General features: G+C 36.3%; 4 protein-coding genes across 7 annotated transcripts; 1 reads left to right on the top strand and 3 right to left on the bottom strand.

The window, feature by feature from the left end:
• Positions 1-6,589: 6,589 nt before the first annotated feature.
• Positions 6,590-31,298, bottom strand: LOC129257538 (uncharacterized). 3 transcript variants are annotated; one of them, XM_054895888.2, is made up of 12 exons: positions 30,860-31,298; positions 24,513-27,159; positions 23,908-24,126; positions 23,404-23,481; positions 22,807-23,030; positions 21,720-22,071; positions 20,227-20,520; positions 15,566-15,777; positions 14,695-14,850; positions 13,232-13,454; positions 12,724-12,780; positions 6,590-12,215 (listed from the first exon to the last, which is right to left on the bottom strand). In XM_054895888.2, the coding sequence occupies exons 2-12, from the start codon at positions 27,108-27,110 to the stop codon at positions 11,724-11,726; spliced, it is 4,905 nt and encodes a 1,634-aa protein (XP_054751863.2). In that variant the 5' UTR covers positions 27,111-27,159; positions 30,860-31,298; the 3' UTR covers positions 6,590-11,723. The 3 variants fall into 3 exon arrangements, with proteins under 3 accessions (XP_054751863.2, XP_063952782.1, XP_054751864.2); XM_064096712.1 differs by having other exon boundaries at positions 21,762-22,071; positions 30,860-31,071; XM_054895889.2 differs by having other exon boundaries at positions 30,789-30,969.
• Positions 31,299-31,682: 384 nt separating this feature from the next.
• On the top strand, positions 31,683-59,699 carry LOC129257539 (uncharacterized). Of its 2 annotated transcripts, none has more exons than XM_064096710.1 (11): positions 31,683-31,923; positions 35,172-36,288; positions 36,832-37,098; positions 37,618-37,698; positions 38,824-39,062; positions 46,506-49,206; positions 49,599-49,807; positions 51,097-51,252; positions 51,607-51,829; positions 52,656-52,712; positions 54,086-59,699. In XM_064096710.1, exons 2-11 carry the CDS (start codon positions 35,314-35,316, stop codon positions 54,581-54,583), a joined length of 5,406 nt encoding a protein of 1,801 aa, XP_063952780.1. In that variant the 5' UTR covers positions 31,683-31,923; positions 35,172-35,313; the 3' UTR covers positions 54,584-59,699. The 2 variants fall into 2 exon arrangements, with proteins under 2 accessions (XP_063952780.1, XP_063952781.1); XM_064096711.1 differs by having other exon boundaries at positions 31,782-31,923; positions 35,373-36,288.
• Positions 59,700-60,085: 386 nt separating this feature from the next.
• LOC129257541 (kelch-like protein 12) lies at positions 60,086-77,861 on the bottom strand. The gene is made up of 11 exons (XM_054895891.2): positions 77,487-77,861; positions 75,747-75,990; positions 74,317-74,470; positions 72,378-72,595; positions 71,769-71,918; positions 64,753-64,867; positions 63,846-63,952; positions 62,987-63,188; positions 62,193-62,450; positions 61,615-61,801; positions 60,086-61,066 (listed from the first exon to the last, which is right to left on the bottom strand). The coding sequence occupies exons 2-11, from the start codon at positions 75,927-75,929 to the stop codon at positions 60,937-60,939; spliced, it is 1,704 nt and encodes a 567-aa protein (XP_054751866.2). The 5' UTR covers positions 75,930-75,990; positions 77,487-77,861; the 3' UTR covers positions 60,086-60,936.
• Positions 77,862-78,937: 1,076 nt separating this feature from the next.
• LOC129256427 (wnt inhibitory factor 1-like) lies at positions 78,938-99,708 on the bottom strand. Its single transcript, XM_054894634.2, has 8 exons — positions 99,231-99,708; positions 93,693-93,823; positions 85,361-85,460; positions 84,771-84,914; positions 84,204-84,302; positions 83,659-83,754; positions 82,244-82,339; positions 78,938-81,828 (listed from the first exon to the last, which is right to left on the bottom strand). The coding sequence occupies exons 1-8, from the start codon at positions 99,346-99,348 to the stop codon at positions 81,803-81,805; spliced, it is 810 nt and encodes a 269-aa protein (XP_054750609.2). The 5' UTR covers positions 99,349-99,708; the 3' UTR covers positions 78,938-81,802.
• Between the last annotated feature and the right edge of the window lie 24,555 nt (positions 99,709-124,263).

Below are 124,263 nucleotides of genomic sequence, written 5' to 3'. Positions count from 1 at the left end.
TACATTTTTTTTTACCTTATTCAAAAGTAAATTATTAATGTGATTCATAATCTCGTCAATAGGGAAATCAAGATTATTCAAGGCATCAATAGGAAGATCACAAACACTATAGGCAAGTCGGGAACAATACCAGATTGATTAAAAAAAACAGATACAAAATAATCAGAGAAACAATTAGCGATCTGCTCAGGCTCGTTTAATACAATTTCATGATCAGAAATTGCTTCCGATTATCATGCATAGAGAAAAGACAATTAAAATAATGCCAATACTACTACTACTACTACCACTATACTACTACACTACTATTACTATCTTAACAATTCATGCATTATTGCCATAATACATCATTTCTTCTTTCAATACTACAGCATTACTAGTATTCATCCTAGGCTCTTCCCACTCCTTATGAAATAAGGGATGTTTTACCGAAATATACACACAAGAAAATTAATACTATAGAAACATGAATTCCTGCTTAGCGGGATCGACAGGCTTACAGCTGTATAAGTCTCGATTTCCTGAAAAAATGTTTCCATTCCGTATACTTGTACTGAATGCGGGTTGTAAATTAAACTTATGGTAATAGAGTGCATGAAGTTGAAAACAAACATACCTATATGTTGAAAACAAACATACCTATATAGGTGAATGAAAGCCCCTAGGAAGTGTTCGGTAAGACATAATTTATTACGTTTCATTTATGAGAGTATTTCTTTCGATAGTACAGTAGTTTAATTAATCAGGGCAGATTGGTTATGATCATTATGACAAGACTAGTTGTCAAACAACGGCTCAAAAGATTTATTCCTATTTTGAGCTGAATGACTCACAAAACAGTCATTATCCAAACTCAGTATTGTCATGAAAGATTGGAAGATTAGAAAACAAGCATATTTCATTGCAAGTTTCATCAAAAACAGTCATAAAATGAGAAAGTAATAATATTTTGAAGCATTGAGTAATTTCACATAATATCGATATGGCTACATTGGGACTATGCAAATTAGAAGCCGATGATGTCAATAATGATGATGTCATTCTACATTTTTAGGGGCATGCACCCGGGGGTGGGGGCACTTACATTGACGGGTGGATACCATGCGCGACCAAAAAAAAGCACGTAAAAAGGATGTCTTTTTCAAGATAGGGCACGTTACGTACGTAACGTAATAAGAGTGTCAAAAGCACTAAAATAATGAAAAAAGGGTATCTATTTTCGATAGGAAAGCTACGTGTTTAGGGTCAAATTTGCGAGGGTATAAAAAATCAAGTCAAATGTTTTATAAAGGATGTATTTTTTGCCCAAGAGTCAACACTACGATTGGCGCAATTGGGGCTGTATTAAACCCAATGATGTAGTAGGTAAAGGTAAAACCGACGACCGAGACATAATTGAAATATCGCTGAACTTGTTTAGGGGTTCAATTCAGGGAATACTTGCAGTATCGTTTTGTTTCCAATACTTATCAAGGGTAGGGTACACACGCCAATTTAAGGGGTGCATTTCAGAATATGGTAAATACGTGTTTAGGGTGCTTTTTGAGATCTCATGGTATTCACTCGTCAATGGAAGTGCCCCCCCCCCCCTCCGGGGGCATGCAGTGCTACGGGATTGGGGAAATAGCCCCTACATTCTTTTCGTTATAGTAGTGAGAAGGAGAAGTAAAAAGAGGAACAAATAGGAAGGGGCACACAAAAAAAGAGGAAGGAAAATTAACAAATTTAAAAGAGAGGTCTGGATTGTGCACTCTGTACACCCCTATCATTACTTTGAGAAAAAGAAATTTCCTCTACTATGGTGCTGCCCCTGTGTATTTCATAATGAAATATAGCAGTGTCATTTTTTTCTTTTAATAATATGAAATGAGGTTGACTGCTATGTACATACATTATTGCTATTACTGTAATCATTGATTCAATCGAGAACTCTTTCTATGGATTCCGGGGTAAGGCTTTGGAGTGGTTCAAGAGCTACCTCTCTTATAGAAAACAGTTTGTATTTTTAAATGGTGTTAAGTCTCCCTTGCAGTCAATTACATGTGGAGTGCCACAAGGTTCACTCCTTGGACCTATCTTATTTCTCATATATATTAATGATTTCCCTCAGTCATCAAAATTCCTTTCATTTATGCTGTTTGCAGATGACTCAAGCATATTTTTTTCTGAAAAGAACCCCTGCAATTTATTGCAAACTATCAATTCAGATAAAACAAACTACATGTTATTCAGCAACACCCTAGCAACATTGCCAGATAATATTACAATCAGTGATATTCAGATTACTGAAATCTTGAGTACAAAATTCCTTGGGGTACACATTGATACTGAACTGGAAAGTTCACATATCCTATTTATGTAAACTTCTTTCCAGAAATTCAGGAGTCATTAATTCATTGAAGAGTATATTCCCAAAAATATTTTATGCATGTTGTACACAACTCTCATTTTGCCTTACTTGAATTATTGCATCCTTGCCTGGGGTAACGCTGCTAAAGTTCATTTAGATGGGTTATTTAAGGACGTTCCACAGTTAAAGTGAAATCCATGTCATTTTCACCACACTTTGCACATAGATACTTTAGAACCTTAATATTCGAAATATACAAAAATTAACATAGGTCCATGTGCTTGATTTTTTGCTATAGAACTTCAAAGTTCACCCAAATTGATGTTCTTAAGAATTGCGCATTCAAAAGAATTTGACATTTTTAGACCGCCCAAGATTACTACAATGAGTTTAGACCTCTATTACTCTGTCAAAATACATGAAAAAGTCATCAAATTTCGCAAGAGAGTTAATAATTGTATCGTTAGAATGGAGAATATGTTTATAGTGCTATTCGTTTGCAATTTTAAGTTTAACAGCACTGTCAGTTCTTAAAAATGGCGTAAAAGATAACAAAATCCCAATCTAAAAAATGTGAAATTTCAGTAACAAACTACAAAAGTACAATAAATGCTGCACTTTATTCAAAATCCATGTCATTTTCACCAAAATTTGTAGAGTTGTAGAGGAAGGTAAACCTAAGAGGAACAAACATTAAAAATTAGGGGTTCATGTGCTTGTTTTTAAACTATCAGTATTTTTATTAGAGCAAATGTGCTTTTTAAAACACCAAAAATGCGCCGAATGCTTTGTATCTATGTGAAGAAAAAATCAAAACCACTCTACCATTTATTCAAACTCGGGGTAATATTCGTGATTCTTGGCAGCACTGCAGAGTAAAGTATTTTTAAATTGGAGAGAATCTTTTTTTGAATGGTCCATGGAATAATTCAATTTTTAGCTTCATGAAATAACGCATCGAATCTGCAGTTAAAGAGCAGAAGATGAGAAAAATCAGCACATACCCGCAGCTAATTAATCACCTGTTCATCCATTGTGACGTCAGCGCGCAGTGTAAACTATGCGCAGATCATAATGCGCACAAACATAACTGTGGAACGTCCTTAAAGTCCAGAAAAGGGTACTTAGACTAGTATGTGGAGTAAGTTCACGATCTCACGCTAATATTTTGTTTTATGAAAACAAGTTCCTTAATTTACATGACATATTTTATCTCAACCTTGGTTGCATTATGTATCAATTAAATAAAAGAGAACTTCCACTTGCCCTTGATTCATTATGTGTTAGAAATGACCAAATCCATTCTTACTATACAAGACAAGTTTCTTTTCTCCACTTGCCATTGGTCAAAACTAGTTTTCGGCTAAATACATTTGTTTATACAGGGCCAAAATTATGGAACTCCCTTCCTTCTTCATTGAAGCAATCAGTTAGCCTTAGTGTTTTTAGAAACAAGTTAAAGACCGATTTACTGAAGAAATACTTAGATCAGTAAACAAATGCCTGCTTGTTATATCTCGTCTAACTTTATAAATTGTATTCTTCCCACAATTATCTATGCAAAAATAGAGCTCTGCCTATTTTCTTTATTTTTCCTCTTTTCTTTCTTTCTTCTTTTCGAATTTCAGATTCTTATACTTTAGGTCTAATAGTATGCTTGCATTCTGCATTTCACCTTTTTGTTACTTTTTAGTGTATCTTTTGTAAATATGTATATCTGTACTTTGGTTATTTACTCCAATTTTTTGTTTGCTTGTTCTATGATGTTTTAAAATGATTGCTAATGTAAGTTTTTAACATTCTGGTGGCCTATGGCCCACAAGCTAAGCTTCTTAGTAGGTCACCACGTTTCATTTCCATCTCTTCTCATGGGTGTTACTAATGTTCCATAAAAAGTAATGCATGTATTATGTATATTATCCTGTAAATATCCTGAAATTATTTACTATTGTTATTATTATTATTATTACTTATTATTTGTACTGCGCTTTTCCCATTAGGCCCAAAGCGCTTACAATGAATTAATTAAATGTAATATTTTAAAAACTACAAAGTACGAAAGAGATGAGTTTTTAATGACTTTTTGAAAATTGCTAATGTTGGAGACTGTCTAATTATAAGTGGCAGGTCGTTCCAGGATTTTGAAGCCGATACTGTAAAAGTTCTGTCACCAGCTAATGTACGAGTTAATGAATATGTGAGGCGAAGGTGATCACTGGCCGACCTAAGTGCTCTAGTTGGTGTATACAGATTCAAGCAGTTACTTAAATACTGTGGAGCCTGTTTATTCAGTGTTTTGTAGACAATCAAGAGTAATTTGAACGTAATTCTCTGTTTAAAAGGAAGCCAGTGAAGAGAATTAAAGAGTGGTTGGGAAGGATGATCTCGGGAAACCTGTAAAATTAATCGTGCTGCCCAATTTTGTAGTCGTTGAATACGAATTAATTGATTAGAGGGAATTGTAGAAAGGAGCCCATTGCAATAATCAATACGAGACAGAACCAATGAACGAACAGCATTGTGACAGGCAGACTGGTCAATGAACCTTCTGGTTCTAGAAATGTCCCTTAAATAAAAAGTGACTGTGCTACAGATATGAGAGATATGGTACGACATTGACATGCGGGAATCAAATATGACACCAAGGTTTCTTATTTTTTCTGATGGTCTTAAGAGTGTACCATCAACATCAAGTTGAACATTTGGAAGATTGCGCAAGTTATAAGTAGAGGCCGCAACAAAAAATTCAGTTTTTTTTTCATTTAATTTTAGCTTATTCACTATCATCCACTGTCTTATATCTGATATACAATTCTGGAGTTTAACCAGTGCATTATTGAGAGCTCCAGGGGTCTTCGGATCAAAAGAAACGTATAATTGTATGTCGTCAGCATAAAAATGATAATTGATACAGTGATTTCGGATGATATCACCAACTGGAAGAGTATATATTGAGTAGCCTATGGGTCCGACTATTGACCCCTGAGGGAGTCCAAATTCTAGAGTTATGGGATTTGACAATGTGCCATCAATATCAACTTGCGAAGTCCATCCAGACAGGTATGATTGGAACCAGGATAAGACTTTGGACCTAACGCCTATTCTATTGAATAACCGAGATATGAAAATGTTATGATCTATTGTATCAAACGCGGCAGATAAATCTAACAGCACCATAAAAACTACATTATTTGAGTCGAGAGAAAACATGATATCATTTTTTACTTTGATCAGAGCTGACTCGGTGCTGTGACCTGGCCTATAGGCAGATTGGAGAGGATCAAAAATATTATTAGATTCAATATGATCAGCTAGTTGAGTACATGCCGCCTTCTCGATGAGTTTACCTAGAAATGTTAAGTTTGAGACCGGTCTATAATTACTGATGTCATTTACATCCAACCCTGATTTCTTCAAAAAAGGTTTGATGATTGCTGAATGTGCTTGATCAGGGAAAATACCTGTAGAAAGAGATTGATTGATTACATTTGTGAGCAATGGTAATAAATGAACAATGTTTTCTTTAAAAAACCATGTAGGAATGGGGTCAAGTCGGGAGGATTTAGTAGCCGAAGACATAATGATTCTGGATACATTTGACTTTGTTCTTTGCTATTTACTTGTATCCCAATAATTTGCTGTTGTTATTATTGTTGTTTGATATCGGAATTGAAACGAAATAAAGAATCATTCATTCAACTTCATGTCATTGACTATCTCATTTGCAAAAAAAATGTCATACTGTATATAATACCCACTAGAGGACAGTATCAAACACCCTTGTAATTATTATCCTCAAGGATCACTATCACCCCCCCCCCCCCCATACAGCTAATCATCCCCTTGAACAACTACCTTCCAGGATGCCCCAGGACAAGTACTCTCAAGATCAAGTACCCCTTGGACAGGTAACCTCAGACAAGTTCCCTTGGACAGATACCCTCTGCAGACAAATAATGGATAATCCCCCCCCCCCCCCCCCGGTGGAGAAAATGGTGATACAACATTTGCTCTGGCGACAATTGCTCCAGGCTTTATTTTGTCTGAGATATAGGGTTAGGGTTGCAATATGGCTTTGTGTTGGGTTTAGGATAGGGTATATTGTTAGGTCTAAGATTTAATTTGGTCATTCCATTAGTGTTAGGCATACAGTGGAGCAATTGTCGCCGGAGCAAATGTCTTGGAACCGGCTAATACCCCCTGATAAGTTAATGCAAGCAGAAATCAGAACAAAATGCATTTCTTGTAAAAGTAAATGTTTTATTTATTACCAAAAAATTACACTGCAGATAAAAATAATAACAATTATTCCATAACCTTGGTGCTGTGTGTATGTGTCCAAAAAGGATTAAGACCCACCCCCCCCCCCCCATCACCACTTTGAACAATGTAGAATGCAACGTATAAGAATGAATAGCATGAGACTGACCAGCATGAAATCACAAGCACATTACTATTGAATTCATTTTTTTTTCACATCAACACGAGAGTCAAGAAATGCGGAAGAGGAAAACCAAAGGCCAGGGGCCCATTCCATAAAGAGTGAAAACTGTGTAAACTTTGACATTAAAGCAACTACCATGGAAACAGGGCTCAATGGCCAATCACAATAAAGGATTCCATGAAAGTTACAATAGTCATAAGTCTTTATGAAACAGACCCTAGATGGATATTTATTTCAATTTGTTTTTTGCTATTAAGTGCACTTCAAATGTCAGGCTCCTGACATTTTGATGATTTTGAAAACAATATCAATACAATATGAATTGGAAAAATAAGGCCTCTGTCATATTTTTCATTACCATATTATTTTGTTTGGTGGAGCGGAAGACATGAGAGGAAAACATGAAAGTCACAACCTAAATCATTAGACATATATGGAAATCTGTTAAATTTTGTCTTGCTATGATATCTTCCAATTTCAATCTTCAAATATCAGGGTCTGGTTTCATGAAGAATTTTTATAATAACAATTGCACAATTTCTTTAACAAGTTTAATATCAGCCAATCAAACTGAAAGATTTCTGTAGCTTTAAACGTTAATGAAAATTTTTTGTAACAAGTTTTAAGAAACGGGACCAATTTCTATTTAAATAGCAGAATTAATCAAACTCTCCATTGGCAACACAAAGCAATGTGTGTAAGCACACTGCTCGACACGCATGTATGCGCTAATAACTTTAACGCTATCACAACACCCAATGAAAAATTCTGAGCAATCAAATATTTTCCCTACCTCATTTATTTCACGTGCCTAAACATATGACCTTACAGAAGACTTAAACTATACCCTTTGACAAAATATATCACAATCATTTCATACTTGACACCTTAGCTGCCGAAAGACAGTGTACATTAATTAGAATGGAAGACTTACATACAACTAGACATATAATGATGAACATAGATGGAGAATGAATGTACATTATAAATTCAAAATATTAAAACTCAATTTCCATGTAAGTAATGCTAAAAGCATATTAAACCCTCAATATATCCACACCCCTTAAAAAGGACCCTCTTCTTGGATAGGTGGGGTCCCATTTCCACATCTCTGGTGGGTGAATGAGCTGCTTCATCAATAAACTGGGGGAATGAGCTTTTGGAAATTCCAGAAAATAATTTGATATCCAGTACATCTGTTATGATGAAACCCTCAACTTCATAATGGTATTCTTTGAAATATCTGATGTTTCAAGTTTCCAACGACCAGTTGCCACTTAAATGAAAAATAAAAAATATCCTTTTTGTAACTTGTTGAAGTGAAAACCATCCAAAGCCATTCTGAAAATTCATTGAATCATAAAATCATATGCTGTTTGTTACATGATAATCTATGGAATAACAAAGAACATTCACTATTCTAAGATATCAAAACAAATGCATCTCAATGGGAAATTTACTTAAATCATTTTTATGTCATGATAATGCATGAAAGAGTCAATTACTCCACATTTCACTATTCTTCAGTCATTAAGATCATAAATGAATATACTGTGAATATTTCTAATATTGCTTATTTTGTTTATTTGTTTGAGTGTAATTTGCCAACCTGGCCATAAAATTTCAAATTTTCTTTTTAACTCTAGTTTCCATGATTATAAGAACCCCAAATCGTCATTAACCATTACTAACATTTCCCAAAATTATTTTTATCCCAAAGAATCCTATTCTAGTGACACTTGTGTGTAATGTAAGGTTTGTTCTTAGATATTTAGAGGGGGGTATGAGGTACTCACATGAGACTTTTGTATTTTTATATTTCATGAATAATTAAATAAATCAATGAAATAAATGAAGAAAAAAAATGACAACAAATCTAAACCTTAAACCAGACACCAAAGAAGAAACTTCACAGCATGAATGAACAAAAATATCAAACAAATATTGAGAGAATGCACATGTCCTACAAAAGTGCTGATAACCAGACAAACCCATTTAACCATCAAACATACTTCACAAAATAAACTCATATATTCACCTGAACAGTATTATCAATCTCTGCATACTGAATGTCAATCATATATTTGTTTAATTCTTAACATAACTGAGTGATATAAAGGCTGAACTCTGTGTTCAGTTATTCTATTTAATACTGATTATCATAATGCAGTTAGGCACACCGTGGTTATCAAAAATATATGTCCAATTACATTTAGTATAACTTTCATGATTATTTGAAATACTTGATTTTTTTACACACTAGCCCATAACAAATCATATCAATACCTGAATTTACAATATTCCATGGTTGGAATATTGGCAGTGGAAGATATTTTTAGATGTAAATACATGATAAGTACATACACGTATAAACCAAAATATGTATATATACAGAAACACACAAAGCATTAAAACTTGATAACTCATAGGTAACACATATTGTCACTTTCTATCACAAGATGATATATTCTACAATAAAATGGGTCAGTATCACCTCTTCTTTGGCTTCACTTTTTGTCATAACATTTAAGGTGGCACTGTATGATGGATATGAGTTGTGCAAGCTGGTGCCCTACATAATTAATTTCTAATCCCAATTCGTCCATTACCAACTCGTCTATTATCATTTGGTCTACCATCAGTCCACTATCTATATGGTCTAATTGCCATTTCGTCCACTCACCATCTCTTCTAATAACCACTTGGTCCAATAGCTATTTAGTCCATATACCATTTGGCCTAATCCGACTAATTGGCAAAATGAATGACATGAAAATGGGTATTAGACCAACTGGTTATGAGATGAAATGGTCATAGATGAACTGGTGATTAGACAAAGTGATTATTGGACCAAATGGTTAATGGACTAAATGGTTGATAGACAAAATGTTGATGGACAGAATGGCATTATACTAAATGAAGATAGACCATAGATATATAGATGTGATGAGTGAATGAGTTGGCAATAGACGAAATTGCAATTTACCCAAACAATGGCAACAGGAACAACGAGAAACATCAAAACTGAACTAATATCAAGAATTTGAAGCAAGAAATTAATTACAGAGTCATTAAATTTATTGCTGCCATATCACCACATATCTAGAACTCACTCTGAGAAATTATAAAATCTAAGCTGAAAGATGGGCACGCTGTTGGTTGACAACACAGATATTAACAATAAGTACATCTGAGAACATGCACTATTATTGCTTGAAAAAAGACAAGTAACCTGGCAGAATTACCGAGGTTATTTTCTCGAATTCTGTCAATTTCTCAGAATTAAAAGCATTTACTACCAGAATCATCTGACACATAATTTCTATTCACAAATACAAATATTTGGATGGTCATTACATTAGATAATGTTATGACTCATTCTGAGATCATTATCAAAACTGAAATGACATGCACATAAAAAAAGCCAGAATACAAAAGTGCTTTTGAATCCATGGTTTATGCAGATTTGTTGAATTGATTATGCTTAATTCAGTGCATATATTGAGAATGCGTCCAACAATGATACATGCTTTAATCACAGCATGCTAATTTGACGTTGTTACTAAGGTTACAGTTTCAATGAATCCTGTTTTTATTGATTAGTCCACTGTTTTTGTTTATTAATTTTATGCTATAAATCATGCATTCAAAATCCCTTTTGAGAATTTGGGCCTTTGAGTTGATATTTCATGAATGAATAACCACCCTAGCACTAAGAGATAAGTTTGGCAATAAATGTTAGGTAGATTATTTTCAATTTCACAGGAAATGTGCTTCCATTGTACAGCAGAGGGTTGCCCAGTATACAAGTGAAAAGAATGACACAGAGCTTTGTATCCATATTTCTTATTATATGACAATAAGATGGAAATGGAGGATGTCACATACATTGTCAAAATACTGGCAAGTGTGTTTCACAAGGAGTTAAGTTGGGCTTACAGTCATGCATAAGTGCCCATGCACTGCCATGACACCCTATAATTGTATCACCTTTAAAATCCAGAACTTATTAATCAGTCTTGGACAGTGAATTCCACACCAAAAAATTTGACCAGTCTCACTTCAATGTACAATGGAATGATTGAACAAACTTGTCTGCTAATCTTGACAGTAACCATACCACAAATATGTTACCAACTCACACATGCCATCACATTAATATAAATACACATATGCACAAAATAAGAAGAAAACAAAATTGGGACAATCACGATTCCTCATACACAATAACCAAAGCTTATAAGTCTGAATCTACAAAAGAAGTTAAAAGTGGGAGTATAAAAACTATGGACTGTGCAGATTTCTTGTATAATCATGAATTGAGTGCCAAAAGTGTACATTCTCATGAAGATGACAAGAACACACTTGTCGAAATGTCAAGTTTGGTGGTATTATTCAGGACCAACAATTGCCCACGAAAGAGAAAAGGTGTACCGTGAAACCAACTTCACTGCACATTCATTGTTGGACCTTTCTCGGTGAACTGTTCATGAGATGAAATAACCACAATTATGTACACAAACACTGCATAGTCTTATTGTCAATGTTATTGTTCTTACGATTCTATGCTATTGGGTACCCTCTTGATAATCTTATCATAAAAGACATGACTGGAAAGCACAGGAAGGAAATTTGCAGATAAAGAATTAGATCTAATACCAATACTAATACTAATTCTACTAATAATAATGGAATGATTGAATACCAAGGAATTCAATTCAGTAAATTCTGCATTCATAAACTTCACATAAGTTAAACATTTGCTAAAGGTCTATTTAAAAGTTCATTGCTTGTCTACTACTTCAAAATTCATGTGATTTTAATTTCTTCCCACTAGAAAAATAACCTTTATCTCCTATTCAATCAACTCAAACTGAGCAGAATAGTGTAATAAAAATGGTTCATGAAACAGTGTAGTAAATTCTCTGACTATAGGGGATAGGTAACCACAAGGTTTTTCACTACCACTTGAGGAACTCCTTTGGTATCTTCTGATATTTTTTTCATGAACACTCTTCTCTCCTGGACACCAACTGGTACTCTCTGAAGGCAGAGGTCAATGGCTCGAGTGAAGTCCGTATGCACAATCCAGCGGTATCGATCATACATTTCCACCAGGATGTCAAAGGCTGCTGGCTGTGTCCTCTGCATCGCAGTGCGTCCTGCGACAACCTGCTGACCGGGATGGCCAAAGACCATGTTCTGAATTGCTCCAGAGAGGTGCTTCAGATTGGGGTTGAGGATGACATCCTGGAGGGTCTGTCCAGGTACTGCAGCAATCACTTGGATACCCCTCTGTCTGGTGGCAAGGACCGCTGCAGCATCCGCTTCAGTCGCGACTTCATCAATGACAAGGGTCAGAGGGCTGTGGTTCCGCACTACTTCCTTTATCATGTCCGACTGTGAACCCCGGCCTGGAATCTATGCATATGCAATATTACCAAAATAAGGTTATCTGCCATTTGTTATTAATTCTGAAAGACTTTTGATAATTAAGCAAATGGTATTTATGTTGGTTCACATACAACTTGACAAAAGAACTGCCGTTAACTGTATCATTTAATGAATTAAGTTATGTTTTTAAAACGTTACAAACAAAATCTTGCTAAGATCATAAAGGAAATATTCAGCAGTAAGAAAAAATCAGGTACCATTTTGACATACATGTAAACCAGGGGGGCGTTTCATCAACATTTTTATCCGACAAGTTGTCAGATCTGACATCTTTCCTTGAGTCTGATTGGCTGAGAGGCACTGTTACTATGGTAACTGTCGGATAAAATTGGACTTGTCGGATAAAGCGTCCGACAAGTCCTTTCATAAAACGCTCCCCAGGACTATTCTTTGATGAAATAGCACATGCATATTAAATGTCCTCTAATCTAGTTTATTCAAGACTGTTCTCCCAAATTAATGCAGTCGGACTTACCTGAACACGCCTAGCCCCACCTATAGCTGGATGTGGCACATCCCCATCACCAGTAATCTGCACCAAAGAAGTAGGGATAAGAATTGTCAGTCACTCACCTCGTCAGTCTTTTTGACAAACACTGTAAGTCTACCTCATTTAACAGGTAAAACATTAAGCATAAGACTAAGAATACAAACTAAAATTTTGTATAAGTTTGCGATATTTCATCTGTTTACTGTAATTGACAATAATAAAAAATGAAATAAAGAAATTAATGTTGGCTTATAAATTGCTACATGAAGTATGAGGCATACATATGAATGTCTACATTTCTACATATGAATGTCTACATTTCAAGACTTGCAATGAGAGCATTTTTTTTTCTTCTTTATTTTCTTATAATTGTGCATTAAGCTTTCATTTTGATCAACTTAAATAAAGCAACAACTTGAAATGCCTCTGTGATTAAAGAGGGATGAAAGCTCAGGAAAGGTGAAAGAAAAAAAAAACATGAAAATAAAGTAACCTCATTGTATGTGTCAACAACGACCACACGCCTCATTGCAACATCATTTATCACCCTGGCTGCTTCCCTAAATATGGTACTTTTTCCAACACCAGGATTCCCTATGATCAGAACGGACTGTCCCTGGTTCATGAGGTCAAAGAGAGGGGTTACACATCCTAGGACTGCATGCCTTGTCAATGCTGTAAGTCCTATTGGTTCTTTCCTACGATTGCATATAATCCTGCAAAGCAAAAACATAATATATTTTATTTATTTCTTGTGACATTTTAATTTATTTATGAAAATGAGACAGGACACCTCATCATTTATTTATTTCCACAAGACCATGAATAACAGAATCTAATTAATTTGATTTTTTTACAGAAATGTCCTTGTAAGTTTTATGTGAGTCAAGGCTGTTCCAAAGTTAACACAAAGTCTGTCATTTTCATCAAACTTTGAACCAAGTCAATTTAGTGGCAAATACTCAAAAACTCATACGAATCCCTGTGCTCATATTTCATACGATTTTGAAGTTCTCCTCACTGGATCTGGATGAATGCAAAAATCACTCTCCTACACATTCCAATTACATGTCTTATCATTCATACCTTTTAGATTTGCAGAAAAAAGGGGGGGGGGGGTCACACACTTGATTCCACTGATCAACTTTATCATATCCTAATATATTATGTTTGTAGTCAGAATGAAGGCATTAGAAAGCCACAGAAATATTGATACTTTCAGATGATCAATCAGCTGTTCATCCATTATGACATAACCAATGTACAGTGCATACAACATGCACAGATAACAATGTGCACTATTAACAGAACTATGACATTACTCAATGTTATCATCACGAAGTACGGATAATCCTATGCGCATATGCGCCTAATACAAATCACAAAATACCATCACCCTAATATCTAGTAATGATGTCGGTACCAATCACTAAAAGCCTATCTGATGAGGAACAGTGACATAAATGGGATAATTCAACAAATTTAATTTGAACTGCATATTTGCATATGTTGCCATTGAGTGCCAAAGTTTTGCATGTCAGCGTTTTTTATACCATATTTTGGTAGAACATGATGAAAAACCCCCATTACTCAAATTTGGTGGGAATCGGTCCATGGGGCCCCAAGATACGACCTCTTGAATACATAATTAGTCCCACTGAAGTTAGTGTATTATTGGCATGTGTCCTAACATTTAGAACCAGGCCAGTAATACATTGACTTCAATGGGGGCTAGATATGTATTTAGGAGGTCATATCTTGGGCCCCCATGGACCGATTCCCACCAAATTTGGGTTGTGGGGGGTTTTCATTATGTTCTACCAACATATGGTATCAAAAATGTTGACATGCAAAAATGGAAAATTGATGTTACACTTTGGTACTCCAATTAGTATTTGAAGAATTAAATTAAAATAAATGAAATTTAAGATGGTGATGCAGTGCATGACTACCTACCCTACTCTGTGGAGTGTATCTTTGATTGAAGTTTTACGATCACCTGATACAGGTGAACAGTGTTTTTTCACAAAATCTTTCACATCTTGCTTTGTTGGTTGTTTGTCGGTAAGAGTCTTTATTTTCAGCTGACCCGCGTGCTCTGGTTGGTAATACCTGCATAAAGAAGGAGTAAGAGTAAAAAGCCCACAATAAAACCTTCAAAAGAAAACAGGCAAGAACAAGAAAATTAAACCCTACTTCATACAGAAATGTCCATCCAAAGAATGAAACAATTTTGGGTAAAAATATTAAACTGCTTACGTACTTGTATGATTCAATCAATTTACTGTATTTTTTTCATTTAATATTGTTTACTTATATTACTAATGCTGCTCTAATGAGAGCAAAGGTAAAGACTAGATGGATTCTTGAATGCATGCAGTTGAGATTTACACCTTTACCAAAAAGTGGGATGATAAATTATATAAGAGCACAAATAATTTCACAATGCAAGCAAACTCAAAGAATTTATTTTCCTTTTCAATCACTTGTTTTATATGGACATTTAAACATTATTCCTGCTAAAATCTACGGTGAGTTCTTCATCTCGTAAGTATGAAATTTGACTTGCATTACCTTTTTAGATGAGGAAGAACACACAAACGAGAGCTAAATGATATTCAAAAGTGTAAAAAAATCATGTGATCATGCTCCATACATATTTCTGCTCTAAGTTTGGCATAAACACAATTTATTTCAAGGTATGTAATGCAGGTCATTGCATATCAACTGTAACCAAGCAATTTACTCTGTAAATTTGAGGCCCAAAATCACACAAAAGAAAGGTGACCCCTCCACAAAAATTAAAGAAATCATGTTTACAATATACCTTGCGCTTGGTTTTCTCCCTAAATCCATGACAACCTCTGTAAGTTGGTCAAGGGAAAGGGATTCATCTGTCTCTGCAAGCTTCTTCAAACTATACTTGATGCAGATACCGAAGGCTTCAACAAACTTCTCCTGGTCACGCTTCACGATCTCACCAAACTCTTCAGCTAATTCATGGGTGATCTGGCATGGATTGATGGCTTCGTTAGCTAGCTGAAGTAAGTAAATGGATTATAAAAAATACACCAGAATCACATGCACCTTGAAAGATGAAGAAAAATAAACTATTCACAAAATAAAAAATACCCATTGATAGAGATGTATCTGAGGCACTATTATCTTAGGCCGGAGATACACATACGTCGAAAGGTGGACTGAGGCCGGCCCAAAGCGGTTCGACGTATGTGTATCACCTCATAATTTTTGACTGCTGGAATGCACCGAGTACACCTTAAAGGCGGCTTGACCACTGAACTAGAAATAGGTTAATAGCTAATAGTTATTGCTCATGAACAATAGAAAATGCTGGCGTGAAAAGAAAGGCACACTTGTTACTTAAATAGTCATCGATAAAGTAGATTGATGCGGTTTCACTCTACTTCCAGTGTATGTGTCTATGCACCAAATTGCAGGGCATTGGAGGTGGTTTCAAAACCTGCACACGTGTATATTGGGCCTAAGATGTATTTGAGGTAACAGGCTGCTGACCTCAACATAAACCCATTACTGAATGGCCACTTTGCAGGTAATAAGTGTTCTTCTTTTATTTTTAAAAGATAAGTAAAATATTATGACTGCAGAAATGATTTCCTAATTGTTATTTTTATTTTTGCTGTGTATGCTTTGAATGTTGATTGAAGTGTGAATGTGAACATGCAAATACAACTGTATGGATATTCTCCAATATATTTTTCCTTTCAATGAAGTAAATGATGAAGAGTTTAAATGTATATTTTCTGAAGTGCAATATGATACCGTTGATAATGATAATTTTGATATGTTCTCGACATATATTGATTCTGATGAAAGTGGAATACTTGATGATATTGATCCAGATAATAATTTTTTTACATTTGATAAACCTGTTAAGTACTGGCTCCCTATTGATTTCAATGATAATTCAGATTTTACCACTGATGACAAACATAACTTTAGTATTCTCCATTTTAATTCCAGAAGTCTTAATAAAAATTATTTCGCTATTGATCAATTTCTTAATCAAATTAAGTTAAAATTTTCTATATATGGTTTTAGTGAAACCTGGATTAATGAAAATATCCCGTTATTATTTAATAGAGATAATTATACTTTTTATCATGACAGACAAGGTAGGAAAGGTGGGGGTGTTGCACTTTTGGTTAATAATTCACTTAATGTTAAAGTAAGGGAGGATATATCTTTACCAGAAACCATTTGTGAATCTCTTTTTATTGAAATTATTTCGGATAGTTCAAAAAATATTATTGTTGGTATTATATATAGAAACCCTAATAAACCCATTCTTGAATTTAATGAAAATTTCAATAGTTGTCTTGGAACAATATCCACAGAAAATAAATCTATTTTTTTAATGGGTGATTATAATGTAGATCTTCTTAAATATAATACTTGTCAACACATTAATGATTTTGTAAACATTATGTATAATAATTCTCTTCGTCCATTAATTGACAAACCAACAAGAATTTGTAAACGGTCTGTAACATTGATTGATAACATATTCACAAATGTAGTCGACAAAGATATTCATTCTGGTGTTTTTTATAGTGGAATAACTGATCATTTACCCATTTTCCAAATAACCAACCTTTCTATTAAATTATACAAAGAACCAACGTCTTTATTTTATGTAAAACTTACAGATCCATCAAGTTTAAGTTCATTTAAGAAAGATTTAGCTACTTTAGAATGGAACGAAGTATTCTCAGCATGTGATGTAGATAATGCATATAACTCCTTTATAAATTTATTTAAAACTACGTATAAACATAATTTTGCTCCCCGTAAAATAAAGAGAAAGAATACCCCACGAAAACCTTGGGTTACGCCTTCACTTCTAAAATGTATAAATAAAAGGCATAGATTATATAAAATATTTTGCAAAAAAAGAAATAATATCAGTGAAAATAAATATAAACATTATAGAAATAAATTGAACTCCATTTTACAGTCTGCGAGGAAAACCTATTTTAGTGATTTATTACAAAAGAATAGAAACAAGATGTCTAAAACCTGGGAAGTTATTAATAATCTATTAGGAAAGAAAAGAAAATGTCAATATCCTAGTTATTTTTTTAAAGAAGAAAGAAAGTTAACAGATCCTCAATCGATAGTAAATGAATTTAATTTATATTTTTCTAGCATTGCTGTCAAACTTAAATCTCAACATATTAAAAACCCTAAGTGCCATTTTAGTTCCTTTTTAAAAGTCCCTTGCAATAATTCCATATTTTTTCACCCAACCAATGAATCAGAGGTTTTAAATATAGTTAAATGTATAAATTCTTCCAAAAGCCAAGATTTCGAAGGACTTACGCAATATACTATTAAACATGTTATCCATTTTATTGTTAAACCCATTGTACATATTTGTAATCTGTCCTTTTTATCTGGTAAGGTTCCTATGAACTTCAAAGTAGGAAAAATTATACCCATATTTAAGAAAGGGGATCCCCATATATTTTCTAACTATCGCCCTATAACTTTGCTCCCTTGTTTTTCTAAGATATTAGAAAAATTGATTTACAATAGGGTTTTTAATCATATAAATAAATATAATCTCCTTGATGACTCTCAGTACGGTTTTAGAAAACAATCCTCCTGTGCACATGCTTTAATTGACCTTCATGATTACACCCAAAATAAATTAACAAACAAAGTTCATACATTAGGCTTATTTCTTGATCTATCTAAAGCGTTTGATGTCATCAACCATGATATTCTCCTCTGTAAATTACAGTTTTTTGGTATACGTGGTGTAGCCCTACAGTGGTTTAAGAATTATTTGAGTAATCGTTTCCATTTCACATGTTATAATAATTTTGTTTCCGATAGAAAGAGGATCCAGTGTGGAGTCCCACAGGGCTCTATACTGGGTCCTCTCCTTTTCTTGATCTATATAAATGATCTGAGCTCTTCTTCATCCTTTTTTCGTTTTATACTGTTTGCCGACGATACCAACTTAATTGCATGTCATAAAGATTTCAATAGATTAATATTACAGGTAAATAGAGAATTAGAAAATGTTATACAATGGTTTGATGCTAATGAATTAATCATAAACAATGACAAAACGTGTGTATTATATTTTAATAGAAAATCCCACCCATATAATTGTAAGGATATTAGAATACTTATAAACCATGTTAATTTGAATGTGTGTACTTCAGTTAAATTTTTAGGAATAATTCTTGATGATACTTTATCTTTCCAGGACCATCGTCAATATATTGCAAACAAAATATCTAAAAACATTGGTATCCTCCGTAAATTACGTATATCCCTACCTCAAAATGTATTATTGATGTTGTATAACTGTTTAATTTTACCATACTTATATTATTGTACCATTACCTGGGCAGCAGTGGGTAAAACTAAATTAGAATCTTTATACAAACTCCAAAAGAAAGCTCTTAGAATATGTACGAATTCTCATTTTCAAGCTCACTCTCGTCCTTTATTTTTTAGGTTACAAACACTTACGATTTATGATATATATACATTCCAAATTGCCATAATGATGTTTAATGTTAATAATAGTATTGCACCTAAAATAATTTGTCAAATGTTTACTCTTAATAAATCTATCCATTCCCATAATACCCGCTCATGTATAAAATACCATTACCCAAAGGTTTCGTCTCAGTCCTTACTCAACTCTCTTAGACACAACGGTCCCCGTATTTGGAACAATTTACCTAATAATTTTATGTCATGCACTACATTGTCATCTTTTAAGGTCTTATTGAAGAGACAGCTCGTCTCTTCCTATTCCTTGTAACTCTATTTTAAGTACCTATGTATCATGCGTGTGATGGTGTGTGTGTGTGTGTGATGGTGTGTGTGTGTTTATATTATATCGTAACATGTGTTTCTTTTCCCTGTTTTGGGGGACTATGACTCACAAGTTTTTTAAACTTTCATATTAGTCTCCAATTTCATTCATTAGATTAAATCTCGATTGTTGCATGTTACTTTGTATATATTTTATGATTTTATGATTGAAATAAAATTGAAATTGAATTGAATTGAATTGAATTGAATTGAAATTGAATTGAATTGAAATGAGCCAAATTAGAATTTTATTACATTGTTTTTTAATTATGGCATTAGAAAATAACAAGACAGACAGAGGAACCGGGGGTGTATCATGAAAGTTGTCAGCACTGACAATTTCAGTGAAATCCTTGGCTCTGATTGACTCAGAAGCTCTGGCCTCTGACTGTAGCTATGGTAACTGTCGGAGGAAGACAACTTGCCGGTGATGACAACTTCCATGAAACGGTCCCCTGAAAACATAATGCCCCAGGCGACTACCTATTCTCAGAAGAGGAAAACACAACAAATAAATACCTGAAGAATGATGGTGCCTGCTGGGGACAAATGATTTGGTAATTTTCCACATTTCAGATCCCTTAAATAAGTCTTTCAAACAGTACCTACCTTGCTTGTAAAAGGAACGAGAGTTGGTTTTCCTGCATCATCGTAGTGGATCACTTTGTCATTGGCCATTGGTGACGACTGCTGAGACATCTCTTGTTCACTAGCCGTCTGTGGGGTGGTACTTCCCGATCCTTTGGGGACCTTATCAGTGGCTTTTTCTTGCGGCATTGTTATGTGTTTCTTTTCTGATCTACGAGATGTGGTAATGGAGCTGATTGGCCTGGATTCCTTGTCTTTGGCAGGTAGGATGGAATCCGGCCCAGGCCCTGTCAGTAGATCAGGATGAAGGTTTTCCTGGGAACAGAAAAGTAATGAACAGTGTTACAAGGCAGAGACCTTCACAGGATGATACTGGATTTCATGAATTTACTGCTGTGTTATTTAGAGTCATTAGACATTGGCCTTTAATGTTTTTTTTTTCATATCATATGCAGCTTCCAAGATATCATTCTCGAGACAAATGAGGGAATAACTAAAGTGCATTTCAGTGAAAAAAAGCTTTGGCTTCGATCAATCAAAATGAATTCCCCTTCAGCAAGCTCATATCTAATCAATGTAAAGCAAAATATATTAATGAAGTGATGGTGGTCTAGAACATGTGACCTATTTCCCTCTCTTTATCTGAAAAAAAATATGACTGACTAACTTTTTTAACTAGAAATATCACTGAAGGTGATTAATACCCCTACCCACGCCATAACCATGAAAAAACTTTCCAACACATTGACAATACTATATTTTGCCCATCTTTACCCCAATACCTATGTGTGAACAATATATCATGAGAACTGTTTAAAAGTGATGAATTAGTTCAAACCGGAAGATTTTTGCCTAATTTTTGACATATAATATATTGTTACAATGGAAACATGATTTCTGACACATGCAAAAATATGTCCTGAACATATTTTACCTCAAGACCAATGTGTGAGCCAAATTTCAAGAGAATTGGTTGAAAATTGATGAAGTAATTAAAACTGCAACTTTTTTACTTAATTTTTGCCAAATGTGTTGTTACCACCATGGCAACATGATTTCTATCACATACAAAAAATATGTTTTGCACATCTTTACATTAATACCAATGTGTTTGCCAAAAAAAAAAAAAAAATGGTAAAAAACTGAGGAAGTAGGTTGGGCTGCAAATTCTTTACCTTATTTTTGCCAAATTATACTACTACCATGGCAACACAATATCAGACACATGCGAAAATTGTGTCTTGCACATCTTCACCCCAACACCAATATGTATTTCATGAGAATTGATTAAAAAATGAGGAAGTAGTTCAATGCGCAAGATTTGTAACCGACCGACCGACCTACCATGATTCATATATACCCCCTTCAAACTTCATTTGGCGGGGGTATAATGATACAGTGAAACTTGAATAAGCCACTCTTTTCATAATTCAATGCCATTTATCAGGACAAACTGACTTGACTCATGCAAGTTTTACTGTCCTATTCATGAACATAATTTTTTTTCTAGTTACCTCCATATCAACTAGGCCATTAGTCGGCCGGGCTTGACTCACAGTTTCAGGTTCAACTAAGTCATCAGAAGTGGATGACACTCTATGAACCGACACAGGCTTCTCAGAAGTGGCCTTTTCTTTCGCTGACGATACTGGATCAAGCTTCTGCGATGTTGTAGATGATGTCACAAGGGAATAATCTTGAGAAACACTCACTGATGCTGAAGATGCAGAGGGATTCTGGCTACTGGTCCCAGATATTGTAGTACCGTAGGGAGGTTCTTTTGTCTTGCTTGATGTTGAAGGTAGATCTTCAACTTCTCTACAGTATAGTTGGCTCACATCGGTGATCTGATGTGGCAACATCATTCTGTGACAATATGGAATTAACAGCCAATGAAGACTGACAAGCTGGTTAATAACATCACCTTTGAGCACTGGTAAGACCATGTTCAAGGGACACAATGTATGTGATCTGCTTTAGTGTTAGGAAAGGGAAATTATTCATTTTCATGTACTTATCTAAACAAATATAAACAGCCACCCCAAAACCAACAATTAATCGGCCAAAATGAATTTTGAGATATTTCATCAAGTTTTAAAAAACCCATCCCAAGGGTTAACATGATATATGACTTGTCAATAATTGATCAATAATAACCAACTCGAGTACTTTATTGAATGGAGAAGAAATTCAGTGAGTGCTTCATGAATAAGGTAAAAGATTGTTTGAAGTCTCGGGTTTAATCAATCATGAGATGTGCAATCTCGGTGACACTTCCCAGTTGTCCGGAAAAAAAAAAGGTGTCAACTGTCAAAAAAAAACCTTTTATCTTGTATTTTATTCAAATTTACAACTTCACATTTCGACAGTATAAAGAATTACTCTTTCAGATTTATAAGCTAATTTTCTTATTTTTGCTTTTTGATGACCGAATAGTAATTCCTTGGTGACTTATTGTTGGTTCGGGGGTGGCTGGTCACATATGTAGTTGTTGATTTATGGCAGTTCCATCTTCAGTTGCATGAGTTCTAGTATCATTTTGAGTACTTGTTTGAATGGCATCAAAATGTACAAAAACTTAGACCACAGATCTGGACTCACCCTAACATCTTTTGATAGAGATATGGGACTTGCTTCATGGTCCATCTTGCTGTTTCCTTGAGCTTGAGGATAGCTTCCTTGCTGTATACCTCACCAGAGCTAGGAGCTTGAATGGTTCCTATGCACACCTCCACAACAGGACAAGGATCGATGCCAAAAAAATTCAGAGACTCCGGCAATGTCTGGGATTTCTTGGCATTGTTTTTTATGAGACGTTCTGCCTCCTGCAAAATAAGGAAAAAATGTGTATACTGAGATTGCAATTTACTGATCCATGGCTATTTTAGTCTTATTTAGACAGAATATATCATGCTTATTCAACACAAGAGCCTAGATGATTTTTAATACAAATTTCTACTTAGCTTCCGTTCACCTGCAGTTCTTGATTAAATTTGGGATTCCAATTGTTTTCGGTACAGCACCATTATACAGAAGTGGATATTCTCGTGGTATCAGCTAGTAAAATTACCACAAACATTTCAGCTTTTATAACCTTTTTGCTGCTGCAAAAATGATTCCTTACCTTTTATGCTTTTATGATAATGCGATTTTTCTGTCTCTTATACTCTTACTACATTATATTATTTACAAACTTACCTGCAAATCAAACACATTGATCATCTTGATTCCCATAGTATCACTGACCTCTGTAAGAAGCTTCTTACCAAACACAACCTACAGTAAAAATGAGGAATCAAAGAGGAAGTTCAAATGCAACAGAAGGAAAACAGGTAGAGATCTTCCTACAATTAAGAAACATAAGCATGAAATTATTACTACTTGCATATCTCTTTACCCGTTCCATGATTGTACATTTCTATTTTTTTGATATGTCAGAAATGAGAACCCATTATACTGATAGCTTCCTCCTCTTACATTCTGGCAACCAGAGATATCTCTCTCTCACTGGTAGCGTCCTACATCCTAGCTCAAAATGTTCAAGTACAACCAGTGGCTACCAAGAATAGGAGATTGCCCTCACAAGATAGACATAAAACACTTAAAGTTAACTGACTGGCAAACATACCCGATGGAGTTAATGACAATCTTACATTTTACATTTCAAAATTACACATGTTCACAATTGAGAACACAAAGTACCTTCAAGATTGACCCACTGGTCAAGAAATCCAATGCGGTCCTTTTTGACGGTCCAAGCACCTTCTTCTGATCACCAGATGTCAAGGTGAAGGAGATAGCAAACGTAGGGCCATCCCAGAGACCAACAATCAACCAACCATCAAATAAAGACACAGAAAGTATCGGATAGATTGACTTGCTTAGAAAATCTTTGATCAGTTCACCAAAATAGTTGAAGTCCTGCAGAATGTGTGAGAGAACATACAAAAATGATTGTACACATTACCAAAATGCAATAGAATACATTAAATTGTCTCACTTCAGGACAGGATTAAAAAAGATTATAATAAACCTCCCATTCTCTGTCAAATAATAATTTGCTTAAGAGCCAAAGCTCCTTCAACTTGCTCTTTGTCATTACATCCATGAGGAGCTTAAATGTAACTTTAATAATGATAATAATAAATATACTTGCTTATATAGCACTTAACACTTTAATACTATATCAGGAATCTCTAAGCACTCTACAGTAATGGAGCATAATAAAGGTAGTTGCGGAAGTATTGAACAAACAAAAACATATATATTTATGATGAAGTTTGGGAATAGATTCATCAGTGGCTCACCTGAAGAACAGTAACTGTATCCTGACCTTCTGTTTCTGCAGGTGCACTAGCTGGTTCCAGGTTCCCTATTTCATTACTCATCCCAGAATGAAGAGACTCGGAGTCTGATATGATGTCACTCCCAAGAGATTCAACTTCATCTTGCCCTAAAGACATAGACTGATCCAAGCTACCATCAAGTTCGTCATTAATGGTCTGAAGTGAAGATCTCTTATTTGAAAATGAGAAATCTTCAAAATCTTTGGTCTTCTGAGAGTAGCGTGCAATATCATGAGCAGAGTATGTTACATCAGTGTCAATATCAAGAGTGTCCAAGTTTGGGACATCATCAGAACATTCAGTCTTTTTAACAAAGCTACTTACATCATTGCTGGGGCATGGTAAGTCTTTATTGCCATTGGAATTTACCAAGTTTAGAGGATGGCCAGTGATATGATCAGTGCTACATTGATTGTTACCTCTTCTAGGTGATGCTGGGCCATGATCAACAAGGTCTGAGGGTCTGAGGTCTGCAGAAGACTGACCAGTGGACTGAATAGAGTTGGAGACATCATTATCATTTTCTGGAACATGTTTTTCTTTATCAAGAGAGGCAGAGTTTACAGAGTCTTCACGTTGGTCTGTGATCTGAGTATGAAAACTATCATCATTGCACAACAAATCAGTATCTCCATCAGAAGTTTCAGAGACTTGCATGCCGCCAGGGAGTTCCACGTTTTGGACAGAGCTACATGTACATGCCTCATTATTAGTATGGGATGAATCAGTTTCTTGATCACACAGGTCAGAGTCTGCCGAGTCTTCAGGAAGTTCAACATTTTGAACAGAGCTATAAACACCATCATCAGTGCAAGGTGATCCTGTCTTCTGATCAAGGGCATCAGAGTTTGATGTGCCTTCCAGTTGTCCAGTGCTAGATACAGCATCATCCGTGATCAGTGAACCATGGTCTCGATCAGGAGTGTCTCTACTATCTTCAGCATACTGCACTGAGCTGCATTCTATGTTATCTGAATGTGGCAAATTTGTTTCATGATCATCAACAGAACCTAAGTTTTCTGAGCATCCTGGTTTTTCAGTGTTGTGGATGGAGCTGCTTAAAGTGCTTGTACATAGTGTACATACATTTTCTGTGCCAAGAGAACCAGCATCCAGACTAGAATCATCAGAGTTTGGGGACAATTCAGAATCTTCAGTACTTAGAACAGAGCTACTAACATCAATACCAATTTGAAGTGACTCTATTTCTTGATCAAGAGCATTAGAGTGTGCCAGAGCTTCAGAGGATTCAGTGCACTGATCTGGCAAACATCCATTTCTATCACCTGCTTGATCTTCTATGGTAACTGAAGTATTATGTGCAACTTTTGAATTCATATCTGGAAGAATGACATCATCCGACTTGACAAACACCCTGTCATTATTCACGGCAAAGTGGTCTGGATATGCAGTGATTGTTTCTCTGAGCTTGTGGCTAGTGCTTCCAACAGCTGCTTGCTCTCTCGGATTCAGTGTATCATTGACGAATACCAAAAGTTGACTCATTGTAGGGATGTCTCCAGTATTTTTGCCTCTGACAAAATCTTTGAACCTGGACACCGCACTCACCAAAGGATTATTCTGAGCTTGAGATGAACCTTGGGCAATTCTGATGAAACCTTTGATCTTGGAGATGGCACTTACAAAGGGGTTGTCCTGTATCTGGGATGTTCCTTTGACAACAACTAGCATGTGAGGAATTATGATAAGAAAGTCATTACTCAGCGACTGCAGAGTAAAGTTGAACATTTCCATGCCTTCTCCCATTGCAAGCATTTCTGCTCTATTAAGGAGATGTGGGGCTGAATGGAACAGCTCATTCTTCAGAAGTGCACCTTGGTTATACAGGTGATCTCTGAGCTTAAGTTTACCTGACTGCATATGGCTAAGGATCACAGAGTATGTGATTTGCGGGTTTTCATTTAAGAACATTTTACCATCTTCAACTTGGAAAGCTTCAGGATAGCTCATCAGTGTCGCCTCAAATCTTCTGTGACTCATGCCCACTTTTGACATAGCAAGTGGAGCAGATGAGCTTTTACAAGATTTCCACAGTTCCTCTACAGAATTTGGTCCATTTTCTGTAAGACTGGCAATAACATCTTGCAATCCTTCCATCAGGAGATAATGATGCATCTTCACTTTTGCATCACATAAGCGTTGCTTCTTCTTACAAATCCCTAGAGAAACCTTCTTTTCACCTGAAATGTCAAGAATCGTTGAAATCTCCCAAACCAGCTTGTTATGGGTACTGCCCATCAAGTCACGAATACGCTGGATGATACAGCTCAACTTTATATTCTCACTCTTGTCTTTCTTCAGAATGTTCTGTATTGCTTTTATACCCTTGATATAGCTACTGGAAAGAGATACTGTCTGGCCAAGAACCTCAAGAGTTGTAGGAGGATTTTCCAAAGTGGTTTTCTTCAAATGATTCCTGATCTCTTTAGTAATGGGTAGAGTTAGCAGGAAGGAATCCATTTCTTTCTTGGAGCACTTGAAGGTCTCCTTGTTGCGCAGGTAATCTTCAAAGGCTGACTGGTAGTCTGCAACTTCCATGTTGTGTGATGAAATTCTTCAAATACACTTTACAGCAAACACATCAGATCTGTGAATAAGATAAAGTAGATTGTTATAACAGGTGGAATGCTCATGGCAGCCTGTCCTACATTCTGCAATTCATTATAGGGGAGATCGGGGTAAGTTGAAACATTGTAATTTTCTTTAACGCCTGTAAAAAAAATTTATGCAATACTGCCCTCAATTTATTGCTATTAATAATACAACACCGATCTCCCCTAACGTTTGAGTCAAAAATAAACTTGACACCTCACAAATCCCTAATATGGAAAAATATGTCATGAACATATATGTGGCCTGAAAGAGTATCTTCTCCAAAATAATTTCATAATAATATAATTTTATAGATAATAATAATAATTTTATATCCATAAGCATCTACAGCTACCGTAAGTGGCCGTGTGACTTACGCATAACAGATCAACAGGAAACAAGGTCTCTGCTGAACTTCCTTCAGGCAAGATTATGACACCATTGACATCTGGATTCATTCATTGCAGATTTGCAGTCATAACTTACTTTGGCGCAAACAATACCTACTGATTATCCAAGTGTGAAGACATACCACATAAATATGGTATAAAACTATTTTAGAGAAGATACTCTTTCCAGCCATATATAATGATTATGCGTTCATGACCTTTTCCTTAAATTAGGATTTGTGAGGTGTCAATTTTTTTTTACTCGAACTGTAGAAACATCCTTGCTTTGGTACATGTATGGAAATACCAAATAAAACCTACGGAAAAGGGAAGAAAAGATGAAATAAACATTGTACCTACATGTACATGAGAAAGGCTCTGTCCACCATCTTCAAATTTCAATTTCCCCAATCCAAATATGATTTTGCTAAAACCAACACAAATTTCCCAGTTGAGCATTTGTCATTATAATTCAATGACTTGTATCAAAAGCAAAAGTGCATAACAAATGTACTGAGTGTCTGCATATACTGCATCACCGTGAGTTAAAATTCTGGCGGTGCCTGCTCACTTTTCATGCTCGGTGCCCAGTTGGTCGTCGAACGAAGTAGGTCAATTGTTGGATCAAAGCTGTCGAGCGGTCACCGACTGGTCGCCAGTGTCGAATTCAAGATTGGTTGGGCAATTACTTAAAAATAGGCTGGTGGCCGGTGGGAGACCGCCCAGGAATCGATGGGTCGTCAGCCGATCACTACTCGGATGCAAAACAGAAAAGTTCCCCTGATTTGACCCAGATTTGGCCTTGAGTAATGGATAATAGATAGGGCACTACTCAGACACTGGTCTTCACAGCCGCTCGGCTTCTACAAAATCGTTGGGTGATACCTAAATTCCAGCACCACCCGAGCAGGCTACTAATTGGTCGGTCGCCGCTCTGAGTTGTGACTGAAACCTAAATGACCTAAATGCCTGTTTCTGACAGAGCTTCATACACACAAAATTTCATGCACTTTTCTCGCCTTTACATGAGACAAGCCACCATGTGTAAAATATTTGAAGGATATTGTCAAAATGCATGAATTTAAGGTGAACACTGCCAAGCACAAATTAAAGGTTAAAAAAAAACATTTCAAAATTACTCTAATCTATCCTGTATCAATTCCTTTGCATCTTGTTTTCTTTTGGAAACACTCATGCATGGTAACTTATATTTTCTGGTGGGAGAATGTTATGATGAATAATGCTGAAGGGATAACAAAATTATCATGTTCAGCAGGACCAAATGGGAGAATAGTTTTAGGAACTTAAGTGGCCACCCTGGGTAAAATAAGATATTATTATTATTTTATCATTTATTATTATGATTATCATACAATTTTGTAATCACTTTTATTCTGATAAATTTTAAAGACTACTGTACTATATAGTATCATATATGTAGTGGGATATCTAGGAAGGGGTGAGGTAAAGGGGCATAAGACAAAAGTAGCTCGGGAGAGAGAGAGAAAAAAGTTTATTATGTGATGAACAACCCAAAAGAAGCAACATAATAGATGGAATGGATGCAATTTCAATATTGGCATGGTCATCAGATAATTCATTTTTTGGAGGGGGGTGGATGGGAGATTCTCACTGTACCAATTCTAATTATTTTTTTCCAAAAGTTATATGAAAGATCAAAATTCTTTCTACCTTCCTTTTGCATGGAAATCATTGGCAACTTTTTTTTTTGTCTGTCGATCATTCTCAGCTTAATTTTTTTTTTGCTTGTCAAAGTTTCCAGTCCCTGGTCCCCCCTACCTTTGGGGACAGATTTCCGCCCATGTATGCCCTTCACGACTGAAAATCCTAAAAACATTAAACATAGGGGGGTTTTCGTAGAATTTTGTTAGAAAGTGGACGGGTCATATGGAAGTCTTTCCATGATATGATAAGATCATTTTGATTGGCGCATATATTTCTTTTTTAATAAGATTTAATTATAATATAGGCAGCCGCTGCACTTACACCTATCGGTCCAGCACGTAGTGTATACCAGTGTTGTGGGTCTCGAGGCCGCAAAATCGTCTTGGGCCTCGAGGATGGAGGTTAACGCCCGGCATCGTCCTCGGGTCAAGGCCCGTCGAGGCCGGGTCAAGGCTGGGAGAATTTTAGGGTGTGCAAATGCTGACTGTTGTCAGTTTCTCTAAAATATTATTGAAACTGACAGAGAGAGAGTCGACTGTCGAGTTTGCCCATCCACCTGTATGAGTACGCCTATCTTTCTTATTTTTGTCATTCTATTTTGTTCTTGATGTCAAAGCCAATTCATGCAGGCTGCAGCGCAGCTGCACTGCATGCATGCTGCACTGACATTGATGTGACGGCGACTGGACTTTGCAATGCACGTGCGCTTACTAGTACTGTAAAAAAAAAAGTTTTGCACATGCGCCATTACGTCAAATTCTTGGTATTCTCATTTTAAGATTTACGTTCAACATTTTTTGTAACCAGTGTAAATAGATTTATCAACATTTAGTTTTATTTTATTCTTATTTGTTTATTGTGAAATTAAAAAATTTAAATAACAATCCCCTGGTAATTGTTGCAACGATAATTTGGCAACACCACACAATCAACAACAATAACGTGAGCTGCGCGCATGCAATTTATTTATGCACATTTGTTGTATTGAAATATTCGGCCTCGGTCTGGCCTCAACCCTTCCGGCCTTGTCCTCATGGGTCCGCCTTGTCCTCGGGTGAGCCGGCCCATGCAGACTCAACACTGGTGAGTGGTGTAGGTAACGTAGGCCTATACATCCAGATCCAAAGAGCGCGATTAAAAAGGCAATCAACAACTCCCCATTCCTAATAAGCCCATCATTTTGGGGTCTCAGTTCTGCTTCAGTGTTACTAAGAGGGCATGAGACATAAATTCAAAATATTATTTCAACAATGCAATGCAACCATCACTGACAATGTCATTCTCAAGTCTCAGCCTCTCTGCACTCACCATACCCAGTAATCAGTATATCTAGCTGGCACTGCAAATGATAAGCAGTGTCAGAATAGATCTATTTGTTGTTGACATTAATCAAAAACAATATTATAAAATACAGAACTTAATTACTTTATTACTTTATTCATCATCCCAGTTGATTCTAAAGTAAAAGTAAAATAGCTTCCTCAGCTGACTGTATGCTGCCAAAGCCAAGGCAAGGCAAAGCCAAGTATCTAGATTCATTTTTTTATACCATTTTTAATCTAATCCTGATCTTGACTTCAGCTCAGCTCAGTGGTATGTAGCAGTAAAGTCATGACAAACCTGAAATCAGTTGCTTTCTGCAGTTGCTGTCTCTTCAACTTAGGACCACAAATCACAATGAGTACGACCGTGCTTCAAAACAATCACAGATCCGACTACAATGCAAAATTGACCTAAATTAAGGCCTACGCAGGCAGCGCAGGCCTATCATATCGTTGATCAGCTAGAGCAGCCGCCTCGACTCTCACGCACGTTGTATTCAAGTTGAGCGCGCCGAATACGAGAAAAATACCATGGCCCGTATTCTGATAGCAGGTTTAACTTAAACTCAGGTTTAAAGTTGTGGTTTAAGTATGGGAGGCCAATTGTTACATAAATCACTGACAGTAGAGATATTATACTTTAGCTCATTTGGATCTCAAATCATTCATAATTGTCTAGGAAGTATAAATAGATGATTGTCTTCACCATTGATGAATCAGGAAAGAGCACAGTAAACATAAGAAACATACAACTTAATAAAAATTTTGATACTTTTGGCTTCCCATACTTAAACCACAACTTTAAACCCGAGTTTAAGTTAAACCTGCTATCAGAATACGGGCCCATATGTTTTGTGGGGAATCCCCGGACGAATTCATTTTTACTTTAGGTAGAAGCCGGGGTAGAAGGTATTTTATATTTAAAAAAATGCTTGCTTATTTTTTAATTATATAAGTATTATTGTTTTATAATTATGGGCACAATTATTTGATATAAATTTTCAATCAAGCATACATTTTGGTTAAAAAAAAATAACTTATGAGTCTTTTAGAACTCCGAATATTACCTTGTATTTTATAATGGGTCAGTCTACTTGCGCTGGTGCCAAAGAAGATACTACAGTCTACACGGAACATTTTGTTTTTGCACGGTGTGTGCATGATCAATGCAATGATCATGTAAACATAAATACGATACGGTATGTTCAACTTCGAACTTTAATTTAAGCTTTGGGTAGCGAAGAAGATTGTCAAACACAACCAGCAGCAGTTCCACCAGTTAGTACCAGGCTGGAGTAAAGTCAGCGAAGATAAAATTCACTTAGATTTAGAACCAGCCAATCACATGAACAGATGAACCAGGTGATGTTTAATGTTTGTAACTTTGTTGCAATGTGCCTTGTCATTGTGGTTCAAACTTTAAATCAAAGTCTGTTCAATTTATAATAGCTTATAAGTTATAGTATGTAGGCCTATATAATTCCCCTGGCAGTGGTAGTGAGTAGTAGTGAACTGAGTGAAGGAACCTTTTTTTTATTACAGGCAAGACTTCCATATGTCCATCCTCCACTAAAATTGAAAACAAAAATATTGAGACGGTTATTTGTGAATTGATTTAGGAAGGAAAAGTGGATACATACCAATATTTTATTCAGTCAAATTATTGAGTGTGTGCGATTCCCAATGGCCTTGGTTTATTTAGTCAAAAAAGTAAATCCCCTACATACACTCTTGGACATGTTGGAGACTAGACTAGAGACTATCATGACTATGTCGTAATAATATGGGCTAATCACTGTGAAACCCACGTATGGCTTTCAACAATTTCGGCTAGCTCGGTGAGTAAGGGTAAGAGTCCGGGGGACCACCTCCATTGACGAGTGGATACCATGCGTGACCATGGGGTTTCGAAAAGCACCCTAAACAAGTATTTTCATTGTTCTGAAAATTCACCCCTTAACAAGTATTGGAGAGTGAAACCCTACCCTTTACAAGAATTGGAAACAAAACGGTTGGCCTACCCGAGTATTCCTTGAATTGACCCCCTAAACAAGTACGATATTTTAATTGTACGTTACGGACGAGATCATGGACGTCGGCTTTACACGGCCCACACACCTCGCTCAAATCGGACCCTAAACACACGGTGTGTTGGGGCAAAAAGTACATTCTTTATAAAGTATTTTCCCGGGGGGGGGGGGGGGGCCAGTCAAATATATTGCTGTACACATGTGTGACCCCCAAAAAAATGTGTTTAAAGGGGTGTGTTTTCAGTTTTGGATGCGGGCCGTGCGTGCACTCGTTAAGGGTATAAATAAACAGATTTTCAAGAAAAAGGGTGGTTTTGAAAGACTGATCAATGGTCAATCGCGGGGTAAAACGTATTTAGGGTATGTTTTTTTAAGGATTGGCCAAACGTGTTTAGGATATGTTTTTTCACCAAGCTTTTTGCCCAGGGTCATATTCTGGCAACAACTTGTTTAAGGGCCAATATGTGTAAATAAAGCCCACGAAAAACTTGTTTAGGGTGTTATTTTGCTGAAAAACACACAGAGAAAAAACTTGTTTAGGGGGTGTTTGGAAATAATTTGGTCACGCATGTGTACAGCAATACATTTGACTGGCCCCCCCCCTAAAGTATTTTAGTCTTTTTTATACCCTCGCAAATTAAACCGTAAACATGTATAGTTTCCTAGTGAAATATATACCCTTTTTTCAATATTTTAGGGTATGTTTTTTCACCAAGCTTTTTCCCCAGGGTCATATTCTGGCGACAACTTGTTTAGGGGCCAAAATGTGTAAATAAAGCCCACTAAAAACAAAAACTTGTTTAGGGGGTGTTTGGAAATAATTTGGTCATGTATGTGTACAGCAATACATTAGACTGCCCCCCCCCCCCCCCCCGGAGTATTTTAGTCTTTTTTATACCCTCGCAATTTGAACCGTAAACATGTATAGTTTCCTAGCGAAATATATACCCTTCAATATTTTAGTGTTTTTGACACCCTTATTATGTTACATACGTAACGTGCCCTATCTTAAAAAAGAGATCCTTTTTACATGTTTTTTTTTGTCACGCATGGTATCCACTCGTCAATGGTAACCCCCCCCCCCCCCCTGGGAAACAGAGGTTTGAATCCTAGGCCAACCAGAAGTAGACCCTCAAAGTGGAAAAAAAAATATGAAAATTTAGGGGGATTTGTTATAGAATTTTTGTCTCACCTGCATAGCAGAGTGAGACTAGGCGCCGCTTTTCCAGCGGCGGCGTCAACACCAAATCTTAACCGAAGGTTAAGTTTTTGAAATGACAGCATAACTTAGAAAGTATATGGACCTAGTTCATGAAACTTGGCCATAAGGTTGATCAAGTATTACTAAACATCCTGCCTGAGTTTCATGTCACATGACCAAGGTCAAAGGTCATTTAGGGTCAATGAACTTAGACCATGTTGGGGGATATCAACATCAAAATCTTAACCTAAGGTTAAGTTTTTGAAATGTCATCATAACTTAGAAAATATATGGACCTAGTTCATGAAACTTGAACATAAGGTTAATCAAGTATGTTACTGAACATCCTGTGCACATTTCAGGTCACATGACCAAGGTCATTTAGGGTCAATGAACTTTGTCGAAATTGGGGGTATTTGTTGAATTACCATCATAACTTTGAAAGTATATTGGTCTACATAAGAGTAATCAAGTATCACTAAACATCCTGTGCACATTTCAGGTCACATGACCAAGGTCATTTAGGGTCAATGAACTTAGACCATGTTGGGGGAATCAATATCAAAATCTTAACCTAAGGTTAAGTTTTTTAAATGTCATCATAACTTAGAAAATATATGGACCTAGTTCATGAAACTTGGACATAAGGTTAATCAAGTATTACTGAACATCCTGCATGAGTTTCACGTAACATGACCAAGGTCAAAAGTTATTTAGGGTCAATGAACTTTGGCCATGTTGGGGGTATTTGTTGAATTACCATCATATCTCTGTAAGTGTATTGGTCTAGTTCATAAAACGTGGACATAAGAGTAACCAAGTATCACTGAACATCTTGTGCGAGTTTCAGGTCACATGACCAAGGTCAAAGGTCAATGGACATTGGCCATGTTGGAGGTATTTGTTGAATTACCGTCATAACTATGTAAGTATATTGGTCTAGTTCATAAAACTTGGACATAAGAGTCGTCAAGTATCACTGAACATCTCATGCGAATTTCAGGTCACATGACCAAAGTCAAAGGTCATTTAATTCACAATTTTCAAAGTTTATAGATATAGTGTATAAAATGTGGATATAGGGGTAATCAAGTATCACTGACGAGTTTTAGGTCACATGATCAAGGTCAAATATCAATGAACGTAGTATTGTATCATTATATGAATGGTGTTTTTTGTGAATAATTATTTTATAGTAGTTTTCAAAGTCAGCACTGCTGCTATATTGAATCGCGTGATGCAGGTGAGACCGCCAGAGGCATTCCACTTGTTTCAATTAGTAGGCCTAGAGGGGACATATGGAAGTCTTTCAAAGTTTTAACTTGTAGCATCAATAATCAATTCAGAATTTTGATTTTCTATTGTTTATTCCTATACAGGACCAAAAAAAAGTTTGAGCAGATACCGGATGTAGACAAATAATTAATGGAAAGACAAACAGAAATCTAACGTTACATGGTACATCCAGTGCTTTGAAGCTTTAATTTAGCCTTTGAGACATAGATCTAGGTGTCATTTATAATGGATGGGTACCAAAATACCCAAGACAATCTACCTAACCATATTCAGTTTATCATTAGTGGTCTTGATAGCATCATTAAGGATTTGAAAAAAATACCTGAAGAAAGGAGGGCATTGAGTAAGCTAGTCGAGGTGATAGAGAAGACCTGCTGCCAAGGAACAAATATTGTGTGCTTGGGTCCTAATGATGCAAAACCATCAGAGAAAGACGCAAACTTGAAAAGATTCCTCCACAAATTTGAGTCTCTTTTTACGGTCACTTTTACAAAGACTGAACTAAAATCAGACAGAACCAGAACTGCTCAGGAGGTTGTTGTAGATTTCTTTTATTCAGCTATTGCTGATGTAGCTTTGCTTGTGTATGGAGGTATCAATGACGGACGTGAGCTCCATTCTAAGATCAACACTTTAGAGAACCCTGTTTTTGTCACTCTGGGTCACAACTTTGAAGAATTCATGGCTTCTCTTCACAGCCAGAAGGATGTTTTTAACATAACAGGGAACTGTGTGTCCTTAGTAGAAGATGAAGCTCTGCATAGTGATGTGGAACATTCATCACTGGAACCAGCCTCTGAGTGTATCCATTCTGAAACGGAGAAACATGACATTGGTTTGAGTAAAACATCCTCTACAACTAGTGTGAACCCTTCAGGATATCAAGGTCAGCTTAGTGCAGAAAACCTTGTTGATTCTGAAGTTCTGGGTGCTACTGCATCACCTTTGGACATCACTGAGAATGTATCTTCATCTTCAGCTGGTTGCAGTTCACCAGCGATCAGTGATAGACATTCATCAACTCAGGAACTGGCATCTTGCACACAGTCATCAGTAGATCAAGAGGTTGGTGGTTCCTGGACTTTGGAGAGTAGACTAGCAAACAGAGTATATGAACATCAGCTTCCTAGAGTATCATCACTGGAAGGTGTGACGTCCGTGAAAAGTGAACCAACACATTGCCTGGTGACAATTGTAAAGGTAATACTATGGCTCCATGATCAGTACAGGATGTTATGATTACTTTCACTATGTAGAACACAGGTTTTTGTTGTATGTTTATAACTTTTTTATTTCCATAATTGCTCTATGAAGATAAGCTGATGAAATCAAACAATAAGAGTATACAATCTTTGTTTTAAATCTCGTCAAATGTCACAATACAGAAATTGTGTTATCTACATGTTTATAAAAATAAATGCAAGAGACATTTCATCATACAAAATATAGAGCGAAAACAGTGATTTATTGATATAAAGGAGTAGTAAAGTCCATTGGAAAGTTAAAAAAAATAATTAAGATCAATAAAGTAAGGTTAGGCTATTGTGATCATAACTAATCATAATGGTAGCAGTTTGTGCCCTTTCTTGTATCAAGATTTTGAAATAAAACTTCCCTCTATCCTATCCTATTGAATGAATTGATTCATACATTATTTTCATTTAATCAATCGTGTAATGTTTGTCCCATTGCTAAAACTATTGTGAATTACAGATTTGTAAACATGCTGTTATTCTTTTCTAGGAGTGTGGTTTCTTTGACAAGCTCTTGATGGGAAAACTCTCGGGTTACATGCGACCAATCATTGGCATCTCTAGCTTAAATGGCTGGCTTCTGGTTCACTTCTGGGAAGGAGAAACCTATGCCATTGACGTGGATGCTCTCTCCAATAGGTCTGACCGGGCAGTACCTTCTGGAACGAAGATAGCTGGTGGGATACCAGATAACATTCACAAGTGGGCCATTATTAACTCTGTTGGACAGTTTCTTAATAATGACTCAATTCTAAAGGTAAATAGCGACAGCTAGCTCTTCATTATGAGACAGTAATTTAAGCTGATGATTGCGTAAACTCTTGTTCCTTTTGCTGTTTGTTTGGCTTCATGACTGCAGCTTTTACAGATAACACTCTTTAAAAAAATACTTCACTTGTTTAATGCAGAAGAGGTAGGTTTTTTTTACTCCAAGTTTATTTGCATGATCAATTTATCGTAAATTTACATGTACTTTTCCTTACCATTGAGGCATTAATAGTAACCTTACCACTTTGGGTAATAGAAACATGATTCAACACTGAGTCAATCAAAATCAAGTTTTTCATCAAAACTACCATAATGTTATTTAAAGTTAACTTTTAATCTTTATCAATTTGTTAAAATTTGACCTTTTTGTGGCATGCATTTAACATTTATATCTTGAAAAGAATATGATTAATAATATGTATTTTTATAAACATCATATTTCAAAAGTTTCTAGGCACTGATATTGCACAAGTCTGATTGAAGTTGGCCTTACTTTTCCAATATGCAGGTTGTGTATGATGCTGAATTGCTGTCTCATGAGCTTGGAAAAAGTGCTGGTTTGAAGATTGTTCGAGTCTTTGATGTCTTGGTAAGTAAAATCTTATATGACATGTAACATGTGATGCAGCATCTGCTTATTGAACCCAGTTTTGGGGGACTTTGATCCAGTCCAGCCAGAAGCATCCACTGAGTGTTAACTTGATTGTTTTTTTTGTCCCCAAGATTGGAAATAAAATCAAGAATTCAGCCGATAATTCAATCGTAGTTCCAATCTTGTAGGTCATAAAGAAATCACCAGAGCTCTTTAACGCTGGATGCTCCCAGGCACGGTGTATGGTGAAGCTGGAATGTTTTTATGTCTTTTAAAAGATAGTCTATGTCTTCCCTTTCATCTAAAATTGCAGGTACTGTTGATTTCACATGATGAAGAGACACAGTGCACCTCTCATTCTATCCAAAAAAATTTCAAAAGTTTATCCCTTTAGAGTCGATCACAATAATTGTAAAGACTTGATAATGAGAATTATATCACACTACTACCTGAACATTGAAATTACAAAAATGAAGTGATACTGTAATTAAAACCCCTAACCATAGTCTGAGATATGTCTTTTAGCAAGAATCATGTTACCGGTAAATATATCTTTTTAGTGGCATTTCCCATTGTTTTGGAATCACCATTCCCTATATTACTATCAATGCAAGGACTAATGAAGAGCCCTGAAATTGCTCTTAGGAAGGATAATTGATCAGTTGTTGGATTACTCCAAGGTCCTCTAAACTGTCACTTGATTAATTGAGATCTGGAACTCATGTCATAAAAAGTTGCTATGAGAGCAACTATTACTAGAATCTCAATTATCATGACAGTGAAAATGCTGCTTCCTGATTGGCTATTCCAATGAAAGTTGACATTCAAGCAAGAGTTGCTATCATAGCAACTTTTATGAAATGGGACCCTGGTTTCCATTCCAAGCAAAATGTTCAATACTTCTTTATAAATCTGCCTGAACTTACCTAAAATACATCTCAACAGGCAATATACATGGAATGATGGAAGAGGAGTGGAATACTGAATGTATTAGTATATGAGCACATGTATTGCGCAATACCAGTAGGAGGCTTAGCAGGGGGGTTATGGTGATTGCGAAATGTTTTGGTCAGATGACAGCAATAGGAAACTGAATGATTTGTATTACTACCTTGATCACAGAAAGCAGATCGTATCATACGTAGGCACAGCCACCTAGTTCCTCTAGCAGAACTGTTGCATATCTATGGAGTGGCACCAGTCAGCAGTGTAGAAATAGCGATTGGCTCTGAGGAAGCACCAGTTCCCAAAGACCCTCTAGATTATTGTGGAAAATCACAGAGACTAGCTATCATAGACTTGAGAGAAACTGCCCGGGTTTCTTCTAAAATCATCCCTTTTCTGTACCAAACAATGTTAAGGTATGTACTCTGATTTACCTCTGTTGGACATTGAGGTCCAAATTCACAAAGGTGGTTTTGTTTTTAAAACCATCGGTTAAACCCATGGTTTATGCAGATTTCCTGTATGAATTATGCTTATTTACCACATATAATTTTAAAAAAATGTTTAATGCTGATGCACGCTTTTATCACAGTGCGCCAAATTGACACCTTTTGCCATGGTTAAGCATGCTATTTATTAATGAGTCTCCTGTTTTGAAGTAATGAGTCCACTCTTCAGAACAGTGAACTCATTAATAAAATGGCAACAGGCGTCATTTTGGCGCACTGACAAAGCATGCATCAGCATTGGGCATTTTTTTTATACTGCATATTTAAGCGTAATTTATACCTGGAATTTTGCATAAATCACGGGTTCAACCTATGGTTTTCAAAACCACCTTTCTGAATTCAGGCCTGTAAATATGAAGAAAGAAAACAGCAGTAATATTTAGAAACAAAAAATGGAACATCATTCTTCAAAGCTGACAAGTCTATTTGAAATAAAAATTCAAATCCATACTAGTGTTGATCACTTGCTACTCTATTCATGAGATGTCGATAGAACCAATTTGTAATTGATATCGACACAGTCTGTATGATATCACATGTTTTTGTATTAAATGTTCCAAGCTTCTATTTTTAATAGGTATATTCTTTATTTGATAAGTATCTTCATTTTTGTCTCGCCTGCATAGGCGAGACTGTAGCACCGCTTTTCCGACGGCGGTGGCATCGTCAACATTGAAATCTTAACCAAGGTTAAGTTTTTGAAATGTCATCATAGCTTAAAAAGTATATGGACCTAGTTCATGAAACTTGGACATAATGGTAATCAAGTATTACTGAATATCCTGCCTGAGTTTAAGGTCACATGGCCAAGGTCATTTAGGGTCAATGAATCAATATCAAAATCTTAACCAAGGTTAAGTTTTTGAAATGTCATCATATCTAGTTCATGAAACTTGGGACATATAAGAGTAAACATGTATTTCTGAATATTTTGTGTATGTTTCAGGTCACATGACCAAGATCAAAGGTCATTTAAGGTCTTTGGTCGTGTTGTGGGTATTTGTTGAATTGGCATCATGACTTAGAAAGTTTATGGATCTACTCATGTAGTTCATGAAACATAGACATAAGGGTTATCATAAGAGCACTAGCTGTCACACCGTCGATGCTAACAACGAAGCTACATCAAACGATGCTCAGACCAACACAAGATATCAACCACTTCAAGCAATCATCACACGTAAGCACATCAACAGAGCACGCAACACAAAACAAAACGGATGAGCGGGAAATCCCCGTGATACCAGAGGTGATGACTCATCGTAGCGATGACGCAACTACTGTTCGACAGAAGATTACTCGCCAACCGATTCTGTCACAATTTCTACGGCCAAAATCAACGTCCCCATCAAGCTCCGACTACGCCACCGATGACTCCAGCACACTCTCGTCAGCTCAGAATAGCCTGGAAGTACGGATAACTTCTCCACAAAAAAGCACACCCCAGCAGAAAGTTCAAAAGAGGAAATCGGAAAGAAAGAAAGTGACCAAAGCAAAGTGAGTAAACTGAAACTCAGATCACAAAACATGGACATGGAAAAAAATATATCCTCGGTACAAGTGAACGAAAACAGAATACGTCTTTTTTATCCCTCAATGTAAGAGGGATCAGAAATAAACTGAAACGAAGCAAAATTATGTCGTGGATAATTAAACAGAAAACAGATGTAATAATGTTACAAGAAACTTTTTTGACCTTTGAAATGGAATCAATAGTGAGTCTAGAATTAGATTACCAATGTTTCTTCAATCATGGCACAAACCACTCTAAAGGTGTGGCTATTTTTGTGCGTAAATGTTATTCTGAACAGATCGAACAGTTTGTACACCTTGATGGTCGTGTTCTTGCGATAAGATTGAAAGATGATAAAAACTCTTATCTTGTTGTAAATGTCTACGCACCAACAAAAAATAATGAAAAAGAAATCTTTTATAGTAATTTAACAAAATGGTTATGAAAAGTGATACAAGTCAACGATTCATTAGTGTTAGGCGGAGATTGGAACTGCGTTCAAAATGTCCAACTGGATACACGAGGTGTGTCTTATGCTTATAAAGAAAATAAGGTGTTTAAGAAACTGGAGGAAAATGTTTCCTTTCAAAAAGCAATTCACCTGGCGTCAATTGTCATGAAATATATTTTCCCGTCTTGACTATTGGCTGTTAATAGATTCTTTATGGTGCTGTGTGCAAACGGTTGAAATTAAACCTGCTCCAAATTGTGATCATTGTGCAATTACTTTAAAATTGACAACTAATAGTCCTAAAAAAGGATGTGGCTTATGGAATATGAATAATTCGTTATTAAAAGACGATTATTATACAAAATATGTGAAAAGTTTTATTAAAAAATTTATATTGGAAAATGTTAATATGAATCCTCAAATGAAATGGGACATGTGTAAAATAATAATTAAAGAATAAACAATCAAGTATTCGAAACAAAAACAGAAAGAAAATAATGAAACTTTTAAACAATTACAATCTGAATTCGATTCAATGAGTTATAAGACTGATGAAAACCCATCTAATGAAAATAAAGCTGAATTAGAACGAACAAAAATTCAACTAGACCAATGGTTAACATATAAATGTAAAAGAGCTTTCATCAGATCCAGACAAAAGTGGATGGAGCATGGTGAAAAGTCAACCAAATATCTTTTTGAAAGCGAAAAGAGAAACGGAAAGAGAAAAGAAATTAACTCTATTAAATAGAATGGAAGGGTTATTACAAACCAGGAATCTGTTCTTGGAGAAATATTTCAATATTATAAACGTTTGTACTCTAAAACAAACAATGAAGTTGAATCGTCTGATATTGATGACTATTTAGATTCAACTATTTTACCTACATTAACAGAACAAGAAGCATTGTCATGCGAAGGTATACTTACTGAGGAAGAATGTCGTAATGCTTTATTTTCTATGAAAAACAATAAGTCGCCAGGTAGTGACGGTTTATCTGTTGAATTTTTAAAGTATTTTTGGAACGATGTTAAATCCCTTATAGTAGATAGTGTTAATGAAGGTTTTATTCAAAAACAGTTATCAGAAACTCAGAAATTAGCTATATTAACTTTGCTGTACAAGAAAGGTGATAAACAATGTCTAGATAATTGGAGACCTATATCATTGCTCAACACTGATTATAAGATTACAGCAAAAGTAATGTGTACAAGATTAAGAGGTGTTATAGATAAATTGATTTCTTTTGATCAATCAGGTTATTTAAAACAGCGCTCTGCTATAGATGCAAAATCTACGTTTGGTTGAAGATATTATTAAATATTGTGAATATAATAATCATCCAGGCATTTTTCTTTTTCTTGATTTTCGAAAAGCTTTCGATACGGTTACCCATCAGTTTCTATTTCAAATATACAAAATTAAATTTAAAGAATCTTTTATTACATGGATTAAGGTCCTCTATGCAAATGTTCATTCATTCATTCATTAATGGTTTATTCAGTAGACATGTATCGCAGTAAAAACTGAATTACACATGCTTTACAGGGTATCAATTAAATATACATGGTAAAAAATACAGAGACAATTAAAAAAAATTTCACATACATTTGCACAGTAAGTTATTGATAAAGATGAATGAATAAAAGGAGAATGCATATGATGGATTGATAAAATCATTCATAATAAAACTGTTAAAAGCACAATAAGTCAATGGTGATTAAAGAGATTTCACAATTTCTAAGCATGTATATATATCAAACGTTTAAAGAATTTTCAAATTATTTCAGTTATGATTTGTAATATTTGTTAAGCACACGTACAAGATTAGGGAGGGCACTGTTTTTCAATCTGTTTGTCTTGTATTTGAATTCTGTATATTTGTTTGCATTTCGAAGAAAATTATTATTTCTTTGAGGAGGTAACCAAGACTGACATAAGTTATTTTTTTCAAAACAAATAGCAAAATCTTGAGTAAGTTTTTCTCTTCGGGACAATAGAGTTGGTAATCCTAGCTCAACCAATGCATCATCATATGAACTGTATTTAGATGATCCAAGAATAATTCGACAAGCTCTTTTTTGTATAGATTAAAAATCATTAATCTGTCTGCTAGTAAGACCCGACGTAAAAAGAGGTACACAGTACTCCAAAATGGGTCTTACGTAGCCAGTATAAACGGTGACTAGATCACAAACAGGAAGATTGTAGGTTTTTAATCTACGTAACATGAATTTTTTTTTTTTTTTACATTTTTTGATTATTTCTTTAACATGAGCATTCCATGTTAGGTCTGCTTGGATCATGACGCCAAGTATCTTGACTACATTAACAGAAGGTAATGGGATGCCTTCAATATGAAAAACCTGTGATTGTAAAGGTTGCTTAGAGAACGAAAATGACATTGAACAGCATTTCAGTGGGTTCAATTTCATACTATTTGCCAAGGTCCATGAATGAAGACATTGTAACTGAACTTGCAACTGTGGAGTTTGTGATCTTAATCTACATTCTACTAGTGTCAGATCGTCAACATATTTGAAATATGACATACTAGAATCTCTACAGGCATCGTTTATCATAACTAGAAATAGAATCGGGCCATGTTGGAGGGAGTGTCATGAATAATGGTTGGATTTTGAAAAAATTTGAAATAAAAAGAGGAATTAGACAGGGTTGCCCTCTGTCCGATCTATTGTTTATTCTTGTTGTTGAAATTATGGCATTGAAAATAAAGCAGAATATTGATATCAGTGGTATCACCGTAGTATCTACTGAAACGGTTACACTTCGTAATTCCGAAGGTTCTTTATTCCGAAGGTTCGTAATTCCGAAACACGTAAATTGCCTTTACCTCGATGTTCGTTAATCCGAAAACGTAAAAGGGTTCGTTAATCCGAACATTTGTGGCGTTATTCCGAAGGTTCGATAATTCAAAAACGAAATAAGGTTCGTTGTTCCGAAGGTTCGTTAATCCGAAAACAAAATAAGGTTCGTTAGTCCGAAAATGAAATAAGGTTCGTTAATCATTTCGTTTTCGGACTAACGAACCTTCGGAATTTCGAACCTCATTTCGTTTTCGGATTAACGAACCTTCGGAATCACGAACCTCACTTCGTTTTCGGACTAACGAACCTTCGGAATTACGAACCTTCGGAAATACGAACCTTCGGAATAACGAAGCTTCGGAATTACGGTTGTATGCGTACTGAAACTGGTATTTCAAATGGATTCAAGATATCTCAACTTGCAGATGACACTGTTCTCTTTTTAAACAACATTCAATCCGCCAACTTATGTCTTGAAGAAGTAAAACTTTTTGGTTTCTTTGCTGGGCCAAGCCTACATGTAAATGTGATGAAAACAAATGCTGTTACTATGCAACAACAACATGCATTCATTGAAGGTATTAAATGGAATGATGAACCTGTCAAGTACTTAGGAATGTATCTAACAAGTGATAAAAAAGAGTCTGAACGACTAAACTGGTTTATGAAACTTCAAAAAGTTAAATCAATTTTAAATTTTTGGAAAATGAGAAATGTAACTTACTATGGTAAAGTTTTTATTCTTAAATCATTAGTAATTTCTCAATTTATTTACGTTGCCTCTGTATTACCCATCCCCCAGAAACTAGTTGTTGATCTCAATAAACTGATGTATAATTTTTTTTATGGAATTCAAAACGAGAAAAAGTCAAGAGAGCAGTCTTGATTAATGATATTATAAGGGGAGGACTGAGAATGATAGATTTGAAATCTTAATTCCAATCCTTACATTTATCATGGTTGAGTAGATTTTTTGAAAATGATAATGATGTACCGTGGAAGTTTATGTTTAGATATTGGATTGAAAAAATATGTCCTTTTTTATTAATTTTGAAAACATATTGTTTCAGTAAAGATATGTTGAAGTTGTGTGTAAAACAAAAGGTACCCGACTTTTATATAGACTGTCTCATAACTTGGAGTGAACTTAAATATATTCAGTTTCCAGATATTGTAAATGTTAAAAATCAAGTTTTGTGGTACAATAGTAATATCACACATGATAGAAAACCTTTATTTAAAAAAAATGGTTTGAAAAAGGCATTATAACGATTAATGACATTGTAGAAAATGGACGATTTCGGCCAAGAGAACATATTTGTAGAGTGCTTGGCTCAAATTCTTTGTTAATTGACTTTATGTATTCGAAACTGAAAAATGCAATACCAAAAAATTGGATCGAAAGAATTCTAGACATAAGTTATGCAGATAACGATGAAACAAATTCACAATACAGAAGCGACGTATTCTAAATTAGAACGCTTGATTTTATTAGACTACAATCAATAAAGTCTCGCAATTTCTATAGTTTATTGTGTGAATTTAAGAAATGAGAACCGGTTGCTTTAACATTCTGGGAAGGTAAATTGAACCTTGCAATTGATTTTGACTGGAAAGACACATTGAAATTTAAGTTTAAGACATTGAAAAACAATAAAATAAAGCAACTCAACTTCAAAACTCTTCATAGGATTTTACCGTTTAGATACAACTTGTGGAGGTGGAAAATTGTAACAGACAACTTATGTATTTTCTGTAAAACAACAGAATCTTTTGTTCATGTTGTTTTAGAATGCCCAAGCGTAAAGCTTTTCTGGAAACGTATTGTGGATTTGATTAATTTAATGTTTAAAGAAAAAATTTAATAAAACGAAAAATTATTAATAGTTGGTTTTTATTTCACACATGAAAAAGCAACAGATATAAATACAGTCCTTGTGTATGCTCAATATGCAATCTATTTGATGTATATGATTAATTATTTTCAAGGTAAACCATACAACAGTTATTCTATATGGCATGTGTTTAAATATGAAATTTTTTTAGACGGCATCTCGGATGTTGTCTCTAAGACCCTGAATGTTAATACATGCATGTTGACTTGGCAATTGAATGAATAAAAAACCTCTGACACAAGGAAAAAAAATAAAATAAATAAGGGTTATCAAGTTTGTTTTGCACACGTCTTATGTCACATGGTCAAAGGTCATGTTGGGTCAATGGACATAATAATTTATTATATTAGTGTTTTCTTTTGTGAATAATTATTCAATAGCTGTTTTCAAAGTCAGCACTGTTGCTATATTGAATCGCGTAATGCAGGCGAGACTGCCAGAGGCGTTCCACTTGTATTATATTTCAGAGCATTAGAGAGGAACTTTTATAATCCTTTTTTTTATTTCTGAATTTTAATGCAGTAGACTAATGTTGAATCATGCTATTAACATGTAAAGCACTATTTTATTTCAGTATAATATACATTGTCCAGTGAGTCTATCCCAATTTGTTTGGGGCACGGTTGGTTAAATAGATGTCTTTGTTTTGGTTGATTTACCAGTATAATGTCTGCTCCCATGCTGGAAACTTTGAACAACTGTTCCAATGCTTCTGAGCAGAGTCTGCAGCAGTCAGACTGGTGGTATGACCCAAGAAGAGAAGACATGGTCACTGGTCCTGCCAAGGAACCAACTCACGTTTCTTCATATGCGACTGCTCTTGAAGGCTTGGTTCAAACAGGAAATGAATCCATGCATCCAGCTCCTCGTCTAGGAAAAGGTGTTGAATCTGTAATCAGAGAGGCATCACAGGAAAGAACAGGCATGCCAGAGTCCAGGGATCTGCAACATAAGCATCAGGGTGAAACACAAAAACATAATCCACAGTTTGAAGAGGTAGAAAATCTGGAACCAGACTTTACTAGAAGAAAAGAAAATTATTGGCTTATGCATTCAGTACCAAGCAGTAATGGAGAGGAGGAGGTTATGCATCAGCCACCCTCTAATTATAATGCAACAGTTCCAAAGACCTATGCAGCTGCTTTACAAGTCAGGGCAGGATGTCCGACAGAAAAACAAACAGCTGCAGCAACCAGTATTCCCCCAAAGCAGCAAAAACAACACAAGGAACTTGGAGAGTGTAAAGAAATTTCGAATAGGAATGCCAAAAGAAGAAAGAGAAAGAAGGAAAGTGAAAAGGAAAGAGAATCTTTGGCCCAATTGCAAAGTAACACAATTTCAGATTCTGTAAAATTGCAAAGTAATAAAATTTCAGATGCTGTTACCCAAGGAGGCACCAGTAAGGAAAAACAAAATAAGAGCGATCTTAAGTCAAAGAAAAAGAATCAATTTGGGGAGAAAGTGAAGAATGTTGTCAATGCTAAGGAAAAGCCACAAGCCAAAGGAGATATTGGAGCATCTTGTCTAACATATACCAAAGGGCAACTCAAACAGACTCATTCTAAAGAAAAAGAAAAAGACCAAATGGCACAACCAGATGTGTCAAAGGATATAAAAAGAAAGAGCAATAGTGCATCCAAGGCCATTGACCAAGCTATTTCCACCAAACACCCAGTTACTGCCAAAAGTTCAACCAAAGCCGAGCAAAAGAAAATGCTTGAGCCAAAGAAGGAGAATGGTAGGAAAGCAAAGAAAAGTGGGGTAACTTCAGAGAAGAATTCTGCTCAGTCTCGAGAACAGAACACTTCATCTAACAGTCATCTCAGTCCTGGTGCCAGCATTAAGACTGGTCAAAAGCAGATGCCACCGTCAAAAGGGCATGGGGAGATAAAGGCAGGAAAAGCAAATGAAAAAGGAAAATCTGACCTCACAAATATGAGAGATCAAGGAAGTTCATCTAAACATTCTCACTCTCCAAATGAGAATGTCAACAAAGAAATAAGGCAGTCATCATCTAAGAATGATGTGAAGAAAAAGAAACAAACTGTTAATTCACTCTCTGCTTTGGTCAAAGATCAAGAACAACAATATAAACAAGATAAGCATCAGCAAAAACAGCAAGAAAACTTGATAGTAAAAGACAATGGGGAAACCAAGTCAAAGAAGAAGAAGAAGAAAAACTCTTCTAAAAAACTCTCCAACAAGCCAACTACTGAAATTGTTAAGGTACATATGATATCTGATATCACTCAGCAACAGCCAGTCCTGCCTACAGACTGTCATGCTGAAGAGGAGGACTCCAGTGTCAGCTCTGCTCTTAGTTTCACAGAACTAGACCTGATATATTTCAAAGAAGATGATCATTCTTTGAGAAATCCAACCACTGAATCTCAAGATTATCTCATTAATATGCAGGACCCTCCACAAGGTCATAAGATGCAACAAATTTGTCAAGATATGGTAGCTGCAGATGCTGATTTCATAACTATTTCATATCCATCGCATACATTTCAGCAAAGCAGTCAGCAGAAGAAGAATATGCCAAGAGGTGATTTTGAGGAAAGTCTTCAGAGTGAGCAGTACTGGAAACGTGATGTGAAAACTGACAGGGATGATGACAATGTCAATCAGGAGATCGCAAATCATTCTGGTGATAAGCAGTCACAAGAACTATCGCCAATGCAAAAACTATTGCTCCACCAGCAAGCACTGCCAGACCAGCAGCAGCAAGATGAGCCAATAGGAGACCAACTTATTCATTGCGATGAGCCGAACATAGGGGTGCCAAATGAAAATCAGAATGCAGACACCTCACATGAAACTGCTGAAGCTACACAAATGCAGCAACATTACAATCAAGTACAACCACAAGAACAGCCACAAAATACTCTTTTGGAGCAGCAACATAATTCAAATTTGCAGCTGCCTGTGAATTATCCACAGTACCTGCAAACATCACATGTGCAGCATCAACCATTGCATGTGCATCAACGACCACAACTACCATCAGAGCGTACTCTTGTTAGGAACATCCATCCTTGCGTGAATGTAGCAGGAAGTCTTTACAATCCTGTCAAAGCTGTAGGGCTAGGTTGGTGCAACCCTAGCAATCCAATGAATACAGGAATGATGGCTAACACAACTCTACAAACAAGCCCTCAGATGCCACTGGGTGTCGTGCTACAAGGTCCAGCTCTCCCTTTACAACAAGGGTTTCCTCTCATGCAGTGGGAGCAACAGAGAAAAAGAAAGGTCAAGGCTTCTCCAGAAACCAAGCTATCTACCGCTCCACAATGGATGAAGCCAATGGTTTTGCAGTTTGAGGAGGGCAACAACCCATTCTTTGTCCATCCGCTGAGTGAGGTAAGTTCCAAAATAAAGATGGGAGTTTTAGATACAGTCATTACCTCCTTGTTTCTTTGAGTAATGTTTGATAAAAAATTCAGTAAATCCTATAAACTGGAGTTGTGTAAATTTTTAAATTCTGTCTACCTAGAGAATTTCCATAATTATTCTACATCGAACCCCCCCCCATCCTCTAAAATAATGTGAACATTAAATTGATATTTTGATAATTTGATACACTTACAGATGTGGGAATATGGAAAATTTATGTTGAACCTTTAATTTTGGTTGTACTTCTTTGTAATCACAAATCATGAAAGCCATCAGATAACGTGTTTTTTTTTCAATTTAGGAATATACCCTTTCCTGTTGTAGCTCTATTGTCTTAATTCTGTGTGTTTTACTCGCAGCAAGCTGCTATACCAATCAATCCATGCCACATTACCGATGATCAAGATGAAGAATTTGATGAACTTCTTGGAACGGATGTGATGAAGTTTGTTGAGGCTTTCCCTGAAAGCATTCAACTGGCTCTACACCAACTCCAAGAAAACCCAAATTATTCCTTCATTCAGTTGGCAGAGGTCATCTTGGATGTTGGCAGGAAACCCAAAGCACGGTGAGTGTTTACTCTTTTAGATTTTGGCCCCATCCAATTATGATTGAACCAATCAATCAATGTCATAATTTTTCTTACAAGACATTGCACAATGTAACTTTGGAAACAGAGGAGCACACTTAATCGTCAAGGCGATGATGAATGTAGGAATATACACCATTATAGATGTTGGTGTTGCTGGGTTTTCATACTTGGCCACTCGTGACCCAGGTAGTAAATTGGTTCCTGGTAGGATGAGGAAGTCATTGCAGCTTGTCCAGTACTGCATTGTGTGCAGGAATGACTGATTGAATCTGATGACCGGGTTCAAAATAGATCTGTAAAGTGCTTAGACCTGTCCTTGTGATGTATTAAGCGCTATATAAAAGTGGAATATCATTGCACTTGTGGTTCATCAGTCAATCACAGCTCTTAGTAAGACAGGGCTTAGGTTGTTTCCCTTGAATTCGGTCATTTTTGGTCAATAGTAATAATGATCATACTTGTTTGTATTATGCTCAAAATTTACTTAATCAGAAGTCTACAAAAGTTGAGCATAATTTACCCTGGCTTTAGCAGACCAGCTCTTACATGCTCAAGGAGTAAGGTCCTGCCAGGTCCCCTTTTACCTCACCTGGGTTGAGTGTAGCACAGTATGGATAAATTCTTGCTTGAGGAAATTGACGCCTTGAGGTGTTTCACAAAGATTTAAGTGTGACTTAGAGTTGCTCATTTATTACAGTTGCGTGTAGTATGATAATACATCCCCGCATCAGTAGGAGCACACAAGAAGTGCACTACCCCAAATTCTTCTATCATATTATGTGTTAAATATAATGTGTGCGTTGGCGTGTAAGCATGACTCTATTAAAGTCACTCTTGACTTTTTTTAAACACTCCCTGGTGCAGTATTTGTACCCTTACAGATAAGAGTCATAACCACTGCACCATGGACCACTTGAAAAAAAGAGACTTGTCACTAATAATTAGGATCATACTCCAAACTTTTATGATTGCTTTGAAAGTCACTTTCAAGCGCTAACAGCACTATAATAAACAACAATAATGCCATTATTATATTGATTTTATACATATTTTTTCAAACAATTCTATGGGCTTTAATACATCTTTTCAAATGTAAACAGTTGCATTCAGGGATGGAAGTCAGTTTTGCTGACTGGGTTTAATCAATGTTGTTATTATAATTTTGCTTTCTGATCTGCCGTGGTTTGTGCAACCATGGAATTATGTTATAGAAGGTTACAAATCAATATAGTCTCTTTTTATCATCTTACCATATTCTCTTATAGGTACCTGAAGATTGGATTTGGGTCTAAAATGATTGAAAAAGTTCTGGATCATGATGAGTTAACCAAACAGGAATTGAACACTATCTTAGAAGGAGAAAACTTTGTCAAGATATCCAAAACTCAGGTTACGATCAGAGATACCCTTCATAGACTCGGGTAGGTCATCTCTAGTAGTGTTTTTTTTTCTCTCCTTACATAGATTATTCCACTCTTAGGGAAACTCAGTAAAATGTAATCCTATTCTATTACATAATGAATTGAGCTTTGATTAGTAAAAATTTTGTGATCACATGTCATTTCAGTATCAGATTTCATGAATTATGCAAATGAGCGAAAAGAATACAAGCATGCCGTAAATTTAAATGATGTTCAGTGCTGTATGTGTATAATAAAATATCTTTACACAGAGAATCAAGATAGGAAATATTCCTTTCAAGTTTTATGACTAGTTGGACAGAAACAGGAATGTTGCTTCTTGATGCTATTGTGCAATCCTTGTTGTTTTCATAGTCTACTTGCAAATCGACAAGGAGAGGTCATCGGCATAACAGCTAAGGTTGAACACCCCCTTCCAGGATGCCTCAGTCCATTATATGATGTATTCAACAAGGGCAAGTCTATTCTGGTTCTTGGACCTTCAGGGGTGGGCAAGACAACTCTGCTGAGGGAAGCTGCAAGAGTGTTAAGTGATGTGGAAAAGGAAAATGTTATGATCATTGACACATTATCTGAGGTATGTATCTTTCATTAGTCTTCATTAGACATTGTATTCTAGTATACATAAAATAAACTAATTTACTACCAAATATGGTCAGATTTGTATATGCTTGCCTTTTTTAAACCAAAAGAGTTGATGACATGCTAAATAGAAATGTTGAGAGACATTAAATGAAGGTAAAAAGGGAACTAAGATGATATTGAAACTGATTCCTAGTAAATTCATTAATCATGATGTAAGCACAATACTGCCATCAATGGTTTGGTAAAATTGTGACTTTATTCTAAACTACAGTAGGTATTGTAGTAAATGGAATGTTCCAAGTATAATCTGTTTTTCTATTATGCAGTAGATTTTGTTGACCAATCCAGAAATTTGGTAAATAATTATTCTTATCTGTACACATATTTTTAGATTAGGTATTGAATTATGTTTTATTTATCAATCATTTACTTTATGGTATACATAATGATCCACAATTTGGAATCCATGGTTCGATAACTATGGATTGCTTAATGTTCTAACAGTACGTTTATTGATAAGCAATTTTGGTACTAAACCAATTCAAACCATCTACTATTGATGAGGTAAACAGGGGTTTGGGTGGTTTTTTTGCTATTACGCCATACATGAGACCATGTCAAGGAAGAATCAGAACTTTGACAGCATAATAAGAGCACAACAGATTTAATTCCAGGTTGAATACAGTTATGATTACTAGCCTCTGACTACAATATCAATATTTTTCTGCAAATTCATTCCCATGATAAATTTATTCATAGCTGTGTTTATATCAGAGTGATAACTATAGCTTTCAAACCTTTTCTTCTCATATTCACAGATAGCTGGAGAAGGGGACATTCCACACCAGTCTGTTGGAACTGCTCGCAGGTTACAGGTGAGATATGTTTCCGCTTCCAATCTTTAGCTGGAAAGTTAGAGGAATGGATTATTTCAAGCCTGTGGAAATCCCTGTTTCAATTTGTTTTATACAAGAACTAGAACATAATTTTTGTCTTTCCTCCAAAGCTTAACCCTAATTCTCCCGGGGGGGGGGGGGGGGCCATTATGGCCCCCCCCTCGACAATTTTCGCGATATACCTGCTGCGCAAATTTTTTTGACCTCGCCGCTCACTGACTTTTTACTTTCATGTCTCGCGCAAATTTTGAGACCAAATTTGTGACGCCCGGGTACGCGGTTACGACATTACGCAACATTATGTAAGTGCATGTCAGACCCAAAATTGCTCATAAACGTGATTTCATGTACAAATCCAATGCAAATTGTGTATTTGGCCAAAATTCATAAATGTATCATTATTTCTACTTTTAATGATTAAACTTAATTAATTTTGCCTTGTTTATGATCAGAATTAAGTCTGGAACGATTTCCATCGAAAAAACAATAAAAAACAAAAAGTAAAAAAACAAAGAAATACATAAGAAATTTGAAAAACAATAAAATACATAAGAAATCGGTCTTGGTACCAGAATTTTTTTCATTCACAATTGTTAGGAATGCTATGAAGAATATTTTCACCAAAAAATAGCATTCTAGGAGCTTTATTTAGTGAAGCAGAGCAAAAAGTATGATTTCATGAATAAATTAGCATAATTAATTCATATAAAATAAAAATATATGAATTCAGTGAAATTTACCAATGCAACTGCGTAGATTACGTCATTCTCTACCATCCTGCAAATTTTCGTTGTGATCGTGCAAACCATGGCTGAGATCTTAAGGGGGGGGCCATAATGGCCCCCCCCCCCCCCCCGGGAATGACAAGAATCAAAATACCCCGGGAGATTGAGGGTTAAGCGAGACAGCAGAGACCACTGCTCAACTTACTAAGGTGTCTTATTATACAGGGAAGACTTATCTTAATCCTACAACATCTTGTCTTTTAACATCAGATTGAAGCCTTTGAATGCTCAAGAGGTTTAAACCAAGATGGGGGTACACAACCTCTTTATATTTATATTTGTAAGCACTCTGAAGTAAGTGCATATCCTTCGGTTATATGTTAAAAAAGGGAAGGGGGTTTGCTACCTCCTTTTTTTTTAACAATGCTCTGACCCCTCCAAATCTGCTAAGAACATTTCAATACCACTCCTATATTTGAAAAATTGAAGACTTTTCCTCCTTTTATTTAATTCTAAATTTTTCAGATTTTTTTTAGATATATGCACCACACATGAATTCCATTGAGCTGCATTTTCTTTGGCATGCCAAGTGTTTATATAACCATTCTTCTTTCCTTCATGATGTAGGTTATAGAAAGAAATCTCCAACACACAGTCATGAGGGAAGCCTACCAGAACCACAGACCGGAGGTCATCATCATTGATGAGATATCCAGCCTGGAGGATGCCAAGACATGCCTCACGATGAGGCTACATGGGATCCAACTCATTGCAGGTGTCCACAGTCAGACCATCGCAGATGTCCTTCTGAACCCTGCCCTTGCACCCATCACAGGAGCAACCATGGAGAGCAGCACTGTGGATAACCCAGGAGGAAAGAAAGTGAGATTGAGGACCGGTCCTGCTGTGTTCAATGTTGTGGTCGAGATGCTAGAGAAAGAGCGTTGGGTCATCCACTGGGACTTTCCTTGGGCCATTGATGCACTCTTACCGGGCGGAACCAGGAGGTTGGTGGTGGAGGAAAGGAAAGTCGTCAAACTTAAAGGTGATGCTGATGATGGGCTGGTTGGCCAACAGGTCCTTGCCATGCAGATGCCTGCTAATTATAAGATATACTCAGGGTGAGGTCTTTCAGACGATACAAAATTAAAAGCAGCTGTTTTGTATCATATCATCCCAGAAGGTGTTACCCAGGGGAGCATTTCATGAAAGTTGTCAGACACTTTATTCCACATGTCCTGTTTTAGCAGACAGTTATTATAGTATCAGTGCTTCTCAGCCAATAAGGCAAGTTTTCAGATCTGACATGTCAGATGAAATTTTGATGAAATACTCACCTGTAATCAACCTCCTCTCTTACTAGTATTCCAATCGAGGCCAGCATTGGTTCTTCTTTGAGATTAGTATTTAGTTCTCATTACTCTATATATCAGGGGCCGTATTCTGAAAATTGTCTTAAGAGAAATATTCTTGTATCTTTGGAGTTACAATAAAATCCGTATTCTGAAAATTCTTGTATCTTTTCTTGTAACTTTCACTGAGCGCGTATGATGTCAGAGCTATAATGATGCGTAAGTTAAAAAAGGCACCTAAATATCTATGCAAGATAACATATCGAGATAAAATGTATTCTGAAAATTCTCTTATCTTTGCATTCTGTTAACTTCCTTGCAAGAGGTAGGGGGCTATTGTAACTTAATGTTGCATGCGATATTTCTCAATCAAAAATAATAATTTCTTGCTGCATCTCGCAAGAACATCATGTTTTACTGCATGAGACATTCCGAAGACATTACAGAGACGGATTGGTAGACTTTTCAGAAATTAAAAATTGGTAATCGAGATGATGAATCTTTTCAAAGAAAATATGACTCTGAGATCAGCCACGTGTATTTTTAGCGCAGTGGCGCACATGCATAAGCGTCGGGGGCGCAAGGGAAATACGCCTCGTGTCAACAATGCGCTTATAATAATATTCAGAAGAGACACTTCTATTGGTTGGCCTAAGCATGTAACAACTTTAATGATTGGTTGATGACAGAATATTGGGCGTGTCAGAGATAAAATAGGGGACGTCCTTACGGAGATAGACAATTTTCAGAATACCGATTTAAGACAATTTTAGCGAGCTATTATCTTGCTGAGTTATAAGAAAAGTTACAAGAAAAGTTAAGACAATTTTCAGAATACCACCCCAGGGATATAACATCGGTTGGGGATGGTAGGATCTCAATTGATGGTGGGGAGATTGAGGGGGAGATGTATATAACTAATATGTAATGAAATTATAATACAGCAAACCCCCCCAAAAAAAAATTGTATCCGCAATGAAATAATATGGAAGCATTCATTTGTTTCATTTGTTTAATTTTTTTTTCTATTCTAAATAAGTCTTGGCTACAAATATTAAATATTCAAAAGAATATTAAATGAAAAATCTTAACTGTCATGAACTGGGAATACAAATTTTGTATGTTGCTTATTATTCATAAAAGATAAAACTAACTATAACTTTTCTATTCAGTGTGCTGAAAAGTGTTTTCCGAGGCATTGTGACCTTTGATATTTAATTTATTGTATCAAAAAAGTGCTTTGTCATGCGCTGTTAGCTACCCCAGCAGCGCATCAAACTTTCAGTTGCTCTGGCCTGCCCCTGGGCGCTAGCTTCTGTCTATCTCACTGGCGCTTCCTAGATCAGCTTTTGAGAGTAGGAGACATCCAGGGAGATGAAAGCTCAAGAACTCATTCTAACTTCAAAGTTTATATATCTGAAGACTAAAGAACATAGAAATAGCTTCATACTTACTATAGATTTGATGCAGACTCTAGAGAGAAAAAAACCCTGAGAATCTTTTTTCCGGGTGCTGGTACAGCCAGGAGAGCATGCTAGGGAGCTCAGATGAGGTGCATACAAAGCAACTAGAAAATCAGTTTACTATAAAATGTGCTGGCCTAGCCTGGCGCGTGTTATAGTATTGAAATGTATAGCGACCAGTGACCTGTACTTGAACAGACACAAAAGTTGCTTTGAATTTTTTTTTTGTCTTTTGCAAATTTATATAGTTTTTTAATTGTGCGTGTAACTTGTTGGAGTGGTATTTGTATATTGCCAGAATGTAGCAAGTAGTTGCAACCTCTAATTCTTTCAGTATTTAGAATAAGTATATATACAATATCAGATGTAACTGATGAGTGTGATAAACAATTTCAGATGTAAATGACTATTGAGTGTAAGTATTATAAACAATTTCAGACGTAGGTGAGTTCTGAGAAGAAGTATTATAAAACAATTTCAAATGTAAGCAAACAATCAATTTTGATTTCAGGCAATCAAACATTCGCACTTAGACAACACCATTCTGGTTGTACATGTAATAAGCTTTTATTTACAGCTTCACTTTTGAAAGATAGCTGCTTAGAGATCGCCCTGGAATTTATTGTCTTGACACATTTACCAACAGTAATTATTTGCATGCTACTATGAATTGTGTCATTTCTTTTATTTTTTTGTTTTGAGTGTGCATCCACTGGTAAGTGGCAATTAAAACCTTCTGAGGTTTATATTGTGATAATAGCTATAAAAAGTATTAGAATTAAATTGAACAATTGAATCATTATAATGCAATTTCTGTGGTTTTGATTATTAGCAAAGGAAACTACATTACATTACCCTTTAATGTGTGAAAAAGATGTTAATTATTTCTAATTGTAAAAAAATATATGTATTGTCTACTTTTCTGTGAATATTATGTCTTTCCTATCAAATATGTGTAACAAACTGGCAATCTATTTATGGCTTGATAACATGTAGAGCATGTTGAATAAGCCTCATCATTTTGTTACTACCCTTTTCATAAAACTTGTCTTGTCTTAGAATTATATGACAAATTTGCTCTCTGTAATAGCTTGTAACTTCTGGCTTACCCTCCCTATACCTACCTCAACTTCTTTACCTGTCTATACCTACCTATACCGCCCCCTGTGTTACCTGTCTCTTATTCCTTCTAAGTTTTCTAAATTTCTTTCTTTCTCTTTCCTTTGTCATTAATCTTTGGTCATGTTATGATTGTTATTTGTACATGTATATTGATTCATTTGTCGTATTTTTCATACGATGTAAATTCCTTCCAAAAAGCTTTGGGCTGCCATGTGGTTTCTAATAAACAACTATTCAAATTCAAACTTCCATTGATACATTTCGTGAAATATATATATTTGTTTACTTCATCTTCCATGGTGACTGGTAGTGATGAAGGCATTATTTTTTTGTCATCTGTCCCATTATTGTTCAAGCGATAACTAAATAACTATTTGATGGATCAACTTCAAACTTGAGTCATATATGCATGATATATAGAAGTGAGTGAAGCTGATCTGATAGACTTTTATGATATGAGATAAAAGGACACATGTGATCAATTAATTGTTGGGTATGGTAACTAAACAACCAATGTAAACTTAGTTCATGTATGCATGGCAATGACTGTGATCTGATCTGTTTTAAAGGTAATAAGGTCAAAGGACATATAGGACTTTGTTCATTGGCATAACAAATCAAGATCCATAAGATGAATTAAAATTAGAATCAGGTCACCAAAGAATCTAATTCTAATTTGACTATGAAAGTTTTTACCAATTTAGAAGTTTACTCTGCAATATATTGCAGATCTAGTAATTGTAGAGGCATACATTTTGACTGCATGCAGTTGATAAACCATTCGGTTAAAATCCTGATGGCGTAAAATGAATTGAAACTATTTGAATAGAAATAAGAGTTTTGACTGCATTACTTGTTGCAATCCATAGTTAAGATGTGAGAAAAATCAGTGTCTGTTTTATATAAATTAATCATTAGGCACCATATGTTTACTTTGTTTGATTGTCGTATGGGAAGCAGCCTAGTTTTATGTTTGTTTGAATAGTTTGCATATTGTTTTCAGCTACCATGGGTTACCCATTTAATGTTACTGAACATTAAATTTAATCATATTTTGTTAATGGGGAGGCAGAAATAAAAATGAAATTTGTTTTGTTGTTGAAATATTGTACTGGTAGTTTTAAAGCTTAAATGCCAGGTTTGGTAACGATCTCAAGTTGAGTTTGAATAGAATCCAATAGAATGACCACCAAAGTGTTTATATTTATGATTAAGAAAGTAATGTGCCAAATGGTTCTGGTTGAAAATGTGCAATTACTGATAAAGTAGCAAAAAAAAAGCATGAAACTCAAGTATGATGTTGAGTCTCTTTTCCATGCAATTATAATACACTCCCCCACATGTGGTAATATGTGTTGGTGATCTTCAGTGTGATTATTTTCAGCTAAAGATTTCATGATTTCAGAGTAAGAATTGTGTAAATAAACCAGATCTAGATCTACAATGTACCATCATGTGGCGACAGTTAACAATTATTATAAAGACTTTCTCATGAAATCAGTGTTTGCTTCAACTGCAGTTACTTAGCTTTAAAGAGAATTAATGAACTTTCAACAAAATATTCAACGATAACTGTGTGAAAACAAGAGAATTTAAGTAAATTATTTGGGATAAATAAGTTGCATTGATAGATAAAGTAGATGTGATAGCATGCATGAATGTCAGATGTAAGTTCTTGTGAATTACAATGAAAATTTGTAGAAATGGTATAGATATGTAATTGAGAAGGAAACAATAACTACTGAAACAAAGCTTTCCATTTGTTTTTGTTTTAATCGATTTGATAACTTTGTGCTATTTTAGTTGCAATAATCATGCAAAGATGGACGATTATCTTCCTTGTTGCAAAGCGGAGCATTCTATGAAACTTGCCAATTTATCAGTATTTGAACATTCAGATTTTTCAGTCAGTGTTTCATATGGTTGTTTTGTGAGAGACATTTCATCCTACAGGTGTTAAGTTTTAAGTCATAATGATTCAAACTGTATATCTATATGAATATATTAGTAATTTAGATGAAGTGCATGATAGGTTTGATTTAATATCTTTACACAAGTCAATATGTGCAATTTTCGATTATATTATAATTTTGAAAGTCTGGGAACTTTTATTTCATAGAGTATACTTCTACTTGTAATGAGAAAAAAATGAAAGAAGAATTTTTGTTTGACAGGACATGGACATTGGTACTTTTTGTTTAAGAATTTATTGCATAGTGAATATCTTTACTTGGAAATATAATATGCTTTGATGAAATTCAAATAACGAAATAGAAGTGAAATAAATAAGATTTTGAAAAGTAATATCTATTGTGAAGCTGTATCTGTTTGGAGGGGGGCATGGATTTGTCTTAGATCCTATGACATTATTTCATTATATGTTTTATGTTAATCAATTTAGAAATTGAATAATGACATCCTCTTCTTGTTTTCATCCATTTCCTCTCTCCCCCTTTCTCTTTATGTCACCCCTCCCCCCCCCCCCCCTCTCTCTCTCTCTCTCTTATTTTCTATAGTAGAATAAGATGGGTAGGAAAGCACCAAGATGCTTACATCATGGATAATATGCATAGAAGAGTAAATGATGATGGTGGTGAGAGAGGGGGAGGGGAGAAGGATGGAGAGAAAGATAGAGAGAGGGGGATAGGTGCGTGTACAACAGAAGTTAAGACTAATTTGCGAGTTATTAATTATGTAGTCAGTTAAGTGTTATTATAATACAATTAAAATGTCACATAATTATAATAGAATTATTTCTACTTTCTTTTTTATACATATATCTTCAAAAGTAAGAGTAGTTGATATATTCATATATATTTTTATATTACTGTATTTTTTATTCTTTGCATATAGAACTACCAGGTTATCAATACGGAACCTCTCATGCATCCATTCTACATTGAAATCCTTCCAAATTATATTCAAAATAATATCAGTCGAAATATCGGTTTGAAACACTCCTTAAATTAGGTGAAAACGTATATACAGCTGAATATTGTAACATGTTTTCCAGACAGGAACGTCCTGCAAATAAATGCTGGCATCAATATTGCAAAAGGTCTCAGGTAAATCGTAAGTACTATCTGTTCCAGGCTTAATTTAGACCTCACTGTATCGGTGGTATAATGATTTTGAAGTTATATTATTCCTGGAATCCTGGTATTTGTTGCGATAAAACAAAATCTTGATGAAAGTATATAGTGTTTAACATCGGTCCGGGTACGAACAGGAGGTCTTTACAGTTTGTGATCAGGAGATATGACGCAATACTTCTGCATTAATTGTTATTCAATGCAATGTGTCACGGAAACACAAATCCTGTCGACATCTTGTCGACATTTTGTAATCGTGTCGATATATTGTCATCGCTACGAACGCGGAGTCTATCTTTTATGATCGCTATAGATCGGAAGTAATTCGTGTAATGAATGTTACAGATGTAAGCATTATGTCAGGAGAACACAGAAATCGTGTCGACATTCCTGTCGAGCGTACGTCGTTTCAAAGATCGTTATGGATGAAGAGTCTTTTTTGTTCGTGATCATGAGACAAATAAGGAGGTGACTCCTGCATCACATCGTCTTTCGTTCATTTTTGTTGTTTGGATCTTCCATTTATCTCTCCAAGGATCGTACACTTCCACGGTATCAAGGAGAGTCTGCCCGTCATAGCTGCGAGATATTAATTTATGAAAAGAATATTAATCTGTACCCGGTGGGTATAAATAGGAAGTTTTCTGTAATAGATCGAAAGTCGATTTTTTTTACGGATTGTCCGCTTCCAGTAGCGTAATGTTAGGTTTACTTTGTCTATTTCTATCTGACGAATCTCATCATTCGGTTACTTAAAAGTGAATAGCAATAGATCTATATTTGAAACTTTTCATATATTAATTTCAAACTAATCAACGTCCAATTTACTGGGATAGCCTAGGACCGCGCATGACCATCCTTAGGCCTACCCAAAGCTCTGCAAAATTTGAAGAAGAAAAACATATTGCAGAGAAGTTGCATATCATATTGTAGAACAAAATAATGTACAAGCAACGATAATTGTGCCAAATTGCAACTTGCACCCTTTCTAGCCTGCACTTCATAAAACGTTTTATAGAAAAATAACGGGCTAGAATTCTATGACGAATTCATTCTTGACCATATTATCAGGACAGTTTCTTAAACATACCTTATATGCTACCACCACGATGACTTTTAATACTTACCCTGATACGGCATATATCCTGCCATGGATAGTAGCTCCCCCGACATAGCACCTGGCGGAGTTCATATCTGATAGAACTGTCCATCTGTTTGCACGAGGATTGAAGCATTCGGCTGATGCAATGTGTTGAGACCCATCAAAACCACCGAATACATAAATCATTTCATTCGCAATCGTCACACCAGCTCCTTAAAAGAATACAGATATAAAACGAATTGAAGAAGAAAATGTAAATTTGTTTAAGATAACAAAATAAAAGTAAAATCATATTGCTACCTAAAAACGTCACACTGACCATAATTATTCCCTTTTTATACTGCTGAGATATACTGTAGGCCTATATTTGTAACAAGTCATGAATGGCTACAAGTACGTAAATCGGAGTGCTTTTATGGGAGGGAGGAAGAATGGGAAGTGAGGAGAGAAAAGTGGATATAACATTTCTTTTTCGTCACTAGTCTTTGCAATAATTTTGTTTATGGTATTTTAGTTTTTACGTCATTAGAATAATAGTAAGTTTATAGTCCCACGATTCATGTTAGTAAATCATTTCATATCTTGTTAAGATAGATGTCTCACCCGAGCGTTTCATATTCATGGGCGGCGCTGACATCCACTGGCCGCTCTTTGGATCATACACCTCCACAGAACTCTGGATGGTGATGCCATCGTATCCTCCTATACTATAGATGACGTCATTGGTAGCAACCAGCCCCGCCCCTTCTCGACATACATTCATGGGCGTGACAGTGGACCAGCGGTCGATTTGGGGGTCGTACGACTCTACCGAGTTGTGCCGAGAATCGCCGTCAAATCCGCCAGCTATATATATTGATTCTGAATATTGGAATTAAGAAAGGAAACTGAATGAGAGTATAATGTTTATTAGTAAATTTCCTTAATCTTGACTTGAGAATCCCAAAACGAAAATAATGCAAAGTTATTGACAAAAACATGAATTACCGCTGTGGATTATTAAATATATCGTAACGTAATGCAATAGACGATCAGAATCATGTATACTCCTTTAGAAGAGCCTTTAAAATATTTACCCTTTTCCCCAAACCCCAAAAAATATCTGTAACTTCATTCAGGGACAATCCAAAACCCTATTTCTTTACAATAGTGAACAACATGCAGGCGTATTCTTTATTGCAATAATGCCTGGTAAATTCTGATTCTTTTGTAATAACTTATTCATTACATCTATAAATAACTTGACCAATAAATCAAATTGGAAACTGGTGATATACCCCATATATTATTAATATCATCATTATTATCGACAGACGAATTGCAATGTTAATATGCATTCCTGTATAATCATTTTCGATATGAACACAAAGTTTATATATTTACATATTTTTTATTACCATTATATACTGTCGCACCGGGTAGTCCTCTGATAACGCTCATTGGTGCACAATCGGTCCAGCTGAAATCAGACGCGTCCTGATTGGCGTAATCTAAGCACGTGACTGAACTTAATCGTGACGTACCATTGTATCCACCAATTGCATACAAGCGTTGGTGGAGTGACACAGTAGCTAGATATCTTCTGCCATGCTCAAGTTTCTATAGTAAAATTATTTATAGTCGAGAGTTGAAAAAGAAGGATTTAAAAAGAAATCATCGTTTGGTTAGGTCCATGGGCTTACATACCATGAACAAATAATCATAATAAAAAAAATCGACTCCAAGAAAACAAAAGCAAAAAAATATATGATCGATACATAGAGTATCAATGTACACATGAAAGAAAGAAAGAAAGACAGAAAGAAAGAAAGAAAGAGAGAGAGAGAAAAAAAAAGAAAGAAAGAAAGAAAGAGGAGAGAAAGAAAGAAAGAAAGAAAGAGAGAGAAAAAGAAAGAAAGAAAGAATGGAAGAAAGAAAGAAAGAAAGAAAGAAAGAAAGAAAGAAAGAAAGAAAGAAAGAAAGAAAGAAAGAAAGAAAGAAAGAAAGAAAGAAAGAAAGAAAGAAAGAAAGAAAGAAAGAAAGAAAGAAGGAAAGAGAGAGAGAGAAAAAGAAAGAAAGAAAGAAAGAAAGAAAGAGGAAAGAAAGAAGGAAAGAAAGAAAGAGAGAGGGAGAAAAAGAAAGAAAGAAAGAAAGAAAGAAGGAAAGAAAGAAAGAGAGAGAGAGAAAAAGAAAGAAAGAAAGAAAGAAAGAGAGAGAGAGAGAAAAAGAAAAAAAAGAAAGAAAGACAGAGGGGTTTGGGGTACAGTGTACACTTACAGGAAGTGGTCGCCAATCTGATGTCTTGGGGTTGAACTCCTCGACTAAAGACAGTGGCTGTCGATCAGCACCAAATCCACCTACTGCAATGAGTCGTACATCTCCACCTGAATACATACATCAAAAGAGAAAGATATGTTTATTGGGGCTGTCCAGAGAGAGAGAGAGACAAAAAAATGATGCATAAACGAAATTTAAAAATCTTGACTAACAAAATAAGTATGCTATCTGTAAACAAATATTTGAGTTACCACTTAAATTATGTTGGGCTTATGCAACCTTGACTGTAATATGCTTTTTGATAATTTACAATTATCTGAATTAGTGCCACGTCTTGGAAGTTGACAACATCAAGAATAAACTTTTCTATATAACAATACACACAAACACACACACACACACCCTCTCACACACACACATATATATATTGTAAACTGGAAATAATAATTGTTTATTCATTGAAATATTACATTTTATATATATGATATTATGATTTGAAAACGATTGATACGATTTTAGAGTTGATAACTTTTTCCAATATTGCCTGTCCGATTTTTCGGAGAGAGATCTGTCAACCCTTCCTATCTCAATGGACAAACATTTTCGTGCCCCCCCCCCCTTGAAAAGCACAATTAAAATGTGTAATGTAAAATACCGTTAAAACACAAGTGTACCCCTCCCCCCCCCCCCTTGAAAGTGAGGACCTTTTATTTTCTTTTTCTTTTTTTTTTTTGCTTGTCAAATTTTTGGGTGGCGAAATGTACTTCATTTTTGGTTGAAAACCTTTTTTTTTGCTTGCTTGTCATATTTTTTTTGGTGGGCGAAATTTTCCTCAGGAAAATGCGCCCCCCTCCTTTGGAAAATCTTGGATCAGCCCCTGCCAACAATTATAGCAGAGAGCACTAACCTGTTCTCTGTTGAAACCTTGGTCCATGCATCTCACCTCTCCTATCTGGTCTCAGGTGGAACATCTTCGCCTCATCTATTAAATCTCGGCAGTCATGACTTTTTTTAACAAGTGGCTATACATTTAAAAGAGACAATAAAATAACCCTTTCACTGTAATTCTTTACATAAACATAACAAAGGAAAGGTGATGTAGATCATATTTACAATGATTTGAAATGTTTTCTGTACAAGTGCAAGGCTCATCATTGCTCTTGCAGCCATATATATATACGGGTGCTATTTAAAAGTCCTCATGAGATGGAGCGCTCATTTAAAACAAAAAAAATCATGAGGCAAAAAATGAAGACAAACAAGAATGGTAGAGGAGAAAAAGGAGAAGAGAGAGAGAAAGGGTGGAGGGAGAAAGAGAGGGAGAGATGAACAGGGTGTGATCATGAAGATCAATCGCTTCAATCTCATCTTCTATAACTCGATACATAACAACACATTCCACTGACCATCGGAACCTGATCTGACGCCAATCTGATCCCAATTTTGCAAAAAATGTCAGCGCTCCGATGAGTTCCGATGAAAATTCACCCGACATCCACTTTTTTTGGTCCCTGTTTTCCGTAAAATCCTATAAAGATCCAACATTGATCGGGGTAATCGGATGAAGGACTGGTAGCGGCCCGATGTCTGTCCGCCATTTTCATCGGCAGCGTCCGATTGATTCGAATGTGGTCGGATTGTAATTCGAGGGTGGCCTGACACTAATCTGACACTTCCAACACTCTCCCGACATCAACCCGACAAATCGGTTGCTGTTCGGAGGGTAATCGGACACTGACCCAATACTGGTCGGATTTTCGCCAAAATCGGCAGTCGAGTATAAAAGCAGGCTGCACCTCCTGACAATACTAGACATGGATCAACTTCTTCGCAACGCTGCAGCCCTGGGCTGTGTTTTTATGCTCCAGCAACAAACTATGCAACAAGACGCAATAGCCCTTCAGGTCCTGAGAAAGAGGCTGAGAAAAAGGCGAAGAAGACCACGTCGTTATTGGGTTCGACCATGGCTGCAAGCTGAGAGAAGGCTGTTATATGGGCACTACATCAGACTCTTGAATGAACTAAGAATGGAGGATACAACGGCATTTTTCAATTTCTTGAGAGTTACGCCAGAATTTTTTGATGAACTACTCCAGAGACTCGCACCAAGACTCACGAAGGACGATACCAATGCCAGGAGAGCCCTTGAACCTGGTCTCAAGTTAGCCTGTACCATAAGGCACCTTGCAGCTGGCGATCGGTATCCGTCACTGTCATACAGTTTCAGGGTTGCTCGAGAAACCATTTGCAAGTTTATCCCCGAAGTCTGTCAAGCCATAGTGGATGAGTATGCTAATGAAGTGATCCAGTGTCCCACCACTGAACAAGAATGGCGTGCAATTGCTGAAGAATACGAGAGGCGTTGGAACGTTCCACATGTAATGGGGGCACTTGATGGCAAGCACGTGGCACTCAGGAAACCAGAGAACTCCGGCAGTCTCTACCATAATTATAAACATTTCTTCTCAGTAGTCCTCATGGCACTTGTTGATGCTAACTACCGGTTCTTGTGGATAGACACCGGTGCTCAAGGACACATGTCTGACGCGCAGATATATATACAATGCATCTGAGCTCAAAGAGACAGTGGAGAGTGGTCAAATAGGATTCCCCCCACCTGAGCCAATGACCAATGACAACCAGAACATGCCATATTTCATGATCGGGGATGACGCCTTTGCTTTGCGAACCCACATGATGAAGCCCTACTCGAGAAAGAACCTGAATCGTACAGAGCGGATATACAACTATCGCATAAGTAGAGCCCGAAGAGTCGTGGAAAATGCCTTCGGAATACTAGCAGCCAGATTCCAGTGTCTTCTAGGAACACTACAGCAACAACCTGATGTTGTGCGTAACATCATAGAAACATGTGTCTGTCTCCACAACCTGATTGGAATACGGCACCCAGCCATGCACCATGGTCAGCTGGATACAGAGGATACCGACCATAACATCATACCAGGAGAATGGAGGAACATGGCTCCCATGCATGAAGTACCAACTCCAAGAGGACCCTTCCGCGACACAGCAGAGGCCAAAGCACAGCGTGAAACCCTAAGACTGTACTTCAACAATCCTCTTGGAGGAGCAGTTCCTTGGCAGGAGAGGATGATTTGAGATAACGGAGTATAAACTTTTGTTACCTGAAGTGGACATAGATAAAGATGACAATTACTATGATTAACTATTTTGTTGCCAGCATTTGTTAGAATACTGCAATGGATGTTGAGCCTTGAAATTACTAATTGTCATAATTATTAAGCAATGTTCATGATTTGTCGTCTGAACGGCGACTAATATGTTTGTGTGTAAAAAAAAATTCAATCAAAATGCCGTGAGGTTGCATTTGCAAAAAACCTTATTGATTTTAAAAAATCAATCAATAAAAAAAAAACACATCAGTTAATGAAAGTGATGTGTTTCTGAGTAACTGAGTTGCCAAAATATTTTGTACTACATTAGAGTTGCATCAAGTATTATTATCAGTTATTGTACTTGGATATGATGTGTTTTTGAATTGCCAAAGAAGCTTGTAGCCAAGGCAATGTATCTAAAAAGGGAGTTGCATAGTGTTCAATAAAGTGAACAATGTAAATTTTCTGAATTATTATTTCTTGATTCATTCTACGTTCCAAATCTTCAAATTTGAATTTATTAATGGAGTCGAATACAAGTATTCATTTCTTAACCAAAGCATTAAGAGAGAGAGAGAGAGAGATTGATGGGAAATAATGATTTGTTTCACTCAAGAATGACAAATCATACGCAAGATAATTCTAAACATTAATATGCAACCTGTGCGTACTTTATTCAACAAAAACAATCTTTACAAACATAGCAAAACACAAGTCAATGATAAAAAACTTATAAATGATAAAGGGTCTAACTCCTAAAAACTAAATCAATGAAAACAAAGACCGATTTATGTTCGTTTCCTTCTCAGTATTGTTCTCATGTTTAATCCAAAAAAAAATCTACATCGTCTTCCTGGCTCATTCCTCATTAATGACAAGTCTGATAAACAAAAAAGTCCAAAGCCGGAAAACAAAAACACAATTGCTTTTATTCTTTTCATTTTTTTGCCATCATTGCTCTGCATTTGGTGACCCTAATCTTCCTGTGAACATTGCTGGGTCTGCTGCTGCTGGGGCGTCTGAGATGACTCATTCAGGCTTGCCAAGAAGCTTGTCATACTAAAGTCACTTGACTCCCTAGAACTTCCAGGGGCGGATCCAGGAGGGGGCCGAGCCGGCCCCGGCCCCCCCTATTTTTTGACAACCTGCAGAAAAAGTGTACTATGGGAAAAACACTAAAGAAAAGTAGGAAAGAGGTATGATACCCAGGATGTGTAATTTACAACCTCGTATTGGCCGGCCCGACCCCGAAAGGAAACAAGAAAAGGGTGAGGGGAAGAATTGGAAAAAGAACTTTATATAAAAAATTTCGCTCGCGCTTCGCGCTCGCATTGCCTGTGCCAATGATTCCCATTCAAGAGGATTAAATGACACTTATATATCCAGATCTGAAATCAATTTGCACACAATATTTTAGCTCGCACATCAAGCTTTAATTATTTTGTTTGTTTTACACAAATTGTTTATATCAATATTTTCAGCTCGCGCTGCGCGCTCGCATTGTTTGATTTGTGAGTTACCTATCCTCTTTGGAAATTCTTACCAAAATTTGTCAAAATGCTCCTTTATCATGTCAGTATATAAAACAATTGAGCTTGTGCTTCGCGCTCGCATTTAATTGTTTGAGACACACAGCTTTTTCTGTATTTAAATAAAAACGCGCTAAGACTGTCCAGTTTTCAGGTCGGAATATCAAAGATTTTGAGCTCGCGCTTCGCACTCTCATTATTTAATTGGTGATACTTGTATCCTCTTCATTAATCACTAAAAACAGTCCTAATTGAGTCCCTTTTCACGTTACTATGATAAAATTTCAGCTCGCGCTTCGCGCTCGCATTGTTTAGTTGGATACTTATCTTTTTCATGATTATAAAATCTCCTCAGAATCTTCAGGTCTAAGGACATAAAATATCAAAGAATTTGAGCTCGCGCTTCGCGCTCGCATTATATATTAAGACCACATGAGATACATTATCTTGTTTATAACAATAAAAACTAACATATACTTAAAACTTCAGTCTCTAGTTAGGACTACCCCCTGAACCCCCCCCCCCCAAAAAAAAAAAAAAAAATCAGATTATAGCGGCCAATCGAGAAAAATGTTGATGAAAATGTATTTCGGCCCCCCTATTCGCGAAAGCTGGATCCGCCCCTGACTTCTGCCTGCTGAGAGAGAAGGGGCGTGGCTGCATGGTGGTGTAGGAGGGCGTTGAATGATCGTTCATCCCAGGTATCACGTTCGCCATGTAGGACTGCTTCATGGAGTGCCAAACGCTGGTGGAAACTGGGTTGGTAGGCCAAAGGTGTGGTGGGGGCTGCCATCCATCTCCGCAGGGGGGTTGACTGACCCCTGAACTTGTACCAGGTCTTGCTATTGGAGGATCCGAGGGAGGTTGCAGTGATGTGTGTCGATGCTGCATGAACAGAGAGTCTTGGCGTCTGGTGCTGGCTTCATCTTGTATGTCAAGGAGCAAGTTGCTCAGCAGTCTGTTTGCCTTCCTATACAAGTCATCAGGGAGTTGCTGCAGCACCGAACCGACGTAGTTAGTGAACTGCTCACGGTCTGGATGCTGTGACTGGGGCCTGTCAAGTGTACGCAACACCTGGGCAGAAAGGGCCATCAGCTGCTCGCTGTTTTGCTGGTTCTTGATAAGATGATCCAGAACATCCGTCTCCTGCTGTCTCGGGGACTTTTGTGGTGCCTTACCCTTGTTGTACCTGCTGCCCCTGGGGAATGAAGTGCTTTCCTTGCTGGCTCCATCTAAAGACTGCTGATTAGTGGTAGCTTCCTCCTGGTTTTCTGGCTGGGCTGGCTCTACCTGTCTTTCCACCCCTCGCTCCTGGTCCTCTTCTTCTTCCTCCTCCTCCCGAGGTGCTGGTCCTCTGGCCTCAATACGTTCCTGTAGCTGAAAAGATACAAAGCAAAGAATGTTTTGAGATGAGGAAATGTTAAGATATAAATCAAAGTTAATGTAAAATAATTCAAAATAATTTTTTGTTAAATTTTATTCAATTTTTCGTGATATGATGTATTTCACAATTTTTTTTGTTTTTTGTTGTTGTTAAGTATACTTACACTAACTATGTTCCTCCTTTGCACAACGTACATGTGAGGGGTGAGGAAGTCAAAAAGCTGCAGCAGGCGCTTGTTGGCATCAGTAAGGACCTCAGCTCCAGATCTACTCTTTTGTGCTTTCTTCTTTAGCCGTCCAAGCTTTGTCCTCAGACTCTCGTACCACTGTTGCAGCTCCAACCCCGTCTTGTCCATGGCCTGTCCTTGCTGATCCCACAGACGTGCTCTGGCCTGGGTGTCCCTCCAGAGGTCTCTTGATTTGTTATACAGGCTATAGTTCTCCTTGAGGAATTCAGCTACCTCCACCATTTCTTCTTCGGAAAGGACGACAGGAGGCCTCGGGGCATTACGCCTTCTCTTTGCAGGGGGCTGGGCATTTTCTCCATCAGTGTCCCTGCCTTTTTCTGTCTCATCTTCATCGTCATCTTCATCTGCAGTAGCAGGAGTAGCAGCTGTGGAGGCAGTGGATGTGGAACCTGCAGTAAAGTTTGTGGCGGTGATGACGGTGGTGATGCTGGTGGTAGCAGCAGTGCTGCCTGGCCTCACGGTGCCTGATAATTTATAATGGAAAAAACAGCTTTACATGACTTAGGCCTACATAAAACTCCATTCCATCTCAAAAATTCTTCAAATATTTAGATAAGAATTGATTACAAATATTTCAAAATTACAATTCAATTCATTATAAAAACATATTGACTTGCTTTTCTCACTTTGATATTCCTAACTCAGCTGTACTTACCAATAAGACAAGGAGAGTCGTGTGGCTGAGCAGTGATTGGGGCCTGAATAGGCCTATCCTCCGTCTCTGCATCCTCAGGAGAAGGCACAGAGGATTCTTCTGCCACTTGAGATTGTTGTGGAGTGTCGGGAGGTCTCTTCTTAGCCTTCTGTCCTCGAACATTTCTGTTTTTTCTTGGAGCCATATTTAAGATCTTGGTGCTGTGTAGTGTCCGAGAAAATATGTGAAGTCAGCGTCGGCTGGCCCTCCTTTCATAGTCCGTTGGCCTTCAGATGTCGCCGCTTGCTATGCGATATGTGTCGGATGGCAGTTTGGTTAATGAGCGATTACCCTCCGATGTCACAACGGATAGCAATCGGACGGTACTAATTATCACGTTAACCGCCGATGAGAATCGAATTGGTGATGGGCGGCTATCAGGCGCGTCGGGCAGACCGCCGATTGCAATCAGATGAGCGTCAGATGACAGTAAATCATCGGACACTCATCAGATTGCCGTCGGACGTCGGCTAGACAGGTCCGATAGTTGCACAACACGATTCTGACACACATCGGACTGACTCGACATTCATCCGACGCTGACTCGATTTGCGACCGGAAATGGCGTCCGATGGCGAACTAAGCTCTGAGCTTAGTTCCTTCATCGGACGATTTCGCCTCATCGGATTACGCCCGACACGTCGGACACTGACCTGATAGTCGACAAACACAAATCGGATTCATCGGAGTGTGATACGATACTCTTCGGTGGGTTACCGGAAGAAAAAAACTTTGCTTCCGGTGAGTGACCGATGAGCCCAATTCTCTGTGGAATGGGGGTAAGGGTATGCTTCGTTTTGTAGGGTTTTAAAAACAATCTGCAGGATTCTGCAGACTAAAAAAAGACGAGTTCTATCGTATGAATAATCATTTAGCTTCCTGAATATAATTGAATAATGTTTGATTTTACATCTTGTGGTCAATGACCTCACCTGCTTATCGACGACGTCGGTGATGAAGACGGGACTGAGCAATGGAAGTCGAACGTGTTCAAGAACTGAGAATAGATGCTCGTTTCTCTCATCTATATTGTGCTTCACCCAGCGGATTACTGCTTCGTATACTTGACTCTCATCACTTATCTAAGAAAAATGATTTTAAAAATGTGTCTCATTTGTGAAAAACACGTTTTTATTATGTTGCTGCTGTCGTTGTTGGAAGTAAGCAATACTCTACAATCCTGTTATATTTAAAGTGATCTTTAATATCGAAGACTTGAATTGTGGAAAGTACGACGCGTCACTTTTATACAATGTCTAGAAAGCTGCTTGCAAGTAAGTTTATTATGGTTTTCTTTTGTGTACAAATTTTACATTCTCCTATGATGCAGAATGATGATTTATATATTATACATCATAAGCATTCCTTTTAGAAGTATGGAAAACGCCTCATTTAAAATCAAGAATTCAAATTTTAAAAAATGAAATTTTCATGTATAGCTTTTTTTCAAAATGAATGCTTTGCAAAGGTTATGAAAACAGTTATTACTGCCCTCACCTCCCTCCAAAATAAAATGTTAATTATTACATCCCCAGCCCTACCTCCAAGTTATCTCTGCATATGAGCTGACTTAATTCGTCTGGTGTCACTTCTAGAAACTCATCCTCCTTGGTGATCTCAGAAAAATGTGTAAGGCAGTAGGACTCAGCTGTTGCCAGAAGTCCCGCCGTAGAGTGGGTCTCTGCAAATCGTTTTATTCCAAGGCAGTTTGAAGAATCCAGCTGATCTTTCAAGAACTCGCTGCATCTTGTCTCCACACCTGCAAAAACAACAACAAAAACGTGATTTATTTAAAAGAATTTTAAACAACAAGGAACTAGAAATAATGAATGATCAATCGACATTTCAGCCTAAAAAAGGAAACAATTTATGGTGCAATCAACACAATCGTGAGGACGTTAATAAGGTTTTCTTCTCATAACGGAGGGGGGAGGGGTGTTCATTTTCTATATTAAAAAAAAAGGAAATCCGTTAGCAAAGTTTTTATTTTCAAAGTTTAAATTTGGTGACCAAACTTGAGAGTAGTTCCCCCATCATGCCCATGAAATAAAAATATTACCATTTTATAATGGTTCTTCACAATTTAGTTTAGTAAAAGCCTGTATGAAATAATCGGTCTGATTTAGTGAATGCACAGGTAAACATCATGTTTGAATTTCTAATTAAATTTCACTTAATGGAACTGGAAAGGGAATTTACAAGGAGGAATACCAAATGGAGATCAATGTAATATTTTATTTCAAATGACTGGGTCAGTACGATGTATTATGGAGTACACAACTCATTTCTATAAATGAAGTTGAATTAGTATTTGATGTTGATTGTGAATGTGAAGAGTAAATGAGGTATAGGCCTTCTATATCACCTCGATATTTCATGGAATGCAGGCAAGATGGAAAGGATATTTCATTGATATTGTAAATTATTTGGATGCACTTAACCAATTGCAATAATTTGCTTTCTACTTAAGTAAAAATTATATAAATGTGACTGGTTCTTCTATTTCTGAAAGGTTCTTGACGAACAATTCCGATCGATCAAAATAATCTCGAACACTGTGCCAAAGTTGTTTAAGCGAAATGGTCCATGCCCACGAGATGTGCCTATTCAACCATAACTGAAGTTAATTTTTCGTGAATTTATTCATTGTCTTTGAGAGCTTTCATTATGACAGTCCTGCAAAGCTAAGAAAATAATTATATTTTCCATTAAAGAAAAACGAAATATTTTCATCTCTGGTATTGCTCGTCTATGCCAATGAAATTGGATCAATTCATACCAAAAACATATATAGATATTGAAGGTGTGCATATAAAAAGTCCTACACTGGCTATAAATGAAAATTTGTAATACTTAACAAGTTTGAATTCTTCACACAAAGAATTAGAAGTTTGGGTGCATTCATCAAAATAGGTACTAACTGAACATATTCAAAACTATTTTTTTTTACTTGTCATAAAAATAATCGAATGATGAGGCGCGACAGCTCATTTCATATATAGCGATGGTTTTGCAATCCGGCGATTGGAGTGCACTGCAAAAAAAATATTGTGTAAAATTTTTACCACCACGAGGGTAAATGTGTCCAACCAATTTGGGGCAGTATTATACCCAATGCGGGAAGCATATTGTCCAGTAAGGTTAACAAAATAAGCAGCAATTACTTTAGAATGGGCAAAATTTTCATCACACTGGATAAATAAAAATGCCCAAATGAAATGCCCAATGTTGGTTGGACACTTTTACCCAATATTTTTTAGAGTGAATTTGAAACGAATACTCATTTTTATCCCTCGTAGATGACCTTAAGCCATCGGTCCTCTGCTCTGACTGCTTACATCACACGTATTTATGCTTTCACAAAGCAGTCAGGTAAAATTACCACCACATTATGCGGAAAAATATATGGCCATGCATACTTTGTGTAATATCTGTTGATTATTATAGCCAATACAGAAATATAAAAATGATAATACTAACCTTTAAGTTGAAGTAGGCAGGCAGCAGGAAGCAACTCCTGGACATTCTCTACTGTGACATCAACCTGCTCAGTATAGATGAACTCCAGTAGGACTTCCATGGTCGTTGCCTTCAGACCACGGAGTTCAACAACAGATTGGCTGCTTTCGCTCATCTTCAAGAAAATTAGAGATGTGAAATTGATTATCGGAACCCTGATGTTTTATAAATTAACAACATATCTCATTTTGATTGGGTAATGCATTAAATTGTATTTCTCGTAATCTATGAATATTCTTTTCAATTTATTGATCTATGTATTTTTAAAATAAATATTTTGCCATAATCTATTATGACTTGAAAAAAAATTAATTATTGTAAAGCACTGGAGCTGCCAAAATGCAAGGGATGTAAAAAAAATCCTTAACGACCGACTGTTTTTTTTAAGAATCAACAATAGTAATCAAATCAGACAACGCCGCGGACTAGCTCATCACAAAACTAACAACGAGGAGTGTCCCAATTAACTTGCCCAAAGAACCAGAGTTCAGAAAGATGCAATTAATCACATTTAACTGACATCAATTATAATCTGACTGATTATGATGAATGATATGCATAATAATAAACCGATTTGTTATTATCTTTAAACCATAGTGGCTTATGACTGATATCAGCAAATTCATATAATCACAAGTTTGTTTTTTTCCTACGCACTCGAGCATGGATTATTGGGATGAGTAATCAAGAGAAGTGGATCAACTAAAAAACATTGTAGGCCTAGAGACCGAAGTGTGATTTTGCCAATATTTATTATATATTTTATATGATATTTAAAGATGAAAATAGCTGTGAATATGAAATTGAAAATTCATTTACTTTTTTTCTTTGTATGCTTTATTAGAACAGATCAAGAAAAATACATTATAACTCTATGAAGTTATACAAAATTCTCAAGGGGGGGTCTTTTTTTGGGGGGAGGGGGTTAAATCCATACATGCAACCTAATATTTCCTTTACCCTTTTCACTCTTTTTTTGTAGAAAAAAAAACAGCTAGAAGTATAATTTACCTCCGATATTACAAATAACTCCTACAAACTATTTTTCAAACAATTATAGGACTGGAGCCAATGATTAAGATGGTGATGATGACAATGATCATATCATCATTTATATCATTACCATCATCATCATCATTTGCATCATTATCATCATCATCACCACCACCACCACTACCATCACCGTCATCATCACCCTTAACATTATTTTCATCATTAGTACCATCACAATCATCACGACCACCAACATCGCCACAATCGATTTATCATCATCATCGTCATTACAACCTCCACTGTGAATCATCATCATCACCATCATCATCACCATCATCATCACCACCATCATCATCATCACCATTTTCATCATCATCAACAAATAATAACATGTTTACCTGGTTGGTGAACATTGCACAGAAGTAATCACTACACGCGGCCAAAATGGCGCGATGGGCCACGAACAGACTTCCATCTACGGTCAGAGTGACGTCACAAAGTTGTCCTTTAATCCTGAGATCATTGAGTGCGAGGAGCACAGATTTGGCATGGGAGCCTACGAAGGGTTTTCGGCTCTCCATTCTACCACCAAATCTAGCTCACTTTGTCGGAATCATCCACATTCTTGTCAGCATGATCATTCTACAATTTGGATTGTTCAAAGCCAAAAAAAGTGACACTTGAGTTATAAAAAGATAAGATGACTAATCATTGATTATTATTCAAGTATAGGCCTATTTCCTATCTGAAAACTATGACTTGATTACAAACCACAATTTACTAAAGTACGCAACAAGTACTACTCCAGGCTGAAAGTAACGTGATTTGAACAGAAAAGTAATATAAAACGCTGAAAATTTCATCAAAATCGAGTAAGGATGAATAAAGTTTTGCATTATTTGGGTGAAATGGTTTTGTGCAATGTCACGTTTTCATGAATATGCAATGAGCAAGCTGATGATGGCATATCTCCACTTATTTGCTTGTATGTGGTTATATGAAATTATGTTTATTCAAATACTTTCCCATTAAAAAAAAATTATTCGAATTTTATTGATATGTAAGATAACTATTGCTGCAAATTATTGCTGCTGTTACCATTGTTTTTTTTACAAAATATTGCTTAAATCTAAATTCAATAACTTCCTTATTTTTTATTAGATTTTAATGAAATTTTCAGCGTTTGCTCGGTGATTTTACTATATTTTGTCAAATTTTAATTATTTTCAGCCCAAAGTACCCCCTTTACTCCGACTTTTCTGTATTTCCTATTTAAAGCTTAACGAAATACTGACAAGTGATTGTCAATTCAGTTCAGTTAATTTTAATGTCAAAATTATTATAAAAAATCTGAAATATATATATATATATATATATATATATATATATATATCACAAATACACACAAATATATATGTCTATATCTTGACCTAATGATCCAATATCTCTGTTCGTCTTTCTGCATCGTGACCCCCCTTTTTTCGAGAGAAAATGCTGATGTCCTTCAGATGGACTGGTGTTAAGCATCTTATCAAGACTGTAACAATCTGATCATTGAACTCTTTTGATCCGTTTGATCTTCTAATTATTTCCTATATTCCTATAATATGTCAACAAAGTCAAACAAATTAACCATTGGCTAAATTCAATCCACCTTAGGTTTAATACAATGGTCCTGAACGATTAAACAAAATATAATTTTAAAATTAAAGTAAATTTGGTGATCATGCTGGGGGAACTTACCTCCATTAATTATGTTCTGTCATTAACTGTTCGGTGAAAATTTTCTATAACGCTGTTAGTCATTTCCAGATCTAATACAAGTTTAATCAATTATGTAACTGTTTAAGAAACCCATACCGCGAATTGTATCATTCATGTAATAGTCCATCATTGCATGGGACTCCGTTGATGTCAATTATTGCTAATTAATAACTTCAAGGACAAGGTGAGGAAACTCATAATTGTTTCGAAACAAATGTGGAACACACACAAAGTTGACAAATCAACTAAAAGATTACAATTATTTTCATTTCAAATTTATAAAATATGAAATAGAGTACACAATAACATGCAATACCGTCTCGCATTCCACGACGTACATGAGAATCTTTATTATTAGTTCCGAATTTACTCACCTCGTGCTCCGTACACATGCTGCTTCTTGTCAACTATGTTCCATTATCACGCATCATTTTGACAATATCAGGACATGATTCCGTTTATTTTCACAATGATGATTTGTTCATTTATCCCAACGACTTGCAGGACAGATTCAACGATATTATAATGTAATAATGTTATAGTGTTTTGGTATAATTCTTTAGACAGCGCGTATACCGAGACGCAATGCAATGGCTCGTAATTTCGAGGCCGTCGACAATTACTACAAAGAGGATTGACAAAATAAAATACAACAATGGCTAAATCTGGGGTACATTTTTAGCTCAATAAACTCGAAGCAAACGAATTGTAGGAAAGAGAACAAATGCAACAACAATTGAACCATCAACAGATAAATACCACGGTCCTAGTCTTGCATGACAGCTCAGTCTCAATACAACTTTTGCATGTCTTTTTTGGTATGTGAATGACGGTTGGATATTGTTTATTATTTTGATCTACTCTTTAGATATTCACGGTGTAAATGATTTTGATTTATTTTCAGGCAATGGTGACCTAGGCTTTGAACCAGTAAAAGTATCAATACCCCAATCTCTAGGCTCGAGACCTTCTTTTTGTTTCTTTATCTTTCACTTTCTCCATCGCACATCACACAACACACACATACATTCTCCTATCCCCATATACCCCCTCTCTCTCTCTCTCTTATTAAAGGGGATAATCTAAACTGAGTACGATTTGTAACATAATCGTTTCATTTGGTTCTATGCAGCGTGAGATTACATTTTATTTCCCAACTTAGGCATACGTTTGATTTTTGTATCATATGGAAATATACCATTCAAATTCATTGCTTCGACGGATATGAATTAAGTGTATTTACTTTGCTGTTATTGTGGAAATAAATGAAATTAGATAAATAGAAACAGAATGGACTGCTTTACACTGTATAACATCATCATTGCTGAAACTCATTATCTTTTTTTTTGCAAAGGAGAGATATCTTACATTGTTACACACATGAATGAAACAGAATGCATTTATGTGATAAAATTATTTTTAAAAAGGGGTGTGAAGTCATGACTTCATCGGCCCATCTCAGGTCGAAATTCCAATAGGAATGAATATTTTGTAGTTTCAATAGAATGTATCTAGATCTTTATCATGAATACATTATACAGTACATATCTTGCACATTCATAACGAAATGCACAAAAGTGGTTTACAAAATATTGCTAAACTTTAAAAAAATTCATAACTTCGTTATTTTTTATCATATTTTGACTCTTTCAATTTTAATCTTTTTATTCATATATTATCTTAAGCCTCGAGTACCCCTTTAAATCTCATTTCACTCTCTTACTTTCGTTATCTTCATCATATTTGTCTTCTTACATCTTATTTAAGGGGCCGATTGTCGTTCAATCACAAATTTAATACACTGCACAGAGAATATCGTAGGAAATTCAGGTAAAAATTTTAATGCAGTTTAGAATGCATAGTATAATTCAACATAGAATTGATTTATATGGTACAAGGTGTAAAAAGGAATTCCTTATTAATTGACAGTATTGTGAAACACAAGTATTGGAATTCAATACATGTATCACAGTAATCATGATGCATATAAAGAACTACACAAATAAATGATAGAACTACAAATTGTGACAATTTCATAATAGAAGAATAGTTTACATAGATATACATGTAAGCAATTAAAAAAAAATGCAGTGGCCAGCTATCGTAAGCAAAATGCTTGAGAGAATAGCAGAATACTTTAAACACGTTTCTCCGTGTTCGATCGCTACGCTAACTCACATTTCATTAATCACCATGCACCCCACCTGATGCACCCATAACCATGCACTTCGTAAAAAAAAAAAAACGAAACAAAAAACAGAACTACAGTATAGACATAATATCATAATGACATAATGATATTTCTTTCTCTATAAATAGTCCTATAATCAAAGAAATATGAAGCAGTATAAAACTATATTTAATGTTCGTGAGCTTAAGTACAAGAAAATTGGTCTCCATTCAACCCACCGTCAAATTCTTTTCATAATATACATAAATTAATTAATGAAATAGAATGAATAATTCTAACTAATACATAGATAGTAAAAATGGTAAACAGAATACAGATAACAACAGGGGCGGTGATCCTGGGGTCGGGGGCACAGTGCCCTCCCCCCAACTTTTGGTAACCCCGAACAAAGTGCCCTTTTTGCGCAAGAAAAAATGCCCCCTCACGAACGTATAATGTGCCCCTGAGGAAGACCCGTTTAAGTGTTACAAAGTGCCCTTTCTCGTATGAGGAGGACCCGTTTTAGGTGTTACCAAGTGCCCTTTCTCGTATAGGTGCCAATTTTTACCAAAAAATGCCCCCTCTCGAACGTATTCTGTGCCCCTTTTACCTGAGAAGGACCCGTTTTATGTGTGAGCAAGTGCCCCCTTGACTTCTAGTGAGTGACCTTTCTCGATTCATTGCCCCTTTTTACATAAGTGCCCCTCACGAACGTGTTCAGTGCCCCCTTTCACATGAGAAGGACCCGTTTTATGCCGTTAGCAAGTGCCCCTTTGCCTTCTTATAGGTGCCCTTTCTCGTATCATTGCCCCTTTTTACCTAAGAAAAGTGCCCCTCATAAATGTGCTCTGTGCCCCTTTCACCTGAGAAGGACCTGTTTTATGTGTTAACGAGTAAATTCTTATAAATTTTACGTGATACGACATATCTAGCCCCCTCATATTCTGGGGCCTATTACGCCACTGTTTTAAGATAGTGCCCTTTTTTCCTTGTGCCCCACTTTCAACTTCGCTCCACCGCCCCTGGATAACAAGATAACAATTATTATGCAAATTGACATTACACTACCATTTGGTGAATCAAATTTAGGAATAAGATTATTTTTTTAGATATAGATATTATGGAACATCATAAATGCAAATGGTTTGAAATCGCCAAGAAGGAATGATCAAGATAAAACTAGTATTCAGAGCACCCCAATCTAGTATCAATAAAATCAAATTCCATTCAGAATCATTGTGACTTCATATTAATCTTCCAATTAGCCTTGATCTATCAAAAGCCGAATGAACATAATTATATCTTGGAAATAACGTCAGATTTCAAATTCAATTTTCTTGGATCTCATTATTTTACACTTGCGTTTTGCACATTTATAACATTCATATTTCCAGAAAATTACATTGAATCTATAATCGAGTAACTGTCAAACCGTGTCAGCCTGAAGAGTGAGGTTAACTTTGGAAATAAAATTACAAGTTGGATTTTTACAATATTTTTAATGATACACAGTAATACCTCAGTCACATTTGTTCAAAGGCGGCCGTACGGCGAGTCGGAAAACAGCCGTTTTATTCATTTATATTCAAACCATTTATAATTATGTAGCTGGTACAAAAATGTCAAAACGGCTGTTTTCGACTCGCTGTATGGCCGCAATGAGCGAATGTGACTGAGGTGTTACCACATCTCCGCCTTACAACCATGGTAACAAAAGAAAGAGCGCCTTATAAAAACCAAACATTATCATTATTATTATTTATGAGCATTATCCTAAAACATGAAAATGAAATTTTTTATATAAGATGAACATTATAATTATGATACACTTTTAAAATACTAATATATATAATATATAGAGTCAAAAGATATTGGTCACCAAATAATCATGAGGTGAAATCCTTTTAAATTTTACAATCATGTACAAAATGACAAGTCTTTTTCTCACTCTCTCCCTCTATGTCTCTCTCTCTCTTTCTCTCTCCCTCTCTCTCCCTCTCCTCTCTCCCCCTCGCGCACACACATTGACACCCATCTCTCTCTCTTTCTCTTTCCTCATATTCCTCTTTCATTTCCCTCTTCCTCTATTTAATTATCTTCCCTCCCTTACCCAATCTCTCTCACGTTTCCCATGTGCAATTTCCCATTTTCACTATCATTTTATAGAAACATAATCATTGAAGATATATGATTCAATCAGCATAGTTTTGAAAGTGAAATTGGCATTTTGTCACAGAATCAGCATTTAAAAAAGCTTAAAGAGTACATCAATTTACTTTCAATAGCAGGAATCGGCCACAAACGTTTGATACGATCCATCCTATACGAATGCAGATTTGTAGATTTTGTTTTACTTTATTTAACGAAAGATTACAAATAGTTTGAAGGCATTAAATTGTACGTTTGGTTTTAAAAAAATTAAGTCACATATGCGAAACCGTGATGAACCCACAGACGTCAGCATGTCAAGATGTAAGGGATTGGGGGTGTCGAGGCACTTCTTATTTAGAATCATTTTATTTAGATACCGTCCACACCGAGTTGCCCTGGAGGGAGAAAAAACGAGAGAGAGAGAACAAAACGAGAGGATTTATGTATCCGTAAATCAAAAGTAGGCCTATTCAAGTATAAATCCTCTGTATTTTCAAATTTCAAATTTAAGACAAACCTGAAAAGAGAATTCAAAATGAAATCATAAACTGATAAAGGGGCTGTGAAAGATGATTACAACAATATTACAATAAACATCGAATTTTATTTATCTAGATTGCCTGGTAGCCAAGGATGAGAGGGGGGTAGGGGCGAAGTCCGTGGGTGAAGGATAGAGGAGTGGTCTTAGTCGTTACTGAATCCGACCTCATATTTCATGATCAGAATTGGTAAATCAATGTCAACTTCATTTTTGACAGAGCAATCAAGTATATATTTTTTTCAAAATAAGTTGTTTTTTCTTCTACTTACTGATCGCGCAAGTAGGTCCAGTCCATCCATGTCGACAAACACATGTATTTGGCGCCACACATTGGCCGTTATCAGAACAGTTATCATGGCAGGTTGCTGGAAATAATATCGTATTGAAAATCATACTACTTACTCGTATAATGTAGAAAAAACAGTCCACATGATTTATCATCTTTGCTCTTCAGATGAATTATTTATTTTCAATGTAATGCATGAGTGGCTCGAAAGCCTAAAAATAATTTTAAAGTGTGCGATATCTACTTCCCTAGAGTACACACATGGAATTGCTTACTTAAAAAAAATAATTTTATCAGGCAAAACAGCTCGAGAATAAAAATTGTCATTTGTCTATTGTTGAACAACCTTTACGATATAGCAATATTAATGGAATGGGAGGATGTATTCTCTATTGGTGACAAATTTGTATCTAGGGGCGATATAATTCCACGAAACTGCTCGAGGTCAGGGTGGCCATATATAATAGCCATTTGATAAATGGAAAATTCAAAATAACCATAATTCATAGCAACTTAAAGCAGGTCGGATTTTATTGCTAAAAATGTATTCATCTATCCAGTCAAGCTCACCGAAAACGTCTAGTTATTTAAATTAAATCGCCCAGAAGAATCTAATTCATAATCGATAAAAATATATATATCACAATAATGGTATACCATTCTAGGAATAAATTCAACTGAAATTATTAAGATGTATATACAAAACCATTGTTAAGAAAATAGTGTGGATGTCAGCCTAATCTCGGCACCACTCTGACTGTGGTACGGCAGATAACACAAATATTACTGAACCGTTTACAAAAAATATAATTTAATAGCATGAGTTTTGTAGACTTTCAAGAAAAGAAAACTTATGACAAAAGGAACAAAAAAGCTTTGAGTTTAGATCTACACGACAAGCAGTTTGGATTTTTGTATGTTTTGAATTATAATTGTCGATTTTGTTAGTTGTAGGGTGTTTCCCAACTGTGGTGAACCTTTCGACTGCAGCAAAATGTGAGAAGATAATAGTCTGTCGAAATAGCGTACGTGGGGGGGGGCGGGGGCAAAGTGCCCCTCTGACAGAATTTCGATGCTATCGGCTTGTCAGCTTAGATGTATAGACGGTCCTAACTGATATATAAATTCATGGCTGGCAATTACATTATAAGCTGATATGCAAATACACCCTGCAAATTATGTTAAGTTGTTTTCATATTTCCATTTTTTAATCAACATGTTCTTAAGACGTATACTAAAAGTGGTACTCCCGGTTTTCATTTTCAAGTCTGATATATTATTTGGCAGGATTTCGAACACGAGATCTAGGATCCGAGGATTCAAGTAAACTCTTGAGTGTCACTTGTGACAGAAACGACCCCAAAAAATAAAAAGGCAGAACGTTGTATATAATTTTACCTGTTTGACATCGGTTTCCCGTGAACCCGTCTTGACATTGACACACGTTAGGCTCAATACACGATCCACCATTGAAACAATGCGGGATGCAGATGGCTAGAAGAATATAGAAATATTAATATACTATTTATCACGTTATCGTTGGTGAATGATGGAACAAATGGTCATTTCCAATGCAAAGGTGAGGGGGGGGAGAAAAGGAAATGATTCCCTTTCCAAAGAAAGCAGAGCATAACAAAGATGTTGGACCTTTTAACTCTAATAAGAATAAAATGGCGTCATATTTGGATTGCCCCACCCCCTCTCCCCTATCAAAATGTCCTAACGTTAGCACCACCATAGATTTCATACCTGAGCAATTATCGCCGGAGATCGGAGTGGCCTCTTTCCAAGTTACGGCAAGGATTCGAACCATGGGCCCGTTCCATAAAGAATTACAATTTTGGTACCATATTTATAGGGCTTTGCAGCCAATCACAATCCACGGTAATACCATAATATTGTGAGTCTTTATGAAACAGGAACACATGTTATTATATCATTACCATGTTTGCAGCTGGTTCCATAGTATCCTTCAGGACATTCGCACACGCCATCATCAGCGCAGACAGCACCGTTACTACAGGGAGGATGACATGGTTTCACTGAAAATGTAAACAAAAATGAAAATTGATGAAGAAAAATAACATTTAATTGGTACATAAGATTAAAATGATCCTTAGATGACTTATTAAATTGTTTCAGGATTCTCAATTAATTTAAATCACTTGCAGTTACAACCAATTTCAGAAACAATGTCCCATGTGCAGTAGATAAATCAACAGAAGATATATTTTTCTTCCAGCTTGGTCCTGATTCTTTACAAAATAATATTTCAAAGGTTGCTTACTTTATTTGCTTTAAGCGAGCTGTATATGATTAAGGAAAAGTAAACTGTCAATCATGGGACACAGTTCCTTTCATGATTTCATCGTAATCGTTTATTCTCTTTTATTTTTCAAAAAGTATGGCAACGAAGGAAAAGTTAGTGATTATAACGGTTGTTGCCTCCTAGAATTATTAAGATTGACCGTTCTTTTAACTATCTAGAAATAATAAAGAATTTGTCTTACCTATTTTCTCACACTGTTTTTGGAATGGGATTTTGAGTGGGGATGCTGAGATGTGCCTCTTGTTACCATCCCATATCTTGAAGACGAATCGACCCGATGCGATACCAGCCTGTCTTCCAGTGCATCTTAACTTCACCTGAAAAACTACACAAGCAAAAAAATAGAATTAATAATGATAATGAAATAAAGAAATAAAGGTTTTATCATAAAAGTAGATGTATAGGCCCCTATTGCATTTGATTATCTACAAATATGTACATTAATTTCAACTTTTTTAAAAAGTCTTCTTTTTGATGAAACAAGCAAATGTCTAATATCATTTGCAACGCCTATGAAGACTGTTGATCATTGAGACAGTACCATGAGTACGTCCAGCAGCTGGAGATATCAATTGTTGATTCATTTTCATCTTGAACAAAGCAAAATACACTAACATGACTAAGCAGCAAATAGACATGATAGACGGATGTGTCACGACGGCTTTATACATCCGCTCCTATAGGGACTTTGAAATGGGTATTAATGCATTGGAAAATATACCTGAGCAGCCTTATTCATCATGTTTCTATATACTTCTGGAAACAACTTACCACTTTCAGTAGTCGGTATGGTTCCAGAGGGCGGTATAGTGATAGCAATATTTTCCATGATCCTGGTGTTTGCGGTCCTCGCGTGGATGGAATAATGGAACTGTCGTGAGAAGACGGTGGAAGAAAATTCAGGAAATGTCAAGAAAAACAACCGCGAGAGATTTGATTGACTTGTATGTCATAAGACTTGACAAACATGACATTATACTTGAAATGATACCCCCACCCCGCCACGTTTTACCCTCCCTCAAGCACCATACCTGGACAATTTCTTGAGGAGGGGCAAACATTAATTTCTTGACAACTCACACAAAAAAGAAAAAAGAAAACGGTCAATTGGTCGCAACCATTTACAAACGCACTTTCCCGTCAATATTCTACAAGAGGGCACTTTGCCACCCCCTCACTTTCAGTGGCTCCATTCCCCTTCTCCCGATCTATATACTAACCCTGTTTTCCGTCTGTCTGTCTGTTTAAGTTCAAGTTTTTATTTTCATTTCCATCATTAACATTATAAACAAATACAAATCAAACATACATCATATACTGTATATAAACAAATACAAATACAAATCAAACATACATCATTATAAACAAATATAAATACAAATCAAACATGATTACAAACCAACTACAAATTACAAAACATTTGTAAAATAGTTTTAATAACATTTTGTGTGGAAATGGAGGATCCATTAAAAAGCATTGCTTGTAGAGCGTGGACCCCCTAGGATATTATCAAATAGTGAAAAATTGGGAACTCATTCGCATTATATTAGGAGGTGTAATAAAATACAATAACTTAAAATAAAATAATAGTAATGAAAATAAGATGATGAGTAATGGCGAGAAATAATAAAAATATGACAGATATACGGGACGATACTAAAAACGCAAAGGAGAACAAAAACATGGCGAAGAATAGAGGGAGGAGAGAAGGAATAAAGTACTGACGGGGAAAGGAAGAGACTAGAGGGCAAAGATAAGTAGGGAGAGGGAGAGAGAGACACACACACAGATGGATATCGGAGAGGGGGGGGGGCAAGAACGAGAGTTCAAACGTGGATCAAAGAGAGTGTGACATAATAGCGTGCTTAGACGATACTAAAAATATACATACTAATTAATTACTTTGGATTTCTCTTAAAGGAGTGGATGGAGGGCACCTGTTGAATATCTTCATGGAGGGAATTTCAAAATTTTGGGCCGGTGAAAATAAAAGTATTTTGAGCAAAAAGTGTTCGTAGCGTCAGTAGATGAAAGTTATCGGCGTGTCTGGTACACCTATGATAATTGTTATTTGTTCTGTCTGTCTTTCTGTCTGTCTATATGCCCTCCCCTTCCCTAATCTCACCCCTTCAAGTACATGTAACTTATAGATGTTATTTCACCTCGATATAATTTAAGTAGGCATGTGAAACAGAGCAACAGAGCAATGATGTTGGTTGAGGAACACTCCCACCCCCCTCTCGTGCTTGATGCAAAAAAAATTCTTGACGAGTGTGTGGGGTGAGTGGGGGAGTAAACCCCTTATCCGTACCCAGATCCTTTCCTTTATCCTTTCGAACCCCCATTTGTTTCATTTCATTTATTTCCTTTTCCAGAAAATACAAATAAAAATATTATAGTCTGATTAAGTATATTCTCTACACTTGAAATTCATTACTTGCATACCGGTATATGAATATAATAAAAGTATGACACTTACAACAGCAGATTGTTTTATGTTTTGTTTTGTGAAAATGGAGAGGTCCATTAAAAATCAAAGAATTGTACTTTGTGCGCTCCTCCAATTGATTCATTATACAAAATATGTCATTCTGCAGTAAAACTCGGCCCACTTTTCTACTTCAAAATGCTAAACTTCTGATCCGATATCAACGGGTGGCTCGCTGCATGCGCTGTAAATACCAGCTGCGAATCATTATAAGGTATATTATATCATTCTACTTTTTAATAACTTATTTCTTTTAGGAAATTGGGTTCATGGTCCAATATTGCTACAGTCTTTAATTTATCAGACTGTTCAATGTTTATTGCAACTAAATAGTTCAGGTTAGCATAAAGCATAAAGAAATGTTGGCTTCAGTGGAACTAGAAGTAAGGGAGCATTTTTCCTAAGTTTACTTCTCTGCAAGCTTCTTCAGCAATTCAAGAAAAAAAGAAAAAAAAATAACAATAATAGTTTTTGAATTAAAACCATTGTTTGCGTCTGGGGGAAATGGGTGGGGGACATTCAGTCTAAATTTCAATTAATGGCACACAGGACATACCTTTACATTGCCAAAGGCCTATGATTGACGAACGAGGTGCAATTTCTTAATAATCGCGAACGAGCAAAAATCACTTTAAAAAAATGAAGAGTCTATTTTCGTGTCTTTTTTTTCTTCTTTAGTTTTCACTTTTATCGGTCTTTTTTTTTTTTGAGGGGAGGGGGTTGTCCCAAAGCCCCCGCCCAATGCAAGGAAATGCATTAGAGTAATATAGAACAATCTATCATACGTGATCGCGATATCTCTGAAGATAGAACAGGTGTAAATGACTTCATCGAAACTTCTGAGTAAGATTTGAAGAACATCAGCAGATGGTCCATCAATTCCGCATTTAAACCAGTTGATGAAAGGTAATCAAATAATAGTAAGGAATATCAATTTGATAAACACAACTGCTTTATTTATACTTAGGATCTCATATCTGCCTGGCCGAAACTGATAATGACAGTGTGGTCTCACTGGGCTAAGGAAATTGGGCCGCTGTCCAGTTGGAGAACGGAGGGGGCGGGGTGTTTCACACATGTTTTGTAAGATTAACTCCTAGTCATTTCCTTTCAACACGTTTTAAAAAGACTTGTTATGTTCTTTTATTTCAATTCAAACATATCACAAATTGATACAAATTAAATAAAAATCAATGGATTAACATAATTCATGTACAATAACTTCACTGGTTCTCGCAAGACGGAGTTTAGATTGTACTTAAAAATAGTAAATATTTAGAGCATATGGAAATGAGGGGATACATTCAAAGAAATGCTTGTGAAGTGTAGAACCCCTTGAAAATGAAACATATACAATTTGATATATATGGTATTGTGTGTATATAAAGAAAAACGAGGAAGGAATGAACAAAGGAAAAGGGGGGCTTTCAATGTTTCTCTGCCGCTATATAGGCTATATTTATTTGTGTTTAATGATCATGACCAGTTGACAAAACAAATCATGACTAAGAACACTATAAAATATTCGATTAGTATTATTGCGTGGAAATATTAAGCACATACCAATAATAAAAAAATCTGCCAATGATGAAATAATGAAGGGTATCAAACCAATATCAAATATTTTATATATGAAATCACAACATGCAGTCAAGGAAACTAAATCGACAATTATTCTTTCACATCTGTAAATTATCATATAAACTCCTCAAAAAAGTTTTAAAATCTGAATTTGATCGATAAATCCTCCTCGGTTTTAGTGAATATCAATGTGTAATTAATATCAATGAATAGAACATTTAATTTTCTTTAAAATGATACCCTACATGATATGATTATGGTTCACATGAAATGTGGGGCAAGGTCAAAATTCAAAATTTGCAAAATTACACAATATTGAAAGTCACTGTTCTTTTTCCGTGGTGATGAGTGAGTTTCTTAGCGGTTTCTTTTGACTTTGATCGATAATTCCTCATCGGTTTTACTAAATATCAATATGTAATTAATATCAATGAATAGATCTTTTTTTTTAATGATACCCTACATGATATGATTATGGTTCACATGGAGGTGCAGTGCCTTGAAATGTGGGGCAATGTCAAAATTCAAAAGTTGCAAAATGACACAATATTTTTTCAGTGGTGATGAGTGAGTTTCTCAGCGGTTTCTTTTAATTGTTTTCATGCTACTTAACATCAATATTAACATGGAATCAAACACACCTCTGCACAAGCAAACACATAACAAACAAACAAACATGCATGGGTATTTCAAACCACGACTCAAACCATGTTATCTCACAGAACCATCACTACCATGACTACAGAAGCATGGGGCTTGATTTGAATGGATTTTCATCTCTATTGACACATATAAAGGAATCACGTTCTGTCTTGACCCTTCATTACTATTTCTGCTCGTTTTGCAGCTTTTCAATTCAGACCTCATCCAACACTTTTGAATCCTGCTCTTTTCGTGATGGCATGATCATAACAAGAATGGTTTCATTTTAAAGACAAATAAATGATCTTTTGAATAATATCAAATATGCATTGTGTAAAATTGGGAGTTGGGAGAAATTAATGGCCAAACTCAGATTTCCAAACTTTTTTTTGCTCGTTTTGCAGCTTTTCAATTCAGACCTCATCCAACACTTTTGAATCCTGCTCTTTTCGTGATGGCATGATCATAACAAGCATGGTATCATTTTAAAGAGAATTAAATGATCTTTTGAATGAAACAGATGTAAAATATGCATTGAGTAACATTGGGAGTTGGGAGAAATTAATGGCAAAACACAGATTTCCAAACTTTTTTGGAGGGGTTTATCTTAAAAATCATGATAATGAAAGCTTTTGGTGGTCATGACACGATCAAAATCAGCTGGTTAAAAATGACAAAAACTATTGAAGATTTTTATAATAAAGCCCCCCCCCCCCCACCCACCATTCGCCCATACATTGGGAATTCATTCGTTCTTTTTTTTCACGGCAGTGACTGTGATAACAAAATGCCGCCAGGCAAATTTTATTCAATCTATATACGTGATCTGGGCTTGTTTCTAAATCCAAGAGTAAAACTTCATCACATGGCAGCATGCGGAATTATTAACAGAAAAGGGCGTTGATACTTTCTGACAAGACAAGAGATTGGAAAATCTAAACGATCGTGAAACTTGTTATTGAGTAAATTTGATCAATTTACTGAAGTAAATGCACTTTATTCATCTATTTTTGGTGGAAATAAGGCTTATTACTTCGTGAAGTTCCCAATTACTTTCAATGGTACTTAACTCATGGCGAGAGATCGTCTTTCTTCGATATTCCGAGGAAGGATTAATTTGACGTCATAATGGAGAAGATGATGAAGACGCTGCCCTCTACCCAGGCGTATACATGGCGAGGTTTATTGATGACTGTTGCCCGAGTCAAATAGGGGAAACGGGATAATGACTTGGTTACGTTATAAGTGCTATACTATACATCACTGTTCTAATTCATTCCCTTCTCAGTATGATTTTTTTCTTTGAAATTCGATCTCGTCTTTGTTCACGATCACGAATCATGATGATAAAAATACAAAGAATGTTCCATTAATCGTGAATAATATTATCAAAGCAGCAGCTAAGTAGGATTAAATAACCACAATATTTTGATTTTATCATTCACGATGAAAAGTGCAGCTAAAATATCAACATATCGGGACCCCCTTTGCTCATTAACACCAACGAACAATGCACGATTCTGTCACCGCAATGTGATGACTAAAAACACAATTTGTTTCAATATAAAACTTTGCGGCAAAAGGCTCCAACTTCACGTGATAAGCTATATTGTAATAGTTATTATCCTGCCAGAGGATATGGTAGCGTTGAATAGAAAATAATGACAATAGCAAAATAAACATCAGCGATTCAACAGTGCAGAGCGTCAAGCTTAAATCTCAACTTTGAGGTGCAGATTCGCCAGTAAGGTACTAATAATGCATTCAACCGATCGGTGGTAATATTATAATATTTATATGTCATAATTTAATAAGATATATTAGATGCCTAATCTTATCATAAAATGTTCGATTCTGTCATCCCATTCTGTTATTTTATTTTTTGGACAAAATTGGTATATTGTTCAGAACAAAGAACAAAAAGAAGTTTTAATAAATATAGGTTTCCTCCTTTTGGAATATAGCTTGCCAATCAGATTTTTATTCAAAACAATGTGTTTACTTCTTTGTATGTTTGTTTCTTTGACGTATGGACGTCGTGCCGCTGTGTGTCCCTTTCGACTTCATCTTCTAGGTCATTGCATGCTTGTATCGATAACGGCCTCATTGATGTATAGCGAGGTGTTATGAGCCATTAAGCCAAAAGTTTTATCAAAATACTATAAAAGAAATGAATGATCAATATACGATTTTGACTCATCAAACGAGCGCCATTGCAATATTCCTGGAAATATGGCAACACAGGCCTATATTATGATTATTGTTGCAATAACTTGGATGGGTCGATGTTATTTAAAGGTAGCTAAAAAGAATTCTGATTTTATGAGCATCAATTTATGGATATAAATTTTAGTATATTTCGTATTAATTTATGAACTGAGCATTTTGGGTATATCATTTTACACAATTCCAACAAAATTACAATCGATTTTTTTTTTCGTTATTGGAGGGCGGTATGATGGGGTGGCACCCTGGTGAGAAGAGAAGATAGGAGCGAATGTTCAATGATCAGTGCTGGTCCAAGGCCAAAGGAGAACATTATTGGAAATAAAGAGTCCATCATTAATGACTGAATACTATATGTGCAAATCAAACATTTTATTTGCCAAGTGTCTCGGCAGATCTCTCACTTAGCGGTTCACAATGCCACCAGACACACAATGCTGTATGAAGAGATCGCAGTGATGTTATTTAAAGTGAGGTGTGAGTCAATTTATCCTGATCGAATCAGCGGGGAGTACTCGGGGTTTTAACCTGATAATTTGGTGCTAGAATTGTATCGAACCAATTACCATTATCATCGAAAAAGTATATTGCCCTCCCCTCGCTCTGCAATCAATTGTTGTTTGGGGTTCCGTGATCGATGCGCGCGTAATGATGGTGATTATCCCAGAGACCTCTTTTAAAGTGTGACCTTGTGCCTTTTTGCCCCTTAACATTTTGGAGATGTAAAAAAAGATACCCATTAGACACACACATGAGAATTGGAAAAATCGGATTGTTCAATTTCAAAAAGCTAGTAAAATATTCCTCAAACTTTTTTGAAGGAGCCGAAGTACTTTTGATTGATTTATCTTGATTTAATGACCATAAAATGTCATGCAAATCAGATTATTCCAGATAGCATGTACCTCCTATGATCAGATGACCCAATTACATTCAATTATGTCTGAGTCGTCTGATGTGATGCTTGCAGTATTTGTGTACGACCTTCGACGATTATCAGTAAGAAATCAGCACAAATGGATTGCATTTTGGATACCAATGAGATGAAAAACGAATGATTTAGGAAAATAATGATCCATCCCACCCACACACAAAGAGACTCTATGCTGATTTTGCATGCATTATTATAGTAGGTCCATGATTATATGGATCCACAGGAAAAGCAATTAATAAGGTGACTTTGAAGTTAAGGGAATTAAGCTCACAGGCCCGTATTCTGATAGCAGGTTTAACTCAAACTCAGGTTCGAAGTTGTGGTTTAAGTATGGATAGCCAATTGTTACATAAATCACTAACAGTAGAGATATCATATTTCAGCTCATTTAGCTCTCAAATCATTCATAATTGTCTAGGAAGTATAAATAGATGATTGTCTTCACCATTGATGAATCAGGAAAGAGCACAGTAAGCACAAGAAACATACAACTTAATAAACAATTTGACACTTTTGGCTTCCCATAATTTTAGCACAGAGTTAGACCATGGTCTAAGTTAAACCTGACTTCAGAATACGGGCCACAGCATTTTTTAACTATTATGCTGCGAGTGGAACAAGGAATGTTCAAAGAGACCAACTGTCCCTCTGTTTCCCGCCGAAATATCGTGCTTTCATGCATTAGTATAATTTATTATAACGGGCTTTCTGGAAGGAGAAAAAAAAGCGCGTTTGAAAGGGGAAGAGGCAGCAAAACTGAACATGTATATGCTTTAATCATGGACCGATAAGTGGGTCAAAGAAGCCTTACAGAGAGCGAACATTCCTAATGGCGATATTCAATGAACTGGGGTAGGCCCCTATTAAAAAAAAATTGCAAGGAACATGACATGCCAACCGATAGTAATAATGATAAAGGGAATGAATATCCAGGGGGGGGGGTGCGGGCACACCCCATAAAATTTGAAATAGGGCCTATGAAAATACGATGGTGTTCCCCGTTGAATACCTTTATTGCTTTTTATATATATATTTTTTTGGGGGGGAGGTGTAACAACATCCTTCATTTTGCACTGATGACCTTTTTTTTATTTGTTAGTCATTTTTTTCGAACAAAATCGCACCCCGTGTAAGTCCGACTCTGGATCCGTCTGGATAAAGGTATTAAAGGAAGAACTATTGAAACGGAAAGTTGAAGAAAGTGTAAATAAAGCTAGCGAAAAGGCGCTCACCCCCGGTGCAGCCCTCCATGTAATATTAACAGTGTTGATATCAGAAGGGATTACGGTGAGCTCACTACGAAGCTTCTGGATGATTGGTTGGGCTTGTCCTGCATGGATGATATCCAGCGTGGCGCCTCGACCTAAGGATCAAATCAAAACAAGATAGGAACACAATTACACCAATGAGATTATTAGATAATCCAACAAAAATTTGCTAAAAGTTAACGTATTTAAAAACTCATGATCTTATTATGATTGAGCAGGGTCGATGTTAAGGAGTCACCCTCACTATACCATGTTATCTCACCCAACAGAAGGGAATTTTTCCAGTCTCAACCCGCCCTTGGTCTCATCAAATATCACTTATAATTATGCTTATATAGTTATTGTTACTTGTAGTGATATCATGATTATACTTAGTTAGTGTTACTCATAATTATATTCATACTTACATTTATTATTACTTATAATTATGCGTGTATTGTGTATTATACACGCATGATGCACGCAGTCGAATGACCTGCATGATTGCGCAAGTGTATTCGATTTTGGTCACATTTTGCCACATTCCACTGGATGAAAAAAAAAAAATTATCAGGTACAATCATTACAGTTTTGCTGTTTCCTTGAAAAAAAATATTTAGTCCTCTTCTCTTCTTACTTTCTTATATTGCTTACGGTGTTTTTATTTACGAGGGATTACAGTAGATGGGCAGATTTGGGGGAATAATATGGTATAAAACTTCAAATGGGGTTTTACAATAATAGGTGAATAGATAAGTCCTATTACCAGTGACAGCCGATTATATAGAGTAAACAATAACTCACATGATTGGCAGACCTGATCGGTAAACAGAGTTAAGAAAGCTTGTAAATAGAAGGAATGTTAAACAGACAATCCAAAATAAATGCTTTGTTGGTTGATTAAGAGCCCAAGAAGGGAACAGTGGTCTGCGTGGTTCAGTCACCTTTGAAACAATGCATGATATATCAAAAAATATAGCACTTTCTCCACTCCCTGGTGAGCATTACAAAACGAGCTAACCCAACGTTATGTTGGCTTGGAACTTGTGCATCACATGGGGTATGTACATGTACCATTTCCAAAAAGAGGAGGACATACTATGATAATAATTGATTGATTGATTGATTCTTTATTTCCATGCAAAAGATAAATCATACAACAGAAAATATATTGACAATATTTCACGGTAAAATAACAATAAACAATCATTGCATGGGAGGGGACAGTCATAAGCACAAAGGCTTGAAAAAGGACGCCCCTCAAGAAAGACTACCTGAATAACATAATGATGATGCTAATAATAATAATAACAACAATAACAACAATAATAATGATAATAATAATAACAATAAATAGTTATTGTATAGCGCATATCACAATATGTCTCTGTATAATTATGCGCTTCCAATTGGCTTGGATAATTACCCTGCCTTTAGCTTGACGGACGTAATTACTTTCAGCGCACACGCATTTCATGGATATATTTCCTACCAGGTTCCAATTGACCTATAACCTGGGTCGAGTGCAGCACAATATGGATAAATGTCTCGCTGAAGGAAACTACGCCATGGCTGGAATTCGAACCCACGGCCCTCTGTTTCAAAGTGAGGAGACTGATCCACTGGGCCACAACGCTCTGTGTGGGCCAGCGTCGGATAGTTTGACGGAGTGTGATGACGATGGGACCCCCCCCCCCGAAAAAAAAACGAATCCAGAAATTGATCGGTGGTCTGATTCTATCAAAACAATTTTAATCTACTTATGGAATTGTCCCCAATCATTACTGTGAATAGGTGATGGTGATGGAAAAAATCCCAGGTTTAAAAAAAGAAGACATATCTGGATCCTGGATTGATACAATTCATTTCTGGTGATCCTCGATGATGATTTCGAAGAGAAAGAAATATTCATAATCGTGAGATTATCTATTATGACCATCGTGACAATGTGATGCGGTTCACGTGTTGGTTAATTTCCCATGACTTCTCTCGGCTTTCTATGGCGTCAACTATGAAAAACAATAGGACAACCATGCAAACAGTCAGCCAGAGAATATGGAGAAAGGAATTATCAGAATACCATATCTCAGTCACACTTAAACGAACATCGCACCTGTGGCAACACCCCTCCCCTCCCCCCAAAAAGAAAAGTTATACCACCGAGAAAAAAATGAAAAGGAAGGGGGGAAGGAAAAGGGCCTTAAGGGTAAAATATGACATCATTTTTTATACTGTGTCAAAATCTGTTCCAAAATTAGCTTTTCATTACGAAAAGACAAAACTGTCACTCGCTAGTGATTTTTTTTTTTTTTTTGGGGGGGGACTTGCCCCCAAAACGCCATGTTTCCCCCTTTAAATTTTGTGGCCTTTTACGCCACTGACATTATATCAAGTACAATTGATTAGACTATAGTGGAATATAAACTTGCCGTTTATACTTTTATTATTTTGTTAAAGAAGTGAAAAAAATAACAGCTCTTTTTGTGTCAATGATGGACTATTTTTTTCTTCTAAACCATGAATATAAATATATAGTGGTTGCCGACATATTTTAGAGTAATTATTCACGTCGTTTGTATGTTTGAGAGTCTTGCCAGTAGATGACGATTCAAAGACTCAAACCGCTGCTAAATGTAACATTGACAAATGGGATATAAGCTACATAGTACAAAAGTTTACCTCTTGAAAGCTGAGTATTTTACTGAAGATAAACTCATACCGGGATTCTTAATGGCCTAACTTATATGACGTCACATTTTGTCGGGAGGAATGAGATTCCATGGGTTTGTACGTAGAAAATCTAGATTTTTTTTAATTTCCAGATTATGAATTCGAATTTCAAAAAAATATTTTGCAGAGGAAAATGGCACAGACAATTATTCAGTGCTCAAATGGAAGGAAACCTACACGGAATGACATAACGGATTCGAGCCCGGAAAAAAGCACAATAAGGCTTATTTTCGAAGCCTGATAATTGTAGCTATTCTTATTAAACCAAAATAATAACATGGGAAGCGGTGAAAATGCATAAACCTTGCATTGCTGTGTTTTCCAGTATAAGCTTTCGCTTGATGATTTGTCATTTTCACTTTTGGGTCCGGTCGGGGTCTTTAAAAATATACATATTTATCTATTTGTTTTCTAGTTTCAAGTTATTCATTTATTTTTGGAGTGTATGCACAAATCACAAATTTGCAAGTCTCCTAACCGCCGAAGCCACTGTCTTGTGTTTATCATATCTCATGACTAGATAATTTACTTGAGTTGAAAATCTTGTAAAAACGGGTCAGAGTAAGCCATCCTGAACGCCAGACATTTCAAAATGTTAATCCTATCTAAATCAAGTTCATTCATTCCCGCAAAGTTGTTTGTTATTGAATTATAGCAGAATAATTCCTTTTATCTCCTAACATTTCTGACCTATTTCTGACAAACTCATATGCAATGGAATGTCGTTTTTCATACATCATCGTTTTGAAAATGTTGTATACTAATCTAAAAACAAACAAACTCACACACAACAAAACCCTTGCATTCCCAATTTTGAAATAATTTGTTTGTCTATTCGGGCCTACATTTTCCACTTGTAATTGTGGATGCCCAGGATTTTTTTAGTTAACCTCAAATTCACCCTATAGAATGTTTAACGTAAGATGAAAAGTCTTATATGGTACAAATCCAATTTGGTACAATATTGTAGTTAAAAATTTGCAATATGAATTGTTGTATCCGATTCCAAATTTAGAAACCGTATCCCTTCAAAGTAATTGCACTTAGCACTTGAGCCACTGACCGTAATGAAATTCGTCTATATACATAAAACGTTGTATAATGATATCAAGCCGATATTTGAACTTCGTAATCATGACTGGAGCCATTGTCCTCTGACCTTCCATAGTTTACCATGAAAGAAAAGAGAAATGTGATGACTTGAATAATTCTTGAATAAACTTAATAATAATCATTATTATCACTTCCTATTACATCACGTATATTGCTTTAAATATTGAATGATTCAAATGTGTTTACAGCGGGTAAATCATGTAAAAATCTTCTAGATTAACAGACATGTTTATGTGAAGTCTTTCATGAAATCTTAATGGCCATTATTCAAACCAAAATCATATCACTTAGATGAAAAACTAGATCATCTCGTCATGGTACATACAAGTTTCTAGACCAACCTAATTGTAGGGGACTGTGCACCCTGGGAGGGGGGAGGAAGCCATATGTAAGAAATGTAGACCGAACATTGTTAGGATGAGTGGGAGCGGTACGTTGCTAACTGCGGAGCACAGCGAGCGAGGACAAGTTTAGAAACTATCATGTATATTCAGACTCCAAATGTACCAACATATTTGCCATCCGAAACATACTTTTCATCTAAAACATATTGATTATTGACTTTTCATCTAAAACATATTGATTATAACTATAACTCATGGTCGTAAAAAAGGGAGCGTGGGCGGGGGGGGGGGTCTACAGCCCCCACCCCCCCCCCCCCCCCCCCGTAGAACCGCTTTTGAATAGAAGCATCTCTCGCTGTATGTGGTCGCATGTATGCATTCAGGGTAACATTATTATTCGACAAAGAGATAAGATTGTATTCTCCTCGATATTCAAATCCATTGCCGAGTATGAATAAGAAATGCATGATTTATGATGGGCATGTTTCAATAGGAAACAATTATTCACAATGTTTCCGATATATGAATGCCTAAAATCTGATCAAGAAGGTGAGACGATATTCATCTCCTTTTGTAAATGTTTCAATCCTTGTGGTTCAAATAAGGAGGTGAAACTCTCTGTGAAAACTGTTCTATACGAAACAATTCGACATTACAATTTAAAAGATGCTTTATAGCAACCTATCGGTTTAAGTTAATAATGATGATATAAGTTCTCAGAATCTCATGCGTGTGGAATGAGACATTTTTAAGTGAATGATAATTCAATGTACTTCTTGACAACGGCCAACACAAATTTTAATCTGCCAAAGTCTGTGATATATCTGATATCACGGGGAGGCCTGGATGTTCTACAATTTTGGCGCCATTTTCTCAAGATGACTATCACTATAACGTCTTGGATTTTACACTTAACTCAGAACGGTTTACCCTACATTTACCATTACTCACATAGTCTACACAAGGTGTGTATGTAGGACTATATACAGTATATTAGATCACGAATTAGCGGAATCCAAAAACATTCATTAAGAAACAGCCCCAATACACCGATTAAAGAATGTTGGGCATCACCATGATCACGGATGGCTTAAAAGCGTGCACATGGAGAATATCTTAATGGGTCCTTTGTATACGTTATGACTTTCACAGTTCGATGACAACGATGACGATGATGATGATTACAAGGGAAGTATAAACAAGAAATGAAATATTTTACGATGATGATTGTTTCATGGGGATAACAAAAAAGAAATGGAATATTTTTTATGATGACAATGATGATGATGCTTTCAAGGGAGGTATCGACAAGAAATAAAAACATTATTATACTTACATAAAAGCGCTCTGGCCTGGACAGGATCAATCCATACATCAACATCATTGTTAGGTTGAGCTGGATCCGCACCCAAAACAATCGTCAGCGAACATAAAAAGACTAAAATGGACCCCATTGTCGATCAATTCAATATGATTTGATTATCCCTGTATTCCTCAAAGTATCTCGATTGGTGTGATAGTTAACTTTCACTAGGAAAACAATTCACTTTATTCTCAGTCTTGTATAAGCAAGAATTCCAAAGGCAACAAACTCGATGGAAGTGTCACAAATTAAAGTGGCCCCAAAAACTTTCAACCGGCTCAAACCAAAAGCACCACCATCAGAAGACTATCCTCCTCCCAACAATGAATTTATAGGGACACCAAATCTTCCAAGCAAATTTAGATTTCAGTCCTGCAGTGCATGAATCTTGCGGGTGGGTACGAACGCTGAATCTTTTGTGAACTATTGATATACTTTTTTTTCTTCCAATGCCCCGCTGCTCGTTTCGCCAGATGCCAGAACTCCTTTGAACGCACGAATCCGTGCATGCATTATAATAGCGCAACGACACGCATTGGCACACGCAGAGATTTGATGATACTATCTATTTCATAACTGTTGCTCAGAAAAAAAAATCTATAAAAAGAAACAGCAAGAAGAGAGAGAGAAAAAAATCTTCCCAAAGATATGACAAAGAGATATGATAAGCCACCTGTCAGAATAGTCAGGCTCCTTTAACCCGACATTTTGAAAAGGGAGATAGTGACATATAAGAAGTAATCGGGGATTTCGCAGGTCCCATCCCCCCCTCGCCCCTCCCCTCCCTCCCCCGAAATTTTGAAGAAATTAAAATCAGTAGCAAATTTTCACAAAAATGTGTAAAGTGTGAAACGTGAACCAATTCCTTCGTTTCCGATAGTGCGAAACCCCCATTTTGGTGATGATAAGCTTAGTGGCTTCGCTTGGGGTTTCAGCCCCCATTATTCGTTTTTTTTTTTTTTTAATAAACGTGTTCCAAAAAGGTCAAAATTACAATTTAAATGTGTATTTGGCATATTCAGCCCACCATACCCCCCCCCCCCCCTCCTCCCGACTTTCAAAACCGTTCCTTGACCCTGTATTGTTATACACCTTTTGCTCAACAGTTATTGACATGATTCCTTGTCGATGTTCAAGCCCAAATTTTGTGATTATATTTATTCCATAGTAAATAGTTTCACGCTCATGGAATTAATGAATTTATTGTATGAAACAAGGAGTACATAGGGAAATATACCCGATTTCCATTAACTTCAGAAAATAAATAAAGGAAACTATTAATAAGGCCGTGTTTGAGTGTGTAAGACATGACTTTTTAAGAGTAACCATTCCAATCTATATATCTTTGACTTTTGAAATAGCCCTTCTGTTCTAATTTCTTTGAACAATTCCACTGTTTTCACCACATGTATCAACAAAGGACAATTTAAGGAATATTAAAAGATTTTGCTAAAATTAGGAGCATGATTGTATCCAGGATGTGATATTATTTTTCACCCGAAGTTGTTATGAATATCTTTTTATACACGAGGGACAAATGGGGAAGGAAAATGGGAATAGCGATAAAACATGAAATGACAAGGCAGACATGACAAGACTAAAAGAAAAAGAAAGAAAAAGGCTGTGTTAAAGGCGGTATCATATTTGATAAATCTAAAAGATTAGTCCATTTTAAAGGACTGAAATCGTCAGGATAATTATAAAGAAAAATAGCACAAGTGTCTGTGAAAGGTGCGATGAAAAAGATATACGTATATCTATTGGTAATACTTACTATACATAAACGTCGTTATGAATTTAAAGATATTTTTCATGTTGGTATAGATTTCTCAAGCATGGAATGGGTCGATTTTCAAGATGTATCTTAAAATGCTGATGTAAAAAATGTTTTAATGTAACTGCCAATTTCATGTTTTTAATTACCCATTTTGTAACTAGACCGACGTTTTTTTTTTTTTTAAAGAAGTTATTTCAACATATCACAAAAAAGGCAAGATAGATAGTTAGATGAATAGATAGATGGATGGATAGATATATGGATTTATGGAGGGAAGGAGGGAGGGAGGGAGAGACCATGACAGATAGATAGATAGATAGATAGATAGATAGATAGATAGATAGATAGATAGATAGATAGATAGATAGATAGATAGATAGATAGATAGATAGATAGATAGATAGATAGATAGATAGATAGATAGATATATAGATATATAGATAGATAGATAGATAGATAGATAGATAGATAGATAGATAGATAGATAGATAGATAGATAGATAGATAGATAGATAGATAGATAGATATATAGATATATAGATAGATAGATAGATAGATAGATAGATAGATAGATAGATAGATAGATAGATAGATAGATAGATAGATAGATAGATAGATAGATAGATAGATAGATAGATAGATAAGGAGGGAGAATGTGAGGAAAGAAAAACAAACACACGCACAGACGAATGGGGAAAGGAGACGGAGAGATGGAGACGGAGGTGGGGGACTGGGCAGGGGCGGGGCGGTGGATTGGGGTGAATATTCAAGTTCTCGGTCGGTATAGCCCAGGTAATACGTCTTGACCTTCAGTTGAATCTGTGCAAACATGATGAAGGTGATGAGGGATGAAGCGACGGTGAGATAACATCAAGGTGTTAAATGAGGACCCCAGGGGAAGGCAAGGTAGAAATGCTTCATATTTGGTCTTGATCTGTCATGCTTTCATTAGCAACGTAGCACAATTGGAGAGAAAAGATCGGGTAAATGCAATAAGGGAAAAGAAGAAGAATTTGATAATGTGCCAGACAGCGGGGTAATTGGGACATCCCCCTTGGTGAGTAATGTAGCTCCTAGACAAGAAAAACGGCGATGACCGTAGAATATTAAGAGTTTCAGACGCAGAGGGGTTTCAATGGGTGACAACTGGTACAATATTCAGCTTCTTCCTTACTTTTAAGTGTTGTAAAGGCATTATATCTGTCCGTCGCGATTTTTTTTTCTGAAATAGCACTAGACATTATAACCTCTGTTTTATTTTGTTTAATTTAGTAGTTTATTAGAACATGTTTGATATATTTCTTATTAATTATTAAAAAACAGGCCTAGGCATGTATCTTATATGAATCGACGGATTTTGTATTTAATAGCCTCGTTGGTATCATGTCGAAAGAAGATATATTGTACACTATCAATACAACACTATTGAGCGGTGGGCTCACATAAAAATAACAAACAATAATGAATACGGTTAGAAATGAGAAGAGTACAAAATAAAAAACCTGAATAAGTACTATGATAACTCGATCAGAAAGCACAATTAATCCTAAATGATAAAGAGAATAATAATTGAATAAAAAATATAAATCGTTAAGTAGTAATTGACTGATGAGGGGCGGCGATCCATGTTTCGGATGGGGAGGGCAAAGGGGAAAAACTGTTCAGAATTTTCAAAATTTGCCAACTTATACATGAAGTACAAGCTATTGCTCGCGAAGCAGGCCGAAAAAGTGACAATTTCGTAAGTTCAATATTTTAATGCAAAGTTAAATGGTTTAATAGACTCGGAGCTTTCCAATGCTTGTTAAAACATAATTGGCATTGCGAAATGTCAAGTTGCCACAGTTATTGGGAGGGGCAAATATATATGGTTACTCCCCCTCTCACAAACAAACAAAAATATTGTTCATGGGAGGGCAATCGCCCCTCCCCCCTGGATCGACGCCTTCAGGATTGGTGGATACATTATTACATAGAAAAAGTATTAAAAATACAAAGCAATTTTGGTCATGATTTTCCTTTCGGTTTATTGTAACTTACGAAAAACTCAATATTTTTCTATTTCACTACCATCAACATGACAGTGAATCCACTAATATGCTATCAATAAATTTTATATTTATCAAAACGTGATCCATTGGATGTCATTTAATTTAGTGGTAGATCGTGGAAATGTGCTAAACATGCAGAAGAAACACCCTTCCTGATAGGAATTCATCGCAGAAAACTGAACACGTGGTTGACGTTACAAACGTTACGTCATTATCCTGCAAGAGTCAGAAATTTGAGGGTCAATGACAATAGAACGTGTAAACTGAAAGAAATTTAAATGACTAGACTTTTGACATCACTGTTTTACTTACTATATTGCCCATGTTGATAAGTAAACGATTTTACTAGAGGGGTCGTTTGTTGGTTAGGAAGGGTATATCAAAGTGTGAAATTATTTTATGTATGGTATATAATCTACCCCCCCCCCCCGATATGGGTCGTATAGAAGTAGTAGTAGTAGTAGCAGTAGCAGTAGTAGTAGTAGTAGTAGTAGTAGTAGTAGTAGTAGTAGTAGTAGCAGTAGTAGTAGTAGCAGTAGTAGTAGTAGTAGTAGTAGTAGCAGCAGCAGCAGTAGTAGTAGTAGTAGTGATTGTAGTAATACCAGGATCCCTGAACAAATTTCATCCTCCTCATCCATGACCGTATGCATGGGGGGCAGTTGCCCCTCCCCCACAAACTTTGGAACATTTACACAAAATTCACCAAATGTGTGCATGCCATATCCTTCAATTTCACGTAAGAAAATGCAAAAGCGCCCTCGCTTTCGTGTTTCTATAATTCTTTTTATGTTTCATGCCCCAATAAAAAAAATCTGCATATGGCCATGTCCTCATCTTTACGAACATCGTTGTCATCTTCAGTGCCCACATCAGTCTACAGCCATCACGGTTCCTCACGATTCTTATGACCTCCTTCCGACCCATCTTTTACTCCATTTGCTTTCCTGAAAGTCAATTCCACAGGATAAATCAACGTCAGTACCAACTGACGTCTTTTATCCTCTTTCTGAAGGGGATCATTTGAACAGAGAGCACCCCCTTATCGCAATGTTGATTCAGTTTGTGATGCCAGCCTCAGCCTCAATCCTGTTTTCGAATATCATCTAAGATTATTTTAGCATCCTCCTTGGATCATCTTGCGTCTTTGAATTTTTCAATCTGAATCTGGTATCTGTTTAAGAGTTGAAGCAAATCAGTTAGACACAACAGCGGAGGCAGCCATGTTCACCGATACACATTGGGCCATTTTACAAACCAGGCGTCTTATAATAGTGGGATATCTCCCAAGGAAAAAATGTATTCACACCTTTTATCGCAATCTTAATTTTAATTAGACTGATTTGACAATGCCCGAATCTATAAAATAATGAATTCTATTGAAAAGACCCGATTTTCTTGACTACTCACTTCGTTCGAAAACACAGCCCCTCGTAATCTATTTCTCTATGAAATGATGCAGATATCGACTAAGAAGGGGTGACGAAGATGTAGCCAGATCAAGTTCAGGTAATAGACTGCATTATCGAGATCAAGTTCAAGTAACAGACTGTGTACTCGATATCAACTTCAAGTAATAGACTGCATAATCGAGATCAACTTTAAGTAATAGACTGTATACTCGAGATCAACTTTAAGTAACAGGCTGTATACTCGAGATCAAGGTCAAGTAATAGACTCTATACTCGAGATCAAGTTGAAGTAATAGACTGTATACTCGAGATCACGTTCATGAGACTGTATACTCGAAAGCAAGTTCAAGTAATAGGCTGTATACTCGAGATCAACTTCAAGTAAAAGACTGTCTACTCGAGATCACGTTCATGAGACTGTATACTCGAGATCAAGTTCAAGTAATAGACAGTATACTCGAAATCAAGTTCAAGTAACAGACTGTATACTCGAGATCAACTTTAAGTAACAGGCTGTATACTCGAGATCACTCGAGATCAAGTTGAAGTAATAGACTGTCTACTCGAGATCACGTTCATGAGACTGTATACTCGAGATCAAGTTCAAGTAACAGACTGTATACTCGAGATCACGTTCGAGTAAAAGACTGTCTACTTGAGATCACGTTCATGAGACTGTATACTCGAGATCAAGTTCAAGTAACAGACTGTATACTCGAGATCACGTTCGAGTAACAGACTGTATACTCGAGATCACGTTCATGAGACTGTATACTCGAAATCAAGTTCAAGTGATAGACTGTGTAATCGAGATCAAGTTCAAGTAATAGACAGTATACTCGAGATCAATTTCAAGTAATAGACTGCATAATCGGGATCAACTTTAAGTAACAGACTGTATACTCGAGATCAACTTTAAGTAACAGGCTGTATACTCGAGATCAACTTCAAGTAAAAGACTCTATACTCGAGATCACGTTCGAGTAACAGGCTGTATACTCGAGATCAAGTTCAAGTAACAGACTGTATACTCGAGATCAACTTGAAGTAATAGACTGTCTACTCGAGATCACGTTCATGAGACTGTATACTCGACATCACGTTCGAGTAACAGACTGTATACTCGAGATCACGTTCGAGTAACAGACTGTATACTCGAGATCACGTTCATGAGACTGTATAATCGAGATCAAGTTCAAGTGATAGACTGTGTAATCGAGATCAAGTTCAAGTAATAGACAGTATACTCGAGATCAAGTTCAAGTAACAGACTGTATACTCGAGATCACGTTCGAGTAACAGGCTGTATACTCGAGATCAAGTTCAAGTAACAGACTGTGTACTCGAGATCACGTTCGAGTAACAGACTGTATACTCGAGATCAATTTCAAGTAATAGACTGTATAATCGAGATCAACTTTAAGTAACAGACTGTATACTCGAGATCAACTTTAAGTAACAGGCTGTATACTCGAGATCAACTTCAAGTAAAAGACTGTCTACTCGAGATCACGTTCATGAGACTGTATACTCGAGATCACGTTCGAGTAACAGACTGTATACTCGAGATCACGTTCATGAGACCTTATACTCGAAATCAAGTTCAAGTAATAGACTGTATAATCGAGATCAAGTTCAAGTAATAGACTGTGTAATCGAGATCAAGTTCAAGTAATAGACTGTATACTCTAGATCACGTTCGAGTAACAGACTGTATACTCGAGATCAAGTTCAAGTAATAGACAGTATACTCGAGATCACGTTCATGAGACTGTATACTCGAAAGCAAGTTCAAGTAATAGGCTGTATACTCGAGATCAACTTCAAGTAAAAGACTGTCTACTCGAGATCACGTTCATGAGACTGTATACTCGAGATCAAGTTCAAGTAATAGACAGTATACTCGAAATCAAGTTCAAGTAACAGACTGTATACTCGAGATCAACTTTAAGTAACAGGCTGTATACTCGAGATCACTCGAGATCAAGTTGAAGTAATAGACAGTATACTCGAGATCACGTTCATGAGACTGTATACTCGAAAGCAAGTTCAAGTAATAGGCTGTATACTCGAGATCAACTTCAAGTAAAAGACTGTCTACTCGAGATCACGTTCATGAGACTGTATACTCGAGATCAAGTTCAAGTAATAGACAGTATACTCGAAATCAAGTTCAAGTAACAGACTGTATACTCGAAATCAAGTTCAAGTAACAGACTGTATACTCGAGATCAACTTTAAGTAACAGGCTGTATACTCGAGATCACTCGAGATCAAGTTGAAGTAATAGACTGTCTACTCGAGATCACGTTCATGAGACTGTATACTCGAGATCAAGTTCAAGTAACAGACTGTATACTCGAGATCAAGTTCAAGTAATAGACAGTATACTCGAGATCACGTTCATGAGACTGTATACTCGAAAGCAAGTTCAAGTAATAGGCTGTATACTCGAGATCAACTTCAAGTAAAAGACTGTCTACTCGAGATCACGTTCATGAGACTGTATACTCGAGATCAAGTTCAAGTAATAGACAGTATACTCGAAATCAAGTTCAAGTAACAGACTGTATACTCGAAATCAAGTTCAAGTAACAGACTGTATACTCGAGATCAACTTTAAGTAACAGGCTGTATACTCGAGATCACTCGAGATCAAGTTGAAGTAATAGACTGTCTACTCGAGATCACGTTCATGAGACTGTATACTCGAGATCAAGTTCAAGTAACAGACTGTATACTCGAGATCACGTTCGAGTAAAAGACTGTCTACTTGAGATCACGTTCATGAGACTGGATACTCGAGATCAAGTTCAAGTAACAGACTGTATACTCGAGATCAAGTTCAAGTAATAGACAGTATACTCGAGATCACGTTCATGAGACTGTATACTCGAAAGCAAGTTCAAGTAATAGGCTGTATACTCGAGATCAACTTCAAGTAAAAGACTGTCTACTCGAGATCACGTTCATGAGACTGTATACTCGAGATCAAGTTCAAGTAATAGACAGTATACTCGAAATCAAGTTCAAGTAACAGACTGTATACTCGAAATCAAGTTCAAGTAACAGACTGTATACTCGAGATCAACTTTAAGTAACAGGCTGTATACTCGAGATCACTCGAGATCAAGTTGAAGTAATAGACTGTCTACTCGAGATCACGTTCATGAGACTGTATACTCGAGATCAAGTTCAAGTAACAGACTGTATACTCGAGATCACGTTCGAGTAAAAGACTGTCTACTTGAGATCACGTTCATGAGACTGTATACTCGAGATCAAGTTCAAGTAACAGACTGTATACTCGAGATCACGTTCGAGTAAAAGACTGTCTACTTGAGATCACGTTCATGAGACTGTATACTCGAGATCAAGTTCAAGTAACAGACTGTATACTCGAGATCACGTTCGAGTAACAGACTGTATACTCGAGATCACGTTCATGAGACTGTATACTCGAAATCAAGTTCAAGTGATAGACTGTGTAATCGAGATCAAGTTCAAGTAATAGACAGTATACTCGAGATCAATTTCAAGTAATAGACTGCATAATCGGGATCAACTTTAAGTAACAGACTGTATACTCGAGATCAACTTTAAGTAACAGGCTGTATACTCGAGATCAACTTCAAGTAAAAGACTCTATACTCGAGATCACGTTCGAGTAACAGGCTGTATACTCGAGATCAAGTTCAAGTAACAGACTGTATACTCGAGATCAACTTGAAGTAATAGACTGTCTACTCGAGATCACGTTCATGAGACTGTATACTCGACATCACGTTCGAGTAACAGACTGTATACTCGAGATCACGTTCATGAGACTGTATAATCGAGATCAAGTTCAAGTGATAGACTGTGTAATCGAGATCAAGTTCAAGTAATAGACAGTATACTCGAGATCAAGTTCAAGTAACAGACTGTATACTCGAGATCACGTTCGAGTAACAGGCTGTATACTCGAGATCAAGTTCAAGTAACAGACTGTGTACTCGAGATCACGTTCGAGTAACAGACTGTATACTCGAGATCAATTTCAAGTAATAGACTGTATAATCGAGATCAACTTTAAGTAACAGACTGTATACTCGAGATCAACTTTAAGTAACAGGCTGTATACTCGAGATCAACTTCAAGTAAAAGACTGTCTACTCGAGATCACGTTCATGAGACTGTATACTCGAGATCACGTTCGAGTAACAGACTGTATACTCGAGATCACGTTCATGAGACCTTATACTCGAAATCAAGTTCAAGTAATAGACTGTATAATCGAGATCAAGTTCAAGTAATAGACTGTGTAATCGAGATCAAGTTCAAGTAATAGACTGTATACTCGAGATCACGTTCGAGTAACAGACTGTATACTCGAGATCAAGTTCAAGTAATAGACAGTATACTCGAGATCAAGTTCAAGTAACAGACTGTATACTCGAGATCACGTTCGAGTAACAGACTGTATACTCGAGATCACGTTCAAGTAACAGACTGTATACTCGAGATCACGTTCAAGTAATAGACTGTCTACTCGAGATCACGTTCAAGTAATAGACTGTCTACTCGAGATCACGTTCAAGTAACAGACTGTATACTCGAGATCACGTTCATGAGACTGTATAATCGAGATCAAGTTCAAGTGATAGACTGTGTAATCGAGATCAAGTTCAAGTAGTAGACTGTATACTCGAGATCAAGTTCAAGTATCAGACTGTATACTCGACATCAAGTTCAAGTAATAGATTGTTTAATCGAGACCACGTTTGATTAAATATAATAATAATATGGAGCTTTTATATAGCGCTTGATACAAGACAGTTTCTAAGCGCTTTACAATTTAAACCGACCGTGAATAAAACAAATACAATATAATCAATTTAAATAGAAACAAAGTATGAATATAAGTGTACAAGGTATAAGGTAATTAATGTCAATCATATAAACAACAAATCAACAAATGGAATATAAAGAAAAGAACAGATAACCGGTAATCAATAAGTGTAAAACATGAAGAGGTAATGAAATATCAATCATATAAGAACAAATCAATAGAAAGATAACAGATAACTGGTCATTGCAACAGCTTACTTGTTTTGTTGATTAAAAAGATGGGTTTTGAGTCGATTTTTTAATACATCGACAGTAGGAGAATTCTGAATGTGGGCAGGGAGATTATTCCAGAGAGCAGGGGCACACATCGAGAAAGCACGATCACCATAACGGGTACGAGTGCGAGGGCCAGGTGCAAGTTGCAGTTTTGATGATGAGCGGAGAGACATGGAGGTAGGATATCTTTGTGAGATAAGATCGATTAGGTATGATGGAGCAAGGTCATGAATTACCTTGTATGTGAGAAGAAGTATTTTGAATTGAATTCTGTGAGGGATATTTAACCAATGTAGTGTTTGCAAGACAGGAGTGATGTGATTGCAAAAGAATAAGTGGGGTTATAAAATTATCAGCTCTGTCATTGCATATTCACGAAGACATGTAAAGGACTACATGTTTCACCGAAATAATGCAAAACTTTAAAATGTCATAACTGTGGTATTCCTTGCCCGATTTTGATCAAATTTCCAGTTTCGTTGGTCTGATTTTATGTTCAAATTATATATTTTCAGCCTGAACTACCCCTTTAGATACTTCCTATAAGTATATTTTTTTTTAATGCAGTTCATTTAATGCTCTTGAGATGAATCTGATGATTGAATTGTAATGAGAAAAAAACGACACACGAGTAACGAATTAGACATAAAATTAATATTGATATTAATTGCTGCTTTAGTACTGCAAATGTCGTTGCACAATCTTTACATCTCGATAATTATTTTGTTATTAGATCTTTCATCATGGTGTATTGAAATCAGGAGCGACCACTTCAAAAAATGTTAACTCGAGAGAGAGAGAGGGCAGCATACAAGAATCCAACGGCCATACATTGATAGTGACAATCGACCACTGATCAGTGCAATCCACTCGCGCTATATAGTTCAGCACGAAGAAAACTTTTGGCTCGGGAAAGGGTTTGATTGAACAATTGTGGATGACTCATTCAAATCAGTCTGTAAAATACGCAAGCTAAACATACGCAAAAAGTAAGTTAAAAAAAAATAAAGATGGCGTAACTTTTCAGTAATAGGTTTTTAGCAAAATTTTGGGTTGTGCACTTAGTTGCAAATTCTGTGTAAAAAAATAGTTTTGATTCATTGCATCATGCATGAGTGAGCAAGCGTTAACAAAAATGTAAAGTGCTAATTTTTCGAAAGTAACAAGAGCCATTTCATAAAATAATTTGTCAAATTCGCTTTCCGATGAATGTCACATACGTAGATCAAGTCGTAAATAAGTGATAATTATCGTGCCTTTTGAACAGGCCGATGAACACAGTTTCGAGGAGCATTTTCCAATGTTCCACCTTACCAAATAAGTGGTTTTTGTAAACTGATACTGAAATGAAAAAAAAAAGACCTTACAAAAAAAAGAGTTTCAGTTGTATGATACAAGATGTATTTTACATCTTCGTTGAGTAAGCACAAGTATAAATGAATATCAATTCACTTTTTCATTTCATTTCCATTCAAACATAATACAAAGTAATGGAAATCATACAAGTTATTAACGTATTGACATTTCAAAAAGCATAGTAAAATAAAACAAATTATGTGGAAACGAAAATGGATAAGGAAATATCATGAAATGATAAAATATGAAATCTCTTCAATTTATAATTTTGCCTTTAATCCTATTTAGGACTGAAATAATGTCCCCTTCGACTTAAAAACAATAAAATACATTTGTAGTTGTTAGGAATGTCACAAAGAGTATTTTCACAAAAAATTAGCTTTCTGGGATCTTAATTCAGTGAATTAATGCAAACAAGTATGATTTCATGAGTAAATTAGCATAATTAATTCATATGAAAAAAAAATCATATAAATTTTGTGTAATTTACCTATGCAATGGCGTATATTATGTCATTCCTTCGTGCAAATTTTCGTCACGATCGCGAGATCCGCGGCCGAGATCTTAAGAAGGGGCCCAAAGCCCCCCCCCCCCCCGGACTTTAACCTCACAAAATAGCTAAGGTAAGTTAGGGTTAACATGATTAATGTCAGCTCACTCATGTCTAATCGATTTATTCTACACATCATATAACGTGTTAGACAATATCTAAAGTCTGTTCATAACAAAGTTACTCCATTATTCATACATTTTTTAATGCGAATTGAGTATATATTTCGACAATAATCTTAAGGGCATAGGCCTAAATTGTATATATATCATCAAGTAATAGACCTTGCAATGAGTGAATGACTGGTAAGCTATAGGCCCTTTAAATAATTAAGTACACCCTACCCCTCCAGCACTAACTGAGTATAAAAAAAGCAGCTCGCTCGAATTTTTGCTTCCAATAAAGCGATGTACATAGGCCTAATTGGATCACCCATCTTGGCCGTAGAACCCCCACAGAAGACCAACCGTGAAATAATTTTAGTTGTCATAAATGATCTAACCCCGTGGTTTTGAGACAATAAAATTGACAGCTCAGAAGGTTAATTGTCTTCATGGAAAGCTTAAATCAGGTTGATATATTTACTACGTTAGTTGGACAAAAAAAAAGTGATGCAGTAATTTTAATCACGTATGTTTTAAAATATTTCCTATAGGCAATTGGTTAAATACCAGCTTGGCATTTACCAGCAAAACTGTTCTGCCGAGTTCCTAAGGGAGTTACCATAAACTTAAAAAAAAAGAATATCGCGCAGAAAATAGATAATTATGTGCAAGAAGATAGAAAACGTTTCCCTTGGGGTGGGGGTGGGGGGCTCACATGCTAAGCGGAAGCGTGTCGCTCTTTAAATGAAAGGTCTTGTTTCACGGGTTAGGTGTGGGGTTAAACATAGGGTATGACTTTTGGAATTTATTGGTCCTAAAATTGCTCAAAGTGGTAATTGTTCTGAATACCCCCCCCCCCACACACACACACACACTTACACATACAAACACCACCACCACCATCACCACTTTCCCCACCACCAATTCCACCATTAGATGGCACCCCCTTTCGAAAGGAAGCATTGATCCGAGCTCCGCGTTTGGCCGCCTTGTAACGCGTCCGTTGCTATTTTGCAAACATTGATGCAAGCACCACATCATTCTGTTCGCCTGCTCGAGTGAGATGACACCACAATTATTTTCGTATTCTTTATTACACGTTTTTTCTGACAATTCCCAGGAGGAAATATTGTCATTTTGCCATCTTCTGTTGGAAAAATTTTACCCGTTCGGGTTGATTCATCATAATTATAGCAATCAGTGATACTGATAGCAATTAATGCTGGATGAGGGAACCATTACCAGGGATCATTATACTTCGACCTGCTGCGAGGAGCGGAGACGGAACGAAACTCTGTAAATATTTCCCGCGAATCATGTCACGCCAGGGACATTATCATCTTTTAAATCATCTTTAGGACCAAACATCTAGAACAGACACTCATGGGTTGTAAATACTCTACTTTTGTGATGCCAAGCCATATTATGTGACTCTGGAATTACTTATATTTACTGCCACCTGTCTACATTCAGTAACCATGCTTCCTATTTGTAGGTTAAAGAGAATGGTAAGTTTGGAATAGTTAAAGGCAAGTAGAGATTGAAATGAATACCGCTCTGTCATGAATGTTATGGGAGGATACATATACTTTTCTGGATTTCTTTTCCGCATGTATATATATCATTATATGTAATCGCGGATGTTATCATGCACTACCTGACTTGTATTCGATTTATTCACAAGTCAACATATACTAGGCTGCTTCTCTTTGGTCCCTCACCTCCTTTTCACCGTGTCGCCCCATCCCCATATTTCTCCCCCCCTCTCTCTCTTTCGTTCTTTCTCTCAGTCGCTCTATCGCCCCTGACCAACATAACAATATATTATGTATAATAATATTGTGTCCTTTACTTTTGCAGAGGTTTTCAGCAAACAATATTGCTGTTGGCTTTGAGATAATTTCCCTTCATAATTAATTTCCAAGCGCAAGCACGAAAGGAATCCTATAAAAGGACCATTAGGAAAGAGGAGGGGGGGGGTGAGAACACGCATAAAATCCCAATTTGATTTCAAGTTTTTGTAGAACATTATTGAAAAGTAGAAGACCCCCCCCCCCCCCCCCCGGTTCCGCGGCCCTTGTTTGCATGGGCTTCACCTTTCCTAAATCAATCATCTAATAATGTTAAACAAATTTTCATTACAATCGGTTCGAAGTTCTTAAAGCTTCATCTTTTACTGCTCATTTTGTTCAGAAGGGGGTGCGCCCGAGGGTTGGGAAACAGAAAACAAACTTGAAGGGAAAACGGACCTTGTAACAGCAAGATCACGAATTGAATTTCATGTTCAGGTTCACCTACATAAAGGAATCTCATGTTGCGTATGGCAATGAGCCAGTGATCAAGAAAAAAATCTTTAAAAAAAATGAAAATTAGAAAGATTTGAAAGGGGAAATGATGTGGTGATGGGAGGCATATGAGAGAACAAAGGTAAATGAAGTAAACGGGGAGGAGAAGTATAACGACAGGAATGGATAGAAACTGATGAAATAGAATGAAAGATGGGCCAGCTCAGCCGGGTAATCCGTGAGGGATATCTGTTTAGTTAAACTGTGCCACAGCAGATTCTATTTCGGTTCTCAATCCCAGTCGATACGTTATTCGAGATGGTAATATCTCCCAGATGTTTTGGTCAGTCACGGTCGAAATATAGAAACTTTGATATAAGACCCTTATGAACAAGATACGACCCGACTGAGATATGATCCATTCAATAAAATGAGCGATGCCCTAGCTATGGAGTCCCTAGAACAGACTGGATAAAAAATCATCTTAGTTTGTTCTCGTTTGGTATTCCTGCATGCCTTGAAACTTCTCCCTCTGGCAATGGGATCATCAATTAAAAAAAACAATAGATGGAAAAAAAATTTAAATAACGATAAATTTCCATGACATGTTTCAAGTTTGGAAAAGCAACCCATATCTCTTTAATATTTCATACACCTGGGTCTGGAGTGGGAATAAGGTAACATATTGACCAAAAGGTCGATGTTTATAGTCTTGCGGTTACAAGGATTCAATTAAGGATTCCTTAACCCAAGGAGCTTTTGGAGATACGCAACACTTATGTAGGCCCATACAACCGCGTAGCCAGGATTTCATTTTGGAGGGGGCGGTAAATGCACGCGAAGCGTGCCAACACTTACAGAGCGCGCGAAGCGCGCTCCCTAGGGGGTGGGTGCAGGGAGGGGGAGTTTCCCCCTCCCGCGCGAAGCGCGAAGCTTTTGGTGTTTCATAAATTAAAATGAAAAGGAACCGTCTCTCTTGTCTCTAGTACCTATATCAGCTCCAATTCAGTTGACTTTATTGTGATTTTGAACTTGTTTTTAAAAGTGATTGTGAACGCACAAAAAGGAATAGGAAATTAAAATCATTATAACCCCGCGCGAAGCGCGGAAGCTAAAGCGTTTTATCAATTTTTTTTGCTATGAAAAGGGTCCCGAGAAAAGGGTATTCTCAAAGATATATTGAATACTTCCTTGGAAATATCAGATTTGATTACAAACAATTTAGCGACAGTGCATATCTTTAACTCGCAAAACAGAGGAGAAGAAGTGTATATGCCGGGAGGAAGATATTCCTCCCCGCGCAGAGCAATAAAACTCTGAAATTTCAAAGGGCGGACGTTTCATCAAATGCAGATATATATAATACCCCATCGGCTCTAATTCAATTGATTTCCTAAGATTATTGAACTTCATTACAAGGAAAATAGTGCGCAAAAAGTTGAAACTTCTGTGATTTATTAAAATAATATAAAAAAGGATGCCTAATTTCTTTGACTTATCCTGAAGCGCTTCATTTTTAATTATAAAGAAACCTAAGTGTCATTCAAAATTTCAAACTAAGGGCGCAAAACAGGACAGGAGATGAATGAGCAGGGAAATAACATGAAGATTAATAGAATTTGAAAAAAAATATTGTACTTTTTTATTTAATACGACACGAATTTTATACATTCCTCTTCAATTAGGAACCTGTTTGCCCCAAATTATGGTTGTTTAGTAATGACCTGAAAAGCGGGAAAAGTTGACTTTATGGAGGTGACGGCAGAAATTGATATAAAGATTTTACCCGCCCGGAGCCGACCCGACCAGAAGTTGCGCGATCAATAAAAAAAAAGATAACTTCATATACTTCGGCCTAACCTTACTCTAATTTCATGCCCTAATCTATACATTTGAACTTTAACTGGCAAGAAACACATATAGCTGAGGTGGAAAAGCAGAGTTAGAGAAAGGGTGGGGGAAACAATGGAGAACTTCAATCTTGTCATTTAACCGCGCGCAGCGCGGAAGCAAAATTCATATATAAATTTAAAGCAAGAGTGAAGGAGTTTCTCTTTTGAGAAAAAAAATAAAGAATAAAAAGAAAAAAAAACCGACAAAGCAACCTTTCTTCCCTTTCCTCCCTTCCCTTTTCCTTTTTTCCTCTTTTTCCCTTTTTTTCTGTGTGGGGACGTTTTTTTTTTGGGGGGGGCGACCGCCCCCCCCTGGCTACGCGCCTGGATAGGGGACTAGACCACCAAAGTCTGCTGTAACAAAAAAGAAGAAGAAGAAGAAAACGAGGAGCACGCCCCCCACCAAGCCTCCCTGGGTAGCCACCTGTGCTGGTATAGGTGCGCTGCCATTTCTTGAGAATTTTGCTTGTTTTTTTTCATGGAGAAGGAGACGACCATATGCTGCTACACAACATTTAATTTGAGGGGGCACCCCCCCCCCTGCCTGGATCACAACCGTGTTGGTAGTAGACCTACATGCTTTTTCGTGTAGCTCACGTCTTTCCAATTACCCCCTTGAGCTGTATACGAGTCAAGTGTACCTTCTAACGTTTCAGAAACAATTCACTCACTGTCTGCAAATGACCCCTAAAGTGGAAAACGAAATATGGCAATCCACAAAACTCTTGACATGTTTAGTGTGTTTATGAACTGGAGCAAGTGTCAAGAGAGTTTGGAGCGATTGTACCGCCATCACACAACCACCATTATGACCAATAAAAGAGGGCAAGGAGTGGAGAGGGGGGGGGGGCTGTGTCTAAAAACAGGAAATATGCCTTTTGGGGAGAATGAATCCGTTGATGTAGTTCTGATTTCATTCACATTTCTCTATCCATTTTCCTGTTTGTCCTCCTAATCTCTGTTAGTCCATATTCTATCAAAAGATTATTTTTTGAAATGTGACGGAGAATAATTTTTTTGTAGTTATTTATTGAAATTCCAAATTTAAAAGAATTTTGCATGTTTTTATTCATCTAGTATTTCGATATCTCGAAGAAAGACATTCTCTATTTTCATGAGGGAAGTTTTCAATTGGATCATACTGATGCACTCTCCTTTGGTCTTGCCCCATTTGAAGCCAAGAATTTACACTGGATTTTTGTTTCATCAAGGGAGAATGTTCGTTTCATCAAGATAGAATTACGTGATGGGTCGAAGATGAAAACTCCCAAGCAACTAAATCAACACTCCGAAGTGATAAAAACAAACAACGCATTCTCAATGGAGTACTGCCCTTTATATACATTTTATATTTTCCAATATAAGTTTACGTCATGATTATTGATGACCTACAACTGAGATGACCAAAAAATTGGAATTTATTTGATATATTTATCTTTATGATGATGATATGATATAGGCCTACATTTTTACATTTAATCGTTTTCCTTCTTTCTTTTAGAATGCAGAGTCTTGTGCTCTTTGAAGAGCAGTATGGAAGGGCAGGTTGAGCAGAACTTTTTTGCATTGACGCAATGAGCCACCCCCCCAAAAATATCGAGGAGCAAACAATGGCGTATGTGAGAAAATTTCTAAGAAGTCGCGAGCGAGCGAGCAAAAATTTAGAACTCTTTATTATTAAAATGAAAATGAAAAATGAAAAGTTTGTAATAGATTTTGACATTATATTTAGCATGTTCAAGAAATTATACTAACTTTCTTGAGGCAAGGGACAGATCTAGAGACCCCCCCCCCCCCCCACGTATGCCAGTGTCCTATTACGTTCGGGTTTATCTAGCCAGACCAATAGGCCTATGTACAGCTCATGAACCGTCATCTCGTGCACTCACATTGAATTGAATGATCTTGAATCCACCTACAATCGGAGATTTGGCCCTTCATTGAAAACTTTGTTGAGATTCTAATCAGATTCCGCTCACAACCTAATTATATTACGTTGAAAATGAATACATTCTAGTGCAAATAATAACAAAAATGTGTATTTCTCTACCTATTTTTATTATAGGGTGCAAGATTACACCCAATGTGATGCTTGAGCTTTATTTTAGAAGCAAACTTGAACCTTTATTTCTTAGTGCGATATCCTGTCTAATGCTATTTTACTTCCTATTCAACAAAGTTGAGTCAATTCGATTTGATTTATATGTTTCGTGAAAGATGGAGTGCCTTGTTCAAAATGTCATGTATGGAGACATTAACAAACCCGACCTTGCCCCTAACTATGATAGAAGAAAGGACTGGATTGTGGCTCCATCTCGGACTACTTAAAATGAAATCATGGAATATTAGAAATATGATCGCTGCTCAGCCGTAGGTCACAGTTGAAATGTTTATGGGATTTTAAGCTTTACACTGCCATAATGAAAAGCAATAGCGAGTAGTTCAACATTGAGAATTGCAGTTTCCGATCCCTTTTCCGATGCTCTTTTCTAAGTGCATTATTCAATTCTTCTCTAATTCTGACCATGTATGGTGATTATCAGAGGGTTTTTAAACATTCAATAGAGAAATTACTCTCCAATGATTGTGGTATTCCACTTTAAAGTAATGAATATGTGTTTCAATTAAATTAACTTGACTTGTCGACGATGATTATCGTCCAGAAGATGACAGTTTGCCTCATCCATTGAAATTAAAGGGTGATTATTTGCTTTATATTTGAAATTGGAAACGGTCTAATTTAAGAAAGACAATGATCACATCCCTCTTTCTTTAGAAAGACCCCTTAACTGAAATAGGCCTACATGGCCAACTTCAGTCAAAGCTAAGAAATAATATCATGTCCCCGAACTTCTATCTTAAGTAATACACGGTCCAACGCATTCTATAAAATATCACACTGAAATACAATTTCATTTTTGGTAGAACATGAAATACAATTTCATGTTTGGTAGAACATCATTATGGTTGACGGGTTAACTTACATATTTATTTATTATTTATTTATTGATATATTCATATTCCACAAAACATCAAAGTACATTTCGTAATAAATCATTTTACAATGAAAAGATGCATTAACTGCATAATAATAATAATAGACAGTTCTTGTAAAGCGCATAACACATAAATAACGTCTCTATGCGCTTCCAAAGGACTTGGATATTATTACCCTGGCTTTAGCCCCGCAGCCTTTTACAGCGCTGGGGCATTTCAAGGAATAAATTCCTGCCAGGTACCCATTCACCTCACCTGGGTTGAGTGCAGCACAATGTGGATAAATTTCTTGCTGAAGGAAACTACGCAATGGCTGGGATTTGAACCCACGACCCTCTGTTTCAAAGTCCGGAGACTAATCCACTGGGCCACAACACGTGATGCATAACACGTGATGCATTTTTTTTTTCACAATCGGACAGCAAAAACAAAAGTATTGTGGAATATACTCGTGAATATATGCGAGTATATTCTCAAATAGGCCTCTACGAATAACTTGGCTCACTTCATGGCCAGTCAATGGTTAAGGGGATGGGGAAGGGATTCAGAAGAAGAAACGTTTATGCGATTACAGGATTTGCTTGGTTATCCGCTCGAGATGTTTAGTGATATTAATCTTCCGGCGCCATTCTTATCCAAGGGAATTGCTATGATAGAGTAAAAAGGTCTGTCCAGTGTAAAGGGTGCATGGATTGGCACATCAAGAGGAGAGATATCGATAGAAATATAGGTTTATTTGAAATAGAAAGTCAAAAAGGGGCCTAAGCTTTCGATCCTAGCAGAATCTTCGTCGGAGGCAAAATTATTTGAAATAATTATGTTTTCAAGTTCTTAGGAAAACTTTGCCTCAGATACAAAATAATTTATCAATCGATTTCATAGGGTGGGGCGTTATCATTTTGTATTGCCTATTTGGGGTGGGACAGTGGGGGATGGGGCTCACAGTTTTTTTAAAATAATTACACCAAGATGACTTTATCCATTATTGTAATTTATGAATATTTGTTATCAGGCCTGTATTATATATATATAATAAATCCTTGATTGCTTAGATATGGTGATTATTCTCCATTGCATGAATAAGGGAAAGTGCTACGACACCACTTTATCGTGATGGTGATGATATCATTTCTTTAACCCCTTCCCCGCCCCTTTTCTCCACCCTTTTCTTATTCTTCCTCCATCCCTCCATGATAACAGTTTCGCGGTTGGACGCGATGTTTCAGATTATGTCTCATCGCAATCGTCTTCCTCCTGTGGTTAACCCTTCGACCACATCAGACGAGATCTTACAAGGGACTTGATGTCTGGCTCGACCAACAACAAGCCAAGAAAACTTTAGGTGAGCATGTGAGGATCTACTCTCTAGTGAATGCTGCATTCGGATAGGCAATTAACCATCTAGAGAGGATTACAGGGGTGCAAAAAAAATACAAAAAAACGCAGAAGAATAGAGTAAGGAGAAAAATATAGAAAATATAGTTGAGAGGATTTTACACCCCCAATAAAAAAATAAAAAGGAAGGTGAATGCATAAAAACTATAGTCTTTATAGGCTTTCAAGGGCAAGCCAGAAACTCATAATTCGATTTACTAAAGTTATTGAAAGGGTGATCTATACCAGATTATTACATTTTTTGAATAAATATAATATAATTTCTGATTTTCAATTTGGATTTTGCCAAAAATATAGTACATCTCATGCCACTCTCTCATTTATTGACAAAATCACAAAATCTATTGACAACTTTGAACATACAATAGGTGTTTTCTGGACCTCTCCAATGCCTTTGACACTATAAATCATGAAATTATTCTCTACAAACTTGAAAATTACGGAGTTCGTGCATGGGAAGGCCTTAGAGTGGTTCAGAAACTACCTCGCAAATCGTAAACAATTCGTAAGCATAAATGAACAAAATTCTTCTCTACAAAATGGGGTTTTCCCCAAGGCAGCCTCCTGGGCCCACTTTTATTTATAATCTATATAAATGACATCCAGAACTCCTCTGAAATATATATCTTATGTCCTTTTTGCTGATGATTCAAATGTACTCTACTCTCATCCTAACCCTGATATTTTAATTAATGTACTGAACTGGATAAGTTGCTACAATGGATTAGGGCTAACAAATTGTCATTTAATGTACAAAAAACGAAATGCATGCTTCAGTAGCAATTCTTTATAACAAATGCCATTTAATATTAAACTGGACAATATAGACATTGAAGTTGTTACTACAACAATCATTTTAGGTCTCATAATAGACATGATAGACAACAAATTATCTTGGAAAACACACATTGAATTTATATGTCGTACAATTTCACGCCATATTGGTGTTATCAACAAAGTTTTTTCTTCCAACTTCCTCCCTAAAAGTGATTTTACCATATCTAAATTATGGAGCAATTGTTTAGGGAAATACACACTCAACCTACCTAGATAGAATTTTTTTTTGTACAAAAGAAGGCGTTGCGTGTTATTTTCAACTTGTCCTGGAGATCCCACACAGATCAATTGTTTTTCAACAATAACATTCTAAAAATAAAAACACTGTATAACTTAGGTCAATTCATGTATCAGTAAAACAATAATATGTTACCACCCTTGATTAATTCTTCATTTAAAACAAAAACAAAACTCTTCACAAATATCCCACACGTCAATCAGATGAATTCCAGTTACCACTACCCCGGACCATCCTTGCAAAATCAATTTTTACTTTTGAAGGCCCTAGACTCTGGGGAACTATTAATATCAAAGAATCACCAAGCCTAAACTCTTTCAAATATAAGTTCAAAAAGTTTCTCCAAGATATATATTGAATTAACTCTTCATCACTCAAACTCTTGTATTGTTTTAATACTTTTTATTATATAGGCCCCTTTATATATTTTGAGCGTCATTGAAACAGCGAGAGCTCATGTCCGACTTGAGAACAATATAAGTCGGAGACAGGAAGAATGTCATGCCCATTCGTGTCATGTATAAGGCCAAGTAACTCAGTCGAATGGTCTGTCTCCTAGCCAACCAAATAAACAAAGACCAAGGAAACACAAATCAAATCAATGATGCGTCTTCTTTCATTTTTTTTTTGCTTTAAGACAGTACCCATGATGTCGTTGTATAAACAAAGTGATAGATCATTGAGATGCTGCACAAATTCAACAATTAACGAAGCACAGTGGTAGACAGTTTATGATTCATTATTCTCGGCAAACAAAATGACAAAACAAAATAATATGCGATTATGTCGTGGCTTTATTCAATAGAGATGAACGCTTCCCGAAATTGGTGTCACAATCACATAAGTATAAAACATGGATATGAATACCTCTGATTAGAGACTTACATTCATGTATATCTGAAACCAACCGATAGCCTCGAATTAGCTCCCCGAAGGGGGGTTAAACCCCCGGCTAGAAGGCCCCCCTCCCAGAAAATTCAACGTTAAATTTCGCGGCTGCTTTCCCACTGGTTCTCTGCTAGCCGGACAGGAATACCAGCACAGCTATGAACTACATTTATGAGCTACCGGCAAATCGGTGGATTACAGATGTCATACTTATATCATATAATATACATATATATATACCAGCCTTCCCGCATGAGAAATTGGGTGAGGCCTAAATTTCACGAAAAATATAAATGTATACAGAATACCAGCCTCCCCGCCTATGAGATCAGGTGAGGCCTAAACTGAAAGTTCGAGCGTGACACCCTTACATAAAATATAAATGTATACAGAATACCAGCCTCCCCGCCTATGACATCAGGTGAGGCCTAAACTGAAAGTTCGAGCGTGACACCCTTACATTCAAATCTACAATTGCGTTCTTAAAGTACTATGTAAAGTTATAAATAAATCCCCTTCGTCTAGGTACCGAATGAGGACCCGATTCAATATGAAATATTAATCAACGTACATGGCATCAAAGTGGAAAATCTAATAACTAGAGGCGAAAATATAATTCACTGCTTTAAACACCTTGCAAAAGTGACCATTGTGGATTAAAGAACATATGCCATGTCAATAATAAGACAATACAATTCATGTGAATTACCAATATATAACGAACACCCAGCCACAAAAACGGGTAAGGGCGAAAACCCACCTGACCACAGTCCAAAATAGATCAGAAGGATAAAATTCCCTTACGGCCCACATTTCTAAATGCACGACGATCTTTGTATTGTTTTGGTGTGCGACCAGGCAAACTGCCTCCGGATTTGAATTCGTGTTTCGTTATATAAATCAATATTATATTAATGTAAGTAAACTAATTCAAATGTCCATTATCGACAGCTCTACATCCCGTTATTCCATTCTGAACGAGCTGCACATTCCAATAAAACACAAATCAACTCTGAATGATACGTATAGCGTATCTTCATTCTCGACCTTCTCCAACGCATGTGTTTAAACAATATTCCAACATCGTTTGACCCAAACGTACCGTTTACATGGGTGGTTGTTGGGGAGGAGGTGGGAAAATTACAAGCGAATATTTTGGACGTTCATCTCCGTTGAAAGCCAAGACTAAAATGAAGGATTTTTCGCGCCTTCACACCTAGGCGCGCGCGCCAAAACATGCGCGCTCCTTGCGCCCAGTACAAATTATTATCATTGTGCGCATAAACCAAACAGGCTGACGCTCCATTGTGACGTATCACCTCGTCAACCGCGCCATTCCAAATTACAAATACCTTCATGACCTGGCATTGTTCACCGACTAATAAATCATTTTAAATCGCCGAGTCGTCTTTAAAATACATTATTCTCGGCAAACAAAATGACAAAACAAAATAATATGCGATTATGTCGTGGCTTTATTCAATAGAGATGAACGCTTCCCGAAATTGGTGTCACAATCACATAAGTATAAAACATGGATATGAATACCTCTGATTAGAGACTTACATTCATGTATATCTGAAACCAACCGATAGCCTCGAATTAGCTCCCCGAAGGGGGGTTAAACCCCCGGCTAGAAGGCCCCCCTCCCAGAAAATTCAACGTTAAATTTCGCGGCTGCTTTCCCACTGGTTCTCTGCTAGCCGGACAGGAATACCAGCACAGCTATGAACTACATTTATGAGCTACCGGCAAATCGGTGGATTACAGATGTCATACTTATATCATATAATATACATATATATATACCAGCCTTCCCGCATGAGAAATTGGGTGAGGCCTAAATTTCACGAAAAATATAAATGTATACAGAATACCAGCCTCCCCGCCTATGAGATCAGGTGAGGCCTAAACTGAAAGTTCGAGCGTGACACCCTTACATAAAATATAAATGTATACAGAATACCAGCCTCCCCGCCTATGACATCAGGTGAGGCCTAAACTGAAAGTTCGAGCGTGACACCCTTACATTCAAATCTACAATTGCGTTCTTAAAGTACTATGTAAAGTTATAAATAAATCCCCTTCGTCTAGGTACCGAATGAGGACCCGATTCAATAT

This window comes from Lytechinus pictus, chromosome 3, assembly GCF_037042905.1.
Source record: "Lytechinus pictus isolate F3 Inbred chromosome 3, Lp3.0, whole genome shotgun sequence".
NCBI classification, from domain to species: domain Eukaryota; kingdom Metazoa; phylum Echinodermata; class Echinoidea; order Temnopleuroida; family Toxopneustidae; genus Lytechinus; species Lytechinus pictus.
The sequence above is the reverse complement of the archived record's forward strand: the minus strand, read 5'-3'. Positions and strand labels throughout refer to the sequence as shown.

Coding starts and splice junctions, on each gene's coding strand:
- LOC129257538 (XM_054895888.2), bottom strand. CDS start 27,110: ATGGAAGTTGCAGACTACCAGTCAGCCTTTGAAGATTACCTGCGCAAC. Junction 23,482..23,907: donor CCAGTGGGTCAATCTTGAAG/GTACTTTGTGTT, acceptor TTTTTACTGTAG/GTTGTGTTTGGTAAGAAGCT. Junction 13,455..14,694: donor GATACACTCCACAGAGTAGG/GTAGGTAGTCAT, acceptor TTTGCTTTGCAG/GATTATATGCAATCGTAGGA.
- LOC129257539 (XM_064096710.1), top strand. CDS start 35,314: ATGGATGGGTACCAAAATACCCAAGACAATCTACCTAACCATATTCAG. Junction 51,253..51,606: donor GATACCCTTCATAGACTCGG/GTAGGTCATCTC, acceptor TTGTTTTCATAG/TCTACTTGCAAATCGACAAG. Junction 51,830..52,655: donor TCATTGACACATTATCTGAG/GTATGTATCTTT, acceptor TCATATTCACAG/ATAGCTGGAGAAGGGGACAT.
- LOC129257541 (XM_054895891.2), bottom strand. CDS start 75,929: ATGGAGAGCCGAAAACCCTTCGTAGGCTCCCATGCCAAATCTGTGCTC. Junction 74,471..75,746: donor GTGCAATGTTCACCAACCAG/GTAAACATGTTA, acceptor ATTTTCTTGAAG/ATGAGCGAAAGCAGCCAATC. Junction 61,067..61,614: donor AGGATATATGCCGTATCAGG/GTAAGTATTAAA, acceptor AATATCTCGCAG/CTATGACGGGCAGACTCTCC.
- LOC129256427 (XM_054894634.2), bottom strand. CDS start 99,348: ATGGGGTCCATTTTAGTCTTTTTATGTTCGCTGACGATTGTTTTGGGT. Junction 85,461..93,692: donor CATGGAGGGCTGCACCGGGG/GTGAGCGCCTTT, acceptor TTCTCACGACAG/TTCCATTATTCCATCCACGC. Junction 82,340..83,658: donor GGGAAACCGATGTCAAACAG/GTAAAATTATAT, acceptor TATTATTTCCAG/CAACCTGCCATGATAACTGT.